We start from the raw sequence: 127,143 nt of genomic DNA, 5'->3' as shown, positions 1-127,143 counted from the left end.
TGCCCTAATTAGATTATAGGGGGTCACAGGGCATGGAATGAAAAGCATTAGTGAAGACAGAACAGAGGATAATACAACAGCATGTAAGACCGGATGGAGAGAGAAGGGCCCAGGAAGGAGAGTGTGAGGGAGGCTGCATCCCAAAGAGTTTGTCTGTGTTTGTTTAGATTTGTCTTGGAGATCATTCCCGGAAAAGAGTAAGCCCATTTGACTTCAAAATTAAAGGCACTGTCATTCTGTCATGAGTTCTCAGAGTTCATCCAAGAGCCATCCCATCAACTAAATCAGGAAATAGAAGGGTTCAAAGACCTTTAGGAAAAAAAAGATGTTTAAACTCTGTTTAATGAGAGAGTAGTTAAATACACACAGTACGCACTGTTTTCTCTCCTGTTCCTAGCTGCATGAGTCGTGTCCGTTGCCTTTTGGTGTATGAGATGCGCTTCTGGATCTGCAGGTTATAAAGGAACAGAGCACGCCTCTTCTCCCGCTAACAGACAGGCAGCCACAGCAGAGGGTGGACAGACACAGAGAGAAATGGGGCAGTCAGATAAATGACAATGAGCTAATATATAGTGTGTAGAACAGTAGGGCACAGACAGGCAAGATATAGAAAGGTTTCTGTTGAATGAGATATTTGAATCACCCTGAACATGGGTACTAGACTTCACCACTGCTGTATGAACACTTAATACTGCCCACCATGAGGATGCTTCTGGAGCGCTGAACTCCTGAGGCCAGTTGGATTAATCTGTGGGCTGCACACTTTCACCATGTTGCACTTCTCTCCCACATGCTGAATGTGCAGCAGCTTCATTTTGCTTGATTTGTGAAACTAATCCCCTTCAGAGAGCATAAGGGGAGGACTAATAACAGTAATGACACTTCAGCTGATTTAGTGCCAAGTGAAAACACACAGAGGGCAATCCTTCACTCTATCTACTACTAATTCTTAGTTTCTCTGCATACAGTATACACTCCTTCTTCGCCCCTTTGCCCCTCTCTGTGCAGTACTGTAGGTAGGGCTTCAGTATGAGCAGAATACGTAGTGTCTAATGCTATTACAATAAGCTGCTCTCAGGTAAGCACTGCTTTACTCGACACACACGAGCCAGTGCATTTCTTACAGGATTGGGGAAAAAGGGCCACATTCACTCTGTGTACACATTGTGCTAAAGCCTATTGAATACATTGAATTATAAACTGGGTGGTTTGAGCCCTGAATGCTGATTGGCTGACAAACTCGTATCCCACGGGTATGACAAAACATTTATTTTTACTGCTCCAATTACGTTGGTAACCGGTTTATAATAGCAATAAGGCACCTCAGGCGTTGATATATTGCCAAAATACCATGGCTAAGGGTTATGCCTAAGAACAGCCCTTAGCCGTGGTATATTGGCCATATACCACACCCTCTCGTGCGTTATTGCTTAAATATACCTCAACCAGCAATGGTGCACAAGAATGCATGAACAGTTATATCCATTACGTCTGGATTAGGCTAGGTTTCTTCTTTTAGTCACGTTCCTATATGCATGTTATGGAGAACGTGCATCTTATAAGCCTAGAGATTCCTGGACTTAATTTTGGTGTTCATCTGGAACAATTAAGGGATATTAGAACCAAATACAATGTGCACAACTGGCCTTAATGAGGTAGCTCAGCTTAGCTGTTGAATTTCACACAAATAGTGTATGATGTAAATGAAGGCCAAGCTTCCTCCTGAACAATTATTTTTTTATTTCCATTTATACTCAGCAGTCGACCCAGTATCTGCTCCAATTTCCGGGGAGATATCCGTAAAACATCTATAAGAACTCTGGGGAAATCCACCCTTTGTAATATCCAGATCGACTGCAAATACTAACACTATAAGGAGCACTTTTACTTTGTGCGACATTGTATTCTTTGTTTATTTGCAGGTCAACCAGCAGGACCCTACTGTTTGTTCAAACCTTCCCTGTGCCAATTCCACAAGGGATAAAAAAGGAGAGGAATAATAAATGTTAGTCTGCCTATTTAAAACGTTACATAGGCTGGGCCCAATGTCAACATGTCTATGTGCATGTTGTGTAGAGGCTCCCAGAGTTTTAATGTAGCTACTACTGATGTTTTGATCATAGTTGGTGTCGTCACTGTGATCAAATGTCTTGATATATTATAATGATAATGTCTTGATACATATATTTTTTATTACTATACCGAACACAAATATAAATGCAACATGTAAAGTGTTGGTCCCATGTTTCATGAGCGGAAATAAAAGATCCCTGAAATTTTCCATACACACTAAAAGGTGATTTCGCTCAAATTGAGCACAAATTTGTTTACATCCCTGTTAGTGAGCATTTCTCCTTTGCCAAGATAATATGCCAGACCTGTCAGGTGGATGGATTAAGAAGCTGATTGAACAGCATGATCATTACACATGTGCACCTTGTGCTGGGGACAATAAAAGGCCACTCTAAAATATGCAGCTTTGTCACAACACAATGCCTCAGATGTCTCAGGTTGAGGAAGCGTACAATTGAAATGGTAACTGCAGGAATGTCCCCCAGAGCTGTTGCTAGAAAATGTAATGTTTATTTCTCTACCATAAGCCGTCTCCAACGTCGTTTTAGAGAATTTGGCAGTACGTCCAACTGGCCTCACAACCGCAGACCACATGTAACCACGCCAGCCCAGGACAACCACATCAAGCTTCTTCACCTGCAGGATCGTCTGAGGGGGTACTGACAAGTATTTCTGTCTGTAATAAAGCCCTTTTGTCGAGAAAAACTCATTCTGATTAGCTGAGACTGGCTATGCCGTCCCAGGCCCACCCATGTCTGCACCCTTGCCCAGTCATGTGAAATCCATAGATTAGGGCGTAATTTATTTCAATTGACTGATTTCCTTATACGAACTGTAACTCAGTAAAATCTTTGACATTGTTGCATGTTGCGTTTATATTTGTGTTCAGTATATAAACTCAGCAAAAAAATAATGATAAAAGATTTTATATGTTTAAAGAAAATGATTAAATAATTCTACCCTGAAACGTAACTAATTAGTAATTAGTTGTTTATGTAGCATGTATAATGCATAATTCAATTATTAAACATAAGTCCAACTAGGTTGGACTGGGAGGGAGATAAATGTGTTTATGTGTGTGCCGAAGAAAATACAGAGAACAATTAAAACTGTGTTTGGCTCGACCTGGCTAGGACTCTGAGAAACGTATGATAGGACAGGGAGTACTTCAAGGTTTCTCTAATCTCTGGGGAATGGAACGGACAGCGCTGGGTAGTGATACACAGTGGCGAGAACTCTGGAGAAGCACACAATTCACCTACTGTTTGTGTGTATGTATGTGCGTAGGATATGAAGTGAACTATAAAATGGATGTCTTTGTATAATGGACTTCAGAGCCCTCGTGAATAAACATTCTGATTATTGTAAGCTGGGCCTCCATCTGTTTCATTCAACTGTCTGTTTCATTCGGCCTCCGTCTGCTTCAATCTTACAAATTCTGGGTTTCAGACTGAGTAGTTTAATTGAAGTTCCGTTTAAGAACACTGAGAACAAAATTCTCTTAACAAATAAACTGCCCTTTTTCAGGACCGTCTTTCAAAGATAATTCGTAAAAATCCAAATAACTTCACAGATCTTCATTGTAAAGGATACTGTACTACAGTATTCATTTTGCATATCTCCATTCCCTTCCCCCATATCCTGTTTTGTGCCACCCATAAGTAAGAAACCAACAGGCCTCCCGAGTGGTGCAGTGGTCTAAGGCACTGCATCGCAGTGCTAGTTGTGCCACTAGAGATTCTGGGTTCGAGTCCATGCTCTGTCGCACCCGGCCGTGACCAGGACACCCAGCGTCATCCAGGTTAGGGGAGGATTTGTCCCATCGCGCACTAGCGACTCCTGTGGCGGGCCGGGCGCAGTGCACGCTGACATGGTCGCCAGGTGCACGGTGTTTCCTCCGACACAGTGGTGCGACTGGCTTCCGGGTTAAGTGGGCATTGTGTAAAGAAGCAGTGCGGTTGGGTTGTGTTTCGGAGGACGAGCGGCTCTCGACCTTCGCCTCTCCCGAGTCCGTATGAGATAAGACTAACTACCAATTGGGGAGAAAATGAGTTGGGTAAAAATATCTATATCTAGATAGATAGGATATAAAAAAATAACAAATAAATATATATTTTTTTTAAAGATGCCAAGTATAGACTTTAAACTCAGCAAAAAAGAAACGGCGCTTTTTCAGGACCCTGTCTTTCAAAGATAATTCTTAAAATTCCAAATAACTTCACAGATCTTCATTATAAAGGGTTTAAACACTGTTTCCCATGCTTGTTCAATGAACCATAAACAATTAATAAACATGCACCTGTGGAACGGTCGTTAAGACACTAACAGCTTACAGACAGTAGGCAATTAAGGTCACAGTTATGAAAACTTAGGACACTAAAGAGGCCTTTCTACTGACTGAAAAGCACCAAAAGAAAGATTCCCAGGGTCCCTGCTCATCTGCGTGAACGTGCCTTAGGCATGCTGCAAGAAGGCATGAGGACTGCAGATGTGGCCAGGGCAATAAATTGCAATGTCAGTACTGTGAGACCCCTAAGACAGCGCTACAGGGAGACAGGACGGACAGCTGATCATCCTCGCAGTGGCAGACCACGTGTAACAGCACCTGCACAGGATCGGTACATCCGAACAACACACCTGCGGGACAGGTACAGGATGGCAACAACAACTCCCCGAGTTACACCAGGAACGCACAATCCCTCCATCAGTGCTCAGACTGTCCGCAATAGGCTGAGAGAGGCTGGACTGAGGGCTTGTAGGCCTGTTGTAAGGCAGGTCCTCACCAGACATCACCGGCAACAACGTCGCCTATGGGCACAAACACACCGTTGCTGGACCAGACAGGACTGACAAAAAGTGCTCTTCACTGACGAGTCGCGATTTTGTCTCACCAGGGGTGTTGGTCGGATTTGAGTTTATCGTCGAAGGAATGAGCGTTACACCGAGGCCTGTACTCTGGAGCAGGATCGAATTGGAGGTGGAGGGTCCGTCATGGTCTGGGGTGGTGAGTCACAGCATTATTGGACTGAGCTTGTCATTGCAAGCAATCTCAACGCTGTGAGTTACAGGGAAGACATCCTCCTCCCTCATGTGGTACCCTTCCTGCAGGCTCATCCTGACATGACCCTCCAGCATGACAATGCCATCAGCCATACTGCTCATTCTGTGCGTGATTTCCTGCAGGACAGGAATGTCAGTGTTCTGCCATGGCCAAAGTAGAGCCCGATCTCAATCCCATTGAGCACGTCTGGGACCTGTCGGATCGGAGGGTGAGAGCTAGGACCATTCCACCCAGAAATGTCTGGGAACGTGCAGGTGCCTTGGTGGAAGAGCAGGGTAACATCTCACAGCAAGAACTGGCAAATCTGGGCCAGTCCATGAGGAGGAGATGCACTGCAGTACTTAATGCAGCTGGTGGCCACACCAGATACTGACTGTTACTTTTGATTTTGACAACCCCACCCCGTCCAGGGACAAATTTTTCCATTTCTAGTAGTCACATGTCTGTGGACCTTGTTCAGTTTACATCTCAGTTGTTGAATCTTATGTTCATACAAAAATTCACACATCTTAAGTTTGCTTAAAATAAACGCAGTTGACAGTGAGAATGTTTATTTTTTTTGCAACGTTTTATATATACTGCTCAAAAAAATAAAGGGAACACTTAAACAACACATCCTAGATCTGAATGAAAGAAATAATCTTATTAAATACTTATTAAATTCTTTACATAGTTGAATGTGCTGACAACAAAATCACACAAAAATAATCAATGGAAATCCAATTTATCAACCCATGGAGGTCTGGATTTGGAGTCACACTCAAAATTAAAGTGGAAAACCACACTACAGGCTGATCCAACTTTGATGTACTGTCCTTAAAACAAGTCAAAATGAGGCTCAGTAGTGTGTGTGGCCTCCACGTGCCTGTATGACCTCCCTACAACGCCTGGGCATGCTCCTGATGAGGTGGCGGATGGTCTCCTGAGGGATCTCCTCCCAGACCTGGACTAAAGCATCCGCCAACTCCTGGACAGTCTGTGGTGCAACGTGGCGTTGGTGGATGGAGCGAGACATGATGTCCCAGATGTGCTCAATTGGATTCAGGTCTGGGGAACGGGCGGGCCAGTCCATTGCATCAATGCCTTCCTCTTGCAGGAACTGCTGACACACTCCAGCCACATGAGGTCTAGCATTGTCTTGCATTAGGAGGAACCCAGGGCCAACCGCACCAGCATATGGTCTCACAAGGGGTCTGAGGATCTCATCTCGGTACCTAATGGCAGTCAGGCTACCTCTGGCGAGCACATGGAGGGCTGTGCAGCCCCCCAAAGAAATGCCACCCCACACCATGACTGACCCACTGCCAAACCGGTCATGCTGGAAGATGTTGTAGGCAGCAGAACGTTCTCCACGGCGTCTCCAGACGTTGTCATGTCTGTCACGTGCTCAGTGTGAACCTGCTTTCATCTGTGAAGGGCACAGGGCGCCAGTGGCGAATTTGCCAATCTTGGTGTTCTCTGACAAAATCCAAACGTCCTGCACGGTGTTGGGCTGTAAGCACAACCCCCACCTGTGGACGTCGGGCCCTCATACCACCCTCATGGAGTCTGTTTCTGACCGTTTGAGCAGACACATGCACATTTGTGGCCTGCTGGAGGTCATTTTGCAGGGCTCTGGCAGTGCTTCTCCTGCTCCTCCTTGCACAAAGGCGGAGGTAGTGGTCCTGCTGCTGGGTTGTTGCCCTCCTATGGCCTCCTCCATGTCTCCTGATGTACTGGCCTGTCTCCTGGTAGCGCCTCCATGCTCTGGACACTACGCTGACAGACACAGCAAACCTTCTTGCCACAGCTCGCATTGATGTGCCATCCTGGATGAGCTGCACTACCTGAGCCACTTGTGTGGGTTGTAGACTCCGTCTCATGCTACCACTAGAGTGAAAGCACCGCCAGCATTCAAAAGTGACCAAAACATCAGCCAGGAAGCATAGGAACTGAGAAGTGGTCTGTGGTCCCCACGTGCAGAACCACTCCTTTTTTGGGGGTGTCTTGCTAATTGCCTATAATTTCCACCTGTTGCCTATTCCATTTGCACAACAGCATGTGAAATTTATTGTCAATCAGTGTTGCGTCCTAAGTGGACAGTTTGATTTCACAGAAGTGTGATTGACTTGGAGTTACATTGTGTTGTTTAAGTGTTCCCTTTATTTTTTTGAGCGGTGTATATATACAGAGAAAAGAGTCAGGCTGAGAATTGAACCCTGTGGAACCCCCACAGAGACTGCAAGAGGTCCGGACAACAGACCCTTCGATTTGACACACTGAACTCTATCTGAGAAGTAGTTGTCATTGGCAGTCATTTGAGAAGCCAAGGCTATTGAGTCTGCCGATAAGAATGCGGTGATTGACAGAGTCGAAAGCCTTGGCCAGGTAGATGAAGACGGCTGCACAGTTCTGCCTCTTATCGATGGCAGTTATGATATCGTTTAGGACCTTGAGAGTGGCTGAGGTGCACCCGTGACCAGCTCGGAAACCAGATTGCATAGTGGAGAAGGTACGGTGGGATTCGAAATGGTCGGTGATCTGCTTATTAACTTGGCTTATGAAGATTTTAGAAAGGCATGGCAGGATGGATATAGGTCTATAACAGTTTGGGTCTAGAGTGTCTCCCCCTTTGAATAGGGGGATGACCGAGGCAGCTTTCCAATCTTTGGGAATCTGAGACGATACGAAAGAGAGGGTAGTAATAGGGGTTGCAACAATTTCGGCGGATAATTTTAAAAAGAGAGGGTCCAGATTGTCTAGCCCGGCTGATTTTGTAGGGATCCAAATTTTGCAGTTCTTTCAGAACATGAGTGAGAAAGTTAGACGCACAAATATCACATGTTTTGGGGGGCATGATCTTTGTGCAACTTACTCACAATTCATTCATGATTACCCATAATCATGGTAGCATCCACATTAATGTAAAATTGTTAAGAAACGTATTTTATAGTTAAAAGTGACTCCAAAAATGACAATACATTATTTACCTATACTCCAAAATGCTGGAGTATAGAGCCAAATTAAACATTTTAGCATCACTGACCAAATGAATACGTTATATTTTGATTGCTTACTGCTCTCTTTCTCCTGGCATCAATCTGTCTGAAGTAGGTGGTGATGTAGATGTTGTCAAAGCAAATGTCTTGGGTATACTGCCTCGCATATCCAAACACCCTTCACATGAAGGCAGAGAGTGAAGAGAGGCACACATGCGCTGATTACATTAGAAACTGTATAAACACTTTATAGAAATAAACGACATCATGGTACTGCAGTGAGTCTAATGCAGGGGTGCATGACTTTAGTCCTCGAGGCCTGCAGTAGGCTGGCTTTCAACCTTGACTGATTCAGACCTGGGAAACTGGATGTAGGGACTCTGCCCAATCACTGACAAAAGAAAAGAAAAGGACACTGCCACTTTGGAGAACTAAAATAGCTAGCTTCTCAAAAAGCAGAACATCTGACACACCCCTACATTAGATAGCATAAAGACACATGTCATTCCATCATATCTAACTGAGTTGCTGTGTAGTTGAGTAGGCTCACGAGGTGAAGATGGTGATATATGTGCAGGAGGAGGAGGAGCTGGATGAGGCCCAGAAACTGGTCCAGGATGACCTTGGTCTCCTCGAAGGCTTTACACAGAGCCTCTGTGAAATCCTCCTGTAGGACTGACACACCAAAAGGACTGCTGCTCCTCCTCCTCCTCCTCCTCCTCCTCCTCCTCCTACACTCTCTCGCACACACACACACACACACACACACACGAGAGGGAAAAGTGGAAGCTTAGGAACTGTAAATAACATCCAATTAAAGTATTGTGCAAGGTGTACCTTCGAAAGAGTAAGGCATCATACATGTATTTCGAGTAGAGAAAACCTCCAAATGACCCAATTATGTGTAAACTACTGTCTTGTATTTCTTTCAATTATTTAACTGCCTTGGTTTTAGTGAGAGCAGACAGAGGAGTTGGGCTGTACCTGCAGCATCACACATTAGTACCGAATTCTCTGGACAGTGTGTCAATGGAGAAGTTGAGCTTGTCGAATGTTTGCCCAAAGTTTTGTGGAGGAAGAATCAGAATTAGTTGGTTAACATAGATAATTAAGATGTCTTATCTGCATAATATGCTTATGTGATGTACTTGTTATTAGAATGTATCCCTTCAGACTCTGGTGTTGGAAGTTGCACTTCTTCCCTCAGCTGGGGCTCAGTCACCTGGGGCCCAGAGAGGGAAGAGGTTAGGCTTCTCTTTCACATGTCCCTGGTGCTATGCAGAATATCAGAAAGAGAAGAGGACAGGAGAGAACATTGTCTTCATATGTGAATGTGTCTACCTATTCTTAAACCATGTGAAGGCATGGCGTGATTAATGGGGAACCAATTACTTGTCTCCACAATGTCTGTGCGCCAGTCACTCCCTCCTTTGGCATTGGGGGATGTGTGTGGCAGTGTCTGGAACCATTGCATGTCATCTCTGATGTCGCACTTATCTTGGGTTAGTGTATGACCTAGAGGCTCACTACCCTCAGTGAGCTTGTCCATGAGTGGGGTCAGGAAGGGGTTTTACTTGAGATGGGAGTATCTGGAGTTAACAATTGATTTATGCCATTGGATGAGTTGGTGTTTTTGTGCTATGAAGTACCAGGAACGAGATTGGAACCTCGTCTTAGGGTCCAAACTGAAGAATAATTTATAGCGAATGCTATTTGGCTACGGGATACTCCTTTCTCATTTAAAAAGTCTCACTTTGTGACCCATTCAAAACATCTGTGGTTTGTTATGTCAACTAGGGGGTGGATCTTGGCTATAAAAAACCTTTGTACTTTTGTCTCCCGGCTTTTCAACGAATCATCAGAGACGGTGATTCGTCGTCCAGCCATTGCTATCGCAAAGCTCTCACTATTAAAGATTTAGTTTAAGTATAACTCTGACTTGTGTGATAAGTTTGTCCCCTCATTTGATAATAAAGAAATGAACCACCAGAGTTCCCTTCCACTGGGATCTCCTCTCTGCACCAGGACTTCATGACTGACTTGAAAAGCAACCAAGCAAACATCATTGTAATCAGAAAAGTACAGTCGTGGCCAAAAGTTTTGAGAATGACACAAATATTAATTTTCACAAAGTCTGCTGCCTCAGTTTGTATGATGGCAATTTGCATATACTCCAGAATGTTATGAAGAGTGATCAGATGAATTGCAATTAATTGCAAAGTCCCTCTTTGCCATGCAAATGAACTGAATCCCCCAAAAACATTTCCACTACATTTCAGCCCTGCCACAAAAGGACCAGCTGACATCATGTCAGTGATTCTCTCGTTAACACAGGTGTGAGTGTTGACGAGGACAAGGCTGGAGATCACTCTGTCATGCTGATTGAGTTCGAAGAACAGACTGGAAGCTTCAAAAGGAGGGTGGTGCTTGGAATCATTGTTCTTCCTCTGTCAATCATGGTTAACTGCAAGGAAACACGTGCCGTCATCATTGCTTTGCACGAAAAGAGCTTCACAGGCAAGGATATTGCTGCCAGTAAGATTGCACCTAAATCAACCATTTATCATGATGTCACAGAGGAAGTGGAATCTCATGGACACACACAGGATGTGGTTGATGACTGGGGCTTTGATGGCATCCATGCAGTCCTGCCACTTGACCTCAAACCACTTCCGACAGCACTCTATCCCCTGTTCCACCACATCTGTCCCACAACGCAGAAAAACAGACGGTGAGTAATGTCAGTACATTCACAACTAATTATCGACCAATAACAATAACAACCAACTTCAATCTGCTGAATAGGTTTTTAAACGCAAACCAATACTCAGTCACATCGCATCATCGTCTTTGCTGCATACAAATCCTGGGTGCTGTTGCTGGCAGAAACAGGGTCCTGTTCCATGAAGTCATAGCCATACCTCCCCATGACCTCATATCTGATGTTCTGAAACTTCCTGCTCACACTCTTAGCCTCCTCCTGGAACTCCCCCTTATCCTCCTGACCCAGTAATGACATGAAGGAAACATTGGGGCATATCCTTGAAATATCAGTCGATAATGTGAAACAAACCTACTGAACCGATACAATAGTGAACTGTATCGCACTAGTGGATCCTCAGACTGTGTCACGACACCGACGGATGGTGGCGCCCCTCCTCGACCGGGCGGCGCTCGTCGTCGCCGGCCTACTAGCTGCCATCGATCCTTTGTTTCACTTTCTGTTGGTTAGGTCTAGGTAGACACGCACCTGTTTTGGTTTAGTTATTAGTAGGGGGGGTTATTTAGTCTAGCAAGGTATGTCTGTGTTTGTGCGTGATTATTGTCGTCAGGTTGTACGTCTGGGGAACAGGTGTTTTTTTTCCATCTGCCTGTGGGTTTTGTGGCAGTGTGTTTTGGGCTGCGTCCCTACGCTGTGTTCGGGCTGCTAAATGGGTATTTGTTTTACCTTGCCCTGCCCTACCCTACCTGTTTTTGGCAAGTGTGGATTATTTATTAAAGACGAGTGTTCACGGACTTGTGTCTCCTGCGCCTGACTTCAACCCTCCTGCTTCCTTGAGCACTCTGACAGACTGCTCTCAGGGCAGGTCTGCCGGTTATGACTAGCATTAGTGACTTTTCGTAGCAGGTTTGGAGAACTTACGCAGCAGGTTAGGATAATTAATGTGGCAGGTTAGGATAATTAGGTTTAGGAAAAGGGTTAGGGTTAGCCAAAATTCACATCGCAAATATATCTAGCTAGAACCAGGCCTGCCCTGAGAACAGTCTTGGTTTCCACTAATGCTATTCTGGCAATAGTGATCCACTGAACATGATAATGTGCAACTTACCACAATACCCTGCACCACCTCCATGAAGGGCTCCATCACCACCCTCCACATGACCTTGCTGTGTTTGATCTGGAGTTCGATGTTGCACCCCATAGAGAAGGCCACATCCTGTACATTATGGTGGATGGGCCTGACAGGATGAGAGAACAGGGTATCAGAGGATTGCCGGTTTGCACCACAGCGATGCCATACTGCAAGCAAGCTATTTGGCAAGTATCAAGGCAATACATTTTTTCCAGAGCTATTTTCAGTTTACCTCTATACAGGCCGTAGAGGACAAACAGCATGAGGTACGCCCTGCCACGGTAGCTGAGCATGCTGGGAAAGATCAGAGGGACCGAGCAGCGAAAGTAGGAGGAAAATGCCCCACCCAGAATACATACAGCTGAAAAATACACACAGAGCATGACTAATATGTTTTCAATTTGTTTACTTTACTGATTGACTCCAAACAGTGTTCAATTGCAGTACCACAATCTACTCACCAACAAAAGCATATCCTGCTAAGAGCCTGTTTACAGTGGTCATTGTGACATTGTGGAAGAGACTCAGAAATAAACCTGGAGGGGAGAATTCACAATGAGTTGGCCAAATTATAAACCGAAACATTGTAGCATTGTGAAATCAATCAACCCTACCTGCACCATATAATGCTCCCAGGAAGAAATGAGCAACTGGGAACTCCTGTGACTGACTAAATGGGAACCGGTGGGCAAAATCTGGCAGAACCCACCTAATGAACCTCTCCACGGTAAGTATAGTACATTGAAGTTGTCTATCAGATTGATCCTCAGTGGCACAAACACCAACTCATTATCTGGAATCTACTAACTGGAATGTGGTGTTTTTTTTTGTCTTCTGAGTTCATTCAATTTAACCATCGTCACTGCCATTAAATCATTTTGAATCCACTCGTTTATAAGCAGGAAAAGGGAATAATTCCAGAAGAAAGAAGAATAACTCCATCTTGGTGACCTCATAATGCAACTTAGTTCTGTGGAGGCCTGAAACAATAACGATTCTCTAGTGACAGAATTAGAAATAAGAAAACAAATCTTATGTCTACGGGGACAGCATAGCATACATGGTCTTCGGCAAAGGTTCGTGCAAAGTGGGCAAGCCGCGATGGAGCGTTTGAGGGGGGTCCTCAAGCGGTAAGGAAATACATTGACATTATTGAGATGCATAGGCTTACTACATAATGTTGTCATTGGTGGGTGAGTTTAGCCTAAATATCTAACCTTTTTTACAGGGTTCCCAGATTCCCAAGGCGTTGCCCACGAAGCAAGACCAAACCTTTCCGTGATCCTCGTCTCAGTGGGCTCGTGCATAGTTTGGGTGGGTTTTTGTTTGGCCTATTCCTCGCCCCTGTGTACGGAATGACTGCACTGTTCGTACAGAACCAAGGACTGTGGTATTGCGTGTATACCACGATCGCCATAGCTTTCCTCGCAGCATTTGGCACGGGCCTCTCCATCCGCGTGCGAGCGAATGTTGTGCTCATGATGCCAATGCTGTGTTCAAGTGAGTAGCCTACATATGAAGATTGTTTTAACCATACCACAAAAAAATAGTATATGTGCTCTGTGTTGAAATGCACCCAGTTACACAGTCAAATCAACACTTTGGCAACATTTAGACAGTCCAATTCTGATCTTTTTCCACCCACTATTTTGTCTTTTTACCAATCACATTAGCTCTGGAAAATATCTAATGTGATTTGTCAAAATACCAATTAGTGTGAAAAAATATCAGAATTGGGCTGCCTGTCTAAACACAGCCTTTCAAACAGAGAGAGACTGTTTCCTAGGCTGGTGTAGGCACTTACAGTAGAAAAGAAAGACCACCATTTTGTACAAAACAGGTGGAGGTGCATCCTTGTCATAGCCTACTTGCAATCAATTAGAGCACACAAACAATTCATTCAAGTGGACCAATAAGCTCACAGTTCCAAAATCACATGGTTACCATGGTGTTATGCTACTGATGATTTGTCTTCCACAGATTGTTTGTTTACATTTCTTCCGTTGTGGCTAGATGGAGTAGGGCTACTGCTCAATCTAGTGGTAGGGACGGGGACAACAATTGTTGACAACTAGTATTGTAGCTAAGCCTAACCCTAATCCTTTTCCTAACCTTTACCTCATTCTCCTAACCTGTTACATTAATTCACCTAACCTGCCATGTTAGTTATCTTAGCCTGCTATGTAAACATACCATCTATGGCGACAAATCATCAGTATTACCACACCGGGAATGAACCTTTGTTTGGTTGTTGTCCGCCAGAATACCCCACAGAATACTCCTCCAACCTGTTAACATTTTCCCCTGCTTTGAAAAGAAACATTTACTAAAAATAAAACACTACGTATGCTATCTTTCATATAGGAGTCGTGAGCAAGTGGCGATGCCTCCACGCTTACAAGTAGCTCACCCACTGGCTCAATCTCTTTAGGACAGTCAGTTTGGAGATGCCAGAAGGGCTAGTCCATATTCTTTCTAGTGGGCCTGTCTAACTTTTTTTGTGCAAAATTATCATGATCTGGCTTATAATGAGAGCCTCAAAGGGAAAAAATGGGCCGTTGTGGGGGCCTCGAGGGGGGGAAAAAAATGGGCTAGTGTGTTAGAAATGCCAGGACCGATTTCAGGTCCCAGTCCGCCCCTGAGTTGACAAAAGCAGTGCAGAGGTGGAAGATGTGTAGGTAACTGCTGTTTGACTTGACAGGAAAATAAACTCAAGTTTTTAATCTTGGTGCTGAGCTAGTGTGTTAATTAGTGCTAGCTAATTGCTGTAGGCTATGGCATGTGTTTGTTGTAGAATGTTATGTATGTCCCTTATCGATGGGTGAATAAAGCTAAAGCAGCCAAGCTGATAATGGAGTTGTTTTTGCTTGTTTTTGCTTAGCCAAAGAACCCGACCAGATGTTCATTCAGTGGTTAAAGTTTTCCATTACGTCTGAGAGGTCGTTTTTTGAGATCAGTGTAGATCCTCAATAACTTGAATATGGATTCATATGGATCATTTCAAATTCATTTATTTGAATAAATTAGGGCAGATACAAATTAACAGTTGAAACAGTTATTCAATGCAATGCATCGTATTTAAGCCAATTTTCAATGCTATTTGTGATCCAGTTTGCTGATTTCCCATGGCGCGCCATCATGATTGGTTCTTGGCCCCCCCTTGGCCACCCCAGGAAAAAAATGTATTAAAAAAATTCTGAGAAACGCCCCTGAGTAGAAGGAATGACCTACAATGCATTACTCAGTAGACCAACTTGTTCTGGGTACCACTAATGCACCTTCTTATGAATTTCCTCACAGTGAAGGGCAAGAACTTCCTCCTGTTCTTCATCTTCTCCATGTTGGTCCAGGGCCCCATGACCAACACCCTGGAAAACTTTGACCGTGCAGCGGACAGCGTGGTGTGTGGGGCCGAACTTGCCATGAACCAGACCCAGCAGGTACATCTGTGGGCCATGCTTATTCTAGCGCTGTCATTATTTGAAGACACTGTTAGTACAGTTACTGTATCTAACAATTTAACTCACCAAATGAAGCCTTCCATTGATTTCTGTTCCCTTTGCCCCGTTACAGCTCGTTCCCTGAGAAACGTGTTACACTTCCTGGTCGGCATTGGCGAGGTGTGTAATGACAAACTTGGCACCCCCTGTAAGAAGTGTAACAAGCTGTTTGATGATGCCCGTGATGACTACATGGAGCTCCTGTCTGCGTTCAACTTCCTTTGTCACATTGTGGATGGTTCCGCCCCCTCTGTGGTCTCACTCGAGGTTGGTTGACATGTTGTTCCATCATACAGTAGAATCACTATCCTCACTCACCCTTACTTCCATCACCTGTCAGTAGTAGAGGAAGGGTAGCTGTTTGTCATAGTGTCAGATGAATAAATTATTGCCCACAGAGAAGCAGGTTCAAATCGCAAGAGTAGGAACCTGAGAAGCTTTAGCACATTGTAACGCCCTGGCCATAGAGAGGGGTTTTTTGTTCTTTATTTTGGTTAGGCCAGGGTGTTACATTGGGTGGGCGTTCTATGTTCCTTTTTCTATGTTTTTGTATTTCTTTGTTTTGGGCCGTGTGTGGCTCCTAATCAGGCACAGCTGAAGCTCGTTGTTGCTGATTGGGAGTCACACATAAGGAGCATGTTTTTCCTTTGGGTTTTGTGGGTAATTGTTTCTGTTAGTGTTTGCACCTGACAGGACTGTTGGCTTTCTTGGTTTTGTATAGTGTTCAATTAAATATTAAATGATGAACACTAACCCTGCTGCGTTTTGGTCCACTCTCTCTTCAGACAGCCCTTACAAACATATACAGCTGTATCAATAGAGCAAAGGAAATGTGAAAAGGACATCAATCACTGTGGAAGGTGTCTGTTACTTAAAAATAAGAAAATCTATGGTAGTGTTATAATTAGGTTATCTGTATTGTCATTGTCGCAGTCTTCGCTCAATGTTTCTCTTCTCATTATGAAGGACAACTTTGTTAGGGCCTTGCCTCCTAACCATTACATATTTTATCTGAGATGTTTGTTCTCTGTTTTTAAGTCATTCTCAGTTAGCACATTTGGTTCCTTAGCAGTTCTGGGAATGTACGTTTTTGGTTTCCCATTGGTTGTGGGAATGAAGCCATAAGTTTCCTTACCGTTACGGCTTTTGAAAAAGTTCTGAGAACAGAAGTGAAAATTTCACCTGTTCTGGGAACGTACATTTTCAGGTTGCAGGGAGGTTCTGAGAAAGTTTTCCTATGATTTCCTGAAAGTTTTCCTGGGAGGTTTTATTAACAAACGGAAATTATAGGTTATTTTAAGGTAATTAAATAACGTTTTGAGAACATGTTTCAATAAGACTTTTAATAACACTGCTAGCTTAGGTTTACTGTTTTGAACTCCAAGCATAGATAGGACACATGGAAATGAATTTGCTTAGGCATTAATCATGCAAACACATTTTTTTTTTTATTGTGGCATGGTTTCAGTGAGATTCAAACCTATGATCTTCTGCTCTCTCGGAATTAGTCCACTGCTCCATGAGGATGGAGCTAGCATGCCATGTTTGTACATTTTTGTCAATTCAAAGAGATTCTATTTCAAAGGAAACAAGCACTCATTAAGATCAGGTGTGGCCAACACACCTGAAAACACTTAACAAGATAGAGGATAGAGATAGCTTTGTTGATGCTGAGAATGGAAAGTTTATGTTCTTTAAACTTTGTTTTCTTGTGGTTTTTATGGAAAGTTTTATTAATGTTCTGAGAACATTACTTGAAATAGAACCACGAGGAAACCTGCAAAAAATGTTATGCTGAAGTACTGGAATTCCCATAGTAGAACCTCATTTCCTAACATTCTCTGAACAGTCTGAGAAAATTATTTTAAATAGAACCATGAGGAAACCTGCAGAAAACATTATGCTGAAGTTCTTGAATTCACATAGAAGAACGTTGTTTCTTAATGTTCTCTGAACATTCGGAGAACATGACTTTAACTAGAAACATTAGGAAACCTGTAGAAAACCTTATGCTGAGGTATTGGAATTCCCACAGAAGAACATTGTTTCTTAACGTTCTTAGAACATTACTTTAAATAGAACCATGAGGAAAGCTGTAGAAAACATTATACTGAAATTACCACCGAAGAACATTGTTTCTTAACGTTCTCTGAACAATTTGAGAACATTACTTTAAATAGAACCATGAAGAAACCTATAGGAAATGTTATGGGAAGGTTGCACGCAAAATAACCATAGGACAACCACGCTCTCACCAAGCTCTTAACAACATATGGTTCTCAGAACATTATGTGCTAGCTGGGTGGTCAGTAGTTTAAAATCTTTTGAAACTCAGTTAAACTGTTCCCTTTTTTTTCACCCGAGCCTGTTTTTTCCGATTTTGGTGAAAAATTGCTGACTACAAATATGTTAGCTCATGGAAAAATAGATCACCCATTGTTGTGAGGTTGACATCAGTGTGGAGGTACAGCACAGCCCTCCTCTCTAGCTCTCTGGTAGCTCTGTGGTGCTCTGTGTTATTCTTTAGCCTAGGAGGGCAGGGTAACTTAGGAGCCAAGGCCTAGTTAAAACCCTCCAGCCCCACACCGCCCTCAGGTTTCCTCTCACATTTCCCAGGAGGAGCGCAGCCGTGAGTCACCCTCCATCCCTCTGCCTCCCCCTTCCATCCATCTGCCTCCCCTGTTTTCTTTTCAAATGAATTATTGTTTCATATCCACCGCTGCTCTCGGGCCAGCCAGGAGCCAGCCGAGCACTGGTGACTTTTTAATCCAAACATGACCCGAGGGCCAGAGACAGGAGGAAAAGAAAGAAGAGAAAGAAAAGATGAAACACACTTCCTGGCCCTTGGGAGATCTAGAATGCTGCTCTCAGCATAAAGTGAATGGTGGCATTTCACTTTCTAAACTATGGGTCATAAATCCTATATAATGCTGTCTTATAAACCTGACATGACACTTGGGTTTACTTTTAATGACCGTTCACAATGGTTTTATGAGACAATGAATAGAGCCTGTGATGCAGAGATGCATTTGTCACGTAAATTAGCTAGAGGTTATGTCATTTGTAGGTATGAGGACAGTAATTATCAATACATTCCTCTCATGTCAGTTGGTCAGCTGTTTTGCATCATCCCTTCTTACATTGTTGGCCACATAAAGACAAATATTGCTGCCCGTAAGTAAAGTGCAGAGGTACAGAAACCTTGCCCTTATAATAGTTTCTACTACTTCTCTATTCCCAGGTAGAACATTCTTCAATTCCATAATTCTACTGTAACTCCTTTTTGATGGCCATTCTAAACAGTCACAAATGCACAGTGGCACATTCTTGAAGTGCCTCTTTGCTCTCTTCTAGCAACCATAGCAGCTTTCGAGAAGATGAAGGAGGAGTTTGAGTTCAACATATCGGCCTCTATGCACTTTGACATGAATGTGAACAGCAGTCAGTCGCTCTAACAGGTGTCACAGGATATGATGGAGGAAGTGTCGGTGGAGCTGGGATGTTTCCAGGAAGTGATGAGGCTAATAGCCTATATAGGCCTCTTCCTTCTGCTGCTAATATACCTACGGTGAGTCTATATTCATTTACATGGGTCATGCAAACAAGGTTTGACAAGGAGCGGTATACTTTATAGCAGGGTTTCCCCTGATTTTGGGAAACCCTGCTCTATACTGTGTGTGTGTGTGTGTGTGTGTGTGTGTGTGTGTGTGTTAAAGGGCTGTCCTGTACAAACACAAGTACCTGCACCAGAATGACTTTGACAACACTTACATCACAGAGCAGTTTGAGGAGCCCAACAAGAGATTGGTTAGAGAGGGAAAACCCCCTGTCTAACCGCTCAGCCAGAGAGAGGCCCGCACCTACATCAGACCATGTGAGTGGAGCAGGAAGAATGCACAGGAAAGAGGAGAAGAAAAGATAAATGGATTGTAGGGGGGAAGCAGTGTGGGTGTTGATAGAAAAGGTAGAAAAGGATATAGAGAAATTCGAAAATGAGAGAGAACAACAACAACAAAAAACATCTAGAAAGGTGAAAAGAGAAAGTCAGTGTAACATTGATGTCATGGCAGTGAAAACACCCACCTAACCTCCCCTCCCACACACCCATCTCTGTCCTCTAATCTCAGTGTACCTGACGGCCAGGGAGCGGCGGACGGCTGCCCTCTGCGCAGTGTCCATTCTCAGGCACATAGCCATGGGATGCCTGGGGTGGCGCTGGACCTGGTGGTCTTCTGGATGTTTGACCTGGTGCACCACCAAGCCCAGGGGGACATCGTGGCCAGAGGGTCGACAGTCTGGCTACAGGGAAATAGATTATGTCCAGTTCAGTTCAGTTCAAGGTTATTTACTGTAATAAATACATTTAAATCTTACTAGCCACCCCACCCATCAGTGTACTCACAGGTGCATGGTTAAAAGCAGGAATAGATGAGCGGTATAATATCTGCATTCGTTATTGCTTCCAAAAAGTATATTTACCTGAATGAAACCAGAAACACTGCTAACAAACCGAGTCTCAAAACATGTTTGTACAGCTATTTTGTTTGTACACATTTTGTTTGGGCTGTTATTTTGGACTTAGTTATTTTAGACATAACAGTTTATTTTATGAGAGAAAGTGGTTGTTCGGTGTGATGAATAACCTTGCCTGAAACCTGAAGTCTATCAGTTTACTCCATTCTATTCAGTCCAATAAAGGAATTAAACTGGACATCAGTTTCCAATTAAATACTATAGTACAGATTATTCTAATGAACTTGTACATCAAACCATATTTGGAACAAACAACATCATCCAAGACATTGTGTTCTCTCTTTGTGCTCTCTTTAGCACCCATCATATTGGCAGTGGAAGTAAATAGCACAGGCAATGCCTCGGACATCTTCAAGGACATAGTAGCTGCCTTTGCCATTCTGCAGAAGGGCAGCATCACTGTTCTCAGCAAGAAGTGTCTGATGAAGCCTTCAGACCCAGACCACTCAGGATACATGCTCATACATAGGTAACACCTAGACTAGTAGTATTTAGTATTTACTAGGATCCCCAAGGCCAAGGCAGCAGCTACTCTACCTGGGGTCCAAACAGGAATAAAACAATTACTTGAAAACAAAACAACAGCCTACATTATAAATACAATACATTATTACTCTTATTACAAATGTAGAATATAACATTTACAATACTGCATTAAGTAAGGGATAATCAACGAGGGGCTATGCATTCTATGGAAAATAATGAACGACGTGAAAGGTGTGTTCCACCAAGCGTTAGTGGAGTGGAACTGACCGTCCATGGAGTTACATTATTTTCCAGAGAATGCATAGAGCCACAAGTTGACTTCTATACCATGGCTATAATTTAACACATTTTTCACTAGAAATATGTTCATTTGTTTGTAGAAATGTGTTCAACATCCATTAAAGTACCTAGCAAGTTTACTACATAGTGTCCATGGTAACCAAACAAACAGACTTGCTAGTTTATCTAACCAAATCATCAGTCCTAGTTTGCTGTTATGAAAATCAAATTCAACAACACCAATACTGTGTTCAATTCGACTTTTGCTTTTAAAAGCAGCTCAAACAAAACATGTAAAAATTAAATATAGCCAACAGTATGGCTGTCAAATTAAAACCATTCTAACAATATTTCTGATTGTCTTCTCAACTCACCATCACATACTTTTAATGTGGGACAGTCAATTGCAAATTAGTCTCTTATCTCACCACCACTAATGAGATGGGTGAGTTTGATGCATGTCGCATCGGAGCTTCTCAAAGTCAGGGCGTGGTCAACCTGGATCGATATTTAGTTTTAATGCAGAAGAGAGTACTGAATCCAGCTTAACACAGATATAAACTGGCGAAGGGCAGCCTACCATAATTTTTATGGTGCTTTCAAGACAACTGGGGACTCTGAAGATCAAATCATGACAACAGTGATCTTTAGGACGCAAAGTCAAAGCTCTAGAAAGAGGCCCGACTTCCTGAGTTGGAATTCCGTGTTGGATGACCGTTCAAAACTATTTTTCCCAGTTGTAGCTAATTTCTTTCCGAGTTTCCCAGTTGCCGTGAGCGCACGGAAGTCAGAGATTTCCGAGGTCCCAGTTCCAAGTTGTTTTGAATGCGGCATTAATGCTCAGAGGGAGACAGCAGGGTCTTGCCTTTGAGTTTAAGGACCAAAACTCCTCCGTAGTGACCCGTGAATGCATTGTCTGCAGTATTCGGTCACATGACAGCTAGATCAGCTGTTCAATTTCACTTACCCGCATGTCAACTGAGCCAGGATCACAGTCAACGGATTGGGAAGTAGGTCCGTCCCAAAGTGCTCATCCAAGCGTTGAAGGTGAGCAGTTATCACTCGTGTGGGACACTTCTGTTATTTACTTTTCATTACACAGAAAGTCAACCAAGTCGGGTTTTTTTTTTAACATCCATTGTGGATGACAACAGTTCCTCTCTCAATGCATTTTTTTTCTCCAACACTCCCCCTTGATAACCACCAAGCCTCAATGTGAAACATTGCCATGCTCTGATCACATATCTCCACATAGTTTTGCGAACAGGCGTGTGCGCAGTGGATGTGGTTTGATGTAGTTAACAGTCGAAGTTACCTGCTGCAGTATATCTCAGAATTCTGTGCTCAGCTCTTTTGCCGCCAGTTGTTCTCAGTGTATCATACAATGCGTCCATATTGCAGAGGGAGACACATTCATAACTAGAGTACAGAGGCCTGCCCCCCATCCCGTGATAGATGGAGCCATATCTGTGCAAATGTCCAACATTTGATCCCATATGGAATCTGTTTGTCGTCAATATAGCCACGCAGAACACTCAACATTCCATATGCCGTTTCATACTTGGAAATCGTGAGACAGAACAATATGTCCTTATGAATAGCATCCCCCGACATGTATAGCAAACAAAGGTCAATGCATAGGCATCTCGGCCATAACAGCTGTCGTCCATTTGGATAGCATAAGCTTGGAAGTTTTTGAGTCGTTCAGTCAGTTTCCTCTTGATTGTGAGCAATAGCATAAATTATTTGTTTAACAGTGTTATCTGACAAAGGTATGTGAGTTTCTATGCCTCTGCCTCCCAACACATTGTTTTCACCATATTAATTGCAGCCAGTAATATCAAAGTCTCTGCAATAGTGTATGGTTTCATAGCGTAGTGGGCTTAGCCATTCACCGTGGGAATGATTCAAGTGCAACGGTCAAGTGTAGCCTTTTCCCATGATCTAAGAGCGCTCTCTGGTTTAATAATTTATATATAAAGGTATATATTTCGATTTTGGGGGGATTTTGGAAATTCTCCCGCAACCCCATTTTCATATCAGGCAACCTCGCACATGGGGTCGCGAACCCTAGTTTGGGAACCACTGGTTTGGCGAATGATTTGTTCCAAGTACAATGCATTTAGGTTTTGATATATTTAGAACTAGCTTATTACTAGCCACCAATTCTAAAACTAACTTCAGATCTTTATGTGTTGCAGTGATTTCACTTGCTGTGGTAGTTGACGTGTATAATGCTGAGTCATCAGCGTACATGGACGCACTGGCTTTACTAAGGCTAGTGGTAGGATATTAGTAAAAATAGAAAAAAGTAAGGGGCCAAGACAGCTACCTTGAGGTATGCTTAAATCTACTTGGTTTAAGTTAGAGAGGCATCCATTAAATAACACCCTCTGCATTCTGCTAGACAGGTAACTCTCGATCTACAATATGGCAGAGGATGTAAACCCATAAAACATAGTTTTTTTCAGAAGAATACTATGATCGATAATGTCAATAGCTGCACTGAAGTCTTACAAAACATCTCCCACAATCTTCTTATTATCAATTTCTTTCAGCCAATCATCAGCCATTTGTGTCAGTGCCATACATGTTGAGTGCCCTTCCCTGTAAGCGTGCTGAAAGTCAGCTGTTAATTTGTTTACTGTGAAATAGCATTGTATCTGGTCAAACACAATTTTTTTCCCAAAGGTTTACTAAGGGTCGGTAGCAGGATTGGTTGGCTGTTTGAATTAGTAAAGGGTGCTTTGCTATTCTTAGGTAGCGGAATTACTTTTGCTTCCCTCCAGGTCTGAGTACACACACTTTCCTGTAGGCTTAGATTGAAGAGATGGCAAATAGGAGTGGCAATATAGTCCACAACCATTTTACTGAGTTACAGTTCATATAAGGAAATCAGTAAATTGAAATAAATTCATTACGCCCTAATCTATGGATTTCACATGACTGGGCAGGGGTGCAGCCATGGATGGGTCTGGGAGGGCATAGGCCCACCTATTTGGGAGCCAGGCCCACCCACTAGGGATCCAAGCCCAGCCAATCAAAATACGTTTTTCCCCACAAAGGGGATTTATTACAGGCAGAAATACTCCTCAGTTTCATCAGCTGTCCGGGTGACTGATCTCAGAAAATTCCGCAGGTGAAGAAGCCGGATGTGGAAGTCTTGGACTGGCGTGGTTACACGTGGTCTGCGGTTGTGAGGCCGGTTGGATGTACTGCCAAATTCACTAAAACAACGTTGGAGGTGGCTTATGGTAGAGAAATGAACATTAAATTCTCTGTCAACAGCTCTGGGGGACATTCCTGCAGTCAGCATTTCAATTGTATGCTCCCTCAAAACTTGAGACATCTGTGGCATTGTGTTGTGTGACAAAACTGCACATTTTAGAGTGGCCTGTTATTGTGCCCAGCACAAGATGCACCTGTGTAATGATCATGCTGTTTAATCAGCTTCTTGATATGCCACACCTGTCAGGATGATGGATTATCTTGCAGGAGGAGAAATGCTCACTAGCTGGGATGTAAACACATTTATGCATAAAATGTGAGAGAAATAAGCTTTTTGTGTGTGTGGAAAATTTCTGAGATCTTTTGTTTCAGCTCATTAAACATGGCACAAACACTTTACGTATTGCGTTTATATTTTTGTTCAGTAAATATATTTTGTGTGGACTTTTAACATTAAAATATCTGGTAGAACTTGCCCCTAAGATTAACATACAGGTAACTGCCAAAATAATGGAAACACTTGAGTAAATGGGGGATACAAAGTATATTGAAAGCAGATGCTTCCACACAGGTGTGGTTCCTGAGTTAATTAAGCAATTAACATCCCATCATGCTTAGGGTGATGTATAAAAGTATTTGGGCCATTATTTTTGCTGCCATGGCTATGCTCCCATAGGATGACAATGCTCCTATCCACAGGGCAATAGTGGTCACTGAATGTTTTGATGATCATGAAAACAATGTTAACCATATGCCATGGACTTCTCAGTCACCAGATCTCAACCCAATTGAACACCTATGGGAGATTCTGGAGCGGTGCCTGAGACCGTGTTTTCTATCATCAACAAAACACCAAATGATGGAATTTCTCGTGGAAGAATGGTGTCTCATCCATCTGATAGAGCTCCAGACACAACAGTCAATGCCTGGGTGCATTGAAGCTGTTCTGGCTCGTGGTGGCCCAACTCCATATTAAGATGCTTTTTGTTGGTGTTTCCTTTATTTTGGCAGTTATCTGTATCTATGCCTTGGCCTATGGATATGGAGTAAATTCTACAGGGTCTCTGTATTTTTTGCTGTTTAACACTGACACCCAGTGGCCAAAATAAGCTGTTTGCTTTGCTTCCCCTCTCTTAACACAGGATTCCTCTATGGACTCTCCTTGTTCATTGTGTTCGCTGGAAGCTACGTTGAGCGCTTAAGGAGGCTCGTGTGTACCAGGTACCACCCGAAACGAGAACGGGTACGTTATGACCCCGTCACAACTCTCTCCGTATCTGTCCAGTTCCAAACCCGCTCCTCTAGCCCTTACCACTTCTGTGTTTGCTGATCTGAGGGAACCAGGTAGGTGTAGTAATAGATGGATACCTTCCCAGTGGACTTAGCTGTTGCTTACACCTATCCATTTCGTTTAGATCTGCAAACACTGACGAGTTAGGGGCTGTCAGTTACATAAAAACTACACTGAAATAAAAAGATCCACAGATAGATTTGTTCACAATAGCCACTTCAGGTTGTGGTTTTGGGCAGGCACAATAGAACTTGTTCTGCAGTAGTCTGCTGGTCTGGGAGTCTAGGAGAAAGAGGAATGTGAACCATGCATAGAATTGAAACAATGTCAAGACTTCAGGGGAACAGGCAGGTCAGCACTGCACAGCAATACAGATGTGCTTATCTTGATTCCAGGACAAAAGAACAGACTGAAATGATGTGCTTAAAAAGTTAATACAGTTTGATCACGTTCTCTTCTTGTCGTGCCAAAGTTAAATAAACTATTAAACCAGATAAAAAAACTAGATCCCTTTTGTTGTCGATTCTGGTCTTATGTAGTGGCGGTCTTTGTCATTGTTTGTATACTAGTAGTGGCACGGTTAGCATCACACTCAGCCATTATCTATTACAAACTGGTGTGACAGGAAAGGTGTTGCGTCATTCTAATGGCAATGTTCATACATGTTGCCAGCAGCTTCAGGTTTAGTGTCACTACATTTTATACTAGACTGTTGGATCAGATGGAATTCCATCCATGTACAGAATGTTGAGCATCAGCACCGGGTCTGTGTACCGTAACTTAGTCTATGTGCACACATAACTCTATGTACAGGTAACTGCCAAAATAAAGGAAACACAAACATAAAGTGTCTTAATAGGGCGTGGGGCCACCACAAGCCACCAGAACAGCTTCAATGCACCTTGGCATAGATTCTACAAGTGTCTGGAACTCTATTGGAGGGATGCAACACCATTCTTCCACGAGAAATTCCATAATTTGGGTTTTTGTTAATGGTGGTGGAAAACGCTGTCTCAAGCCTCGTTCACATCACCCATAAGCACTCCGTTGCGTTGCGCCGGATGTCATGCATTTCAATGGGGACGTCCATAACGGAGTGCAAACGCAATGCCCTCTTGCAGTTGAAGGCTCCGTTGCAGGACGGACGCTGAAAACTTTGACATTTTTCAAACTTTCCGTCATCTTCAGTCCAGCCAGAGTCTGTCGAAGAACAGGAAGTTGCCAGACCACAGAGATAATGTGGTTTTCGGTAATGGCTTTATGGGATAGCTAGCAACTTCCTATAAGTGAATACTATTTTAATAGCAATGTTAAATAATTATATTATATGACTGTTGCCTCCTGTTTTAAGTTTATTGTGATGATAATAACGTTTGTTTTTGATGATAATTATTAGGTGGAGGTCGCTAGCTACAATGGTATCTTCAACCTAGCCTAGCTTTTAGCTAGCTGCTCTGCAGTGCCAGCTAGCTTGACTTGCTATAAAGTTATAGAAACAAGTTGAGGAAAAAGTAACTAAACAAAACATGTTTTATTATCACCTGTAACAATATATTTAACCTGTCTTGAATGAAAAGGTCACATTTGGTAATCTCACAAAATAAATGCAATCTCTGACGAGAAACAAGCTCTCCTCCATCTTGCATTACAAACACTACATTTGTCCGTTCAGTAGTGGGGCAAGACTCCGTGAAGATGACGTACGGTGTAATAAAGTACGTCACAATGTAAACGGGTGGGGCGCCGTAAACATGCGCCACTTCAGAATCTCCCATAAGTGTTCAATTGGGTTAAGAATTGAGATCTGGTGACTGAGACACACACACCCTTTAAACCCCCTATACTGCTTTGAGACCCCTCTTTCATAGTCACTGAGAACTCTTCTTCTAGCCATGGTAGCCAAAATAATGGGCAACTGGGCCTTTTTATACATAACCCTTAGCATGATGGGATGTTAATTGCTTAATTAACTCAGGAACCACACCTGTGTGGAAGCATCTGCTTTCAATATACTTTGTATCCCTAATTTACTCGTGTTTCCTTTATTTTGGCAATTACCTGTATATGTCTATTGTCTGCCGATAGGTATTTATTGTCTTGCCCTGATGACAATCTAATTTCTTTTCTGAGATTGACAAAGCATGTTCAGGATATTCTATAGATTATCTACTGGGTCAGGCTGAAGATGCATTCTATTTGTACCGCACCTTTTCCAGATCCAGACACTTTTAACATAACATAGCGCAGGTAATGGTGTTTCTCGTTCCTCTGTGGGGCAGGAGCGGGTGCAGCTCCTCCACAGGAGGATCCAGTCTCTAGGTAAAGCCCTGATGAGGTCTGTAGCCAGGAATAGGGCAGAAGGAGAGGGACCCAGATTCCTCCAGACACTCACAACCTGGTAAAATGAATGTCAGTTTCACCTAATTCTCCCATTCTTGAAGCCATTTCGCATCTTTTCACCATGTTAGTATTTTAACTAGTGCATTTTTTTTGCCCGTGCAAATACAGAATAGTACATAAAATCTTTCCTTTTTCCTTGTAAAATGAAATGGAGTTTGACCTTACTGTGTGTACAGTGAGGGAGTTGGCCCTGTTAAACTGTTGACTCAGCCTAGAAGGATAAGAATTCAGCTAACACCTTTGGTGAAGCACCACGAGGGGTGTTTCTCAAAGCCAGATTTGCAACTCTTTGAAACCACTTATTACTTGTTACTTGTTGTTTCAGAATGTTAACCCATGTTTGCAGGCCATATCTTTGATACTATTTTGTGAAATAGCCCCTGGTCTTGATCAGTTTTATGTTCCTCTTGGCAATCTGACTTTTCTGTTCCGTTCAACTGCTCCACTGTGGTTTGTTGCACTCTAACCCGTGTGCTGTTCTAACGTTACACAGGGGTATACTGTAAGCAGTGCTTCCAGAGTATGGGCCAGGTGTGTGCAGTTTGCATGGGACCCCTGACCTTTCAGGAGGACTGTGAGGAAGAGCTGGGAGTCTTCCACAGGGGCACATTACTCATGATGACCACCTGTTAAACCTGTTAGACTCTAGCTGACCATTTAACTATCATGTTGCACTTTGTTTGGTTCCACTTAAAATACAGTAAGTTACTCACTTGCCCCAATTGCATTTTGTCACTAGAAACCACTTGTCACGTAGTAACTAAACATATACCTAATGTGGAATAAAAATGAATGAATGAACCAGAATGTGTCCCTTAGTCATACAGAAAAGCCGTTGTGTGTTGTAACAGTGGTATAACCTGTATGTTCCAGAGACTCCAGTGATGATGAGCAGCTGGGCCTGTGGACCGCCGCGCTAACTTCCCCCCACATCACCCAGAGGGGCACCAGGAGACTGATGAAGAGGAGGATCTCCATGGCAATGTGGCGGCGGCCCTCAGAGAGCAGGGTGCAGCGTGGGGCCTGCAGCAGTATAGGGCTGGTGGAAGGAGACAGTGGGGACAGTAGTGGTCATATCAGTCCCCCCAGTGACTCTGAACACAGGTAATGGAGATGTGACTCTTCATATTTATGATTATGATCACTACTATCATTACCATCAGAATTAACATGATCTGACATTTAATTGAGCATTCATTATCTCTGCCTGTCATCCCCAGCGAGCCAGATATGACTTACCAAGACTATTCACAACAGGACCACTCTGAGCCTAGTGACCATGACTATAACCACAACCCCAACTCAACATTGTCCCTCTCGGCCGTCTGTGTGACGGTGGGGCTGGAGACCCAAGGGTGCAAGAGTGACACTTCATACAGTGACGCCTCGTTTCACTCTATCACCTCTGGCCGGATTGACCACTCTCAGTCCCTGAGAACAGTCACGTCCACAGCCTTGACCACAACTCACAACCGCAACTTTCTCAGGGATGACCACCTTAAAACCAACCAGCTCCACTTACATTCAGAAGGAACTAATTGTGCTCAGCTCAGAACACTGCAGTCTGTGATAAAGAGGCTACAGATGCTAATAGGGATGAGCAAATGACTTTCTAAGTTATATAAATTTCATTTAGCATTAAAATACATGTTTTCCATGTTATCAAAGCATTAGCCCATTTATTTTCCATATGTAAGTGCGATAAAAATAGGGGAACTTCATAGTGAATTATTAGATGCATTTGAAGTGTTCTCCAAATCTAGAATGTAAATGAGCTTTGGTTTTGGTTAAATTCCCCCCATTTATGATTTAGTAACATTGGAATGCACTGCGTGAATCACCTGCACTCCAGCGGTTCATTTATAATCAAACTGATGATAACCTTAGATGCTATAGGGCCAATGACCTTAGAGTTATTTAAAAAAAAATGAATAGTACAAGCTGATGTCATGGATTGTGGATTAACCATTTTAGGACCATTTTAAGAGAATAAATACATGATTTAAGATTTACATTTTATAATGTTGGTCAAAGACTGTTTTGTGATATTCATATTTGTGTGTCTCTGTGGAAATTTGGAAACAGATAAGGACACTATGACTTTGTAAATGGGGTGGTAAACGCCCACAAAGTTTGAATTAAAAAGTACAATAAATAAGTAAACTGAATAACAACACACAAGCACACGTCTCATGTTTCCACCCTCAGTTCATTATACAGTCCCAGTGTTCAATTTCGGTGTTTCTCCTCCCCATTCCTTGTCTGATGACGGGGTGGGGGTGGGGTGGGGTGGGGTGGGGGGGATGCCAGGATGGCAATGGAACGCTGACAAGAAAAGTTTGCTCTTGACTGGACAGACCAAAACGGACTCAATGGCGACCAAGGTATGATATATCACCTTGTAAGAGTTGTTTTCTTGCCATTAAGAATCTTTAAGTCATTAATTATCTGTTTATTATTTTGATATTTTGAATTTGTGATTCAAACGCACAGGACACTGTAATCAAGTTTATTAGCTAGGGCGCCGGCTCTCACCTATGGGACTTTCGTGCAAACGGACATCAGCGCATGATGTACGATAAAGCGGTAACATGTTAGAGGTTAACAAATCGAAACCAATTTTTCTATTTTACCAGAGTATATCATTAGCCTACATTATGCTCACTGGTTTTGTGGATTTCATTTTGAGACGGAATGCGCAATCTGGGTGCCAGATATTTTGGAGCAGTTGAGTGCCCTGTGCCTCGACAGTCGGCGCAGAGTAATAGAAAGCACGGGGAATCAATTAGGTTCACGCATCCCTTTCTACGGAAACGTTGGAATGGGATCCATTGCATGCACAGTTTCGATACGCTTTTTTGTTAAGGAGGATCGTGTATAATTTTGCGTGGCAATTTGAATGATATCTGAATTTATTGCATTGAAAATTGGTTTCTAGCCACCATTGATAGTAAACGTTGACGCCTCACACATATAATAGGTGCAGTACAGTGGGATTTAATGAGCCCAAAGTTCAGCTATGGATATGCAATATATTACAAAAGGCTACCCGAGATGAATAGGAATAACGTTCTAGAGCTTTGGCTAACACCCAGAAGGTAAATCTGCGAGAGCTGCCAGTGCAGACTGACAGGGGGTGCTACAACGCATGAGTGGGATTGTTAAATGAATGACTGACTGATTCATTCAATCATTAGTTTAATACAATTCTGCTTAAATATACACTAGGTGTACAAAACATTAGGAGCACCCCCTTTTGCCCTCAGAACAGCCTCAATTCATCGGGGCATGGGCTCTACATGGTGTCGAAATAATTCCACATTGATGCTGGCCCATATTGACTCCAATTCTTCCCTGAGTTGTGTCAAGTTGGCTGGATGTCCTTTTGGGTGGTGGACCATTCTTGATGCACACGGAAACTGTTGAGTGTGAAAAACCCAGCAGCATTGTTGTTCTTGACACACTTAAACCGGTATGCCTGGCACCTACTACATACACTTAAATCATTTGAATTGCCCATTCACCCTCTCAATGGCACACATACACAATCCATGTCTCAATTGTCCCAAGGCTTTAAAATCCTTCTTTAACCTGTCTCCTCCCCATCATATACACTAATTAAAGTAGATTTAACCTCCGCGGGACAGTTGAGCTAATGTGCTCTAATGTGATTAGCGTAAGGTTGTAAGTAACAAGAACATTTCCCAGGGCATAGGCATATCTGATATGGGCAGAAAGCTTAAATTCCTGTTAATCTAACTGCACTGTCCAATTTACAGTAGCTATTACAGTGAAATAATACCATGCTATTGTTTGAGGAGAGTGCACAGTTGTGAACTTGAAAATGTATTAATAAACCAATTAGGCACATTTGGGCAGACTTGATGCAACATTTTTAACAGAAATGCAATGGTTCATTGGATCAGTCTAAAAACTTTATACATACACTGCTGCCATCTAATGGCCAAAATCTAAATTACGCCTAAACTGGAGTAATACATTGTGGCTTTTCTTTTGCATTTCAAAGATGATGGAAAAAAATAGAAAAAAAACTGCATGTTTTTTTCTTTGTATTATCTTTGACCAGATCTAATGTGTTATATTCTCCTACATTAATTTCACATTTCCACAAACTTAAAGGGTTTCCTTTCAAATGGTATCAAGAATATGCATATCCTTGCTACAGGCAGTTAGATTTGGGTATGTCATTTTAGGTGGAAATTGAAAAAAGTGTCCGATCCTCAAGAGGTTTTAACAGGTGACATCAATAAGGGACCATAGCTTTCACCTGGTCAGTCTCATGGAAAGAGCACGTGTTCCTAATGTTTTAAACACTCAGTGTATATGTAAACAAATTAAACACTTCAGAATCCTATACAATCCACCCTCAATTGAATTTTGGAATTGTACCAATTCTTTCTGAATTTGAGATTCTGCCATTCATTTTTTTCCACATGATGATGCAGATATTGTGGCAGATAAATCAACATTTTCTGAAATATCAAATAAATTAGGAAATGTCACAATCTGTCTGCTGTGTAATAGCGGTTTAACTAATTACAACTGGGGAACTCCATTCAAATGCTTCAAAGTACAGGTCATTTTATCATAAGGGTGTGTCAAGCGACAAGCCCTCAACAATGTTCATGACTAGCCCTGAGGCTTAACACATCGTGGTATTGTTCTTGGGTAAACATTGTCCTAACAGTAGTGTGTGTGACGCATATATGTTTTACTACCAGATTCCTGATCATAATGTGATTGCAAATGAGTAACTTACACTCATGATTATGTTGTGTTATGCATAGTACAATTTATCTGTCATACACTATTAAAGATCTTTCCTTTCCTTCAGATCTGCTCTTAATCTTTATGTGTTATTCTCTCTCACACACCACAAGTACTCAGATCTGGAGTTGGCGTTGAACACCCTGGTAAGTCAGTTCCATGGTGCTGCAGCCAACAATGCCCCCACACTAACCACAGAGGAGTTCCAGACCCTGGTCTCCACACAGCTACCCACCCTTGACAAGGTAATATGAACCCACACAGTAAAGTATGACTCCATTCCAATATGTTCCTTCCTTCCTTGCGGTAATCACTGATCTGACATCACTGAATTCAGGAACTCTGTGTAGTTTAACCCTGGCTTAAACCTATCCAGCCATGTTCTATACATTTTTATCCCAAAGAAAGGATGAAGGAAGAATGCATTTGAAGTATTGGGCCAGGGAGAGGTCCCTCATTTTGATTGATAAATTCTTCCCTTCCATGGCAACCTCTGAATAAATAGAAGTGCAATCCCAAAATGATCCCTTAGCAGTCTAATCTCTCCCATCAGGCTGTGTGTTGCCTCCCCCTTGTGGATCTGAGAGGATTGGAATTAGGTTGTGGCTCCACGTAGTTCAACTGGATATATTGCGTAATTACATGCTTACATCGATCCAGCCATTACAAATTCATGGAGGGTGGATTGATGGGGTGTTTGGATGGCTCTATTTAAATATGGACTGTAAATTATGTTATATTTTTCAACCATTTTTTTCAATATATATATATATTTTTAAACAAAACATACAAACGACAACATCACACAAACGTCAACTACATCACACCTGCCCAGACCGACATGCTCATGCCCCCATCTCCAGCGCTCGCATCACTCTCTGCCACATGGCCTGAAACTTTACCATTTTATTTCTCTGTCGCCCACACACTTTCAACATTGTGTTAACGATGAAGGATTGGTTGATTTCCAGTTTTTAAGTGTATGTTTTTTCAAGATGATTGACAAGAAAAGTATTGTCCAACCCATCGGGTATCCCACTGCACCCTCATATGCCAAGTCTTGAAATATGCTGCCAGACGGATTAAAAGTACATTTACATTGTAATACTTCTGACAGACAACTTTGTAACTCCACCCATAACTTTTGGACTTTATAACTTTATACCCTTTCTAATAGACAGCAGGAGATGAACAAGGCTTGAGCCAGCTGCTGCAGCAGATTGGAGTGAAGGATGGAAGGGGGGTCTCCTTTGAGAACTTTTGGAACTTAGTCCAGACACTGGCCACCATTCAATATGGACAGAGGAGCCAGGAGAAGACAATCAAGTGTAACTGTATTCTACAGTGAGGAGCTGGTCAAACATTATCTTGGGAAGCCTACCACTTAAGGGAACAGTTTACACCACCCAGAAAATCACACTTTAACCTGGGCCCCTCCACCCACCCCATCCTAGTATTCTAACTCCCTAACTCCTCCTCCCTGGCTGTTCACACCTGGTTGTTATGTGTCTGCCACAGAGAGGGTTAATAAAGTTGTAGGCCTATTGGATGGTTAAATGAAAGGTTTACATTATAGTCTTCTATTCCATCTGCAATTACCCAACATTATTATTTCAACTTCATTGTTATGTCAGTTCTTATGGATAATAGCATGCTATTTATGTTTTCATTATTTACATTGTCAGACTTATTAAAACCAACATGTCAAATACAAAAATTACTAGAAATGAAACATAGTAAGTGTGTTATGTTCATGATAATTGTATTACTTGTTGAATAAAACTTTTAAATTTGTTACCTGTTTTGTGTTATTCATGTTTTTTTTCTATCATAAGTATAGGCTATAGGCTAGGCCTATATCATGGAAGCTACCAACTCTAGAATACACAACAACACTATACTCCTTTATGTAGGTTTGACTCCACCTACTGACTCTGGATCTGATAATATGTCATTCCTCGAGCTAATGTCAGAATTAGAGGTAGGGTAATCTGATCCTAGATATGTGGTTATGCGGCAACGTCTCGCTCAAAGCAACCGAACCAGAGAGTTTCTAAACCCAGAGGTGCAACATTGCGAGACTTCCGGGAAGGCTTGCTAAACAGACCAAGCAGACCAGGCCTGGCCTTTGGGTTTGAGAAGTCAATGGGCCGTGCTCGATAGGATCAAAACTGTAATGTATCGTGGCTAAATGGACTGATCTAAAAAATAATAAAGAGTAGTTATTTATGATGGAAGGTGATTTGTAGATCAGTCAGTCGGCGGTCGCCTGCACAGTCTGCTGCGACTTCGAACAAGTCCAATGAGAGTAAAACATCCTTCCTTAGTTGTTCATTTTCTCTAAAGGCACACCTAAATTGGAGCCAATGACTTAAGTTGTTGAACAATTTCTAACTCCAACCTCGTGAAAGTGACAAACTGTCACATTTTCGTCAAAAACGAATTTCTATGGAAGCAGTGCGTGCGCAGTTCGGCGCAATACCAATGTTTACGTGATTCTGCGCATGAGTTATGCTAGCCAACGTCGCCATGGATCTTGCCTAATGCAACCGTCGTGATCGGGAGAAGCAGTTTCTGCCTAGCTGGAATATCTTTGACCAAACTATGCTCAAACTTCTTCCGTTACAATGTTTTTTTAGTCTGAAAGAATATCCGGAGTAGCCTGCCCTGGTTTAGAACCTGCGCAAGGTAAATACAAAAACAGTTTAACGGTTTTTATTCTCATTTGCGTGCGAACAATCACCAATAGAGGTAAGTCTCGCCTTAAATATGCATACAGTCTCGTTTTTCTCTCATTAAAAGCTATTTATCCCGGAATGACTCTTCCACACAGATGAACCATGGCGGGCAAAGCGGCGGTGACTCTCCGTTTGGGCCGAACGTAGTAAAAGAATCGGGAACCTATGGAAATTGTGTCCTCTGTGGGTTAACTTTAAACCATGAGCGATATCCCCAACTTCTTCCCTGTTTGCACTCTATTTGTCAAGCATGCCTGCCCCCAGACAATCCAGGGTTGCAGAAAGGTATGAAGCACTTTTGTTGAACACATGGGTTTGGTGAATTTACTGTATCGAGCCCTTGGAATAAGGACTGTTCTATCTGACATTTTGGTCAAAAATGAGTTATTCACATAGCTAGTTAGTTGTTCTTGACTTTAGTTGGTGTCCTTCACAGCTCTTTAGATGGTCTTCACATGCGAGACCTCAGGTTATTGGAAAAAGTACATTTACGACGGAAAAAAATAGGAAGTTTTATTTGCACAAACAGCTTTGCTTTGAACTTGGTTTTATAAGGTTATATTTGCAATTCAATTATACAATGCCGGGTTTCCAATAAAATATATTGTAAAGTGATGTCATGAAAGGGGAAGACATCACAAAACAGTTATGAGATCTGGGACTCTCCATATCTTAAAACTATACATTTTAATAAAACCAATAGTTCCATGTCCTTGATTATTCATATCATGGGTTCTGACGCACTTTTCCAATTATTTCGATTTGTTTCACCACTTTTGTAGAATAATGCCTGGCCACAACTTCTGCTCTTTATGGCAAAAATAAGTAAATACAGGTACCTTGGAGCATGTTTTTTTTTAAAATCTTGTTCTATATTGATATTGAAAGAGTATTTCACTGAAAATACAAACTTACCAGATTGCATGGATAACAAGAACAATATACCAGTTAACTCATCCAGAGCTAAGCTTTAGCCAGGTTGCTAGTAGTTATCCATGGTGTATTTGTCATTTTAGTGAACTATTGCTTTAACAAATATATGGTGAACATGAATGAATATATTTATGTGGTTTGAAGGATGGAGGGGATACTCTTTATTTAACGATTACATGGCTTTACTTTTCTTTTGAAATTAAATGAATCTTATAATTCAGTGCCAGATAGAACCGTTTTACTCAACCCAGATCCACATATGAGAATGCTCAATATCTCATAACTAGACTTTTGGCAGATAGAACCTTATAATTCCAAGGTCACCGTATCATTATCTAGGGGAGAGGCCAAAGACTATTCAGAGAAACCCACAAGACAATCACACAGTGTTTTAGACAGGAAACACTGAGAAGGGAAACATTACAACAATAGTCTATTTCTCTCTCTCTCTCTCCAGATCTCTCTATCTCTCCAGCATGTCCGTCCTGTGACCTGCCATTTAATATTCTGGAAGTCAAAGATAATCTCTTAATTAAGAATTCTTCCAACGAACTCTGGACTGGTAATGTCCAGGTGAGACACTTTGTGGGTTAATATGAATAACGTAATAATATTAACTCAGTCAATGATAGTCCTGTTCCCATAGCCTGTGAGTGAATGCCTTTACAAATTCAGTGCATTCCATCATCACGTCTGTGACTGCAGTGTACCTGTTGTGAGGGGTTCGTGGCAAGTGGCTGGTGTGTGGAGTGTGGAGAGGCGCTGTGTTCGGAGTGTGTATCTGCACACAGGAGAGTGAAGGTGACGAAGGACCACACTATCCGGCTCCAACCCCCAACAGGTCTGCCCTAGAAAATCATCATCCGGAATTATATACCCTCAATACCATGCTATTGAGCACTATGGCTGTTCTTTTCAGAGACTTCTACTCATGTAGAATTTGATGAAATTATCCACAGACATATCTTATCTGCTCAAAGAATTTTACAACCATCATACCATCTTATGCAAACACTTTGTAATATTCAAGTTATATTTTATTATCTGGTCACTACACGCACACACACACACACACACACACACACACACAAAGACCTGGGCCTCCCAAACATTGACTTAGAGGTCAGACTGAGCCAGACACAGCCATCAAACACTTGTTGATAATACCAGGACACTAAAATAGCATGTTCATATACTAGAATGTATCATCATTGTATTCCCCTGCAGGAGTCTCCGCCCCCACAGTGTTTTGTTCCACACACAAACATGAGCCAATCAAGCTCTTCTGTTTGACCTGCGATCAGCTGACCTGTCGAGACTGCCAACTAATGGATCACAGGAACCACAGGTAAGTTTCCTGGCATATTGTAAATACAGTCACAGTATCATGGAATGTGAGGTTGGCCCTAGTTCAAATACTGTAGAAGAAGCATCCTTACCTACCTTGAAGTAATCACTAAAACACAATTCGATAGGTAAAAAATAAGTCACGTGATTACTTCAAGGAAGAGAGGAGGACAAGATGGATTCTTTAAGCATTTCAACAGGGCCGAAGTCCCTTCTCCTGAGTCTCCTCTTCCATTCCCATGCAGTTTCCAGTTCCTCCATGAGGCGATGGTCAGCCAGAAAGAGCAGCTTCAGTCCCTGGTGCAGAGAGTGAGACAGCAGAGAGTTGCAGTGAAGCAGAGCCTCCTGGACATGGATGGCAGGTAATAACTAGTCAATTACACTGGAATGAAATTACAATATTGGTAGCCATGCTGGTTAAGTGTGCCTTGAATTCAAGTATGCCTTGAATTATTTTCTTATTTGAGCTGTTCTTGACATCATTTGGACTTGATCGCCCTATTTGGTAAAATACCTTCTGTATACCACGCCTACCTTGTCACAACACAATCTATTGGCTCAAACGCACTAATAAGGAAAGAAATTCCACAAATTAACTTTTTTAACAAGGCACACCTTTTAATTGAAATGCATTCCAGGTGACTACCTCTTGAAGCTGGTTCAGAGAATGCTAAGAGTGCGCAAAGCTGTTGTCGTGTCTTTACTATGATTAAATTATATGACATGCTATTTTATCAAATCGATTACCTAACGTTTAATTGATTACGTGATTGAATTAAACCATGCAACAATTAAAAGATTAATAACCTGGGGCACCACGGAAGCATTAATTTATATAGAGCGATTATCTCCCAAATACACTCTCTTAAAGATTTGAAGATATTTTATATCAATAGCAGTCAATTATTAATCATTATTAATTGTTACCTTCTATCAGTCTCATCTGAACATTGTAAAATTCTTGGTTATCTGCACGAACCCTAGCTTAAATTATGAATAAGCGATATACAAATTGGCTTCATTATTTATTTACTAACTAATCAAGTCACAGAAATACATGAAAACAAACAGTAGATATTATACATTGGGTTGCTAACAATGATAGAAAGAAAAAGCCCCTAGAGGGCAAAGCCGATATGACGGCTTGGTAGACAAAAGAAAGGGTTGTGCAGTTGAAGAGCAGGGAACTCATAGAGGATTACTACACTCATAGAAATTGCTAATACTTTACATTAACGACCGCTCATTCCAAAATAAATTGCAATTCATATTTACGCCCGTATGTCGTTGTTGTCTTCTCTGTTGGAATCCTCGATCGTCCTGTAGGGTTCATCAGAGTCTCTGGTTAACTTTCATTGAAGTCACAGTCTTTCGTGGTTGTAGGTGGTTAGAATGGATACTTCAGAGTACCATCCAGAAATGTTCTTATAGAATAGCTGCTTCGGCGGGTGTCTGTATTCTCGTCCTAGGTTTACGTAATTTCTAGCTGCAGACTAGTAATTCGAGTCTAAGATTTGCTCTTATTCTGTAGGGATCGATAGTCTCAGAGTTTAACCATTTCCAGCCGTGTAGCCAATGCTCCACGTGGTATAGTCTTGTCCTTTGGTAGAGTTGTAGTTTAAACCACTTCACACACCAGCGTCACCCGGCATGTTTTGGTCTTAGAAATTCAACCATTTGCAACCTTGGCTTACACCGGGGTTTGAATTTCATCAGGAGTGGGTTTTATGCATTTCAGTATAAAAGGGCGGTCCATGACCCTGACGTAATGTCTATGCTCACGTGGGCGTGGCCACTGACTCGTTAATCTCTATATGAAAATCAATACGCTCATTTAGAAGGTTAACATTACATTTAATCTTTTCACAAATAGTTTCATGTTTAATCACATACGTTTCACAATATTTAGATGTAAACCTGACAGCTGGGAAATGTACACTTTAAGAGATACAGTTGCTGTCCTTCACAAGATCACCAAATAAAACACGCTCGTCATAACTGTCCCTTAAGTGTCCACGGACCCTTCCCACATTCTCAAAAGTAGAGATATTGTTTAATTCTCCCATTTTGGGGATTTAGGAGTTTGGCCAAGTGAAGTCCTTTGTTCTCTCTCTGTGCTCTCTCCCTCTCTTTCTACATGACCTGGGGGAGAGAGTCTCTGCCAGGAATTTATGACCTGAGATAACAAAACCTGGGTTCAGGCGAGAGAGAGAGAGAGGGTGGGGTGGGGGCACGATCTACACCCAGAAAGGGCCACGTCATGACACTGTCCTCAAGGCAAAGGGTGGCTACTTTGAAGAATCTGAAATATATTTTGATTTGTTTAACAATTTTTTGGTTACTACATGATTCCATGATGTCTTCACTATTATTCTACAATGTATAAAATAGTACAAATAAAGAAACCTTTGAATGAGTATCTGTGTCCAAACTTTTGACTGGTACTGTATATATATCAAAGGGACGCAAAAGCCATTAATTTCATGGAAAGACCCACATGTTCTCTCCCACTCGCAGATTGCTAGACATAACACAACTCAAGTCAAAGCTGAGGGAGAGCCTGAAGAGAATGCTTCTTGCCACTGTTCAACTCTTGAAATCGAGAGCCATGTCGCTCTACAGCAACATAGAGGTATTTCAGCTATACAAGACTAACACAATGCATGAAAGCTAAAGAAGGTGTGTGTGTGTGTGCGCATGCGTGCGTGCGTGTATTCGTGCGTGTATGTGATTTTACTCTTGAGTTGATAAAATGCTTGCTTGTGTCCACCCAGACAATGTGTAATGCCGAGGTGGCAGGGATCGAGACGAGACGGAGTGCACTAAACAGACTGGGGCAGAGGCAGGAGTATGTTGCTGACTTTGCTGAGAAAGCCCTGAATGTGGAGGACAACTTTGCCCTGCTCTCCTGCAAAGGGAAGGTAGGAATCCACTTGTTCTGCGTGTACAAAGCTGCTCACACATTTCTTTGTTTTTCTTTTGGCTTATATGAGAGTGCCTTATCCCCCATCTCACCCCAAAGACACTTCATTCTGAATTGAGTTGCGAATTTCTCTTTAATTGAAATTCTTGAATTTGTATTGAACTTGGATTGGCCACACCACACAGGAAGCAGAATTTGAATTGAATTTGAATGAAAGGAAGTAGAATTCAAATGGCTTATTTTTTCAACAAATCACCATAGAAATGTTTATTTTGAGATAATGTATGGTTACCAATACCATGTAGCATAAGGTTGAACATTTTCATTTTTAAAACTCATTCTCCTAAAACCATTTAAAAGTATTACTGTGGTCTGGAAATATTCTAAGATCATGTTGTGGGTTTTCTATAATAATTCATCATTCCCTTAATGTTTTTAAATATCAGAATACATTTCCCAGAATGCATTAGGTCAAACACTGTAGTATGGAAGGGAATAATCTACATGACAAAGAAAATGACATATTTGAGTTATAATCAAACTAATATTTGAAATGGTATGTGTGTATTCTTTGCATACATAAGAGTCATATACTTTTTGATAAAATATTTGTCAAATGAATGATACTTTCATGTTTTATGTCTTAGTTCAATTGGTTTGAATTAAATGTTACTTCCTTCAATTCAAATTCAAATGTTGCTTTCTGTGGGATGTGGCAAATTCAATTGTATTGTTCGAAATTGAATAAAATTCAGAAATTCCAAATTGCCCCCAATTCTGCGTCACAAACATTACCACATCAACACACATGCACAACAACCCTATGGACACATGCTCTTCTCACTCCACAGATTGGATCCCAGTTACAGCATCTCTTGACTCAGAGTACTGAGCCCCCGGGGACCATGCTTAAGTTGCAGCTGGTGATTACTGATGACTTCAAGAAACAAATAGCTTCCTTTGGTAAGTCAAGATACTCAATCTCATATTCATGTAGGCTTTGCTGGCTTGGATCTTAACAAAATCCTTAGATTAAATCAGGAAAAAATTGTTTTAGCATTGATTACCACATAACGATGTGGTAGTCCAGTATTGCCCATTTTAGTGTTGTTAAAATAACATGCCAAAATCGACCCAAGGATTTTTTTCATTGGGAATGGGACCCCAGGACGCAAGCTTGAGACTGTTTGGTCTTGACCATCGCATTTATATCATCGCTCCTACAATAGTATTATTTTTCTTCCTTTTTTCCAGGTAAACTTTTGGGTGATATTGTTCCCTTTGCCCAATCACATGTTAGTCAAGACAACAACCCCCTGGAAAACCAAGAAAGACCCAATGCTCCCTCTGGCCAGACTTCTTCCAGTGCTCCTAACATGCCCATCCATTCTGTTCCCCCTCCACATAACCATGTCTTCCAGCCCCCACGCCCCTCTTACACTGCCCCATCCAACCCCCTCAGTCAGCCCTCAACTTCCCAGCCCTCCACCTCCCGTGAGCCTCCTCCTTATCGCTCCCTGCCTGTCCACACCCCTTCAAACCTTCCATTGAGCCATCCTGTGACACCCCAGCCCTGCCCATCTACACTAGCACCATCTCACCCCTCCCTGAATATACATAATCCACCATTCTGTCTTCCATCAAACCCTGCCCAGCCATCACTTGTCCCTGCACTTCATGTTCAATCAGCGTTGGTCCCCACAAACCATGTCCAGCTATCCCCTGTTCAGCCTCCAACCTCCCCATCTCTCCAACCACTGTTCGAAGCCACACCTAGACTTTATGGTATGTTCAAGGCAACTCCTCCACCTGGACCTGGACGATCTCGGAGAGGTAAGGATGGAAAGTCCTGGACGTTCCACTCATACTCACCTGTAGAGATCTGCCTCCCACCTTCTGGCTCCTCCTCTCCTGCAGCCGTAGCTCAGCATCAGAATAGGAACTTTCCAGAATCGCAGCTACTGTGGATCCTCCATCAGCCTCCCTCTGTAAACCCCATCCCTGTCCTCCCGGTTAAAGCCCTAGCAGACTCACCCTGTGATAGAAGCCTACCTCCTACTGGTCTGGCAGACCCTAACCCAAACTCTCAGGCCAGGGAGAATGAGCCTACCTCTACTGTCACTGAATTGGAGACTGACACAGAGGCAGACAGTGCTATGGAGTTGGAGGTCCTGTCAGCCTGGGGTGATGGAAAGGCAGCTGCCTGCTCGGACAGTACTTCTTTAGATCTGCCGTTCACAGGGACTTTGTCTACTGAGAGGACCTCTAATCATCTCTCTCACAGTGTCTTAACCCACACCCACCACCCCAAAGAAGAAACTGCCATGGACCCTAACAGTAAACCCTATTCTGTGGGTAGGACCCATACTGCCCCCCACAACAATAAAAAGATAGCTTATGACCAACAACATGAGGACGCTAAGGCTATCGGGTCACTTCATCGGCATGTGAATAACTGGAGAACTGAGCTGCCAACACGCATTAGAGTGCTACTGGAGGGCCCCTCTCCAAGCCCCACCAGGACAGGTTCGGTGGAGGGCCCCTCTCTAAACCCCACCAGGACAGGTTCGGTGGAGGGCCCCTCTCCAAACCCCACCACGACAGGTTCGGTGGTGGCCACTGAAATGCCAACCAGGCAACCCAATACCACCGAGCCACCGAGCTTGACCAATGGCAACAATGTTAACAACTCAAGGTACTGGCAACCCAGGGTCTTGATGTTTCGGCTACCCATCTCCACCCCCACTCCTGGATGCGCTCTTCCTCAGTTCCTGCTTGTCCAAGGGGCCAGCAAAGATGAGATTATTCTGCAAGAGATTGCAGAAGACCAACAGGTAAGCATGTTGCTACACTACATGTTTTGTTCTTGATTTAAAGTCTGGGTTAAGGTTAGTGATAAAGCACTTCACATTGTCCTTTTTAGCTTAGTAAGATAGTGATGATGATCTATCCCCTCCGCTGTTGTTGCAGTCCCATGGCAATGACATCACACCACCAGAGTCAGACAGCCTCCTCTGGACCAAGGCCCTGTCTTCCCCAGAGAGTCCCCCACTGCTCCAGTATGTGACCTGTGCGGCCTGCCACACTGTTGGCGGTTCGCTATTCTGTGTGGAGTGTGGCAGGGGCTACCACCAAGATTGTCATATCCCACCCATTGGTCCTTCCTTCTGGTAATCTCCCTAAAGATTTACAGTAGTAGTTTCTGTGTAAAGTTCCAGTTTGGTGGAGTTGATATGGAGGGAATACTCTAGTCTGAGTTCCTTGTGTTAAAGCTGTGTGCTGTCTGTTTCCCTCTCTGGTAGGGAGGAATGGAAGTGTTCACTTTGTCAGGACCTGGCCGACACCACAGACCCCTACAGTGATGACAGGCACAGGACTATGTGCCTCAGCCTAGCAGACCAGAGGGTAAGATTCACCCCGTTGTGGATTTGAATTTGGATCCTCCTGCTGAGTTGGATAGCATTTTTAAATTGAACTTTTGGACCTGTAACTTCTTAGATTCAATGCTGGCATTAACCAGATCTTGTTACTTTCTTTGCTAACAGAAATGTGAGCATCTCCTACTCTTTCTAAGGTGTGAGAATGACAGAAACATCCTTTGCAGCATGGCTGAGGTGTGTATGAAAATATATATTAAAACCATGTTATTTTTTTATGATTACTCTGTCCTGACCAAAATGGCATATTGTAACTCAATGGCATTAGTGATATTTGTAAATAATCTTATCTGTTGCTATTATTTAGCACATTTCTAATAAGAGCTCTCATACTTTTGTCTCTTCAGCCCCCCTCAGATTCAATATGTCTTGACTCCATACATGGAAGGCTGCTACAACATCGATCACCCCCTTACCGTACCCCCTCCGAATTTGTCTCTGACGTCTGGGTCCTATTCGACACCATGTTGATGAACTCAAAGGTTGTCACATCTTTTAAAATGTAATTTATATAGTAAAAATGTCATTACTGAAAGCATTTTCTAAACTTACCAAATTACCTGAGAATTTACAGACAAAAATACCAGACAAATTACATTGAATGTGCATTTTTTATAATCTCAAAGGACCAGGAGTTGGTTGTCAAGCTACGGGGCAGCTTTCAGAGGAAGTTAGGTGAAGTGTTTGGGACAGGTCTCCATCCCTCCCTCCTCAGCCACCCTAACAGCAGCTGGACTGAAACGGGGGAACATGAGGAACCAACAGCTGCAGAGTCTCTGAAGAGGATGCAGGAGTTGCTGAATATGACCAAAGTACCAAAAGCTAAGAAACATCACTCCCAGGTCAGAGTTGAAACAGATGAAAATGAAACTAATTTGAAAAAAATGAAAAAAGATGCAGACTGAATAATGGCCATTGAAGTGGAGTCTCAGAAATGCTGTTAGTCAATTATATACAACTGACATTGTACTTTGTTTCATTAAATTAAATACAAAAGGGATTGTGTGTGTGACTTTGTTTTTGCACATCTGTAACAACTATGCAATACTGTAGCCTTTTGTACTGTACACTAGTATATCAAATATTACATGTATGCCTGTGTTTCAAACGTACTAAATAAAGTTGGCCTAGATGAAAGGTGCACAGCATGAGCATAAGGCAGCCAAAGATTCAACCAGTGTTCTTGGCGATGCTGATACAACGCCACCAGATGGCGCCTGAGTAAAAGCACACTGATCAGGGGTGAACAACTTCTGACTGTCCTCGAGGGGTGCATTCCTGGTTGTTTTTGATTTTCCCCTAACTGATCAATTAGTACACACTCTGAGGAATCAGTGATATTAACTGTCAATGGTGTGTGCAATGCACACATTTGCCCTCCCAGAGTTAAAGCAGTTTAAATGATCAAAATGTTTATAAAATGATTTGGTTAGTGATTCACATTTCTCTGATATGTTCATATTTTCAGTAGTTTGTGTAGAGGGGATTTACCAATTGATCAAAGTAATGAAAAATGTTGAAGATTTTAACCAACCTGAAACAGTTAATTAAATTATCACAAAACTAGCAATCATGATCGCATAACTATGAGCTCTATTATCAACTCACACATAGGCAATACAGTCAGCCTTATCAAATGAATCAGAGTTGTGACCCAGCACACTTAACTACATTTTAGTCTTTTAGCAGACGCTCTTATTCAGTGGAACTTACAGTAATGAATGCATACATTTCATTTCATGCATTTTTTTGTACTGGCCCCCCCATGGGAATCGAACCCACAACCCTGGTGTTGCAAACACCATGCTCTACCAACTGAGCCACAGGGAAGACTGTAACTAAACAGGCTATCTTCTCATTGGTTTATAAATGGCTCCAACTATCCTCCAGCTCTTGCAAACTATATATTTCTAGTCACTGCACAGTACCCTATATAAAAATAGGGTAATGAAAAGAGCATTTTGAAGCATAATCCAGTCCAAATGGTTGTCCAGGTCAAACCCAGCTCACACCACTGCAGCAAGACAGTTGAAACTCAGCAAAAAGTGGAAGCTAATATCTTATTACTTGGTGCTGAAAATGTAGGGAAATCAGGTAAGAATGTGAACTTGTCTTTGTGTTTAATATGCACCTTGCAATGTTCCCAGAGAGGTGTTTTCAACAGTTAACGAGTTATGTGCTCTGCCATCCTTCACTCAAAAGGCATTCAAGTATCTGCCATCTGACAATACTGTTGATCTGACGTAAGGTCTAAGAATTGCATATTGTTAGGGAATTTATTTTCAGTGACGATGTACACTCAAAGTTTGTACAAGCCATTAAAATGCATGTTGATTAAACTGTACACAACTTTTTGTCTTTTCCTGCGCTCACCGTCCGATTTATTACCAGAAGATTTATAGGCGAGTACGGTGAAATAGGTAAGCTTGCCCAATGAGTGCATACATATTGTGCGTAATGCCGACCATTTAATACATTATGTGTTTTGATTTAATTAATATGTTTCTCCGTCAGAATCAATTTACAGTCATATTGACACAATTGACGGGAGGGAAATATCCTTCAACATATGGGACTCGCTCTACCCACAGGTAAACACTCTTGGACTACCCAAATGTCGCCATTCATCATTACGCATTTGCCAATTTGTCATCAAACCATAGTGACAACTCATTGTAATATTCATATGTGTAAATATACTGAATTATAATTGGATGCATTTTACCGCCGTATCATGCTGTGCTATGATTGGTTAAGACCACCCAGATGGTTAGGTCATGGTCAGTTGATCATGGTTGGAGATAAGTGAACATGCCAGTTGTAGCTAGCTAATAAAGAGCTAAGTTAAGAAATATCCTGTAGTGCTGCATTTTATTATTTTGTACAAAGCGTGCAAAACAAGACATGGTGTCAGAGTAAAAGGTCTTAAAAGATGGATTTTTCTGGAGTTCCTTCACCTCGAATGGACTGGGAGTCTACAAACTTACTTGATGCATGGTATAAGTACAAACAGCATGTGGATCTAATGTTCAAGGGTCCTCTGAAGGAAAGAGAAGAGGAAAAGTGCAGCTACCTGCTCCTCTGGATCGGTGAAAAAGGAGAGATATTTACAACACATGGACACTTACCGAGGCTGAATCAAAGGTACTGAAAACATACTACGATCGTTTTGAAGCATATGTTGTGCCGAAGACCAATACGATTTTTGCTAGGTACAAATTCCATGAGAAAGTACAGGGAGCTAGAGAGTCTTTTGAACAGTTTGTGACTGAGCTGCGTCTGCTTGTGAAAGACTGTGATTATGCAAACAAGGATGAGATGGTTAGGGACCGTATTGTATTTGGACTACACTCACCGCGAGTGAGAGAGACATTTTGAATGTTGGGTCTGAGCTAACGCTGGACAAAGCTATCGACATAGCCAGATCTCACGAGCTAGCACAGGCTCTGTTTAGAACGGAGAGAGACATAACTCCAAAACAGGGCGACACAGACTCAAAACGCCCCAAAACATGTGGATACAAAGTGCATGGCGAGCAAGGAAATTGCCCAGGTAAAGGCAAACAGCGTACTAAATGTGGTAAATGGAATCACTTTGCAGAAGTGTGCAGAGCTTACCATGGAAAAACAGTAAACGCAGTGAGTGAAGATGAAATGTCAATCAAAGAGTCAAACGCTGATGAACTGTTTATTGATTCAGTGACACAGAAAAGTCAAATATCAGAGACAGAGCAAGCCTTTGCTGACATTGAGATAGGAACACAAGGCACAGAGCTAAAGTTCAAACTAGACACTGGTGCACAAGTAAACATTCCTCTGAATAAGTACCACAGCTTGACATCTGAGTGCGAGCTACAGCCCACCATGCCCAGACTGACTGGTTATGGTGGTGAACAGCTCCCAGTAAAAGGCACATGCACTTTCAAATGCAAATACAAGGAAAGTGACATGATTTTGGACTTTTACGTTGTTGACACTAGAGCACCTGGTCTTAAAGCATGTTTAGACATGAACCTCATCAAGCTAGTTTTATCAGTAACAGCACCAGTAGAGACAGAAAATGTACTGGAGGAGTTTGCTGATGTCTTTACAGGAATAGGATTATTCCCAGGAGAATGTACCATTGACCTTGACCCAGACGCAACCCCTGTGGTCTACCCACCGAGAAAGGTCCCCCTTGCTCTCCATGCCCGTCTGAAGAAAGAGTTGGAGAGCATGGAGTAATCTGACATAGTCACCAAGGTTACAGAACCGACTGACTGGGTAAACGTGTTAGTGGTGGTGGAGAAACCACGCACAGGCAAGCTCCGAATATGTCTCGACCCAAGAGACTTGAACAAGGCTATCAAACGCCCCCATTACCCTTTACCGACGCTAGATGGCATCACGCACAAGCTAGCGGGAGCACACTACTTCAGTGTCATGGATGCTAGATCAGGCTACTGGGCTATCAAGCTCACAGAATAGTCATCTAAGCTCACAACATTCAACACACCGTTTTGATGCTACAGGTTCCGTCGCCTGCCTTTTGGGATTATCTCAGCCCAAGACGAGTTTTAGTGAAAGATCGACGAAGTGTACGAAGGCCTCGACGGAGTTGTGGCAATTGTGGACGACATCCTTGTTTATGGTCGAACCAAAGAGGAGCATGACCGAAACCTCAGCGCGATGCTGCAAAGGTCCCGCGAGAGAGGAGTCCGGCTTAACCCCAAGAAGAGCACAGTCGGCGCTACAGAGGTCAGCTACTTCGGACATCTTCTCACAGCGAATGGAATCAAGCCAGATCCACAGAAGATCTCAGCCATAAAAGAAATGGAGCCACCAAAGAACCGTGCAGAGCTGGAAACAGTGCTTGGCATGGTCAACTTCTTAGCCAAGTTCGCACCCAGCCTCTCCAATGCTAATGCACCCCTGCGTCAACTGCTAAAGCAGTCCAGTGAGTTTCTCTGGGACAAGCAACACGACATTGCTTTCCAGAGTGTGAAAGACTTGATCACGAGAGAACCAGGACCAATCCTTGCCTACTACGACCCCAACAAAGAGCTCAGACTCCAAGTGGACGCGTCGAAGTATGGACTAGGTGCTGTGCTACTGCAAGAAGGAAAGCCCATCGGCTACGCTTCCAAATCTCTCACGGACTGTGAAATCAACTACGCTCAAATCGAAAAGGAGCTCTACGCCATTCTGTTCGGATGTAAACGTTTCCATCAGTACGTATATGGATGACAAGTCATTGTGGAATCCGACCACAAGCCCCTTGAGTCAATCATGAGGAAACCACTAGCCGCAGCCCCGCCAAGGCTACAGAGAATGATCCTTCAACTACAAAAATACGACTTCACAATCACTCACCGTCCAGGCAAAGACATCCCTGTCGCAGACACACTCTCCAGGAAGTTTCTTACCTACAAGGACAGCAGCCTCAGTGAAGGCATGGACATGCAAGTACACACTGTGTACAGCAACTTACCAGTTGGTTACACAAAACTGAAGGAGATCCAAGCAGAAACAGAAAAGGACTCACAACTCACACAGCTGAGGAAAGTCATACAGGATGGATGGCCTGAGGAGAGGAGAAAATGCCCTCAGAGCGTCTCACAATTCTGGAACCATCGTGATGAACTATCACAAATCAACGGAATCATTTTCAAAGCAGAGAAAATCATTATTCCTACCAGTCTCAGAGAAGAGATTTTGACAAAGATCCATGCTGGACACATGGGCATGGAAAAGTGCAAACAGAGAGCACGGGACATTTTGTTTTGGCCCGGAATGTGCAGACAAATAGAGGACATTGTTGGTAAATGCGCCATCTGTCTTGAACGACGCCCCTCAAACACCAAAGAGCCAATGTTACCTCACTGTATCCCAGACCGACCCTGGCAGGTCGTGGCAACCATCTGTTCACCTGGAACAACGAGGACTACATCGTAACAGTGGACTACTACAGCAGATACTTTGAACTCGACAAGCTTCACAGCACCACATCTGCAGCTGTGATACACAAGCTGAAAGCAGCCTTTGCCAGGCATGGCATTGTAGAGACTTTAATATCTGACAATGGGCCCTGTTACAAATCAAATGAGTTTGAATCCTTCACAAAAGCATGGGAGTTTACACATGTCACCACATGCCCACATAATGGCAGGGTATTCCTAGCAAACAGAATGGGCCGGTTTGGAGATAAACTGAAGGGGTTTTAACGTTTTAAGCAATCTTGGGTCAAATTAGTCAAATAGTACGTTAAAATATGGGGTTTCATAGATTGGAATTAAAATATTTTATCCAAGGGTAGTGTATGTTCAATTAAAGTACACAAAACCATTGAGGAAGTTTATAACTAATGATTGGGGGGAATACAATGAAATTATAAGTATTATTACGTTTTGTTTATAGTCAACTTTTGGGCTTTTGAATCGGTGTAGTATGAGGAAATGCTGACCAAGTGGTTATTTTATGGAAAAAGGAGCGCTTTGGGAAAAATTACTAGGGACAGGATATCTTAAAGGGGTATACACACATGGCATTTTTGAAGTTTTGTTTTCTGAGTTTTAATTAAGCACGTGAAATTCTTTTGATAGGGAATGTTCTGGGAATCGGGGATACAAAATGTGGATAAAGTTCTTAGCCTTCATTTGTCTAATGTAGTAAGAAACACGGTTCTGAAAAGGGGGTATGACTTTTGACCCCTCTGGTGACTTTTCCTTTTGTGGTCTGATCAGCCGCAATGAAAAGCCATTTGGATGGTGAATTTAAGGTCATTTGTGATACTGACTTTAAGGAAATTTGGAGAACTGATAAATATGATGGAGTTAAAGTTCTTAGACACAATTGATAATTTGAACCAATGAGAAGACAAAATGACGATAGGGTAAAATAATTTTTCTTTGTGGAGTAGTTCAGATTAGTCATTTTGATCTGATTATGTTATGTGAATATCGTTTGATAATTAGGGGTACTTTTTACATTATCTAGACAAGTTTATTTTCCCTTAGGAAGTCAGCTGTGGTTGTATTCAGTGGAAGATATTTAACACAACAAGACTGTGGAATTAATGTAATAGTAATATTATATTTTGTTGTTGAATAAGTTTAATAAGAGTAGACTTTTGTCAACAAGACAGGAATATATGTCATCTGTAGGTGATCCAGGATCATTGAGGGTATCGAGATAAATTTAAGTAGCTATGTAATAAGACAATGAGACATTTAGTACTCCCCTGCACTGCTGAGACCTTGATGGGTTGGAAGTAGAAGGAGGAGAGCATAAGCAAGGAAGAGAAGATAAAAGTGACACAGAAGAATTAGATAACGGTTAGTGAGTGACGACCAGCATAGTTAAATTATAAACAGGTGAGGACAGAAATAACACTGGGAGAGACAGAAAAGACATAAGAATAGAAGATAGAAGGATAATTTAGTTAGGTTCGTTTAGTTAGGATATTAATTAATGGAGAGACTATCGGCTCCATAAGCATGTATTTTAGTTTTGATTTTAAGGTATGTTTGGCAAAATTCGCTAGGAAAAGATATGATCATTTTTTTGAAAGTAGTTGTTAAGTCTTAAAGAAGATAAGACACTTGATAGAGAACTGTTACAGGGTACCTAAGGATGAATGCCCCAGGGAGAATTGGACATGTGGAAAATGAAAGGGGGCAATCCTACAAGAGAAGGGCTGACATAAGGATAATTTACTAACCTTACCAAAGACACTGTCTAGATATGCAGCAAAATTGATACATGGCTTGAGCCGTGTATAAATAGGGGGAGTATGGTAGAGCAGGCGATAGAACAGGTTAGGATAATTACTTAAACAAATTTTTTGTTGTAGAATTTCCATTCCAACATTTGGAAATTGACTTATTGAACTATTCCGAATTAAGGGGAAGAAGGGGTGTTTAACAATAACAGATAAGTATAGCAAATGGGTAGAAGCGTTCCCAATTTACTTGGTGGACATGATTATGGTAGCTAGAATATTAGGACAAGATACCATCCCTAGAGCTGGGTTAAGGGGATCCATCTCTTTAAATGATGGATGACATTTTAGCTAATCAGGTAGAGCCTATAGAATGCCAGAGTTAGAGAGACCAGAACACGTAGACATAGAAGTTGAAGAAATACTAGCAGAGCACATGAGAAGACTGTTTGTTAACCAAACCCGTATGTCCAAGATTTTGTGTCCAACAGGTGAATTACAGGAGAAGGTGATTCACTCAATCCAATCAGGAGACTGGGTGTGGATCCAGTCCCTGAGGAGAAAAAACTGGAAGCAGTCCCGTTGGGAAGGCCCATACCAGGTGCTGTTAAACCATTGCCTTTGCCATTAGAAAAGCTGAGAGAGTCACTTGGGTCCACGTTATCCACTGCAAGAAGGTATGTACACATATGAGCACTGCTGATCACACACAGAGTTAGGAGAAGAACCGAGTACCAACAAGGTCCGGGGGATACCTCCTTAACGAAGATTTCCTATCCCGACCGTTCATCACTGTGTGTGCTCCTAGAGGTGTGAGTATGGGGTGGTACCTAGCAGAGAGACTAAGGGCAGGAGAGGGTTGGCGGTTTTTGGGAAGAGTAGAGACTCTGAGCTGCATCATAGTTTTGGTAACCTTTCTGATACATTCAGATCCACCACCTTCCTGTACTAATCATAGGATACCGTTGTCATTGAGAAGAAGTAGAAGATAAACTATATAATACACTGATGAGTGACATACAGAATAAGGAATCAAAGAAGATCAAGATGTAGAATTTTAGGTAAACATTAAACAATTTCCTGGGGAAGCAGACAGCTGTACAGGAATTGGGGTTGGCCAGATTGAAGTACTTAGCCAAACCAACTAGGTTCACCTTAACTCCTGATGAGCACCAGTGTGATAGATACAAGAATGGCACCGAGAACTAAGATGATTTTAATGGCTGGAAAGGTAATCGTTAATGTGACTGACTTAGGTTTGAAAGCACAGGAGAAAATGTTTAACCCCATAGCACCTATAACTGATGAAGGGTGGGCTAGTACCAGCAAAGGACGCATACGACAGAAATGACCACAAAGGGTGGTTAGGAACTTGCGCCCTGGGGCTATTGGTCCAACCAGTTTGAATTAGTTATCAGAGACCAGTTATAGGAGGCTAAAGAAGGCACAGGAAGAGTTTTGACCAGGATGGAAATAGCTTTGAATAGATGGATGCTATTGGCATCCTCAGGGAGGTTCCAGATGAATACAAAGTTATGAATCAAATATGTGAAGGCTTCAACACTACATTATTTTGGTAGTTGACAATAAATAAAAATATGGATTGAATTAATGACATCTTTTATAATCAACAGAGATTCATGAATGAAACCGGGGATGCAGTAAAGAGGTTCTCTGACCAATTATCCGCCACCTCCCTCATGACCTGGTAAAATAGACTGACTCTCGATAGGTTACGGGTGTAAGTAGAATGATTAGGTTAATTACTGTACGTACATTTCTGATAACACAGCTCATGTTTGGGAAATGGAAAAATGTTGTAGGAACTGTATTATGGGCTGCTTTCACTTGTATGAGTGTGTTTGGGTTGTGTGGTTGTTGCTTGGTCCCGTGTGCGAGAGGTTTAATCACCAGAACTCTAGAGAGATGGATAACGGAACAGATGGTGAGCTACGGACCGAGTCAAAGTTCAGACCAATGGGACGACAAGTACCTACCGCCGAGCCAGGTGGAGGATTCATTCAAATATGAGGAGCACATGTTAGATGAGACCAACTATTGGGATTCATGAATTAGTTTGAATTTGTGTGAAATTTCTGAATCCAATAAAAATAGATGTGTTATAATGTATGGGAAATATCTAGCAAAACGGATGGATTGTAATGGAAATGATATGATTTTAAGTCCTACTGGGACTGGACAAGCTATCTGCTGAGATGAAGGGTGTAGCAGGGGTAGGCGAGGGAAATTGGATGAATATCTTTTTTGGCAAGTACACATCTATGATGGTTACTGGAATTCTGACCCTAGTACTGGTGTTCCTATTATTGATATGTTGTACTGCCTGTATAATCCCTTGCATAAGAAAGTCTCTTACAGAAGTTGTCAGAGCAACCGGAATGATGCCTTTGATGGAATTGACCCCGGAGAACACTAAATCCAGCTCTGGGCAAGAGATGGATCTGTCAGAGGACGATCCTTGTTTTGCTGTTGAGGAAGTGTTTGAATAAGGCGTATGCACAATAAATTCATATGTATTGAATGTAGTGGCAGGTGGATGAGAAGGTTTTACGTTCTGGGACAAAGTGTCTGTCCCACACATGTTAGGTGTAGCCACTGTTGCAAGAAAGTTTTCTTTTTATACGTGTTGAATAATATGTTATGAATATATCCTGTGTACTATTTGTCTTTCCTGATGTGAGGGTTTGAAGTTCCTGGGTGACTGGTAGTCAACCTAGTACAAGTGAGGTGTAGCCGGAAGGATGTGAGGGTTTTTTACTAATCATCTAATCATTAAAATGGAGATATACAAATTGTGTTGAGTGACACCCTAGGGGGTGTCAAAAGGGGGACTCTTAAATTTCCCTGAAATTTCTTATTGGAGTATGTTCACACCCCAAGGGGTGTGAAAAGGGGGATTGTTAGGGTTGAACTGGCTATTTGTTTGCATAACTTATATAATATTACCGGGGAAGCTATGCTACAATATTAAGTATATGAACTACGGATAAGTCAACTGCTGAAGAAGAACTACAACCGGCGACAGGAAGTGCGTCATGAGGCTGGGACCAGCCTGCACGCCGACGATAGGAGGAGCAAGTTTAAACCACACTCCTCCTCCCTCTGACAGGCCAGCATTGAGCGGGAACTATCACAGTATATAAGAGAGAACAATAGGATGTGTCGCTCTCTTCTCTGTCTGCCCTGCGAGGTGTCACAGAGAGACCGTATATATACGAACCACACATTTACCACACACGTTTGCATTAATTAAAGTACAGATAAATCAGAAGTTACTATGTGCTGACTATTTTGTTCTGATACCAGAAACGAACTGACGCAACTTTAACAATATGTAAAACATTTTTCTTTTGTTTTAAAAGAAGGGGGATGTAATATTCATATGTGTAAACATACTGAATTATAATTGGATGCATTTTACCACCGTATCATACTGTGCTATGATTGGTTAAGACCACCCAGATGGTTAGGTCATGGTCAGTTGATCATTATTGGAGATAAGTGAACATGCCAGTTGTAGCTAGCTAATAAAGAGCTACATTAAGATATATCCTGTAGTACTGCATTTTATTATTTTGTACAAAGTGTGCGAAACAAGACACTCATACCTCAAGTTTTTGTGTTTTTAGGACAGTCGATAAGTGAGAAACAGCTTTAATGGGCAGACGACGTGATACTTGTATACAGCATATGCGACCGCTCCAGTTTTGAGGTAGTGCGCCAACAAGTGCAGCGCATCCGCCACGCCAGTAGGAAGATGTCTGCAAAAGCGCCTATCATTATTGTTGGAAACAAACGAGATTTGCAGCACCGACGGACAGTCTCAAGTGAGGAGGGCCGACTCCTTGCTCTCTCGGAAGACTGCGTATTTTTCGAGATATCCGCAGATGAAACATACCACGGTGTTTTGCTGGTGTTCCATGGACTGATAGATCTTATCGAAGAGTCAAGAGCTCTGCGGAAAGGTGCTGCGGGTATTACAAGTATAGTGAGAAGCATGTCAGCTGTATTCGGGAAGAAACCTGCAGAGTAATCTACCACAGGATAGGCTACATTATGCGCAATGGGATTTGGATAGTCAGAACATGTAGGTATCTACACCGTTGGTAATTGAGAAAAATTGTCTATGGCAGGTTGTAGTGCAACAGCAGGTGCGTTCTAACAACTTCAACAGGTTTTGAGAGGGAACTTAATTGGGACGGTTTTCAGAAAGGAGAAATTGGTTATCTTGTAGAGTTACACGAAAGATTGAATTGCAGATGGAAGCAGTCATTCAATAATTTCTTCTACTTTTTGAAGTTGAAAAGTAGGTTTACAGTACTGTAGATAAACTGTATGAGAAATCATGTGCACTGCCATCCTTCACTCAATATGTATTCAATGTGAAGCATGAACAGGAATCTGGAGTAGCTGATGTCTGACAATACTGTTGATCTGATGGAAGTCCTACCCATTGCCAATTGTTAGGGAATTTCTTTTCAGTGACAATGTACATTCAGTTTGTAAAATGTTGAAGGCTTGATGTGTGTATAATCTGCAATGCAAAACAGCAAACAATTACATTTCAGTATTATACTTTATCTGAAAACGGACAACTTTAAACTTTGTAATATAACTATGCTACAAGTTCTAGCAGACTTGATGCTTATATGTCCTGTGCACACGTTTGTTTGAGAATTGTAAATAAATAAATGAATATATTAATGTGGATAAAACTATTTAATTTTTGTGTAATAAATCTTGTGGAAAAGTTATATGTTGTAATGTTCACCTTTATGCAATGCATGAAACCGGAATGGGTTAATCTGGGAAAGTACATGTATGAGCTGAATACTGTACTGTAGATGGGGAAATTACACTTTATTTCACTCTTCATAACCTCAATACATTTCACCGCAGCAATACAAATGTTATTTATTTCTTGAATACAACCAATATTATGTTGATGCATACTATAGGACAATCTAAACGTGTCTTGTATTATATGTTATGAAATATTAAATGTTATGACATTGTAATAAAGACTTACACATTTTCTACTGTCTATTCAATGCTCATTCCTCAATCAACACATTCAACATCCATCCATCATCCATATTTAGGCCAATCAATCCAGACTTTACCTTTAATCATGACAAGCTTTGTTTCGCACGGCTACTTAGGGTAACAGGAAACAGAATGCGACATCAAGTTAGCACATCATTTAAGAATAGTTAGGTCAGTTAGGTTAGATATAATGAGGTACAAGGTGTATAATGTCACATGATGCTCAGTTAGGAAACCAAAACAAATGTTGGTTGGCGTCTGTACATGAAGTAGAGCGGCTGAATCTTTCAGAGACATACATTGACACATTTTGTATTCCAATGGACCTATCACAGATTATGTCTGCTGAACTATGGCCCCCCTATGTGTACCCACAAACTAAAATCAACTAATAAGTCTTACACCTGGGACCTGCAAAGGGTGGCCATTTCTAGGACACTGGTGACTTCTTAGTGCTCTGTGGCCTCCACCACAGGTATTTCGGCCTCTTCTATATCGTCCTTTTCTGAGTGCCCAGGGTTCAGGTACTGCAGGATGGGGTCTAGGAGGACCTCGACAGCCCAGGAGCGGCGACGCATGGCACTGGTAGAAGGGAGGGCCTGGGTGTCCAACTCCTCCAGGCTGTCTTGCATCTGGGTGCCCTGGCGGTCATTGTGTGGGTTGTCCGAGGTTAGCCCAGGGACTGGGGCATTGGCTCCACTGGATGAGCTCCTGCGGGAGTGGATTGACAGGCTCTTGCGTCTGAGTGGGCTGCCGTTTCCTTCGTCAAAGTAGTACTCAGTGGTCTCCACCTCGGGCACAACCGCACTGGACGAGCTCCTGCAGGAGCGGGGAGACAGGCTCTGGTGTCTGGGTGGTCTCTCGTCTTTTGCGTGTGCGTTCTTCTCTGTGGTCTCCACCTCAGGTATAACGGTCTCGTTTGAGGATGGTTCAGAGCTCAGGTACTGGAGGATGGGGCCAAGGAGGACCTCGGCAGCCAAGGATCGGCGGCGCAAAGCACTGGTAGAAGAGACCTCCAGGATGTCAAACTCCACAGAGAGAGGCTTGTCATTCCGCATCTGGCTGCCCTGGTGGATGTTTGATGGGTTGCCAGCACTTGGTGAGCTTCTGCGGGAGCGAACAGACATGCTCTTGCATCTGGGTGGGCTCTCGTGGTTCTTGGTGGTCTCCACCTCGGGTACAACAGGCTCGTCTGTGGGTGGCTCAGAGCTAATGTACTGGAGGATGGAACCTGGAAGGACCTCGGCAGCCGAGGAGGGGTGACGCACAGTGCTGGTAGAATGAAGCTCTAGAGGGTCCAGCTCCAGAGAAAGAGGCTGGTCGTCTGGCTTCTGGCTGCCCCGGCGAGAGAGAGGTTGGTCGTCTGGCTTCTGGCTGCCCCTGCGAGAGAGAGGCTGGTCGTCTGGGTTACCAGCACTTGATGAGCTTCTGTGGGAGCAGGCAGACAGGCTGTGGCGTCTGGATGGGCTCACGTCTCTTGCATCTGAGTAGTACTCAGTGCTCTCCACCTCGAGTGCCATGGCCTCATCTGAGACTTTCTCAGGGCTCAGGTCCTCAGTGGTCTCCACCTCGGGTGCAACGGCACTGGACGAGCTCCAGCGGGAGTGAGCAGACAGGCTCTCGCGTCTTGGTGAGCTATCGTCTCTGGCTTCGGTGTGTTTCTCGGTGGTCTCCACCTCGGGTATAATGGTCTCGTCTGAGAGTGGCTCAGAGCTCAGGTACTGGAGGATGGAGCCAAGGAGGACTTCGGCAGCCGAGGAGGGGCGAAGCACGGTGCTTGTAGAAGGGAGCTCCTGGGTGTCTAGCTCCAGAAAGAGAGGCTGATCGTCTGGCTTTTGGCTGCCCTGGAGAGAGAGAGGCTGGTCATCGTCGTTGGCTGGGTTAGCCGGGGCTGGGTCGGGGACTGGGCTGGGGTCTGGGGGATTGATGCCGCTGGATGAGCCCCTGCGTATTGAAGAGCGATGACACACAGCGATGGTGGAAGGGAGATCCAGGTTCTTGAGCTCCAGAGATAGAGTCTGGTCATCCTGCTTCTGGCTGCCGTTGGGCAATTTGGCTGAGGCTGGACTGGGGGCACTGGTTGAGCCCCTTTGGGAGCGGGCATACGAGCTTGTGCGTTTGTGTGGGCGGCCGTCCATGGCCTTGAGAAAGAGGCTATTGGCAGAACTGCGGCGAGTGGTGTCGGAGGACATGGATTCCTGCTGGTTGAGGAAGTCCTCCACATCCTGATCACTTGGCTGCTGGAGCTGATACAGAGACAGTGATAGAGAGAGAAAGAGAGATAGAGGCAGACAGAGAGAGAGACAGAGAGAGAAAGAGAGAGAGAGAAAGCGACCAAGATAAAAGGTGGGGGTACACAGGGGATTAAGACTGTGGGGAATATACATACAGAGAGACATATGAGGGCAAATAAAGGAGATATTAGACGAGGGGAGATGATACAAAGAGGAAGGTTAAGTAACCTAGTAAGGAAGGGTGCAACTATAATCTAGAATGCTCACCATGTTGTACAGAGGGGTGCTGTTGACCAGCAGCTGTAGTAGAATCTTGCCCAGCTCCTGCAGGTCGGCCACCACAAGCTGCACCTGAGCAGGCAGTCCCAGCAGTTGCTTGATGGGCCCCAGTTCAGCCAGGACCCGTACCTGGGCCTTCAGCTGGTCCAGGGCCAGCCTCCTCACGGCCTCTAGGCGCAACATCTGGGACACGTAGAGCAGCTGCAGCCTCTGGAGCACAGAGCCCACCACCTCCAGCAGCCTGCTCAGGCCCATCTGATGATAAGGCACTTAGCTGAAGACTTACAGACTTATAATGGCAGTTACAGTTGAAGTCAGAAGTTTACATACACCTTAGCCAAATACATTTAAACTTAGTTTTTCACAATTCCTGACATTTAATCCTAGTAAAAATTCCCTGTCTTAGGTCAGTTAGGATCACCACTTTATTTTAAGAATGTGAAATGTCAGAATAATAGTAGAGAGAATGATTTATTTCAGTTTTTATTTCATTCATCACATTCCCAGTTGGTCAGAAGTTTACATACACTCAATTAGTATTTGGTAGCATTGCCTTTAAATTGTTTAACTTGGGTCAAACGTTTCGGGTAGCCTTCCACAACCTTCCCACAATAAGTTGGGTGGGTGGATTTTGGTACTGACAGAGCAGGTGTAACTGAGTCAGGTTTGTAGGCCTCCTTGCTCGCACACACTTTTTCAGTTCTGCCAACAAACTTTCTATAGGATTGAGGTCAGGGCCTGGTGATGGCCGCTCCAATGCCTTGACTTTGTTGTCCTTAAGCCATTTTGCCAGAACTTTGGAAGTATGCTTGGGGTCATTGTCCATTTGGAAGACCCATTTGCAACCAAGCTTTAACTTCCTGACTGATGTCTTGAGATGTGCTTCAATATATCCACAAAATTTTCCTCCCTCATGATGTAATCTATTTTGTGAAGTGCAACAGTCCCTCCTGCAGCAAAGCCCCCCCACAACATGATGCTGCCACCCCCGTGCTTCACGGTTGGGATGGTGTTCTTCGGCTTGCAAGCCTCCCCCTTTTTCCTCCAAACATAACGATGGTCATTATGGTCAAACAGTTATATTTTTGTTTCATCAGACCAGAGGACATTTCTCCAAAAAGTACGATCTTTGTCCTCATGTGCAGTTGCAAACTGTAGTCTGGCTTTTTTATGGCGGTTTTGGAGCAGTGGCTTTTCCATGCTGAGCTGCCTTTCAGGTTATGTCGATATAGGACTCGTTTTACTGTGGATATAGATACTTTTGTACCTGTTTCCTCCAGCATCTTCACAAGGTCCTTTGCTGTTTTTTTGGGATTGCACTTTTCACACCAAAGTACTTTCATCTCTAGGAGACAGAACGCGTCTCCTTCCTGAGCAGTATGACGGCTGCGTGGTCCCATGGTGTTTATACTTGCGTACTATTGTTTGTACAGATGAAGGTGGTACCTTCAGGCGTTTGGAAATTGCTCCCAAGAATGAACCAGACTTGTGGAGGTCTACCATTTCTTTTCTGCGGTCTTGACTGATTTCTTTTGATTTTCCCATGATGTCAAGCAAAGAGGCACTGAGTTTTAAGGTAGGCCTTGAAATACATCCACAGGTACACCTCCAATTGACTCAAATGATGTCAATTAGCCTATCAGAAGCTTCTAAAGCCATGACATAATTTTCTGGAAATTTCCAAGCTGTTTAAAGGCACAGTCAATTTAGTGTATGTAAACGTCTGACCCACTGGAATTGTGATACTGTGAGTTATAAATGAAATAATCTGTCTGTAAACAATTGTTGGAAAAATTACTTGTGTCATGCACAAAGTAGATGTCCTAATCGACTTGCCAAAACTATAGTTTGTTAACAAGAAATGTGTGGAGTGGTTAAAAAACGAGTTTTAATGACTCCAACCTAAGGGTATGTAAACTTCCGACTTCCAACTGTATATGAATTTCATCAGTCTTTGGAGAAATTGTTGAAGGACCCTTTAAAGCGATTTCACACCACTATTTGTGAAGTTGAAAAAACAAACATGACAAACTGACAGCCACTGTAAAACTAGTCATTTACCCATAAAAAACAACCAATGTCCATCCACTGCCAAGAGGATGTCATCTGACCTGGAAGACACTTGAATATGACCATTGATGAAATGCGTCATTCTTTTTAGGTCTGTTCTCTTCTGCATTATAAGATCTGACATATCACATCACTTGGCTCAATGTGGCCGTGAAAAAATGCCTGGCAGCGTATATTGTTTACCGCAGATGTAACGTGGAACTAGAAGCAGATCAAATCACACATCCTCCAGGCTTTTACATGTGAGCTTGTAGTGTGGATCAACAGCTCCAGATAGGCAAACATGTTTTACCTAGTCTCTAGAACTAGGCCAAGTCCCACAGTTTTGGTGGGGAAGACAAAAAAGGTGGGAGAGGTATTTGGGTCAGCTAAGTTCCTGATGTGTGAAACCAAACCAAGGATTCTGGTGAGGGGACAGGACACTGGCCCAAAGTAGCCTGGGGACAGACTCAGGACAAACGTAACAATGCAGCATGGTACCCGCTGCCAAATTTCATCGACGTAGGACATCTGAGGACACCACACACACACATGCAAACGCTGTCTCACACAGACACGTTTCTGTCCCAGCGCCTCAGTCTCCATGGGAGAGTGTACAGGAGCATTAATGAGGGTGTTTGTCTGATGAGGCCGACCCTCATTGGTGGGCTTTCAGCACCAGCCTATTCTCCTCTCTCTCCAGCCTGCAGCAGCAGTTAGGGTCATTTAGCACCAATTACCCCAGGAAAAATGTGGACTCAGGTCGTTCCTTCACAGCACATTACAAGAGGTTCAAGCAAAGAGGCTGCTGGAAACCCTATAGTTGTATAATATCTCTACGAAAGTTCATTAAACATTTCCTAGTGTTACTGTTTATTTTTATATTCAGTAACTACTTTGACAGTTTCACTATCAACCCAATTTTAGTTCATAGAACCATAAATTTAAAAATGAATGTATTATAAAACAATCCATTGAAAATCTAGTAGTTATTCTTCTCAATGTTCATCCTCTTTCTTAAAAACCTCCTTGAGGTGACCCATATAGTGACCCTGTTATTGAAAATATCCCTCAATTTCAACTGACCTAAACCCAGTTTGAGCTTCATAACTTTTTAGTGACAGGGGGCAGTATTCGTAAATTCGGATGAATGACGTGCCCAAATTAAACTGCCTACTACTCGGGCTCAGAACGTAGGATATGCATATTATTAGTAGATTTGGATAGAAAACACTGAAGGTTCTGAAAATGTTTGAATGATGTCTGTGAGTATAACAGAACTCATATGGCAGGCAAAAACCTGAGAAAAATCCAACCAGGAAGTGACTTGTAGTTCTTCTATCTAATCCCTATTCAAACTACAGTGTCTGTGGGGTCATTTTGCACTTCCTAAGGCTTCCATTGGCTGTCAACAGCCTTTTTAAACTTGTTTCATCCGTTTACTGTTACTGGGCAGAGAATAGGAGCTCAGTCAATCAGTGGACTGCCTGGGACCAGTGAGTTGTTTACTGCGCGGGCACATTGGCGCGCCTCTCCTTCTTTTACCTCCGTAATGAATACGCTATTGTCCGGTTGGAATATTATCGACGTTTTATGTTAAAAAGACCCTAAGGATTGATTGTAAACATCATTTGACATGTTTCTATGAACGTAATGGAACTATTTGACTTTTTGTCTCTGGTTCTGCGCTCTCGCGTTATGCCTTTGGATTAGTGACCTGAACGCGCGAACAAAACGCGCATTCAGGGAGTAGGGAGTGCAGGGAGTGCCCTAGAGCCCTCACAGAGAGCACTGACCATGTCTCTGGGCACGTAGCCTGCTTCTATTTAACCCAAACCCAATAAAGGCAGACAGAGACAGCAGAGGATGTTGTGGTGGTTAGAGAACCTCCCGAGGGACCTAGCATCAATTGATTACAGAGGAGGTCAACAAAGAGTAGCTGAGGTGCTGCCTGAAAATGCTCTGTTTTATTCATCCATTTAAAGTTATTCTGTTGTGTCATTATTTTATTATTACATTGTTATTATCATTATGTTACACTTTTTGTATAAATTATTATATTGTCTGAATGTTAGACTATTTTAACTGTACATCTAAATGTCTTTAATACCTTGTTTGAATTTGTGCTGTACCCTGATTGAGTAAAGAGGAGGCGGTATAGTTTATCATGATGGATGCGAGGTCTGACAGCAATGAGGAACAGATTGGTGTGTGGAGGAAAACGAGAAGGAAGAGAAAGGTGTAAAAAACACAGGGGAGTGAGACACGGAGGGTGGCAAAGGATGGGTGGTTCAGATGAATGAGAGTCATAGTGTGAGAAAGGACGAAGAGGAGAGAGCAGATTGACCTGGGCTAGGACGTGATACGTGTAAAGCAAGAGGCCTGTAGTTGAGACTACAGGGGACGAAGCAGACAAAGGTTCGTTTTAGGGACACAGCCATAGAGAGGGTTCTAGGTGTTTCTCACCCTGTCGGTAGCATCCTGCAGCATCCCCATGGCCCGCTCCAGCCTGTTTCTGAGCTTCAGCAGGCGGTGGTACAGCTGCAGGCTCAGAGAGAGCAGGAGGCCTCGGAACCGCGTCCACAACCCAGGCTCATCCTCCCCATCTTCGTCCTCATACTGCTGTGTCCTCCTCTCCCACTCTAGGCCTGGGGAACACACAGAGGCAAGTCAAAAGACAAATATGGTGTGGTCAACTCAACAGAAAGATGTAGATGTGTCTTTGTTGTCAAAACTTGCCCTCGTAACTGTAGTGTTCAATATTCGAAGCAGACTGGACGCAGCCATATTGACAGAGCGAGGTGTTAGGGTCATATACTTCACAACGGGCACACACTGGTTAAATTAACGTTGTTTCCACGTAATTTCAATGAAATGGCATTGAACCAATGTGGAGTAGACGTTGAATTGACGTCTGTGCCCAGTGGGTTACTAGTAGTTGGTTGTATTTGCACGGTAGGCTATGTGTCAATTCTTTCACACAGGCATCACAACTCCTTTCACCCCTTCCAAACACCTCTTGCCCAACACACAGAGCGTCATCACTGTGACACACTGTCTGATCAACACAGTCTATGCACTCCACAATCTAAAAACATGCTTGATTGTTTACATGTTGATGAATTACATTTACATTTCAGTCATTTCGCAGACGCTCTTATCCCGAGCGACTTACAGTAGTGAATACAGTTCATACATTTTTTGTTGTTGTTTTGTTCTGGCCCCCCGTGGGAATCGAACCCACAACCCTGGCGTTGCACACACCATGCTCTACCAACTGAGCCACAGGGAAGGCTATGAATCATGAATGATGAAAGGAAATAGAATTTACAAGCACACTTTATATTTCAAGTGAGGATATGAGTCAGTATGATTTGATAATGTACTGCAATGTTACCAAGACAACAGTGCATCACATCAATATGGTTTTCATGTCGATTAGATCTGCTTTACAGACAGCAGGATATCAATTATACTCTATTTTAATGAGTTATTTATTATATTTTTTCCTATGATTAAAATATTTACAAAACAACACAATAGAAAGATTTGAAAATACGTTTTTATTCTCAAATCTGTTATTATGGATGTCATTGTGTATTAGAACAGCCTCAAAGCAAATTAGTAGGGACATTATCAAACACTTGAAGAGCATTTACGCCCCCTGTGGTAAAGCTCAGAAAGCAGCAATAGGATGACCATGCAGATTGTGGTGTACACTGTATACTGTTACCTGACTTTAGACCAAAGACCTCATAAAGCATTCATGAATATACTTCAGCAGAAAGACAGCCTCCCAATCCACCATTCGGCAAAGACTGTGTAAATTGCACTAGCCCCTCCACTACCCTCCACCAAAACTCACGCAGTGTAGCTGTCAGGGGCATGTACTTGGCCATGGCCTCCTCTGAGCGTGTGAGGATGTCGTCCAGGCCCGAGGTGGCCATCTGACCCAGCTGTGACTCCTGCAGAGCCAGGAGGTAGTACCAGGTGGCATCGGTCAGCTTGTCCCAGCGCCCCTGCATCCCGTCCAGCTCATCATTCACACGCAGTTGCACGTCATCCAGGGTCAGAAAGAAGGCATCCTTCAGGTGACCCAATACCTGTGTGGAGGATGGGGGGTGGAGGAGAGGAGGGTTGTAGGGAATAGGGTGATAAAGAAGTAGCAGGGTGTTGAGATAATGAAAGAAGTGAAAGATGGCGAGTGAAGAAAAAGGGGGAGGTGGGAGTGGTAGAATAGTTGTAGATGATAAGGCAGAAAGAAAGGGAGAGAGGCAGTTTGGAATTTAGAAAAAGGGAGAAATAATCAGTCAGAGCAATAGTAGGATATTATAAATGGAATCCATCCAACATGACTGATGGTCAGTAGCAGTAACCTTCCACATAGTCTAACGCCATTAAAACGTAATGTCAATGTCAACTATTGAAACTCTGGTAATGCATCTAATAGACTATAAAGTGGTGTGAAAGGTCAGTTAATGCTGGAACAATCAGAATGTGTCTACGATAACAGACCAGTCAGTCAGGCTCACACACTGCATCATCACCCACTGGACCAGGCAGAACAGAAACAGAGAGAGAAGACACCCACCTCCTCTGTAGACTGGTGCAGGACGGGAAAGTTATCTTCCAGCTGGTCCAAGCCCATACAAGCATAGTTATTGACGACCTCAACTGCAATATGGAGGAGGGAACCAATGGTGAGACATGGAAACCAAAAGTTAGAGTTATTTGGTGGTAGCGGTGGCATCCATGTTAAAGTTATTCACATTTTACATTTTATATTTGATGGCAGATGAGAGTTATAAGGCAATAGGGTAGAATCAATCAGTAGAGTTTTCAGTATTCAGTGGACTCACTCTGGGGCTCCAGACTAAGTAGGAGGGGGGTGGCACGGAGAATGACAGCCTGGGACACATTACGCACCCCAATCTCAGCCACGCCCCCCACCACACCCAGGAGCGGGTAACGGCCCTTTACGTCCGTGTAAACTGAAACAACAGATTTCAGGGCGGAGTCGAAGAGCGGCAGACTAGCCAGCCGTTGCACGGCGTTGGCCTGGAGAAAGAAGGACAATTTACTCCCCTGGAATCAAACGTTTAACCCCTGGTTATTGTTTTTATATATTTTCCAGCTCACCTCAATGTAATGATTATTTGTGTAAGACATGTCCTTTTCACCAATCCTGTAAAACAGAATATGTAGAAAGAGTGAATTACCTTAGTGACTGTCAGGCAAACATCTCATAGGGACACAGGGGGCAAAGCAGAATGCCCCAAGCAGTCTTTCCCACATCTGTTTCATAATGACTTCCTTATCTTGAATCTAACATCCTGTTTACATGGTACTGTCAGCTGCTAGAGTGCCACAGTGATAACAGTTGTTCTATGCTCCTAGCATGGAAATCTAGTTATCCCTTCAATGGGCGCTGACCATACCCAAGGAGGATGACAGTGAACAATGGGAGTCATGAAAGGGAATGAACTGTTCAGCAGTGCCGCAATGAAGAAACCATTTCAAACAATTCTGTAATTAATTTAAGCAACAGTAAGGTACTCAATAAATATTTACATAAACCAGAGGTCATCCATCCTTACATCAAGGTTTTAGTATGATCAAATATTACGCCACAGCCTAGTGGTATTGACCAGAAACATAAAAACAGAAAGCAATTCTGCTCACACTATCACATTTAAAGGAAAATATTGAAAGACAAGACAATTATATGCTTGGAATAAGATCAAGTAAGCAGAGCTTTGAATAGAATTACTGTCAATGATATATATAAAAACTATATGCCAACATAGGCTACCACTAACACCTTGTTGTAGCCCAGGCTAATGACTCCATCTGCCTCAAGATTGACCAACTAGGTAGCCTCGCATAGGCAAATAAGGAAACATTTCTTGAAGGCTGATAAAAACGATGGAATAACATTCTTACCTCAGAAAATTGTAGTTTTAAAGATTTGAAGTATAATATGAAATTTAACAAACTCTTCTCCAAGTGTTTATGCAGGTCTGGCTTGCACAACTTTCAATTCAGCCTATCAACTCCCGAGCTTCCAGAGCCGTTCAGCACTAAATAAGTATAGCTGCTGAAGTGCGCGGGTTATGACATCTTTGCAATTTGGAACGGACACACATGTGATCGAACTGCGAATCACAGTTTTGCTCTCAGCAATTAGAGGAGCATAGCAAATTGACGGATACGTTGCTTCTGCATTGATATTTCATGCATATTATTAGGCTTTACGCCACCAGAAAAGCAGCCTCTGGATGTTTTTTTTTGTTGTTGCTTGTTTATAGCCTTGTACAGTTTGCAAAGAGCAAGGTTGTTATTTTTCTTGTTCTGTGGTGGAATGTCTACAACAGTCACGATAACAGCTGAAAACACCCTCTGGAGGTAGAAGGGTCAGCATTTGAACATCAGGTATTCCAATTCTGATTCTGAAGCCTGAGCGCTCAGTCTAAATGAAAGCCTAGGCCTACTACTTAGCCCTTCAAAAACTGTACTAGAAACTTAATGTTGAAGTAGGGGCTTTTAATGTCCTATCCCTTCCAACAGTTACTGAATAAATAAATGAAACATGCATAAGTGATTTGATTTCCAAAGCATCATTGGAAACACCATACACCGATTCAATCAGAAAACATGAATAGGCTTACATGCACAAGATTGAGTCAACTTGCTGTGACTACTGAAATTATTCAGAGATGAAGTTTCTCAAGGTCTTAAGAGGGATTGACCTTGACATAGTAGATGATGTTACAACTTTTGAAAAGATTTTAAAAGTATCTGAAAGCTTACTACAACCCTATTAGTCATCTAGGTAGACTAATACATTGATTAGTGTCTAGCTAAACATGGCCAACTATAGCTGTGCCACTTAACTCCATGACTTAGGGGTCCTGGTTGGTAGGCTAATATAACATGGGCTCCTGAGTGGCGCAGTGGTCTAAGGTGCTCCATCTCAGTGCTTGAGGCGTCACTACAGAAACCCTGGTTCGATTCCAACTGGCCATGATTGGGAGTCGCATAGGGCAGTGCACCATCAATGTTCACAGAGCCCCACTTGAGGAGGCTATTAAAGTTCGTCAGCTCTAATGACTCAATTATGTGAACCAGTTTAGAAGTGACGTGTGATGATATGGAAAAAACAACCCAAGAAACTTTCAAGTTAACTAATCTGGGCATTTCCAAAATTTAACAGAGGATACACTATGTTCTTAGTTGACCGAAGCTCATTTCAATGAAATGCCACAGATGTCGTTAAACAGAGTTTCACTGACATTAACAGCTCCTACCCACAAGCCAGAAGACTACTGAACAGTTCATCAAAAGGGTACCTGGACTATTTGCATTGACCCCCTTGTTTTCTTATCTATTATTATTTCTTGCAATGATACAGGATTTTGTCCTCTTGCACAGGATCAATGTACACTCACTGGACTCTAACCACACACCCACACATACTACACTGACACTCCAACACACACACACACACACACACACACACACACACACACACACACACATTATTGTATTCGGCGCATGTGACAAATAAAATTAGAATTGATTAGGCCTAACTACTTGACCTGAACAAAGGCCAACTGTGGTAAAACTTTTTTTATTTTCTACACTATTACTGCCATTTTCCCGGATCTCATCCATCATAGAGCAAAGGAAGCATCTTTATTGAACTTCATTCCTACATTCAAGAACATTTTCTTTCTAACATTTTCTTTCTAATGAAACAATCCTTCTATCACAGTTGAAGGCTGATTCTTCATTTAGAGGGAAAGATGCTAGCTTAAGGTAAAGGTTATTCACATAATACACTGTCTCTTATTTCAAGCCAAATCTGAAATTTAGCCAATTTCAATTTCCAAGGAGTGGAATGCACTTTACATGAATGGACTTCTGTATAGTGGAAGTTCCCAGAAGCCCTGCTGAATTTCACAGATGACTCCATGTCAAATCTGACCATAATTCTATCCTCCTGACTCCTGCTTACAAGCAGGAAAGCAGGAAGCACCAGTGACTCGGTCTATAAAAAAGTGGTCAGATGAAGCAGATGCTAAGCTACAGGACTGTTTTGCATGCACAGACTGGAATAGGTTCTGGGATTCTTCTGATGGCATTGAGGAGTACACCACATCAGTCACTGGTTTCATCAATAAGTGCATCGAAGACGTCGTCACCACAGTGACTGTACGTACATACCACAACCACAGGCAACATTCGCACTGAGCTAAAGGGTAGAGCTGCCGCTTCCAAGGAGCGAGACACTAAACCGGAAGCTTATACAAAATCCCGCTATGCCCTCCGATGAACCATCAAACAGGCAAAGCGTCAATACATGACTAAGATCGAATCGTACTACACCGGCTCTGATGCTCGTCGGATGTGGCAGGGCTTGCAAACTATTACAGACTACAAAGGGAAGCACAGCTGAGAGCTGGCCAGTGACACGAGCCTACTAGACGAGCTAAATTACTTCTATGCTCGCTTCGAGGCAAGTAACACTGAAACATGCCAACATTCACAAGGCCGCAGTGCCAGACGGATTACCAGGACGTGTACTCCGAGCATGCACTGACCAACTGGCAAGTGTCTTCACTGACATTTTCAACCTCTCCCTGTCTAAGTCTGTAATACCAACATGTTTCAAGCAGACCACCATAGTCCCTGTGCCCAAGAACACTAAGGTAACCTGCCTAAATGACTACCGACCTGTAGCACTCACGTCTGTAGCCATGAAGTGCTTTGAAAGGCTGGTCATGGCTCACATAAACACCATTATCCCAGAAACTCTAGACCCACTCCAATTTGCATACCACCCCAACAGATCCACAGATGATGCAATCTCTAACAGTGGTAGGCCTGATCACCGACAAAAACGAGACAGCCAATAGGGAGGAGGTCAGAGACCTGACCGTGTGGTGCAAGGACAACAACCTATCCCTCAATGTGATCAAGACAAAGGAGATGATTGTGGACTACAGGAAAAGGAGGACAGAGCACGCCCCCATTCTCATCGACTGGGGCCAAACTTCCTGCCATCCAGGACCTCTATACCAGAGGAAGGCCCTAAAAATTGTCAAAGAGTCCAGCCACCCTAGTCATAGACTGTTCTCTTTGCTACCACACGGCAAGAGGTACCGGAGCACCAAGTCGAGATCCAAGAGGCTTCTAAACAGCTTCTACCCCCAAGCCATAAGACTCCTGAACAGCTAATCAAAGGGCTACCCAGATCCTATTTTACACTGCTGCAACTCTCTGTTATTATCTATGCATACCGTCATTTCCGGACTATTAAGCGTACCTGAATATAAGCCGCACCCACTGAATTAAAAAAATATATATATTTTGAACATAAATAAGCCGCACATGTCTATAAGCCGCAGGTGCCTACCGGTACATTGAAACAAAGGAACTTTACACAGGCTTTAACGAAACATGGCTTGTAACAAAAATAAATAGGCTTTAACGAAACACGGCTTGTAACAAAAATAAATAGGCTTTAACGAAACACGGCTTGTAACAAAAAATAAAACATTAGCAGTAAGCTTTAGTTGTCTTTTTGCACTGAGTCAATTCCTCACGCTGCTGTTTCCAACGTCTCATCATCGACTCATTAAGACCAAGCTCCCATGCAGCAGCTCTATTTCCTTTTCCAACAGCCAGATCAATCGCCTTCAACTTGAAAGCTGCATCATATGCATTTCTCCGTGTCTTTGCCATGATGAGGGTGACAAAATGACTACCGTAATCAGAATGATGGGAAGTTTGAGAGCGGTCGATTTAATCTAAACAGTAAACAAAAAAGTTGTTTGACCTTAACCCGTTCGGCAATTTCATTGGTCTAATGAAAGCTTCATGTCGCCAAAAAACTGAGCACGTCACAGAATGTGTTATTTTTTTATTTTTTTTAATTGAAAGCGGGAAAAATCCATATATTAGCCGCGTCATTGTTTAAGCCGCGAGGTTCAAAGCCTGGGAAAAAGGTTGCAACTTATAGTCCGGAATTTACGGTAGTCACTTTAATAACTCTACCTACAGTACTGTTCAAAAGTTTGGGGTCACTTAGAAATGTCCTTGTTTTTGAAAGAAAAGCACATTTTTGGTTCATTAAAATAACATCAAATTGATCAGAAATACAGTGTAGACATTGTTAATGTTGTAAATGACTATTATAGCTGGAAACTGCAGATTTTTTTATAGAATATCTACATAGGCGTACAGAGGCCCGTTATCAGCAACCATCACTCCTGTGTTCCAATGGCACGTTGTGTTAACTAATCCAAGTTTAGAATTTTAAAAGTCGAATTGATCATTAGAAAACCCTTTTGCAATTATGTTAGCACAGCTGAAAACTGTTGTGCTAATTAAAGAAGCAATAAAACGGGCCTTCTTTGGTCTAGTTGAGTATCTGGAGCATCAGCATTTGTGGGTTCGATTACAGGCTCAAAATGGCCAGAAACAAAGAACTTTCTTCTGAAACTTGTCAGTCTATTCTTGTTCTGAGAAATGAAGGCTATTCCATGCGAGAAATTGCCAAGAAACTGAAGATCTCGTACAACGCTGTGTCCTACTCCCTTCACAGAACAGCGCAAACTGTCTCTAACCAGAATAGAAAGAGGAGTGAGAGGCCCCGGTGCACAACTGAGCAAAAGTACATTAGAGTGTCTAGTTTGAGAATAGATAAATAGTACCCGCATAATACCAGTCTCATTGTCAACAGTGAAGAGGCGACTCTGGGATGCTGGCCTTCTAGGCAGAGTTCCTCTGTCCAGTGTCTGGGTTCTTTTGTCCATCTTAATCTTTCTTTTTATTGGCCAGTCTGAGATATTGCTTTTTCTTTGCTGCTCTACCTAGAAGTCCAGCTGTTGTATTCAGCGCATGTGACAAATAAAATTAGATTTTATCCCCCCAAAAAGCATGGAAGATGTCCTTGATGCAGCACATGGGTAACCTCAAGCATATCCACAGGCCACATAATAGCTTCTTCCTTAAAAGTAATGAAGATTAAATAAAGTCCATGTGACATGACTGTAAAAAGTGGTGTAAACACATTAACACAGAAATGATTGATTTGTGTGCTTTGATGGGATAAATACAGTCATAAGACCAATGGTCTTTATGAGCTCAAATAAAAAGAGGAACTGTACACTAAAGATTCATATTGGCAGGTGTCTTATCCTAATTTTATATTCTTCAAACAATACAAAACAAAACATACTGTCACGACTTCCGCCGAAGTCGGTCCCTCTTCTTGTTCTTCTCACCCCAGGTGAGTCGGCACCAGGCTCACTCAGAGCCCCCTGTTGCTCACATGTTTTTGTTTATACATTTTCCTGAGTTTTCCCCGCATTCCCAGCATAAGGCGCTCGTAGATTCAGGCGCAGCTGGGAATTGTATTGACAGAGCATTTGCCCATAGTTTAGGGATCCCCATTGTTCCTGTGGATATGCCCTTCCCTGTGCACGCCCTAGATAGTTGACCATTAGGGTCAGGGCTAATTAGGGAGGCCACCGCATGGTTACGCAGGAGGGTCACAAGGAGAGAATGAGTCTTTTCCTTATTGATTCTCCTGCGTTTCCTGTGGTGCTGGGCCTACTCTGGTTGGCCTGTCATGACCCCACTATTTCGTGGCAACAGAGGGCTCTCAAGGGGTGGTCACGAAAGTGCTCGGGGAGGTGTTTAGGGGTTTTCATCGATGCTACTACGGTGGAAAGTCCAGACCAGGTCTCCACCGTGCGCATCCCCTCTGAATATGCCGATTTGGCTCTCGCCTTCTGTAAGAAGAAGGCGACTCAATTACCACATCGACGGGGGGATTGTGCGATAAATCTCCTGGTAGACGCAGCACTTCCCAGGAGTCACGTGTATCCCCTGTCACAGGAGGAGACGGCAACTATGGAAACATATGTCTCCAAATCCCTGGGGCAGGGGTACATTCGGCCCTCCACTTCACCTGCCTCCTCGAGTTTCGTTTTTGTGAAGAAGAAGGATGGAGGTCTGCGCCCGTGCATTGACTATCGAGGTATCAACCAAATCACTGTGAGGTACAGTTACCCGCTGCCTCTCATAGCCAGTGCGATAGAGTCAATGCACGGGGCACGCTTCTTCACAAAATTGGATCTCGGGAGCTCTTACAACCTGGTGCGTATCCGGGAGGGGGACGAGTGGAATATGGCATTTAGTACCACCTCAGGGCACTATGAGTACATCGTCATGCCGTACGGGTTGATGAATGCTCCATCAGTCTTCCAGGCATTTGTAGACGAGATTTTCCGGAACCTGCACAGGCAGGGTGTAGCGGTGTATATCAACGACATTCTGATATACTCCGCTACACACGCCAAGCATGTGTCCCTGGTGCGCAGGGTGCTTGGTCAACTGTTGGAGCATGACCTGTACGTCAAGGCTGAGAAATGTCTGTTCTTCCAACAGTCCGCCTCCTTCCTAGGGTACCGCATTTCCACTTCAGGGGTGGAGATGGAGAGTGACCGCATTTCAGCCGTGGGTAATTGGCCGACTCCCACCATGGTAAAGGAAGTGCAGCGGTTTCTAGGGTTTGCCAACTACTACCGGAGGTTTATCCTGGGCTTTGGTCAGGTAGCGGCTCCCATTACCTCACTGCTGAAGGGGGGACCGGTGCGACTGCAGTGGTCGGCTGAGGCGGACAGGGCTTTTGGTCACCTGAAGGCTCTGTTTACCTCGGCTCCCATGCTGGCTCATCCGGATCCCTCTTTGGCGTTCATCGGTGGATTTCCTCACGGATCTTCCTCCCTCAAAGGGTAACACCACGATCCTGGTCTCGTTACCTGTATAAAAGACACCTGGGAGCCAGAAATCTCTCTGATTGAGAGGGGGTCAAATACTTATTTCCCTCATTAAAATGCAAATCAATTTATAACATTTTTGACATGCGTTTTTCTGGATTGTTTTGTTGTTATTCTGTCTCTCACTGTTCATATAAACCTACCATTAAAATTATAGACTGATCATTTCTTTGTAAGTGGGCAAACGTACAAAATCAGCAGGGGATCAAATACTTTTTTCCCCCACTGTAGCTTATTCAAGACCATTTAAAAATACAACACATCCCTTTAAGACATAAAAAAGCTCTTTACCTGACTAGCTTTTCAAAGATGGCTACTGCAGCTCTGATTGGTTAAGGCGCACCGGTCTGAGTAGAGTACAGGCCTGAGTCGTGCCTGTCAATGCAATAGAAACCTTCTCCAATGCGCTCTGCCTACAAGAAAATCACACCCCATACCTCCTCCTCTTTCTTCTTCTTCTTCTTCTTCTGTGGGTTTTATGGTAGACTACAACCCAAAAAGGTGTATTGGACGAATTGAAAAACGTGATATGGAAAACTAACTTAATCACCCCAAATAAAAATAGTACATTGAAAAATCCAAACAAAACTCCCACTCCTTCCTTCCTTCCTTCCTTCCTTCCTTCCTTCCTTCCTTCCTTCCTTCCTTCCTTCCTTCCTTCCTTCCTTCACTCCTTCCTTCACTCCTTCCTTCCTTCCTTCCTTCCCCTTCCTTCCTTCCTTCAAATCTCCATATCTCCCTTCTCAGGCTCTAGGCCCCGAGAGGGTGGTACGGCTTGTGACAATAATCTATGCAACTCCTTCACTGAGAAATCTTTCAGTCCCAAGAACCGCTCCGCTGCATCCACAATGAAATACATTTTCCTGTACCTCCTCTCCATCTTGGCAGTGCCATTAATCACCATAGCTACACTACATGACCAAAAGTATGTGGGCAGCTGCTCATCGAACATCTCATTCCAAAATCATGGGCATTAATATGGAGTTGGTCCCCCCTTTACTGCTACAACAACCTTGAAACTTTGTTGTCTGGTTTCTACAACCACAGTTTGGGAATGCTTTCACAGTTTGGGAAGGCTTTCCACTAGATGTTGAAACATTGCTGCGGGGCCTTGCTTCTATTCAGCCACAAGGGCATTAGTAAGGTTGAGCACTGATGTTGGGTGTTTAGGCCTGACTCGCAGTTGGTGTTCCATTTCATCCCAAAGGTGTTCGATGGGCTTGAGGTCAGGGCTTTGTGCAGGCCAGTCAAGTTCTTCCTCACCAATCTTGACAAACCATTTCTGTATGGACTTCGCTTTGTGCACGGGGGCATTGTCATGCTGAAACAGGAAAGGGCCTTCCCCAAACTGTTGCTACAAAGTTAGAAGCGCAGAATTGTCTAGAATATCATTGTATGCTGTAGCTTTAAGATTTCCCTACACTGGAATTAAGGGGCCTGGCCCGAACCATGAAAAACAGACCCAGACCTTTTTTCCTCCTCCACCAAACTTTTACAGTTGGCACTATGCATTGGGACAGGAAGTATTCTCTTGGCATCCGTCAAACCCAGATTCTTCCGTCAGACTGTCAGATGGTGAAGCATGATTCATCACTCCAGAGAACACATTTCCACTGCTCCAGAGTCCAATGGCGACAAGCTTTACACCACTCCAGCCGACACTTGGCATTACAAATGGTGAGCTTAGGTTTGTGTATGGCTGCTCAGCCATGGAAACCCATTTCATGAAGCTCTCAATGACAGTTCTTGTGCTTTTGCTTCGAGATTCAGTTTGGAACTTGGTAGTAAGTGTTGCAAATTATTTTCTTCGCACTACACACTTCAGCACTTGGTGGTCCCATTCTGAGAGCTTGTGTGGCCTACCACTTCGCGGCTGAGGCGTTGTTGCTCCTAGATGTTTCCACTTCACAATAACAGCGTTTACAGTTGACCGGGGCAGCTCTAGCAGGGCAGAAATTTGACAAACTGACTTGTTGGAAAGGTGGCCTCCTATGACAGTGCCACGTTGAAAGTCACTGAGCTCTACAGTAAGGCCATTCTACTGCCAATGTTTGTCTATGGAGATTGCTTGGGTGTGTGCTCAATTTTATACACCTGTCAGCAACGGGTGTGGCTGAAATAGCCGAATCCAGGGGTGTCCACATACTTTTGTATATATAGTGTATAAAGGCCACAAAGTCCACCTTCTTAACCTTTAAAATATCTGGGTTCTGCTCGTGAAAGCAACCCCTGCAGTCTGCATTGAAGCCCTATCCACCACCATGAAATCTTCACGAGCACCATTTGAACCCTCAACCCTTTTAACAGCCGCTGCAAATGAAATGCTCTGGACAGCCCTGACTTTGGCCACCTCATTCTCTTTCATCCTTGTCAGGCATTTGTTGGTCAATTTTGTAATACAATTGTAGGCAGAAGTTGGTACAGAGTACAGTTTATGATAGCTCTCCCCAGGTTCTGAAAAATGTCTAAGACATCCTGTAACTCATATAGCCTCCCCAGTCCTCCTTGCGTGACTTTCCCTGGCAACAACATTTTAATCAATCTAACCTCCCCCTGACAGCAGCAACCACCTAGTCAGCAATTAAAAGTTCAGAAGTGGGTTTGACCGAAACTTGACCTTTCATCACAAGTTTTGGGTCATAACAAGGTGAACGAGTCTAAGCATCTTCTGACAGGTGGCTGTTTTCAACAGGCCTGAGGCAGCCTTGTGTTCTCAGAAAACCAGTCGTATTCTCAGAACCTCAGATAGCCAGGCGGGGCCCAGACAGGAGGAGTATGAACTATAAGGGCACAAGGCGAGACCCAGATGCAGATGGTTTGAGTCTTTGATATTTATTATAACCAAAAGGGGTAGGCAAGAGAATGGTCGAGGACAGGCAAAAAGTCAAAACCAGTTCAGAGTCCAGAAGGTAGTGTGGCAGGCAGGCTCGAGGTCAGGGCAGGCAGAATGGTCAGGCAGGTGGGTAAAGTCCAGAAAACAGGCAAGGGTCAAAACCAGGAGGACTAGTAAAAGAGAATAGAAAAGGCAGGCGCACGGGAAAAACACGCTGGTTGACTTGGAACATACAAGACATACTAGCACAGAGAGACAGGAAACACAGGGATATATATACTGCTCAAAAAAATAAAGGGAACACTTAAACAACACATCCTAGATCTGAATGAAAGAAATAATCTTATTAAATACTTTTTTCTTTACATAGTTGAATGTGCTGACAACAAAATCACACAAAAATAATCAATGGAAATCCAATTTATCAACCCATGGAGGTCTGGATTTGGAGTCACACTCAAAATGAAAGTGGAAAACCACACTACAGGCTGATCCAACTTTGATGTAATGTCCTTAAAACAAGTCAAAATGAGGCTCAGTAGTGTGTGTGGCCTCCACGTGCCTGTATGACCTCCCTACAACGCCTGGGCATGCTCCTGATGAGGTGGAGGATGGTCTCCTGAGGGATCTCCTCCCAGACCTGGACTAAAGCATCCGCCAACTCCTGGACAGTCTGTGGTGCAACGTGGCGTTGGTGGATGGAGCGAGACATGATGTCCCAGATGTGCTCAATTGGATTCAGGTCTGGGGAACGGGCGGGCCAGTCCATAGCATCAATGCCTTCCTCTTGCAGGAACTGCTGACACACTCCAGCCACATGAGGTCTAGCATTGTCTTGCATTAGGAGGAACCCAGGGCCAGCCGCACCAGTATATGGTCTCACAAGGGGTCTGAGGATCTCATCTCGGTACCTAATGGCAGTCAGGCTACCTCTGGCGAGCACATGGAGGGCTGTGCGGCCCCCCAAAGAAATGCCACCCCACACCATGACTGACCCACCGCCAAACCGGTCATGCTGGAGGATGTTGCAGGCAGCAAAACGTTTTCCACGGCGTCTCCAGACTCTGTCACGTCTGTCACATGTGCTCAGTGTGCACCTGCTTTCATCTGTGAAGAGCACAGGGCACCAGTGGCGAATTTGCCAATCTTGGTGTTCTCTGGCAAATGCCAAACGTCCTGCACGGTGTTGGGCTGTAAGCACAACCCCCATCTGTGGACGTCGGGCCCTCATACCACCCTCATGGAGTCTGTTTCTGACCGTTTGAGCAGACACATGCACATTTGTGGCCTGCTGGAGGTCATTTTGCAGGGCTCTGGCAGTGCTTCTCCTGCTCCTCCTTGCACAAAGGCGGAGGTAGCGGTCCTGCTGCTGGGTTGTTGCCCTCCTACGGCCTCCTCCATGTCTCCTGATGTACTGGCCTGTCTCCTGGTAGCGCCTCCATGCTCTGGACACTACGCTGACAGACACAGCAAACCTTCATGCCACAGCTCGCATTGATGTGCCATCCTGGATGAGCTGCACTACCTGAGCCACTTGTGTGGGTTGTAGACTCCGTCTCATGCTACCACTAGAGTGAAAGCACCGCCAGCATTCAAAAGTGACCAAAACATCAGCCAGGAAGCATAGGAACTGAGAAGTGGTCTGTGGTCCCCACCTGCAGAACCACTCCTTTATTGGGGGTGTCTTGCTAATTGCCTATAATTTCCACCTGTTGTCTATTCCATTTGCACAACAGCATGTGAAATTTATTGTCAATCAGTGTTGCTTCCTAAGTGGACAGTTTGATTTCACAGAAGTGTGATTGACTTGGAGTTACATTGTGTCGTTTAAGTGTTCCCTTTATTTTTTGGAGCAGTGTATATACACCAGGGATAACAAGCAACACCTGGAGCGGGTGGAGACAATAACAAGGACAGGTAGAACTGATCAGGGTGTGACAATGAACGTAGGCAGTTTCCACCTTCTGATAGTGTCTGAAGGGCACAGCACTCAAAACAGGTGTTAACACACACAGAGGTCTCCTGAAGAGGAGACCTTACAGTTTATCATAAAACAATTTATTAACCCCTTTAAAAGGTACGAGGCCTTGGTTTAACCCCTTCACATTCCAAAGACGTGGCTTCATGATTCCCACCACAATTGCACCATGTCACATTTTTATCACTTTTAAAACACATGATCTTTTCCACAACTTGGACATATTGGCTTCTCCCTTCTACAAACACTTGAAACATGTCCAAAAGCTTTACAGTGATCATTGGTCTTGAGATAAATGCTCTGACTCTAGTTTAAATACCCCAACTGCTCTTGAGTAGCGAGAGACTCCATATCAAAAAACAAAAGCACAGATAGGCTCTTCACTTTTTCATAAATCACCACACAATTTATCCGACGTGCATCAATCACTCCAGGAATATTTTTAATCTGTTCAACATCGACTTCCCTCGAGACGGCAGATATTACCCCCTTGAGGGATGCCCTTTTCCGAAGAGACACACACTGCCAAACTTCTCAAATCGGGTGAAACGCAACACACGTTCCTTCTGATCCTCAGAAGTACAAAACATCTAAACAAGCCTGCCTGTCGTGATCCTCACAGCCTTAACTTTACCCAGTACTCTCTCCACCAGTTTGGATATGTCAAATGGATTCTTCAAGATTGGTAATTCGATCAGCTGCTCCTCATTAACTTCAAGCACAATATGCAACATGAAAATATTGGACATATCATGACAAACAACAGCCTCTTGTGGTGTAATATAGTTCTAAGGCCTGTGACTGAAGCAGCACTAGTCATCTGTGTAATTTAAGAAGGTGTCACATACATAGATCAGTGGTAAACTCCTTTTTCATATCCTAAAAGGTCCATATAGCATGCACAATTGATTTTGTATTTCCACTCGTTCAATTTGCAAAGAACGGAATCTGTGAAAATCTCACCCTAAACGTTGTTTCAACCAGTCAAATCACGTTCGTATGTATTCCTCAGAGATCCTAGAACGTAACCAGACTTCACTATATCATTGTGTGTAGTATATCCTATAGGACACCAAATTTGATCAGAAAGCGGCGCCTTCATGGCACGCCGATGACGCGCGTGGGCGGTCATCACTTGATCGACTCTAATTTTGTCAAATAAGTACCAATCGGGGTCAAACAAATCTAGCTAGATAGCCAATGAGCTGGGCTTTACGGGGGTATCCGGAAACCCTGTATCTGTTGCAAAATGTAGCTGCTAACCTTGTGACAGCATACCTTTTGGACAAAAAGTATAAGAATATTCAGAGTTATGAAGTTATGAAAACTGGTTGTTTTGCAAATGTTGAACTTATAATATGGCTATTAATACTGGAAAAGCTAAATCAAAGTACAAGTATACAGATTTGACGATATTCTTGTAGAAAAGTGTAATATGAATGCAAGTGTCTCCTTCACGATTTGCCCAAACTAAATGTCATGTAGTTCCCTCATACTTCAAGTTACCTGTCTGAAACGTTGCACATACACTGCTGCCATCTTGTGGACACCATCAGAATTACAACCAGAGTGATGGCTGGAACTGGGAACTTTCTGTTGCATTTCAAAGATGGTGGTAGAAGAAAACTGGTTGTTTTTTTCTTTGTATTTTTTTTCTAACAGATCTATTGTGTTATATTCTCCTACATTCAATTCACATTTCCACAAAATGCAAAGTGTTTCCTTTCAAATGATACCAAGAGTATTCATATCCTTTCTTCAGGGCCTGAGCTACAGGCAGTTAGATTTGGGTATGTCATTTTAAGCAAAAATTGAAAAAAAGGGAGCTAAGATTTATCCCTAAGATTTATTAATGTAGCTCAGTTATGAGGAGTGTGTGAGTGTGTGTACGTGCTTACATGCCTGTGTGCGCGCATGCCTCCATGCATGTGTGTCAAGATTCTGGTGATGTAAAGCTGTTTTAAAAAATTAGCTGCAAACACTGGAGTATAACTTTTTATTTGCACGTTGAATGACTGTTAATGAAACCAACACACAAGTTAGCATCTGCGTAATATACTCAGCATTTAGGAAAATGAAAGTTTTAGACACTGTTTGCATTACTGGCAAGTATTTCTTTACATAGTGTAGTTTAACTCCATGTTTATGGACAGAGGATACCTTGAAATAATAATTTGTACCAATCCACGATCAGTCATTATTACAGTTTGTTTTCATTACGTTTCATATTTTATTCCAAATTAGTTAACAAGGATATTTCAACAAAGGAAATAGCTACACTGAAGGTCAAAGTTGGGGAGACGAGGTGAAGTAAGCCCCATTTATACCTTGTTCTAACTTGCGTCCTTTGTCCTGATCTTGTCCACATTCTGATTGTGCCCACATTTTTAGACAAGTGTTAACAATCAAAAAACACATTGTGATCTGATTGTGATCTTATTGTGTCTGGACATCTTACAAGTGCAGACAGATCTGGACAGAGAAACCATTTAAATCATCATTATTCTGGCCTCTAAAATCAGTGACAGGTGGCTGATTACATCAATATGTGTCTTACAGTAAATACATATATAAATATTATAGCTGTGAAATGATTTGCATAAAGGAAGGGACCAGGAACTCTGGTCACAATGCAGACACAGTGGACAGATAACAGACTAATTTTAATACCATGTGTAGACACACTTCTGGAATTGTGGGCACAATCAGAATGTAGACAAGATCAGGACAAAGGACCCACGTTAGCACCAGGTATAAATGGGGATATAGACAGTCAAAATGGTGGGGGTTCTGATTGGAGGAGTTTGCTGTCAAAAGCAAAACAAGGTAGCTCATATGTATTGCAACACAAATTTCTGCCTTCCCCTTGCCTTGTCGACACAAACCTGCAGTCTTAAGTATTTTCACCTTGGCTTCACTGATTTCCCACAGTCAATTTTACAGACTGCACTGCAGTAAATGTTACACTGTGATGTAAAGCCATTGCTGCTAGGCTTACAGCTCCTCATGTCTCCACTGAGTAGGCCTACAGCACAGGTGTCAAACTCATTCCACGGAGGGCTGAGTGTCTGCGGGTTTTCGCTCCTCCCTTGTACTTGATTGAATTATGACCATGAATTATGGTCACTAATTAGTAAGGAACTCCCCACAACTTGTTGTCTAGGGCTTCATTGAAAGGGAAAAACAAAAACCTGCAGACACTAGGCCCTCCATGGAATGAGTTTGGCACCCCTTGCCTACAGGGTACAATGATGACAGAGCATAACAGTCATACAGCCAAATCCTCACAGGGTGTGATAGGTGTTATGATGGGTTCACTAATCTGTCAAATACTGTGACTTCTCTCATTATGAGGAATGAAGCATTAAAAAGAATTTGAGATATTAGTGATCCAAATAAAATGACAAAGAAAGAAGGTGCAAGGAAAGAGTTAGAGAGAGGAGACAGGGGAGAACGAAGGAGATTGAGGGAATAAGGGACTGTAAAGAGAGAGCTAGAAAGAAAGAGTGCGAAGGAGGGTGAAAGAGAGTGGGAGAGTGAGAGAAAAAGAGAAGGAAGAGAGGATGGAGCGGTTAGTGATAGTGGAGGAGTGGGGGTTTGCCCACCTGTGTCTCGTCCTTCTGGTCAAAAGCCTAGCCAAGCCAGAAGCTAGCAGTTGCCACCCCACTGCCATGTCCTGCTCTGAACCCCATCACCACTTACATTGTTCTAAACAGTGCACCTGGGCTCTGCAGTCTCCACACACACACACAGAGTATCACCAACAACATACAGGAGCTTCAACCTGTGAGGCTATTCACTATAGAAAATTGTTGCCTTCAAGATATAAAGTACTGTTCTTTTATACAATATGTTCTTGAAATTAGCCAAATGAAAGAGAACAAAAATACACGAAGGGCTCGATTCAATCCGTATCGCTCAAGATCATCGCTATTGAAATGTAAAGGCAATGTTCGAAGTTCGCAAAGACTGAATTCACGGTAAACGCTGCATATGTCAGCTCAATAGAAAATGACGTTTATATTTCAAGTGTGCTATAGTGCAGAACTGGTTATTCGGATTGAATCGAGCCTTAAAAGATGAGCATGTCAGCATAGGCCAAAATAGTGGAACATACTGTATAAACCTTTTGTAAACCACACAGCAAAACATGACCCTTTACAACTCTTCATGTCAAAACCATTTTTCACAATAATATCAGTGACTTTCAAAGAACATCTTCTGGCACTACAAGCTGCTAACTAGCATGTGTTATTACCTGGTTATTACAGTACTAAGACTAACCTGCTGCAGTGATATTTCAGTAATTCGCTTATACTGTGGTGAATGCTTTTTTAATGCCACAGTATGAGAAGTTGTCATATTTCTTGTGATCACATGTATCCATGTAATAATGTTGTGGTTGTTTATTACATTCATATTTTCAGCCCGAATTAGTTCTAAAAATGGACTCAAAATAAATATTTTTGCAGTGAAATCACATTTGTCTTTACAACACAGCATTAATTGGTTTGAAACCTTGATGGTTTTAATTTTAGATACAGAGCTTGTCATCAAATATGGTAATGCCACTAAATGACAATAGCTAGGCCCCAAAACATTATAGAATTGTTTCAATATTTCATGGGAAGAAAATTCTAGCTGTCCTACTTGGTCCTACCATTAGAGAAACTGCAACAGAGAGTCGGTTGCATGAGGTCTTCTCATTTTAAGAGAGAGAGGAAAGAAATCTCACTATCAATACAAGCAATACTTCTGTTTCCTTAGTACATTTGATTTGATGATATTTCTGTTTAATTCAGACATGCGATGAATTGAAGTACAATAACGGCAAGGGGAGGATTTTGAAGCCTGACAATTCGTTTTTTTTAGCATTTGCATGTATCCTCCCGTCGCCTAAACTTCATACAACATGGCCAGACAATAATTCATAACAGCCTTGAATGTGTGATCATGGTCATATTCTGGTTAATTAACAAACAACTTTTTTATTTTCATTACTCTTAACCTAATGCTGAGACTGAGTGTCTCTATAATTCTGCAGTGGTGTGGGTTATATATGTGTATGTTTATCTGTATGCATGTTTGTTACTTTGATTCGATTCTGTAATTGAACCTTAACCACTGTAAAGTCCACTGTACAAGTCCCACCAGGAATGTTGTTCATTTTTTGTTGGTATTATTCACAAGAGAAAGTATGGCATGAGGAAAAGCCACTCTCCCGGCAAGAAGTCTCTCTCTTCCCCTCCTCCACCTTCCCCTATACACACAAGTAGAACTATATGCATTAGGCGGTGGAGGGAGCTAATATTCACTGAGGTTGTGCCACTTTGAGATCTGCCGACGGGGGTTTTCACAGACCTCCCGCCAGTGGGCGGCGCCAGAGGGACAGGGGCTGTGCAGGCCGAGGGGCAGACACCCCACCACCTCGTTCTTAGTGGTACGGTCAAAGTCGACCACCACAAACTCCACGGAGATCTCAGGGAGCAGCTCGGGGGGCACGTCGTAGATGAAGGACTCGTTGAAGACGGGGTTGAGCGTGCACTTCTTCACGTGCGTCTTTTTCTTGGCGATGCGCTTGCGTCCGTAGAACACATTGACCTTCACATATGGGTCTAAGGGAGAGAAGGAGATTTTGGAATATTGTCATATGTGAAGGGAACATCTACACAAGCTCCGCCTTTTTTAATTGTCCACAGGCACACACAGGCAAACACAGTGGTTGAACTCACTTCCAGACAGGCCAGAGATGTCCATCTTGGGCAGGTGTTTGGCCTTCAGCACCACCACACTGAGGCGGTGGGAGACAGGCTGGTAGGACAGAGACACCAACAGCTCCCCACGGCTCTCGCACTGCAGGAAGAGACAGACACATAGAGGATTTAACTATTGACTCATTCAAAAGGAACAATTATCAAACACACCTACTCAGCCTTTAAGATACAATGCAACAATCAAACAGCCATAATCGTATAGTTATAGATTAAAACAGTAATGGGGCACCAATTGCCAAGACAAAAAAACTCTGCAGTCTTTGGAATTATTTATTTGTCAACCTTGTTCTACATGCACAATTATAAACTGGGTGGTTCAAGCCCTGAATGCTGATTGGCTGTATGACAAAACATTTATTTTTACTGCTCTAATTACATTGTTAACCAGTTTATAATAGCAATAAGGCACCTCTGGGGTTTGTGGTATATGGCCAATATACCACAGCTAAGGGCTGTATCCAGGCACTCCACATTGCGTCTTGCTAAGAACAGCCCTTAGCCGTGGTATATTGGCCATATACCACACCCACTCTGGCCTTATTGCTTAAATATACCATACATATCTGTGTGTGGAAACAGACTAGTGTGATTATTTTAGTGTTTCTGTGAGAAACATCACAATGTATACAGTATAGCGGTTTGTATAATCTAGGTGTTCTGCATAGAAAGAGCAAGGATCAGATAAACTGTGGAAAAAATCTGTCATGTCTGGCCTTTACACTGTATATCCATATAAATGTAAATCAGATATTGGTACTCTATACATTAATACAGATGACAGTAGGTAGACATGATGTATGATGCTACAGACCAGCACACACATGCACTTTCTCATATTCACTGACTTGCAATTGATTTCATATTATTACAATCCATCACTAAAAGGGAATTTTCTAATCTAATGATTATAAAATGAGGATTTGCTGAGAAAAAATCCATAGGTGAGTGTCCTGGTGATTTGTATGCTTATAATGGATTATTTGGATTATTGTTTTGAAGACATTGACATTGCTTTGATGAAGGCTGTTTGACCGAAAGGTTAGCCACACAAATGTGCCCTGACGCCACTTCAGTGAGCCAAAGTTCTCTTCTCATTCTAGTGTAGTTTTAATACACCTGCAACTTAGCATCCTAGTCAGGTATGAGGTTGATTCCCATGCATGGTGTATCGACTTCCCGCATGATACTGCAATAGGTTGCCCTCCACAATGAGTACTGAGGAACACTACCCGTTTTTACGATCAGACATTTTATTCAATGAGGAAGTAATAACCCCTGCAATGCATCCATACGAAACATATCCAGCCCTTCTTATATTGAACAGCAGATGGGTTATACATAATGGCCACACAGTGAGGACTAGTGCCACAGGTACATGTGGGAACAAAAAACAAAACAAGTCCTTGGTGAGTCAGAGTTGGGTACACACTCACATGCACACGTGTGGCTGTGATGATAAAGGGAGCCTGATGGATGGCTGGCTGCATTGAGAGACTACATGGAGGTGTTGTTTCTGTCTCCTCAGTCTGGCTGCAGTTAAGATTTGAATGGGGACCGAATCAAGAGACACATTGACCTTCCTGTCAGACAATCCCCTCTGTGTACTGCACGGTGCTCAATTCCATGTGTGTGTGTGTGTGTGTGTGTGTGTGTGTGTGTGTGTGTGTGTGTGTGTGTGTGTGTGTGTGTGTGTGTGTGTGTGTGTGTGTGTGTGTATGTGTGAGCCAGCCCCTACCTCCAAGAATGATTGTAATGTCGGAATTGTCTGTTCATGCTTTGAAACGTGTGTAGGTCGCTCCCCCCCCCCTCACCTGCATGTTCCTCTTGCTGATTTGCTGGGTGATGTGCACCCGCCCCGTGCTGGGTTCCAACTCTGTCAGTGGGACCACCACCTCCCCTATGACATCATCGCGGGCAAAGCGGTCGAAGCTGAGCACCAGGAAGTGCAGCGTGAGCTCGGGCAGCGAGCTGTAGGCCACGCCGTAGAACGTGAACGTCTCGTCAAACACCGGCTCCAGCGTCTTCCTTAGGACCCTGGTCTTCACCCGGTGCTTCTTCTCAGGGAGGATGGTCATCTTCACGTAGGGGTCGGAGCTGTTCCCTTGTTCGTCTACTGCAGGCAGGCCATGGGCTCCAACGATGGTCACCACCAAGGCCTTCTTAGGGAAGTTGTAGTCTAAAGCCAGGCTGAGGGAGCCCAGGCTGGTTTCAGGCTCTGATTCTGGGTTGGAGGATGCGGGGGTGAAAGGTGAAACGGTCTTGCTGCTGTTCTCGCTACTGGTAGCTGAGCTATCCAGGCAGCAGTAGTCGGCCCTGACGGGCAGTTCCCGCTCCATCCTGGGCTGGCCAGCAGGGGGCACCAGGTGGCTCATCTGGAGATGGGTAGGTGCATCCAGGATGTTGTTCTCAGCATCCACCAGGACCATCCCGCGGCCGCCACCCATCTCTCTGTCTCTCTCCCCCTGCCACCCAGCACGCCTGGCCACCCGTACTATCCTCTTGCTGCTGCTGAGGGACTCTGGGTAGATACTGATGCCCTTCAGCATGTGGATGAACTTGTAGGGCGGGTCTTCAGCCGAGTCACAGTACTGATCGCCATGGAGCTTGTATCGGCCCGTCACCCGGCGGTGTCGACGCTGGCAGAAGGACCACAGGAGAACCAGGATCACCACAGCAACCACCAGAGCCGCCGCACCAATAAAACCGGCCAGCACCGGTGACATGTCTAAAAGAGAGGGGAACATAGAATGCGTTAACACCTTTGCACAGTCTAGACTGGGATGTGTTTGCAATGTCTGGTGTAGGAAATATTCATACTGGCATCTCTAAATAAAGTAGATAGTCAAACTGTCAGTTGCATTTAGTCCTCCAGGAACTGGAACTGACTCAGATTAAAGAAATTCAACTCTTTCAGCTGCACCAAGTGATGCAGTACTGAACATCAAATAGGATATCATGTAACTGCCCTTCAGTGGCTTATTACTGTCAGGTAGGCTAAATAATGTAAGTCGTGTGACCACACCACCCAGGGTGACTCCACTCCACACTGTGACTCAACACTGTGACTCAACACTGTGACTGTGCCATACAGCAGTAGTGACTTCACAACAGCATCACAGAGCACGAGGCACGAGGCACGGTGTGAGTGGGAAAGACATGAGCAATATGGACGTCATTCAACCAGGTGTCACCAGGTTGCTTAAATGTCAGCCCCCCACACCACACACAAACACACACACACACCCGCACTGCATGCAAGTGCAACTATGTCTGTCTGACTCTGGAGGGTAAAAAGGAGCATGAGGAGCAGTCAGTGGAAACACACACAGCCAGGTCAGGCTGCATACACACAGAGACACACAGACACACAGACACACAGCCTTGTACAACTAACCTTGTGGGGACACACAATTCAGTCCCATTCAAAATCCTATTTTCCCTAACCAGAACACTTACCCTAAACCCTAAAACCTAACCTTATCCCTAACCCTAGCTCCTAACCCTAAAACTAACCCTAGCTCCTAACCCTAACCCTAAACCTAATTCTAACCCTAACACTAATTCTAACCTTAACCCAAAACCCCCTAGAAATAGCATTTGACCTTGTGGGGACCAACAAAATGTCCCCAGTTGGTAAAACATGTTTACTGTTCATTTACTACAGTTAAACACGTCCACACCCACCCACGAACGCACGCACGCGCACACACACACAAACACACACACACACACACACACACACACACACACACACACACACACACACACACACACACACACACACACACACACACACACACACACACACACACACACACACACACACACACACACACACACACACACACACACTGTCCACCTCTTTCTTAAAGTCATTAGTCATTTGCCTCCCTTAATTGATCCCAGTGACGGTGTGCTTTATCTAGCAGACAGACCGTGTTCCAGGACTGGTCATTACACCAGACTAGGGCGTGTTTTGTCTGACTCAATGTGTCTGGGAGGTATAGCCCCATACCCTGTCTCTGTGTGTGTCTCTGTGTGTGTGTGTATGTGCGAGGGGTGGGGGTCTAAGTGTCTGTGCACATGCAGGTACGCATGCATCTATGTGTGACTGTGTGTGCGAGCCCCCACCCACTCATTTCTTGCTGGTGGTGAGTGAGAGACTGTGACTATGTGCTGTGCGCACATGGTAAGGCTGACTGTGCTGATCCCAGCTATAATGGGACTCAGTGGACAGAGCCTGCTGCAGCGGGGCGGGCGGGCCGGGTGAGGACCCTTTGTTTGGCCAAGCCCCTGAAAAGAGATGCATTGTTGCCTTTATCTCTCTCCCGTCTCCATTTTCATCTGTCTTTGTCTGTCTCTCCTCTCCCTCCTTCAACTGTCTGTCTTTCAACAAAATACCTTGCCCTTCCTTCCTGTTGTTGTTCATTGGCATTCTGGGTAGGGATACCAGGAGGATGATGTCAGATTTTGGAAGGAGCTTAATGCCAGCTGAGCCTGTTGCCCTGGAAACATACCCCAGGGGGATGGCAGTAGTGAGCTCTCAAATCTACCGCTTCAGTGGGTCCAGGCATTGTCCACAAAATGTGTTAAGTAAAAACATAAATTGAGTGTGCTGATTAACAGAACCAAAAATACACCCTACATTTTTTATTTAATTAGACACAATGCCAATCTCCTCAGTTAGGTTTTTTTCTGTGGGTAACTTTAAAGAGCTTTTTTTCTGTGGGTTCCATCTCTATGCCTTCGGCATAACCCATCTCAGATCCTTCATCAAGAAAAAGAGCTCAGGTTGATTTGCAAGGAATTATGCAATTATATCTAACCATAGATTACAGATCAGACCACACTACTGTATAGGTAGTTTGCCATTCTAAATATGAACAACACACACATGCCGAGTTCAAGACAACCTTGAACTAATATGAGCACAGTACAATTTCTATAAATATGCACAGCTACTGTCAGTGGCATCATGCCTATAGGGGACACAAAGGCATGTGCCCCCTAAGATTTGTCATGTTTTAAAATTAATTTGATCATAATTATTTATAAAAATATCTGTCAGCGTTACTTTGCGCAGGGGGCACACTGACTGGACCAGGCAAAGTGTACCCCCCCTACCTATTCTCCCCTAGTAAGTGGTTCCTTCCAAGGTGCACAGAGCAAAGAGATGCCTCGGCAGGACGCTAGATACTCTAGTGCGTGAGGTATCGTGAGTGGAGGAGAGAGTGTAGAGTGACACACACAGCGTTTGATTTGATTTTAGCCATTTCCAGTGCCTGACCCATCCACTTTGTTTGATAAACTGAGTAATGGGGCTGGGGAAATGTAACCACTGTTCTTAGACAGAGCTATGCATGCAAAGATTGACAGACATTTTGATTGTTATTTTCAAAACTCAAATGACAATAAATAGATACATAATTGACTAAAATTGCTTTAATTATTGGGCTATTATACTATATACCAGTGTGGCAGTTGTACTAAACTTCTAAGGCAAAAAGGTTCTTAAAGAATCAATGTGCATCCTTAACTAAAATGACAATTGAACAGGTAAAGAGATATGCTTAGATAATTTATTCAGAAAAAAAGATACAGTTTTGACATAGAATTAGTCATAATGATTATGGCTCTAGATTGCAGGAAAAATCTGTTTCAGGAGTTTGAAGAATGCAAAATTCTCCAATTTCTGACAAACTGCCTGTCTTTCTTCCTGCCTGGCACCGGTTGGTACAGCATAAACCCCATCATCCACCAGCCTGGGAAACAGTGCTGAGTGACCATGGAGCACTGAAACACAATCTGTCTGCATTGGCAACATGTCTTATTGTATGCTGCCTGTGAGCATAAGATTCAGTTGATTTGCAGAACTCAGATTGTGATGTGGACCAGATGTGTATTAATCCTGATGAGTGACCCAGATTAGATCACTGGCTGTAATCTGGGTTTCCGGAGTCTGTTGGGCTGAATTGCAGATATCCAATTCCAGTACTTTCATGTTTCTTTGCTGCCATGAAATGTTCTGCTGCATCCAGCAGGCTCAGGGCCAACATTATGTTTGCAATAACACATCTCTAACACTGGAAAGGCCAACTGCTTGTTGTAATGAGGTTCTTCAAGCAGTTCAATATTTAGATGCTCTTGAGGTTTAATCTTAAATCAACCAAGAAATGTGACAGTGCATTTATTAACAAAAGCCTCCTCTTCTGCATGGAAATTAATCAACTCCAATAGGTTACAGGCCCATTCCTGACACAGTGTTAATATGCTTCTGGTTTATATTTCCTTGGTTGTTAGGGTTTAGAACAATCCGTTTTGTTTCTGCACTTGGGTTATTATTATTATTATTGGGCTATTCTTCTGATGATATAATATCCATAACCCTCCCCATTCCCCATCACCTATTCATGTCACTTGCTGAGAGGGTTTGGCACTTTTTGGGTCACCAACACCCCCTGCCTTCAGAGCACTACACTTCTTATTATGGCAATGTGGCATTAAACTACTGTTTAGGGATCTTCATTTAAAGCTCGAGGTCTGATCAAATGAAAACATGTCCATTTGGCCAAGCTCCTAGTTCCGGGGATGCGTGCTTTAACAAAAACAAAGGAACGGGGGCTGGCGATGCTTATGCTGGAATAGACATCACGTCATCCTATCCACCCCATCGTACGCACACATTGAAGACCACGGGGAGAAGTGACAATGTTGCGAATGGGCCGCAGTACTCAATATATTTTGATAGAATAGGACTACAATTATTATGTTGTGGACCAAATTATTCACTAATTGAAAACAAATACTTTCATAATAGCAAATACTGTAATAATAGGCTCCCACTGAGCACACACTGGTTGAATCAACGTTGTTTCCACGTCATTTCAATTAAATGAAGTTGAACCAACGTGGAATAAACCTTGAATTGATTGACGTCTGTACCTAGTGATGCTACTATCTCTGTTGAATAGGCCTGTGTAATCAGTTTCGTTCAATTTCCAAATTACATTCGACGCTATTTACATTAACATAGGCCATGGTAATGAATAGATGTCAAATTTACATTTGGCAATCTTTGATGATGGCAATAAACTTAATCATGCTATTTGGGTGTGTTCAATCTCATATGGCCTCATTTCTAAAACGAATGGGCATTATTTTAACATTTCACGCAATGTAAATATAAGACATCATATAACGTTAACATCTGACGACACAATAAACAAAATTCCAAATAAATCAGAAAAAGGCCTGCTACTTACCATATGCAGGTCGTAATTCTGTAATCTCAGCCATTTTGAGAATTAACGCAGGATGCTTTACTGGCCGCCCAGATAAAAAGGGTAAATGAAAGAATATACAGCTGGTTTGTCCCTATTTTATATCCATAGAGAATGAGTAACGATACTTCAACAAAATATTCCAGTAAATGAGCTCACAGGTTAATAAATAATGATTGTCTTGCTCTTTTATATGGTCTATTCGCTCTCTATACGCCAAACTCAATGATGCTATTATTTATCGGATGCGGAGGCTGCGTGGGGCTAGAGACTGGTACTCACCCACTCTCAGGACCCGCCCCCGTGTGACGTCAGAATGTCATTTTTTTTCATGTATGATACAGTGTATGTATGTAAATGACCAATTACTGGTGGATGGTTAGCACACTTTCAGTTAAATAATTGCTTGGCAACATTACACAATAGGAATAAGGACCATACAGATTTTATAAAAACAGTTTAATTCTTAGTAAACTTTACAATAGTTATAACCTACATACATCATAATTTACATTACAAAAACACTAAAACAACCATTATAAAGCTATGTTCAAGACGAATGCAAAAATAGTATATTTTGGTCAATTCTAACTCAATACTAAATCCTATTCATATCTACCAAAGAGGCAGAATCAAGCTGACTACAGACAGCTGAAAGTATACTGTAAAAAAACAATGACTGCTGCTAATATTATGATTTACAAGAAAAATACATAACAAACAATTTACGATTATAGATATGTTCTCATCGTTGACCCTCACATGGTTAACATTAGGAGCTTAAAGAGAAGCAGAGACCCTCATGTGTGTTTTATAAGTGTCCCAAATTAGACATAAATATACATATAAAACAATACATTTGTTTTACAAACTACTATATTCTGGATATATCATTTGGTGAAGTAAACCAGTCACAGGCCCTACATCAACATGGAAGGACTGCGAATGCACGTAGTACCCAGAAAGTTCACTAGGTGTCCTACTGGACAAATGTAATACAGCCAATGAAGTCATACTGTACGACATATACAACATGAGGTGATTTGTGTTCTCACTTCACTAACACACAATCTTTAGTTGCAGTAGATACATCACTTTGGCTGACAAGAGGAGCATTGAAGCAGGAATGTACTAAGAAAACCAACAAATGAAGGCCGTTTTTTTCTGTGGGGTTTGTAATCTTTTGTCAGTACTTCAAAATGAAGGCACCAAATTAATGAATGAATGACCTTGTCTTTAATTAGGCCTAGCGGTACTTTAGTTAAAGGCATATCTTGGCATACATCAACACAATTACATGCTTTGGTTGAACAAAGACAGGACACAAAACGAAGATAGGCACATTCAGCAAATGTTTTTTGGCCATAAAATAGCAGTGAAAAATCGTTCACTTTCTGACAACTTTGGTCTGTTTATCTGAATGAACAAAACGTTACAAATCCTGTGTAGAAACTTCCATCAATAAATATAATCAATGAGATTCTTGATATTCCATTTCTTGTTTTTGGTAACTATACTGAACACAAATATAAATGCAACATGCAACAATTTCAAAGATTTTGCTGAGCTACAGTTCATATAAGGAAATCAGTCAATTGGAATAAATTCATTAGGCCCTAATCTATGGATTCCACATGACTGGGCAGAGGAGCAGCCATGGGTGGGCCTGGGAAGACATAGGCCCATCCACTTGGGAGCCAGGCCCAAGCAATGGGAAGCCAGACCCAGGCAATCAGAATGAGGCCCCCCCCTGAATATCCCACAGGTGAAGAAGCCGGATGTTGAGGTCCTGGGCTGGCGTGGTTACATGTGGTCTGCGGTTGTGAGGCTGGTTGGACGTACTGCCAAATTCTAGTTTTTGGTAGAGAAATGAACATTTAATTCTCTGGCAACAGCTTTGATGGACATTTGTACGCTCCCTCAAAACTTGAGACATCTGTGGCATTGTGTTGTGACAAAACTGCACATTTTTGAGTGTCCTTTCATTGTTCACAGCACAAGGTGCACCTGTGTAATGATCATGCTGTTCAATCAGCTTCTTGATATGCCACACCTCTTAGGTGGTTGGATTATCTTGACACAGGATAAAATGCCCATTAACAGGAATGTAAACAAATGTGTGCACAACATTTGATAAAAATAAGCTTTTGTGCGTATGGACAATTTCTGGGATCTTTTATTTCAGCTCATGAAACATGGGACCAACACTTTACATGTTGCGTTTATATTTTTGTTCAGTATAAATATAACTGAGTCACATGATGCAGGTTGATGAAAAATACTGATAAGAGCAAAGTTTGATGGAGATTGTGGTGACTATTATTTCAATTTCTCCCTGAAGAACAAACAGACCCTACTGAAGGCAGTTAAAGGACAGCAGCATTCTCCAGATGCAATATACCTGTCTGAGTCTGCTGCCCTGTAATCAAGGCATCATTCCAACACTGCTTAAGTGAGAATCCACTGCAGCACATGTGCTATCATTCTGACTTTCTGAACAATTCCCAAAGTGTTTTATCCAGGCAGGTTACCAGGTCATTGGCGGTACGAGGCCAGTTTCCATTGTTGTGACACAGTGCATCCCTTATAGTCTCTACCACTACTAGAAAACATTGATGCCTTTAGTGCAAGTTCCAGTCTCTGTGAAAAGATTGTCTGTTGAGCAAGTACATTTTGCAGTCTAAACTGCTTCAGGAAAATCAGGCGATTCAAACAGGAAAATATATAAAAGCATGAAAATACCTTTTCGATAGAAGTTCGATACAAGTTTCTATTAAAGCCTACAGTCGTGTTTCAGGTGGTGGGGAAAAAGGTATCCAATCCAAAACGTACTGTAGTGTTCATGAAGGGCAGTTATCATCCAAACCAAGCAACTGAGACACCGCCACCTCTCTCTCACACACACACCCACACACACACTGCTTAGTTGACATGTCCGTGACCTCCTAGGTCAGCCAGAGGCATGGTGTGCAGCACCTCATCCAGCAGCTGCAGGGCGCGGTGCAGGTGGACCTCCACCCAGCAGGGGGTGTGCTTGATGCTCTGCCGGGGGTAGTCGGGCCCCCAGCCCTTCACAAAGCTGAGCCGCAGGATACACAGCCGCCGCAGGTCGTCCACACCTATCCCGGCTGCCGCCGACAGACCTGAGAGAATTGAGATTTACTGAGTGATTAAGAGAGCGAGAGAGAGAGAAAGAAAGAAAGAGAGAGCGAGAGAGAGGACAGAAGCACTCACTGACTGCCGGGGCGATTCCCCCCACACTGCCAGGCCCTGGGATGTTGCCTGCCACTGCTGCAGCCTGTGCTGCTGCTGCAGCCTGGGCAGTGGCTGCCTGCTGCTGCATCTGCCTGTGGCACTGACGCAGGTCAAACACCTTCATGTAGGCCCCAGGGTAGATCTTGTGAACTGCGTCTCCCGGGGCTCGCCCCGCCTCCCGGTCCAGGTAGTAGCTCTGTACGAACACTGCATGGTCGCTAAGGCAACGCATCCACACATCCCCCTCACCACGACACTCCAACTGCACCCCCTTCCCAATGTGCAACCTGGGAAATGGAGATAGGAGTTCACACTGGCGAAGAGAACATCACAGACACTGGGGATTGTATTTACTTCTATACAGGCGATAAAAACATATTTGCCCTGTGTATTCTGCAACCCAACAAAGTTCTCCAATAGCTAGCGGTTAGGCATGGTGGGTATATTAGGCGCACGCTGATTGACCTGGCTCTCTCGCTGGCGTCGGTGCGGTGCACGTTGCTGAGCTGGCCCAGACAGAAGCGGTCGCCACCTGAGGGGTCCACGTATCCGTCCACTGTCACCACGGGGCAGTTAGCCAGGACCTTGAACATCTCCCCAACCTGGATGTCCATCTCAAAGTAGGAGATGGAGCACCAGAACTCTGGACCTGGCAACACACAGCACACACACAACATGAAATATAATATGAAACACTGCAAAATGGCTGCTATGTGTCCCTCATGTGGGTACTGTACATTGGTGGTGGATGGGTTGAGATGCCTAACACCATGTGTGTGGGTAAGTGTGTGTGAGTGGGTAAACGTTGTGTGTGTACCTGGATGGTTGGAGACTGGCTGAGGAAAGGCGGGTGCGCTGTGATGTTGCTGAGACCCTTTTAAGAGAAATTAATTAGCAAATATGACAACGCTACCATATACATATAGTAACAGTCCTGCATTTCTGACAGAAAGATTGATTGACAGGTGATTGACATACAGAAGTGGTTGGGGTGGTGCAGTGGTGGTTGCTGGTGGCCACGCCCATTCTGCTGGGCTCCTACAGGGGTATAGGAGGCCGTGCTGGTGCCTGTCCAGGTCGCTGGAAGATTGTGAAGGAAGAGAACAAACAGAGTTGAAACTGACACCATGGAATTGACACCATCTCTGTGACACTGCCACCCTGGTTCGTTAGTAACTCACTGTGATAGGAGCTCTGTGTCTGTGTGTGTTTGGAGCTGCTGCTGTAGTCACTCTGGCTGTGAGGGGTAGGGGGCTGGGGGGGTGGCCCGTGTGTGGGGGTGGTGGGGGGCGGCGTCTGGGGCATGCCCTGGCTCTGGGGAGAGGCGATCTGGAGCAGGCCCTCGCCGTGGCCCCCAGACATGGGCCCCATCATGGAGCTGCTCACTGGAGGAGGGAGATGGGGGAAGGGGAATAAAGGATGGAAATTGTAAGGGATAGAGTTAGATATGAAAGCAAAAGAGTCTAGTTCTTCTCAGCTGAATTGCTTGTACGGTAGTACTTCTTATTGCCAGGTTCAGTTTTAGTCTATCTCACCTGGCGGAGAGAGGGGCATGCTGGGGTAAAGGTTGACAGAGGATGGGGCGCGGGGCGGCTCGGGGGGCATCTGCAGTGGGGGGAGGGGCTGGTTGTAGCGCTCGGGCTGGGGGGGCATCCTGGAGGGGAGGTCCATCTCAAAACAGTCATGGATGTACTCCTCTTTGATCAGCCGACCTGGATGACCTTGTAATGAAGGGAGGGGGGAGAGAGAGAGAGAGACAGAGTGGGAGGGAGAGAGAGGGAGAGAAACAGAGCGAGAGAAACAGAGCAAGAGAGAAACAGAGAGAGAGACAAGCAGGCAGAAATCAGACATGAGTCATGTCATATTATATTTTCGATTCATGAATGGATACATTTTGAATAAATTCCGGAATTTACTGTAATTTAGATCAAATTGATGGATGGCATTTATTGTTGCCTCCAAGTGGGAGCGATTTTTGCCCTGTCATGCAGCCTGTGACACCTTCTTGCAATTTGATTGAGGTGTTCTTCTTGTAGTGTAGACTAGCTCAGACAGGTATGAATCTGGCTGGTTTGGAAGCTCTACATTCCATATTTTTCGTCAGATTGCCAAGAGCACATCTACAGTATATCTGTATCAAAACAGTAGTATTGCCTGTGCACTTCGGGAAATGCGATAAAAACAGATTGGTTAGAATGACTCGCTATTGCTTATTACCATTTTGATGATGTTTGATGATGCTGAAAATAGTGTTTTCCTCCTCACCTGCATTTTGAATGCTGAGACCAACTTGAGGAGAGGGACAGAAAGGGAAACAAAATTAGAAACAGCATGGTAGCTCTGAAAAAGCCTGTGACCCAAAGAGCCAACTTCATAATCTCCTTCCTCATTTGTGCTTCTGTTTCATTAGAGGAAGTGAAATTGTGAACAGACGCACCGATGCCTGGCGATACCACTCGCTCGTAGTGGTAGGGGTTGACACACACGTTGTCATACTTGAGGTCAAAGGCGAACTGGCAGAACTTGACGTGCTTCAGTTCATTCTTGTGGAGGTCTGGCCAGCGCCAGAGCCTAGCATAGATCACATGGGGGAACCCTTTCCTCCCAGCTACCTGGAGGGACAGAGGAGAGAGAATGGAGAATGAGGGCATGGAGGTATTACTTTCCAACATCCATCCAGGGCTTTTAAGGTGATTATTTACAGTGGGACGGTGAGTCTCAGAAAGGGAATGGGGACAGTATGGAGGCCATGATGGGGTTGGAATTTGAGCATGGAGGGAGTGGAACTGCGGGGAATCTAAGTGCAGGGAAAAGGGGAAAGAAACGGAGAGAAAAGATGGGTGAGGGAGAATGAGAATGAGGAGAGCAAGAGGGAGCTGGTAGACTGGGAGTGGTCGAGGAAACGGGTCATGAATGGAAATGTACATCAATGTTAAACACACTCTCTCCAGGCACACACTCTGGGTGGGGAGGAATAGCCTTGGAGCCATTAAAACATCTCAGACAGAGCTGAATAGCACAAATAGTGACTGAGTCATCAATGGTGTTTCAGGCTTATTCCCATGTTCTTGAGGAACCAATGTTACTCTGTCCTTGTATTGTGCTGCATGTACTCAAGTGTGTCAGAGTTGGTCTGAGTATTTGCTATTGAGGAAGAGTGTGAGTGTGACAAAAGAGAGAGCTGGTGTAGGGTTAACTCAACAAGCTGAGCTGGAGAGGAATGACATTGTCTCACCTTTGCTGTGGGGGGGCAGAGAAAGAGATCAGTATTTTGGGATCAACATACCCTTTCTGCACTAACAGCAAGAGAAAGCCAGAATGGACTCTGTAAACTTTTACATTTTCTTTTTTATTATTCTTTCTTCCTGAAAACCAAAGTGACCTTCCTCAGACAAAGAGTCAGAGCTGGCAGAGTGCCAGCCCAATTCCAGCCAGCAGACTGACAAACACACACACAGCCTACAGTCCTGAACAGAGAATAATGCAGTACATTCTCATATCTAGTTCTCACACATCACATTAATACGTGTCACTAACATCCGCATATCCACAGGCAATCTCAAATGTAGAAACTGTTGATGTAAGTCAAAATTTACATTCAATAATAAACACTTTTCTCTCTCTCTCTCTCTCTCTCTCTCTGTCTCACTCTCTCTGTCTCACTCTCTCTGTCTCACTCTCTCTCACACACACACACAGAGAGAAAATACTGTGGTATGTCTGAGATTACAAATATACTTCCAAACTTTAACACTGGAAAAACTCCAGACACAAACACACACGCACGTACGCACACACACACCAGAGACAGACAAGCTTAACTTAACCCTGCCCCTTTCCTGTGTCTCAGACAAAACAACCCACGCTACCCCTCCAGTACTCCCTCCCTCTCTCTCTCCCTCACAAGAGCTGGGGGAGGGGAACTCCCTCTGTCTCCTTCTCTCTCATTCCCTCGCTCTCCCTTGTAAGCAACTCGTGGGTTACACTTCTACGTATTCGATACTACGTTTATTCTCTAGAAGTTAGCCTATAGGGAGACCTAAACCCCTTCACTTTTTTCTCCTGTTTCTCCTCCCTGAAGTGTGTAAGTAACCCCCATGTGTTGAATGATTCACTTGTTGAGTTCGAATCTCATCACGGACAACTTAGCTAATTAGCAACTTTTCAACTACTTCCTACTTTTTTGCAACTACTTAGCATATTAGCTAACCATTCCTCTAACCCTAACCCTTTTAGCTAACTCTTCCCCTAAACTTAACCCTAACATTAACCCTAACCCCTAGCCAAGCTAACATTAGGCCAGCTAGCTAACGTTAGCCTACGTAGCTAGAATTCGAAACGTATAAGTTAAGCAAGTTCCTAACATATTGTACGGTTAGCAAATTCGTAACATATAATAAGAATTGTAATTCGTAACATATCATACGGAATGGGTGATAGACATCCACAAATTAACACATACCATATTATACTAAATGGAGTGTCTCGGATTTCCGTACAGAATAATATGAAATGCTCTGACACCAGGTTGCACACACATGGTATGGGCTTAAAAAAAAGTACAACACCTGTACCAAGTCAGATATAGAGTTGAAATGTATTCAGTTTTGATTTTGCATCACAATATTACACTTTATACACATCATAGAAGACTGAAATATGACAAAACCGTTTGACATAGAAACACCGGATTTTTGCACAAACAAGTGTGTCTCTGTGAAATGTCAACGGAGCACTGAGCGTATAACAAGCTTTTTATTTTCAAAGCCTTTTAAATTTAATTCATCTTGTGTCATGATAACTTTGCTTTTTGCGACCAGCAGAAACAAATTTGAAGACGACGACCTCAAAATGTAAAATACTCAAAAGTTGTTTCGAGAAACAAGCTAGCAACAAAACAAAACATTGTCAGAAAGTTGCTTTTAGTTGCCTGGCTTGTTAGATTTACATATTCTAAATACATTTTTTAACGAATAGGTTTTTTGGAGCAAAAACTAAGAGCAGGTAACGTTGCTGCATGCAGACTGACATTTTGTTTATACTTTTTCTTTATGACAAGGACAAGTTTGATGTCTGAGAACAACAATAGAATGTTCATGATTTAATGTGTTCCAAAACCAGTAAAATTATTAGGGACGTTTACTGAGGGGTTGGTGGGAGTTTTAAACATACACTATCTATACAAAAGTATGTGGACACCCCTTCAAATTAGTGTTTGGCTATTTCAGCCACACCGTTGCTTACAGGTGTATAAAATCCCACAGCCATAGACAAACATTGGCAGTAGAATGGCCTTACTGAAGAGCTCAGTGACTTTCAACATGGTCAGTTTGTCAAATGTCTTCCCAGCTAGAGCTGCCCCGGTCAACTGTAAGTGCTGTTATTGTGAAGTGGAAACGTCTAGGAGCAACAGGGCTCAGCTGTTGCTGCATAGTACAACTGTAAAGTTTGGTGGAGGAGGAATAATGGTCTGACTCTGTTTTTCATGGTTCGGGCTAGGCCCCTTAGTTCCAGTGAAGGATAATCTTAATGCTACAGCATACAATGACATTCTAGACAGTTCTGTGCTTCCAACTTTGTGGCAACAGTTTGGGGAAGGCCCTTTCCTATTTCAGCATGACAATGCCCGCGTGCACAAAGCAAGGTCCATACAGAAATTATTTGCTGAGATCGGTGTGGAAGAACATCACTGGCCTGCACAGAACCCTGACCATAAACCCCGTCGAACACCTTTGGGATGAATTGGAACGCCGACTGCGAGCCAGGCCTAATCGCCCAACATCAGTGCCTGACCTCACTAATGCTCTTGTGGCTGAATGGAAGCAAGTCCCAGCAGCAATGTTCCAGTGGGAAAGCCTTCCCAGAAGAGTAAAGGCTGTTATTGCAGCAAAGGGGAACCAACTCCATTTTAATGTCCATGATTTTGGAATGAGAAGTTCGACAAGCAGATGTACACCCACGTCTGATCATGTACTGTATTACCGCAATCATGACTGGCTGAAATAAAAGTATAGGCTTTGTTGCTGGCAGTACCTGAAAGGTGTATTAGTCAGTCATCAAAAGCAACCAGCAATTGGTCACTGAGTTGATAGAGTCTTTGTGCTATACCACCAATAACAATTCATCAGTGAATAATTAATTAATGAGATCCACTGATTTCATAAACAGTCTCTTTATAGTCCCTCTACAGTCCCTCTATAATCAGAGATAACATACCGGCCTAGGCCTCATTCAACCCAACATAACAGTAGCCTACCTGCAGGCGTCCATCAAGCGTCCTCTGGATGGTGACACACTTGCTGGGGTGAACTCCGTTGGTGGTGATGGCGGTGATGAGCGAGTCCAGCTCATCCTTCTTCTCCTTCAGCTTCTTTACCAGGCTCTCTATGGCACGCTTGGCAAAGCCCTCGTTCTCACCGCCCTGTCGGTGGCACATGAGGCTGTGCACGATGCTCAGGCAGGCATCGTTGCTGTTGGGGGGGTTCACTGACATCTCCCTGGGTTGAGGGGGGTTGGAGAGGAGGAGGTGAGAGACCACTATGATGAAGCAACCAAATGCAATTGATTTATTCATTGATTTGATTGTTGTTTGATCACTGACACAACACTGAAGTCTGGACCTGATATGGTACTTTAGGTCAAGGTTCAAGTCATAGGCTATCAGCAACCAAGGTCCCTATAACAATCCAATAACAACTTTACCAGTATTAACAATACACAATGTATGGGGCTTTTACAGAGCAGAAGATACAAAGCAGGCCATGTAAACACAGAATTGAGTAGGCCAAAATTACTTTATCCTTAAATAGGTATATACTACTTATCTGAAAATACATTACATTAACCTAAAGAAAATGGACATTCTTATGATGCATGTGAAGTGTAGGGCGGCAGGTAGCCTTGCAGTTAAGAGCGTTGGGCTAGTAACCAAACAGGTCACTGGATTGAATCCACAAGCCGACCAGGTGAAAAATCTGCCGATGTGCCCTTGAGCATGGCACTTAACCCTAATTGCTCTTGTAAGTGAGCGTCTGCTAAGTTATGTAAATGTGGTGACTGAGGGTGACCTATGATGTTTACAAACATCCTTCCACGTGTGTCATACTAGTGATGAAGTTGAGCTTGTTTTGCTTTGCACAACTAGTCAGAAAAAAACAATAATGCTGAAAATGTGTGATTTCTTAAAGTAGGCTATATTACAATCCACTTTGATAACAATAATACAACTGTAATAAACTATAATAAACATACATGCTCCACTCAATAAATTCTAAGAGCATTTAGGAGGTCAAAAGTAATTTGTTTACATGTTTACAAAAGCATGTAGGCCTACTGGGGGAAAAATATAATCACCTCTACAAGCAAAGCAACGTTATGTGTACACAGTACTTTGACAGAGGAAAGACACATTGACTTGAGAGTAGTTGGATGGGGGGGTTCTGTCTGGCTGTCTGTCTCACTATGCTGACCTAACTGTAGGCTATAGGTCTGTCACAATCCAAGTGACTCAGACTGGTTTGGTCAGCTAAAAAATCCCTATGAGAATAATCAATACCAAAATGTAGTTTACTTACAAATCAACAGGAGAACTGGACAAATAAGTAGAGGGAGATCTGAAGCAGTATTCCAAATATATTTTCCCCTTTACCCCTCTCTCTGTGGAGCTGTCTGTGTCGACTGTTATCAGTCTATCGCCCTCTCTCGCTCCCTTCGTTCATCCTGCTGCTCCCTCGGCTCTTCTCCAGTTTGCTTGCAATAACAAAAGGGAGAGAGAGAGTGAGTTGTCTAGGGCAAAAAGTCAAGCCAATCGCTGAGCCCGTTTCATTCCAGACGGTGGGGCTCTCGGCCAACTATGACGCTGCTCTCTTACAGCTCACAGTCAGCCACCGGGGGCTAATGTCTGTCTGGGTTGCTTGTTGATTGACAGGTCTGTGCGGCTGCTTTTTTTATTATTAAAGTGGCGCCGGTGAGATTACCCCGCCCATTCTCGCTCCCTCGTCCCACCAACTCCAGTGGATCTCCTCTCTGTGTAGAAAAACGGAGTGCCTGTGTGACCAAACTCTGGCCGCCGATTCCCGATAGCTAAACAACCGTGTGTATGTAGAATGAAGTTTTTAACAAACACTACGGATTGCAGCACAGAACAAATTAAGTGTTTAACTAAAACCACAGATTGCAGCACCAAAATTAAAAAACGCAATTACACTGGACAAACATGCGTACAAAGTAAGCATTAACTAATGGACATTTTTAAAGTATCGACTGATTGACTCGATGGTACACTTCGCCAACACTCATCGCAGTTAACATAAATTAACGCAAGACATTAACGCAAGATTAACATAATTTTATCGGCAAATTATGCAACTTAAATTTGACTTCCGCTTGAAACCCAACCCCTCCAAAAAGACACACATAAAGGTTTCACATTTTTCCAGTTGCTGGCTCGCCTCTAACCGCTAGGCTACCTGCCACCCTGTATGCCCAACAAATCCGTATGGTTTTCTTAGCTAACCAGAGGTGGTAAAGGAACAATACTCATGTGAATTTCAATAATGTGTTGTCCTGAATCCTCTACCTGATTCCAGGTTACAAAGACTTGTCATTGACTGCCATTTCCGCTGGAGGGCAACTGTCCGATAGAAGTATAGACAGATGTCGTAAGTATGAACCCATCACCTGTATGTGTTTGTTTTTTGTATATCAAAGGCTCTGTATCTTATGGTCTGTTGCTGCTCTCTAGTGGCTAGTCCTGGCACTATCACGGAGATCGCGCGTGTGTTTTCAGATCAAATTGCCATGTAAAAATGTGTATGTTTCTTAGGACTGAATCACATTTGTATCTAATGGAAAGACTGAAAACCAGCAGACACTCAAACCTAGAGTAGTTGACTTTGCTAACAGCCTGTTTAGCTGCTTGGGGCAGACTGCACTAACAGCTGAGTGAGGTAGTGTGAGTGTCATGAGGTGTGGCCTTATGCTTGTAGATTACTTGGCAACGGTTTTATGGGGGGTGATAAGTGCCAGAATTAAGCCGTACCACCATGTGGCTGTCGCCTACCATTGAACGTCTGACACAAACGCCTTACTAATGTCTATATATCAATGAAAGTCATAAGGTGCATAGTTTATATTAATTAAATCTCAGCCATAAATGTTAGAAATGTACAATTTTTCCCGTGCAAGACGAAATTCTGATGTAGCCACCTTGAAGTATAGTGTAGCCTACGGCTTGTGTGTTTCCTATTATCACTAATGGCCTAGAAAAGATTAAGTCCAATCTATAGGTAATCTGTCTTTCCCTCAACACCTCATGGAATGGTATGTTATCTTATCTTGCTGTATATAGATCTAAATGTTTTTAGCCAATCACAGACTGTGTTGTTACCAGTTCCCAGTATCAGTCAACCAATAAGAGTTGTGTCTGTGGCTTTCAGTTGAATAGAGGAGTTCATAGGCTTTCCCAGAGGGTCCGTGCTATTCGGGTTCCTTGGGATGTCCCTACCTCAATCAAGTATAAATGTAAAATAGTTACGTTTAGTGTTAGTTAAGGGTTATAGTTTAGGGTTCAAGGTATGGATGTAACAAGGAATCCAGATAGCTGTGACCATTCATAGAGTGAGAGACGGGCACAATATTTGAGAGTTCGGCGGCGACACAGACGTACATTTTTTTTACAAGCGGCAGACGTGATTTTCGATAGTGTCTGCCCCAGATAGTTTCCTTAGAGATGATGAAAATAATTTCCAAAATGTCCTTGATCCGATTGAGGAGTAAGTAGGCAATATTTAAGTTGTGATATTGTTAGGAAATATTTAGTCCTACTGTGTTAAGGTAAATTTGGTTTACTTGAAAATAACTTTTTGTTGATAACGAGTTGTACGAAAGACTATTGAAAGTAAATATTAGTTCATCATAGGAGAGCTGTAGCTCCGCCCACCGGTGATGTGGAGCAGAGCATGCTGGGCGATCTCTAACTAAGGAGAAGGTATTAACTAGAGAAATTACACCAGCCAAGTGATAAGTTACAGCCATCTTCTGTGATTACCTTTAGTTGGCATTCTTTGTTTTAGCCAAGGCTAGTGTGCGTCTTTCAGAAATGTGTGTTCATATTTCTTACTATTCATGTATTGTGGACGCACTCTACTTAATGCTAATTAGCGTTTTTGCCGCGAGCTATCAACTGTAAGCTTGCTAACCCTGTTTCTGTTATCTCATTTCAGACATTTAGCATTTCAGTATATAGTATAATGTCCACCTGTGTCTAGTCTTATATGCGCTGTGGTTGTATGGATGTATACTGTATATATTATGTGGGTATTTTGTTAGCAATGAGCCTTGTGGATGTAGCTATATACATTCAAGTTCATGCAGTTGTGTGAGGATGATGGTGCTGCTCGTTAGTGCTGTGTAGTTGCACTCCTCTGATCATTCATTAATGAAGTCACAGCCATGTTGTTAGGCTGTATTTCCCCGTGCAGCAGATAAGCTATAAATAATATGGCTACAATAGGTTATGTAATTGGAGGTTGTATTAAGTAGAGGTCGACCGATTAATCGGAATCTTTGATTAATTAGGGACGATTTCAAGTTTTCATAACAATCGGTAATTGGCATTTTTGGACACCGATTATGGACGATTACATTGCACTCCATGAGGAGACTGCGTGGCAGGCTGACTACCTGTTATGCGAGTGCAGCAAGGAGCCAAGGTCAGGTGCTAGCTAGCATTAAACTGATCTTATAAAAAACAATCAATCTTCACATAATCACTAGTTAACTACACATGGTTGATGATATTACTAGTTTATCTAGCTTGTCCTGCGTTGCATATAATCGATTGCAGTGCCTGTTAATTTATCATTGAATCACAGCCTACTTCTCCAAACGGGTGGTTTAACAAGCGCATTCGTGAAAAAAGCACTGTCGTTGCACCAATGTGTACCTAACCATGAACATCAACGCCTTTCTTAAAATCAATACACAAGTATATATTTTTAAACCTGCATATTTATTTAATATATGGCCTGCTAACATGAATTTCTTTTAACTAGGATAAATTGTGTCACTTATCTTGCATTCTGTGCAACAGAGTCAGGGTATATGCAGCAGTTTGGGCCGCCTGGCTCGTTGCGAACTGTGTGAAGACCATTTCTTCCTAACAAAGACAACCAACTTCGCCAAACGGGGGATGATTTAACAAAAACGCATTTGCGAAAAATGCACAATCGTTGCATGAATGTACCTAACCATAAACATCAATGCCTTTCTTAAAATCAATACACAGAAGTATATATTTTTTTAAACCTGCATATTTAGTTCAAAGAAATTCATGTTAGCAGGCAATATTAACTAGGCAAATTGTATGACTTCTCTTGCGTTCATTGCACACAGAGTCAGGGTATATGCAACAGTTTGGGCCGCCTGGCTTGTTGCGAACTAATTTGACAGAATTTGACATAATTATAACGTAACATTGAAGGTTGTGCAATGTAACAGGAATATTTAGACTTATGGATGCCACCCGTTAGATAAAATAAGTAACGGTTCCGTATTTCACTGGAAGAATAAACGTTTTGTTTTCGAAATGATAGTTTCCGGATTTGACCATATTAATGACCTAAGGCTCGTATTTCTGTGTGTTATTATATTATAATTAAGTCTATGATTTGATAGTGCAGTCTGACTGAGCGGTGGTAGGCAGCAGAAGGCTCGTAAGCATTCATTCAAACAGCACTTTCCTGCGTTTGCCAGCAGCTCTTCGCAATGCTTCAAGCATTGCGCTGTTTATGACTTCAAGCCTATCAACTCCCGAGATTAGGCTGGCAATACTAAAGTACGTATTAGAACATCCAATAGTCAAAGGTATATGAAATACAAATGGGATAGAGAGAAATAGTCCTATAATAACTACAACCTATAACTTCTTACCTGGGAATATTGAAGACTCATGTTAAAAGGAACCACCAGCTTTCATATGTTCTCATGTTCTGAGCAAGGAACTTAAATGTTAGCTTTTTTACATGGCACATATTGCACTTTTACTTTCTTCTCCAACACTTTGTTTTTGCGTTATTTAAACCAAATTGAACATGTTTCATTATTTATTTGAGACTACATTTATTTTATTGCTGTATTATATTAAGTTAAAATAAAAGTGTTCATTGTTCAGTCAGTATTGTTGTAATTGTCGTGTGTGTGTGTGTGTGTGTGTGTGTGTGTGTGTGTGTGTGTGTGTGTGTGTGTGTGTGTGTGTGTGTGTGTGTGTGTGCAAATAAAATCGGCTGATTAATCGGTATCGGCTTTTTTTTGGGGTCCTCCAATAATCGGTATCGGCATTGAAAAATCAAAATTCGTCGACCTTTAGTATTAAGTTTATACATGCCATTTACTATTGTATTTAATTTCCCCCTTTTCAGAACCATACACTCTCTTGGTTAACACAATTGTCAAGCCATGCACTGTGCTGTTCCTGCCTGCTCTGTGAATCAGCATCATTAAACTACCTCAACTGGAATTGTGTGTATTGTTGTGAATTGTTAAATACTACTGCACTGTTGAAGCTAGGAACACAAGCATTTCGCTACACCCGCAATAACATCTGCTAAATATGTGTATGTGACCAATAAAATTGGATTTGATTTGAATCCTACCTGGCTGTCAGCTGTGCCATTACAAGCACCTGGGAGAGAACACATAGTGCTAAGAAAACGCTAAGAATATACAGGCCCAACAGGTCCACAACTACACAAGTTGATAAAGTATTGTTGAAAGCGCGTAGGCAATATTATTTACTGTGTCGATAGGGGAGTAGGCTAGTGTACAATAATAACGTAATTTGATGTGCTAGTATTTATTTCATGGATGAATTAAATTGTAAATTAAAATATACATGTGGTGCTATAGGATATATACATATTTTACATTGTAATACACTGCCCCTACATGCCATTGTGTGCTGGAGCTATGGGTTTATTTTTCCACTGTCACTAGGCCTACACATTCACACTCAAACTACTTTTCACTGAAGAGAAACGAGGTACAACATACAACACTGATCGAAGACCTAAAATCATGCCTGACAAGACCAATGCAATCATAACAGTATCATAATATAGTGTGGAAACAGGAGTAACCTATTCTACAATAATGTAACTGTATTATCTAATTTATAAATGAAATTGTAAATGTGGATGGGTACACTACTTCATTCATTGATTATGGTATTGTACAAATTAGATACAGGAGTAGCCTGAAGTCTACAATAATAATGTCATTGAATGGGCAATAGTGTCATTTAATTGATGAATTAAATTGTAAATGGGGATGTGTAGGCTACTTCATTCAGTGAATACTGAATGTCTTGCTATCGCTGGGAGTATGTTAATGAAGGCTTCAGCTGTTGAATTATGGTAATGTCAAACAAATTTCTAAATCTTATCTTTATTTTAGTCAAGAAGTGATGAGCGAGAGCAACCAATCAGCATCACTGCAGCTGTTCTACCCACCACCCACACTGCTCTCCCTCCACAAGCAACCACATCCTCTTCTCCTGTTCAACTCATTTGCCGCCACACTGAAAAGAACTGTACATACATAACTCTGTGCCCATCTCAATGCAACATGAGCCATCCAAGGCCTCTGCTGGACACCTAAAATGTGAGAAATGTAAACAAGATGCTACAGGGGTGTGTGTGTGTGTGTGTGTGTGTGTGTGTGTGTGTGTGTGTGTGTGTGTGTGTGTGTGTGTGTGTGTGTGTGTGTGTGTGTGTGTGTGTGTGTGTGTGTGTGTGTGTGTGTGTGTGTGTGTGTGTGTGTGTGTGTGGAGTGGGGGGGGGGGGGGGGGGGGAGTTCCAAGAAAATACATGAGAAGATGGCAGAAATAGTGAATTGGATACTACAGTCACCCCTGGTGGAGGTTCTTGGAACACTGCTATTTAAGTCTGAGCAGAGGTTGATGAAAACCTTTGAAGGTGGTGGTGCTATGTTGAGCGTTATCTTGAATACCAGGCAGATGTTTGAGTATAGAATTAAATGGTGTAAACTTAACAGGATAAACTTGGAGTATACTCTTTGAGAAAGGGGTTCCAACAGGGTTCTTTGGCTGTCACCAAAGGAGAACCCTTTTTGGTTCCGTGTAGAACCCTCTGTGGAATGGAGCCCAAAAGGGTTCTACCTAGGCACAGAAGGTGTTCTACCTGGAACCAAAAAGGGTTTTCCTATGGGGACAGCAGAATAATCCTTTTAGGTTGTAGATAGTGTAGGCCTATATTGCAGTGGTGGTTCTGTGGTTTTCTGTAAAAAAATAATTAAAAAATCACTGGTGGTGGGGTGTTTTGAGTTTCAGGGACAGTGCAAATTAATCAATGTTTGAGTAAAAGTGCCGTTTTTTGCCAGCCGGCTAATTTTCAACCACAGTCCCTGGGCAGGTTATTAAAAACAGTTACAATAACAATACAGACAATGAATGAGCAGTGAGCACATGCAGAGCAACATAGGACAAGCAACATGTAGCATGCAGACAGAGCAATAGCACAAAAAGCAACAAAACAAAATTCTTAAAAGCAACAGTGTTTCCACACCTCACAAGCTACAGACAACATGGAAAGCAACAATTCACAGCTAGGGATGATGTTCACAAGTCTGATTGGCCTTTATCCATGTCTTCATGTTTTTTGTGAAGGTGTGATAGGTGGTGCAGTTGTATGTGTCAGATGGCTGTGTGTTCCAGATATGGGAAGCTCTCACAGAGAAAGCAGATTGAGTAAAAGTGTTTTTCCTTAAGGGAACTATACAGTCACCTCTCATGGCAGACCTTGTGGATCTGCTGCCATGGGCTTGGGTTTTCTGTTTACTAGAAGTACTGAGTGGAGGGAGCCAGGCCATTTAGGATCTTGAATACAAGACGTGTTGGTGTATTGCACAAGATTTTTCCAATTTAGGAGCTCAATGCTTTCTGAGGATGTAACAGTGATGATGGCTATTGGGCTTCCTATCAAGCACTTTGAGAGCCTGCTTGTAGACAGACTGAATGGGTTTTAATGTTGTACAGGCAGCTTGGGCCCAACTAGTCAAGCAGTATGTTAAGTGGGGGAGAATCATAGATTTGAAGTACAATTTTGCTACCTCTGTAGTCAAACATTTTCATATAAATCGAAAATTAGCTAGGTTGAATTAGATTATTTGAGTTACCTTTTTCACCTGCTTTTTAAGAGGTTGGAATCCAGTATGATGCCAATGTACTTAAAATCGGATACCACCTGGAGCTTCTACCCTGACACATAGACATCTGGCTCTGTAGCATCAGTTGCCCTCTGTGAAGAACATGCAGACTGTTTTTTTTTCACATTGAGACGCAAACATGAGTCACTGAGCCACTATGTAACCTTGACCATTACAGTAGTGAGTTCTTGTGTAGCTTGTTTGCTCTTTGCATGCAAATATATCACTGTATCATCTGCATGCATTTGAACTTCAAATGCATCTGACGCACTGGGTTCTGCCTTCAAGGTATGATTTAAAGGCATGAAGGTATGATCTCAAGGCATCGGGGGAAAAGTTTAACTTAGACAATTTTGTGATAAGAACCTCATGGTTAACAGTATCAAAAGTAGAGGTCGACCGATTAATCGCCACGGCCGATTAATTAGGGCCGATTTCAAGTTTTCAAAACAATCGGTAATCTGCATTTTTGGATGCCGATTACATTGCATTCCACGAGGAAACTGCGTGGCAGGCTGACTACCTGTTACGCGAGTGCAGCAAGGAGCCAAGGTAAGTTGCTATCTAGCATTAAACTTATCTTATAAAAAACAATCAATCTTAACATAATCACTAGTTAACTACACATGGTTGATGATATTACTAGGTTAACTAGCTTGTCCTGCGTTGCATATAATCAATGCGGTGTTTGTTAATTTATCATAGAATCACAGCCTACTTCGCCAAAAGGGGGATGATTTAAAAAAGCGAATTTGCAAAAACAAACACAATCGTTGCACGAATGTACCTAACCATAAACATCAATGCCTTTCTTAAAATCAATACACAGAAGTATATATTTTTAAACCTGCATATTTAGTTAAAATAAATTAATGTTAGCAGGCAATATTAACTATGGAAATTGTGCCACTTCTCTTGCGCTCATTGCACACAGTCAGGGTATATGCAACAGCTTGGGCCGCCTGGCTCATTGCAAACTAATTTGCCACAATGTTACATAATTATGACATATTGCAGGTTGTGCAATGTAACAGCAATATTTAGACTTAGGGTTGCCACCCGTTCGATAAAATATGGAACGGTTCCGTATTTTACTGAAAGAATAAACGTTTTGTTTTCGAAATGATAGTTTCCGGATTTTACCATATTAATGACCAAAGGCTCGTATTTCTATGTTTATTATAATTAAGTCTATGATTTGATATTTGATAGAGCAGTCTGACTGAGCGGTGGTAGGCGGCAGCAGGCTCGTAAGCATTCATTCAAACTTTACTGTGTTTGCCAGGAGCTCTTAGCAATGTTCGTATCACAGCGCTGTTTATGACTTCAAGCCTATATCAACTCCTGAGATTAGGCTAGCAATACTAAAGTGCCTATTAGAACATCCAATAGTCAAAGGTATATTAAATACAAATGGTATAGAGAGAAATAGTCGATGCGTCATAATTCCTATAATAACTACAACCTAAAACTTTTTAACTGGGAATATTGAACCACCAGCTTTCATATGATCTGAGCAAGGAACTTAAACGTTAGATTTTTGACATTGCACTTATTGCACTTTTACTTTCTTCTCCAACACTGTGTTTTTGCATTATTTAAACCAAATTGAGACTAAATTGATTTTATTTATGTATTATATTAAGTTAAAATAAGTGTTCATTCAGTACTGTAATTGTTTACAAATATATATACAGTTGAAGTCGGAAGTTTACATACACTTAGGTTGGAGTTATTGAAACTCGTTTTTCAACCACTCCACAAATTTCTTGTAAAAAAACTATAGTTTTGGGAAGTCGGTTAGGACATCTACTTTGTGCATGACACAAGTAATTTTTCCAACAATTGTTTACAGACATTATTTCACTTATAATTCGCATGTATCACAATTTCAGTGGGTCAGACGTTTACATACACTAAATTGACTGTGCCGTTAAACAGCTTGGAAAATTCCAGAAAATGATGTCATGGCTTTAGAAGTTTCTGATAGGCTAATTGACATCATTTGAGTCAATTGGAGGTGTACCTGTGGATGTATTTCAAGGCCTACCTTCAAACTCAGTGCCTCTTTGCTTGTCATCATGGGAAAATCAAAAGAAATCAGCCAAGACCTCCGAAAACAATTGTAGACCACAAGTCTGGTTCATCCTTGGGAGCAATTTCTAAATGCCCTAAGGTACCACGTTCATCTGTACAAACAATAGTACGCAAGTATAAACACCATGGGACCCCGCAGACATTATAACGATTAGGAAGGAGATGCGTTCTGTCTCCTAGAGATGAACGTACTTTGGTGCGAAAAGTGCAAATCAATCCCAGAACAACAGCAAAGGACCTTGTGAAGATGCTGGAGGAAACGGGTACAAAAGTATCTATATCCACAGTAAAACACGTCCTATATTGACATAACCTGAAAGGCCGCTCAGCAAGGAAGAAGCCACTGCTCCAAAACTGCATAAAAAAGCCAGACTACGGTTTGCAACTCCACATGGGGACAAAGATCGTACTTTTTGGAGAAATGTCCTCTGGTCTGATGAAACAAAAATATAACTGAAGAGAACTGTTTGGCCATAATGACCATGGTGATGTTTGGAGGAAAAAGTGGGACGCTTGCAAGCTGAAGAACACCATCCCAACCTTGAAGCACGGGTGTGGCAGCATCCTGAGGAAGGAAAATTATGTGGATATATTGAAGCAACATCGCAAGACACCAGTCAGGAAGTTAAAGCTTGGTCGCAAATGGGTCTTCCAAATGGACAATGATCCAAGCATACTTCCAAAGTTGTGGCAAAATGGCTTAAGGACAACAAAGTCATGGTATTGGGGTGGCCATGAAAATTTGTGGGCAGAACTGAAAAAGCGTGTGTGAGCAAGGAGGCCTACAAACCTGACTCAGTTACACCAGCTCTGTCAGGCGGAATGGGCCAAAATTCCCCCAGCTTATTGTGGGAAGCTTGTGGAAAGCTACCTGAAACGTTTGACCGAAGTTCAACAATTTAAAGGCAATGCTACCAAATACTAATGGAGTGCATGTAAACTTCTGACCCACTGGGAATGTGATGAAAGAAATAAAAGCTGAAATAAATAATTCTCTCTTCTATTATTCTGACATTTCACATTCTTAAAATAAAGTGGCGATCCTAACCTAATTAAATGTCAGGAATTGTGAAAAACGTTTAAATGTATTTGGCTAAGGTGTATGTAAACTTCTGACTTCAACTGTGTGTATGTAATGTATGTATGTATGTATATGTATATATATATATATATATATGTATATGTATATGTATATGTGTATATATCCTGTAGGTTCATGCTCTACAACATTCGCAGAGTACAACCCTGCCTCACACAGGAAGCGGCGCAGGTCCTAATCCAGGCACTTGTCATCTCCCGTCTGGATTACTGCAACTCGCTGTTGGCTGGGCTCCCTGCCTGTGCCATTAAACCCCTACAACTCATCCAGAACGCCGCAGCCCGTCTGGTGTTCAACCTTCCCAAGTTCTCTCACGTCACCCCGCTCCTCCGCTCTCTCCACTGGCTTCCAGTTGAAGCTCGCATCCGCTACAAGACCATGGTGATTGCCTACGGAGCTGTGAAGGGAACGGCACCTCCGTACCTTCAGGCTCTGATCAGGCCCTACACCCAAACAAGGGCACTGCGTTCATCCACCTCTGGCCTGCTGGCCTCTGAGGAAGCACAGTTCCCGCTCAGCCCAGTCAAAACTGTTCGCTGCTCTGGCACCCCAATGGTGGAACAAGCTCCCTCACGACGCCAGGACAGCGGAGTCAATCACCACCTTCCGGAGACACCTGAAACCCCACCTCTTTAAGGAATACCTAGGATAGGATAAAGTAATCCTTCTAACCCCCCCCCCCCCCCCCCCTTAAAAGATTTAGATGCACTATTGTAAAGTGGTTGTTCCACTGGATATCATAAGGTGAATGCACCAATTTGTAAGTCGCTCTGGATAAGAGCGTCTGCTAAATGACTTAAATGTAATGTAAATGTAATAGGAAAACATTAAAAGCTTATTAATAGAACTACATTTAGCATAATTGTGAACAAATATAACGTGGGGAAAAGTCAGGATCCTAGTCAGGCTATTGTTTGTCAAATCCAGATTAAATATAGGTCTTCATGTGTATCAAATCTGTAGGTGGTTGTGGGCTAAATCAATGACAAACAGCTGAAATGTTCAGGCTTTATGATCTGTGATCAAAACAGGCTGGGGTGTTTTCGGTTCCGTTTAGGCTAAGGTTATGCGAAAGAATGTAACTGCACTGAAATGAATAGCCTGATTCAATGCAATTCTCCTGAATAGAAAAGTGTTTATCTGTTTGGTCTAGGGATAGACTCATACCAATTCTATCTTTTAGGTCTTTTGTGGTAGGCGTAGCCTACGGCTAATATTCTGAATTGTGGAGCTTTTAATAAAGCAACCACATTTTCCTGTGATGTTGAGGCTGAGCAAGACCTTCGATAGGCTAGTAGACTATGCAGAAATTATCGTGGAGTTAATCATTGTTATAGCCTAGATCGCTTTATATAATCTGGACCGTTGTTTTTCTAAGGCTAAGCAAACAAGGGGTAGCATATGCTTTTTGCCCATCTCTATAACAAGGGTTAGGCCTATATCCTCAATTCAAGCCCTGCTTTTAACCATAAAACATCTCCACAGAAATGTATAGCCTAAGGATTGCATGGTGACAGTGATTGTGTCTGTTAAATCGGTAAACTGGGAACTCTGGGGAGGAAAACGAGGTTGAATCATGACATCAGTGATTTTTATAGGTCAGAGAAAGAGTTTCTGAATTGGAATTCTGAGTTGGATGACTGTTCAAAACAATTTTTCCCAGTTTGAGCTCGTTTTTTCCAGAGTTCCCAGTTGTCTTGAATACACTGATGTCGAAAGTCAGAGATTGACAAGTTCTGAGTTGTTTTGAATGCATCACTAAAGACCTAGGCTACCTCCAACAAAGAAGCCCTTGTGTCCATATTGATTTGAGAAATAGGCATATCTACACAGTAATGGTGTCTGGCTGCAAATCAACTAGCCTAATAATTTTTGTATTGAGGTGATATGCCTATTTTAGCTAAATCGACAAATGAAATTGATTACTCTGGCAATGAAAACTATTTTTTATCAAATCATGTACATGTAGATGTTTGTAAGGCGTTCATGGTGAGATCTTTTAATAATAAACTAAACAGACACAAACTAACACGTGTCACATGTACATGATGTGAAAGCATGATGTACACGTAGATGTCATGTAGATGTTTTTAAGGCATTCATGGTGAGATCTTTCATAGTAAACTTACAAGCAAACTGACATGTCACGTGTCAGTGCCACATTATGCGACGTGAACATGACGTGTATGTGTCACGTGACATGAACGTAATGGCAGTTTGACGCCGTAGAAAAAAACTTGTCACCATTGACAATGCATGTTAATTCATGGCAGTATTTTCTGGCGCTATGAAGACATTAGGTGACTTGGTGAGAGGTATCAGTAGCTTCAAGATGCTTAATTCTGGCCTGAATCACCCCCCATAGGTCTAATTCCTGCCCAAATAAATGCGCAGGTATTGCATCAACCCGTCTGCATCAACCATTGGTTAGTCACGTCATCGACTGTGCAGGGCAGCGCCTAAAAGAGAAGAAGGGTTAGAACACTGGTCTTGTTAATCAGGGTTTGGAAGTTCAATTATCACTTCCTTGATGGGGTTACATGTTTTGGCCCAGCTGATGTATGTGACCCAGGCAACACCCTTCATGGTCAGAGTCTCTGATGTCACCAATCAAATTTGTTTGAATCTTTATTGCTTTTCACCGGTATTACACCAACGAACATGTATGTGTACAAAATGTCTATGCAGTGGACATGAGTCAGGCTCATGGTCTCGTTATGAGGTAGCCCTGCCTGCGACTTCAAAATCAGTGTCACCCTCAGCCCAAAGGGAATCTTCTCTTGGTCTAATGGTCAAGATGTTGGTTTCTCCCATGGGAGACCAGGGTTTAGATCCGGCCCGCTACAATGGCACCCAACGTGGGGGAGGCGGTACAAGGGGGGTGAATGTAGCGGACATGAATCGGTGTTATAGGCTCATGATGAGGATGCCTTGCCCTAGGGGGTCTATTTTGAGGACTGATAGCCAAAGTAATCGTATTTTAATCTACATTTATTCTGAACAATATCAGATTTAAAAAATAACTGCAGTAGATGCACAGACAGTTGTGGTAATTGTGTGGCTGCTTTAACTGACAAGTCAAGCTCTGAACTTTCATTCTGAACACCAAACCATAATTAATCTAACCATTAGATGGGGCCATACCGTAACAAGCCCATTTCCTCTACCTCAGCAGTCACTCATCAAACGTTACTTGGTCTGACTAATGCTATGCAGCAGACACAAGTGGTGTCAGAACATTATACATCCATAGAAACCACCACTCTCCAGTAGTCTACTCTCAAAATCCATAGAAAGGACTGGACCATAGTCAGCCACTGGCAAGTTTTGATTGAATTGGCAGAAATTTGCACAGGTGCCATCCCACTAGGCACAAACTGGTTAAATCAATGTTGTTTCCACTTCTTTTCAACCCCCAGAAATGTATGTGACGACATTGAATCAATGTGAAACTGATTGCATTTGCTTGGGGTCTGCTCAGGAAGGAGACACATTCTGTCTCCTAGAGATGAAAGTACTTTGGTGCGAAAAGTGCAAAATTAATCCAGAACAACAGCAAAGGACCTTGTGAAGATGCTGGAGGAAACCGGTACAAAATTATCTATATCCACAGTAAAACGAGTCCTATATTGACATATCCTGAAAGGCTGCTCAGCAAGGAAGAAGCCACTGCTCCAAAACCGCCATAAAAAAAAGCCAGACTACGGTTTGCAACTCCACATGGGGACAAAGATTGTACTTTTTGGAGAAATGTCCTCTGGTCTGATGAAACAAAAATATAACTGTTTGGCCATAATGACCATCATTATGTTTGGAGGAAAAAGGGGGAGGCTTGCAAGCCGAAGAACACCATCCCAACCGTGAAGCACGGGCGTGGCAGCATCATGTTGTGGGGGTGCTTTGCTGCAGGAGGGACGGGTTCACTTCACAAAATAGATGGCATCATGAGAAAGGAAGATTATGTGGATATATCTCAAGACATCAGTCAGGAAGTTAAAGCTTGGTTGCAAATGGGTCTTCCAAATGGACAATGACCCCAAGCATACTTCCAAAGTTGTGGCAAAATGGCTTAAAGACAGCAAAGTCAAGGTATTGGAGTGGCCATCACAAAGCCCTGACCTCAATCCTATAGAAAATGTGTAAGCAGAACTGAAAAAGCGTGTGCGAGCAAGGAGGCCTTACAAACCTGACTCAGTTACACCAGCTCTGTCAGGCGAAATGGGCCAAAATTCACTCAACTTATTGTGGGAAGCTTGTGGAAGGCTACCCGAAACGTTTGACCCAAGTTAAACAATTTAAAGGCAATGCTACGAAATACTAATTGAGTGTATGTAAACTTCTGACCCAGTGGGAATGTGATGAAAGCAATAAAAGCTGAAATAAATCAAATTAATCTACTATTAATTATTCTGACATTTCACATTATTAAAATAAAGTGGTGATCCTATCTGACCTAAGACAGGGAATTTTTACTAGGATTAAATGTCAGGAAAAATGGAGTTTAAATGTATTTGGCTGAGGTGCATGTAAACTTCCAACTTCAACTGTATTGTTATTTTACTGCTGCTGTTTAATTATTTTTTACTTATTTTGTATATTTTTTACTTTTTTTTTTACTTAACATGGTTCTCTTCTTAAATTCATAAAGCATTGTTGGTTAAGAGCTTGTAAGTTAGCATTTCACTGTCTACATCTGTGTATTCGGCACATTTGACAAATAACATTTGATTTGATTTTTCATTTGACCGTGGTATTTTGGACCTAGTAATTGCAGAATAACTACAGTTATACTGCAAAATTACTGCAGTTAAAAAAACGTATTTTGAAGCATACATATAGATATACTGCAATCCGACTGCAATCTTTTTTCGTAAAGGGATTCAGGGGAAAATGTCGGTAGTCAGAGGCTTACCAACGTTTTAGGCAAGGCAGACCGTCATTTAGTGCGATGTGTTTTCTCCTTAAACAAATCTAGGTAGGTGTCTGACTGCCGACATTTTCAGCCCATTTCTAAATATACAATGGGTTTGCAAAATACAGCCTGCACTCTGTTCAAAAGGTGCCAAGTAGACAACTCTCTGCCGGTAAATGCTACAGGTGTGTCCGTGCCTTTTGAAGGTTGTTACTTGTTACCTCAGCGCTGTGAAATGATTATGCCTATGTTTAACCTTTGATTTGTGTAGTGAAAATAGTATTTCACTGTTCCAGATAGCAACCAGGCTTTATGACCATGCCTTGCAAATGGAACCACAGGAGCTTTATGAATGCGTTAAAATATTTAAATCAGCAACAACCCCCTCATTATCCAGACTGGTCTTATAGACTAGACGTTACATAGTAAATGTAAATCCGGGACACTCAAATTAGTATGACATACGTATGGTTACATAAGATAGAAAGTTACTTAAAGCAAAAACAAAAGGAGGGTGGTTGGTCGGGGTGGCATATAACAAGAAAGTCTAGCAACCTAAAGGTTATTTGTTCGAATCTCATCACGGACAATTTGAGCTAATTTGCAACTACTGTCTACTTTTTAGCTACTTTGCAACTACTTAGCATGTTAGATAACCCATAACTATTTTAGCTAACCCAAACACTAGCCTTAACCTTTTTAACCTTAACTCCTAACCCCTAGACTCTAGAGCTAGCAAACGTTTGCGTTAGCCACCTAGCTAATGTTAGCCAGAACAATTTGGAATTCCTAATTTGTTTTGCAAATTCGTAACATATTGTACATTTTGCAAATATGTAACATATTGTACAAATTGCAATTTGTAGCATATCATACGAATTGTAATTCGTAACATATCATAAGAAATGGATGATGGACATCCAGAATTTAATACATACCATACGAAACATAACATATCATAATAAATGGAGTGTCTCAGATAAATGTACAGAATAAAACTGTAATGACCTGGCAAGATCATAAACAAACAAATGTCCAGACGAATTCCAGGTTTATTAACCCAACTCAACACAGGCTACTGTTTGGCCGTAGCCCACGCCAAATAAATCAAGGATCACAGTATAAAACATCTCTTGTTAAGACAAAACGTAAGAGAACAATGGCTATGCATGGTCTTAAATTTACGGTGCTCCACCCCCCGGCCGCTTCACCAACCACAAGGATGCCCGGCACCGGAACATTCCAGGCATTCCTGTGGTTGGCAGATAGCAGGTTGACTGGCATGTCGGACCCAGCGAACACTAGGTACTGGTAAATATAACACAACAAACGAACAGCATAACTCATAACACACAGCTGTCTGTGCGGGTCGCTACAATACGAAATGCTCTGAGACCATGTTGCAACATCCTGTCACATCCCACCAGATCTTCCTGTCAGATTTGGGATTTGAACCTGACTCTCAACCCTATAGGCTACCTACACTTTTTTAGGCTACCTACACTTTTTTGAGTGTTGACAGTCAGCAAGCATAGCCTACCATCAGAGACAGATTTGGCTACCTATCCAAATGTAAGGTGTTTGTTGGAAGTAACAAACTTGTTCATGCTTGCGTTCAATCAACATTTTATTATTAGAGATTGACAGAACATATTCTGTTAACAGGTGTATGTTGGGTATAATGATTGGTTGACTCATTTTGGGGATCTAGATGGATCTAACCCCTGAATCACGCCTACACATGCGATAGATATACTCCTCTTCGTTACTTCACCATGAGGTGTCCACGCGGTCTTTCTGTGTGCTGATTGGCAAGGAGGTGCACAAGCAAGATATGTTTTACCAATGAGAGGGCTGTACATGCAGCAGTTCAGACGGTGCATTCACCGACAGCATGCACAGTCCCGTAACGGGATAGTGAGTATGCGGCTGGCGAAACTGGGTTGTGATGTCTACTCGCCATCCATATAAAACCAATGCGGAGACTTGCTGTTTACAGTCAGCTCCGAATTGTACGTTTGATGACAATAAGTAGCTAACGTTGTGACAGTATAGTGATTGGATTGCAATCAAACTGTTGGACATTTGTTCATCAGTGGAATTCAATAGGCTTAACTAGCTAATAATAGCGGTCGGCTATTTTCCACTTAAATTTTCTTAACCACTGGGACACTGAACAAATATTAAAATGGTCATCATTACAAAGAAATTGAAGACCTTTGAGGTAGTTTTCCATGATCCTACTAAGGCTTTCTACTCCAGTGGTGACAAGGTAGCCGGGAATATTGTGGTTGAGGTGTCGGAGGTGACCAAGGTGTCCGCTATGAGAGTGTTTGGAATTGGATGCGCAAAAGTGGAGTACGCGAAAGGAAAGCACAGATACCGTGAAGACATTGAATATCTGAAATACGAAGATACCGTTTATCTGGAGCACCAGCCTAGAGGTAACATTACAAACTAAAATATACAAAAAGTAAATGGCTTTGTCTCGAATGTGAATATAGCCATTCAATGCAGTCGGCAGGCTACACTCGATGTCATCCAGTTTTTATGCACTGTCACTAGTTGGCTACTGCAATCTGCGAGTACAGTGCACTGCGCAAAGATGGAGCATGAGAAATTATGCTTTATAGACTAGCTGTATGTTTTATTTCCATACGTCTATGTTTATGGATGATCAAATGCGCCAGTGGTGGTTGTTATTGGCCCATAAGCACTAGAAGTTGACCAAGGATGTCCTGTGGTCTACAGTGGATTGCACAAATAGACCAAAATATATTAACCTAAGAGAGATTGGCCAAATTCATAGTTTAATGAATGGACCATAATGTATTTCTCTCGTCCTCAGATTCCATTGGCTCGGTCACTCTCAGACCAGGGAACAGATATGAGTACATGTTTGGCTTTGAGCTGCCACATCCTGGGTAAGCATCAAGGACTGTAAAAACCTTGTTGTTTGTTACCTGTAAAAGCATAGCATTATGTGGTAATGACAGTATCCCACAATTAAAATTCCTCCTGCTTTTGTCACAGGCAACTGGTGTCGTCCTACAAGGGGAAGTTTGGCTGTGTCCAGTATTATGTCAGGGCCGTGATGGAGAGGCCTTCCCAGCCTGCCTTGCAGTGCGAGAAACCCTTTGAGGTGGAGGAGCCCTTGGACATCAACACCCCTGACCTCCTGGTACATAACAGCTCATTCACATCATCATAATTATCACCACAAGGAATAATGCCACTTGATAGTTATTACATTATACACATTGCTACTTGACAGTGATTGTATTATACACCTTGTTCTCCTGAATGAGCCATGTAATGATGATGCATGGCTTAATAATGTTAATGACAATTGTATAACTTTGCCATAACTAGCTTTACATGAGGGATTATAAGGTGTGGGTGGATGGTGTTAGGCTTGATGGTTGACTTGCAATCAACATACTTGGTGATTTATGTTTAACTCATGTTAATGTTTCTCATTGTTTCTCATCCAGGCTCCAGCTGCAGGTACGAAGGAGAAGAAGCTCACCTGCATGTTCATCCCAGATGGACATGTGTCCATCAGTGCCAAGATCGACCGCAAGGGCTTCTGCGAGGGCGAGGACATCTGCATCAATGCAAAGTTTGAAAACACCTGCTCGCGTATCGTGGTGCCCAAGGCAGCCATCATGGTCAAGCACACCTACCAGGCCAATGGCCGGACCAAGGTCCTAGGGCAGAAGCTTTCAGTCGTGAGGGGCAACCATATCATCTCGGGCATGTGTGACATATGGCAGAGCAAGACCATCCGAGTGCCTAGGCTCAAGCCCTCACTCCTGGGGTGCGACATCATTCACGTGGACTATGCCCTCAGGGTGAGTCATTAACTTGAGACAACTTGTTGCTTGATATAGGCTAATACCATAAACCTCACATTGAAAATGATTGAAAGGACTTGTGACCTAGGAATGACATCTATCTATCCATCAGATCTATGTCCACATTCCCGGCAGTGACAAGGTGGTCCTAGAGTTGCCACTGGTCATCGGGACCATCCCCTTCAATGGCTTTGGCAGCCGCACCAACAGCATGAGCAGCCAGGCGGAGTCCCTGAACACCCCCTCCAGTAGCTTTGGGTCGCTGCGCCTCCCGTCACAACCCCCCAGCTACAGCAACATCTCCCGCGACTGCCGTATCGACTCCCCCCTCACACCGCTGCTGGTCGACTACGACGCAGATGAGGATGAAGGACTGTTCATGCGCGCCCCTGAGCTTTGGTACCCTCCTCCCCCTGCCTACTCCGAGGTAAGGAGATGGAGAATAGGAGATGGACATTTAACAGATATAGTCAGTTACTAGTGAAAAGTGAAGCAGATGGCACTGAGTTTGCACCGTTGCAAATGTGGTCTAATTGTTTTCTTTCCAACTGTTTCTCTCTTTCTTTCGAACATTCTCTCAGGTCGATGGGGATCTCAAACAGCAAGGGCCATGTTCTTCGGGTCAGCTGAACCACGAGTAAGAGTTGCAGTTAATCCCCGTTGTAGTCTAAGCACTGGTGGTTAGCCTTAGTGAGATCTGGGAATGGACTGGTGACTGGTTAAAGAGCAATACAGCTGTGAAGCAGAAAGAGTGGGGACCCTAGCCCTGAAGACTCTTTCAAGGAACAGAACTGAGATGTGTACTTGAGAGTCAAGTTGAAGTGAAATTATTCAGGTTGAATGAGTATTGATTGTAGATGTGGGTGTCCACATTCACTATCACCATTGCGGTCTTCAGAAACTGATCGTTCTACAGTTGGAAGTCGGAAGTTTACATACACTTAGGTTGGAGTCATTAAGAGTTGTTTTTTAACCACTCCACAAATTTCTTGTTAACAAACTATAGTTTTGGCAAGTCGGTTAAGACATCTACTTTGTGCATGACACAAGTCATTTTTCCAACAATTGTTTACAGACAGATTCTTTCACTTATCATTCACTGTATCACAATTCCAGTGGGTCAGAAGTTTACATACACTAAGTTGACTGTGCCTTTAAACAGCTTGGAAAATTCCTGAAAATTATGTCATGGCTTTAGAAGCTTCTGATATGCTAATTGACATAATTTGAGTCAATAAGGAGGTGTACCTGTGGATGTATTTCAAGGCCTACCTTCAAACTCCGTGCCTCTTTGCTTGGCATCATGGGAAAATCAAAAGAAATCATCCAAGACCTCAGAAAAGAAATTGTAGACCTCCACAAGTCTGGTTCATCCTTGGGAGCAATTTCCAAATGCCTGAAAGTACCACGTTCATCTGTACAAATAATAGTACGCAAGTATAAACACCATGGGACCACGCAGCCATCATGCCGCTCAGGAAGGAGACGCGTTCTGTCTCCTAGAGATGAACGTACTTTGGTGCGAAAAGTGCAAATCAATCCCAGAACAACAGCAAAGGACCTTGTGAAGATGCTGGAGGAAACGGGTACAAAAGTAGCTATATCCACAGTAAAACGAGTCTTATATCGACATAACCTGAAAGGCCGCTTAGCAAGGAAGAATCCACTGCTCCAAAACCGCCATAAAAAGCCAGACTACGATTTGCAACTGCACATGGGGACAAATATCGTACTTTTTGGAGAAATGTCCTCTGGTCTGACAAAAATAGAACTGTTTGGCCATAATGACCATCGTGATGTTTGGAGGAAAAAGGGGAGGCTTGCAAGCCGAAGAACAACATCCCAACCGTGAAGCACGGGGGTGGCAGCATCATGTTGTGGAGGTGCTTTGCTGCTGCAGGAGGGACTGGTTCACTTCACAAAATAGATGGCATCATGAGGGGGGGAAATTATGTGGAAATATGAGGCAACATTTCAAGACATCAGTTAGGAAGTTAAAGCTTGGTCACAAATGGGTCTTCCAAATGGACAATGACCCCAAGCATACTTCCAAAGTTGTGTCAAAATGGCTTAAGGACAACAAAGTCAAGGTATTGGAGTGGCCATCACAAAGCCCAGACCTCAATCCTATAGAAAATGTGTGGGCAGAACTGAAAAAGCATGTGCGAGCAAGGAGGCATACAAACCTGACTCAGTTACACCAGCTCTGTCAGGAGGAATGGGCCAAAATTCACCCAAGTTATTGTGGGAAGCTTGTGGAAGGCTACCCGAAACGTGTGACCCAAATAAAACAATTTAAAGGCAATGCTACAAAATACTAATTGAGTGTATGTAAACTTCTGACCCACTGGGAATGTGATGAAATAAATAAAAGTTGAAATAAATCATTCTCTACTATTATTCAGACATTTAACATTCTTAAAATAAAGTGGTGATCCTAACTGACCTAAGACAGGGAATTTTTACTAGGATTAAATGTCAGGAATTGTGAAAAACTGAGTTTAAATTTATTTGGCTGAGGTGTATGTAAACTTCCGACTTCAACTGTATGTCTGTCTGTAACCCTCTAGTCATTCCACAGTAGTTCTGTACTTCAGTGTGTTCAAGCATTTTGACAGTTGACATATTCTCTCAGAGGAATGAAACAATGTTAGAATTCACATCCATACATTGAGTGTGCACAGCTATCATTTTAGGTCAGACAGATACAATGCTGTGACCATGCAAAAGTAGTGAAGGAATAGAAAGTTTCAATTTTATATTCTGTTGCACTTTATGTTAATATCATTGGCTCTTAATTAGATAATTAAAAATGACATATTTTTGTATTCATAATAGTCTTCCAGATTATACTAGGTCATTTTACAATAATGTTAACTCAGTGGTTTATGGTAGAAGAGAGTGACTTTTCATGGTAACGATCAAGCTTGCCGAATGGGAATGACTAAATGGGAGATCTACTATGTTTTGAATTTGGGTATGTGAAAATGCGAGTATTTTATATGAGGAGAACCTATGGGTATGTTTTCTATGCAACGAAAAAAATATTACATTCTGAATTGTTTCCCTGTCTCTTTGCCTTTCTTATATTTTCTTATTTTCAAGATCTGAAAAATATTTGTCTCCAAAGACTCTAGATTTGACCTTAGGTAAATGAACAAATTGGAATGTGTTCTGGTTCTATTCCAGCAAGGTTGTCAATGCATTTGACCAGAAAGTAAGCCTTGTCCAAGCCAGAACAGCAGGAGCCTATCTCCTGTTTCTGTAGCATGAGGCAGCTTGATGAAGAAGTACATCTTGGACAGGACACAAGTCTGTTACAGGGCCATACCCCAAATCCATCTCCTTAACACTGAGTACCAAGCAGGGAGGCATCAGTTCCCATTTTTGGTGTCTTTGGTAAGACTCAAACCCCCAACCTTCCAATATCAGGGTCGACACTAACCACAATGCCACTGCAGTTTACCAATGGCCCTTCATAAATTACCTCTCAGCAGAGGGGAGCTGCATATTGACACTGTCATTGTCACGCCCTGATCTGTTTCACCTGTCTTTGTGCTTGTCTCCACCCCCCCTCCAGGTGTCACCCATCTCCCCCATTATCCCCTGTATATTTATACCTGTCTTCTCTGTTTGTGTGTTGCCAGTTAGTTTTGTTTCATCAAGCCTACCAGTGGTTTTCCCTCTGTTCCTGTCTCTTTGTTTTTCCCAGTTTTGACCTTTTCTGTCCGCCATGACCCTGAGCCTGCCTGCCTGCCTTCTGTCCTGTACCTTTGCCCCACTACTCTGGATTATCAACCCCTGCCTGCCTTGACCTGTCGTTTGCCTGCCCTTGTAAATATTGTTACTTCGATACAGTCTGCATTTGGGTCTTACCTAAAATGTGATAGTACGAACTGGCCATGACTGACCCAACAGACTTGGATCCCCTCCGCAACACCATCTCCTCCCAAGGAGCCACCATTGGTAAGCACGAGGAGTTGCTTCGCTGTCTGATGGAAGGGTTCCTGATCGTGGCCGTGGCCGAACGGCACAACCTAGCATCCGGTACCTGGTTGACTGGGAAGGTTATGGCTCAGAGGAGAGGTGCTGGGTCTCCGCTAGGGACATCCTGGAACCAGGCCTTATCTCAGAGTTCCAACGCCGGCACTCCGCTCAACCAGGTATGCGCCCAGGTGGCATCCCTAGAGAGGAGGGGGGGGGGGGGGGGAGGTACTGTCACGCCCTGATCTGTTTCACCTGTCTTTGTGCTTGTCTCCACCCCCCCTCCAGGTGTCACCCATCTTCCCCGTTATCCCCTGTGTATTTATACCTGTGTTCTCTGTTTCTGTTACCAGTTCGTCTTCTTTCATCAAGCCTACCAGCATTTTCCCCCTCTGTTCCTGTGTCTTTATTGTTCCTGTTTTGACCTTTTCTTCCTGCCCTGAGTCTGCCTGCCGTCCTGTACCTTTGCCCCATTACTCTGGATTACCGACTTCTGCCTGACCTGAGCCTACCTGTCGTCCTGTACTTTTGCCCCACTACTCTGGATTATCGACATTGGGAAGCAGAGAGCAACACTTTAGTAATTAAGTCACTTATTCATCCTTACTAAACAGTAACTAATTGAAAATTATATAATTATTGAGCTGACAGCAGGGAATCTGATGATACAAACATACCTGCTGTGAATGACCTGTTTAGGTGAACCACAGTTCATCAGCAGAATGAAATGTTGACGAGATGTTATTGTTGACGTTCACTGACCATGAACTGTAACTCATGACCAAATTACATACATTGATACCAATGAAATGTCATAAATTCAAA

At 42.8% G+C, this 127,143-nt stretch overlaps 7 protein-coding genes and 2 pseudogenes across 12 annotated transcripts; 5 read left to right on the top strand and 4 right to left on the bottom strand.

Moving 5' to 3' along the window:
* Positions 1-8,844: 8,844 nt before the first annotated feature.
* LOC145879537 (E3 ubiquitin-protein ligase DCST1-like) lies at positions 8,845-12,474 on the bottom strand (annotated as a pseudogene).
* Positions 12,475-13,067: 593 nt separating this feature from the next.
* LOC106605441 (DC-STAMP domain-containing protein 2) lies at positions 13,068-16,219 on the top strand. Its single transcript, XM_082974934.1, is given in 4 exon segments — positions 13,068-13,096; positions 13,186-13,466; positions 15,267-15,701; positions 15,704-16,219. Coding segments are annotated over 4 exon segments (807 nt in total). The 3' UTR covers positions 15,766-16,219.
* Positions 16,220-29,951: 13,732 nt separating this feature from the next.
* Positions 29,952-34,265, top strand: LOC106605440 (uncharacterized). The gene is made up of 3 exons (XM_045718502.2): positions 29,952-30,067; positions 32,585-32,716; positions 33,649-34,265. The coding sequence occupies exons 1-3, from the start codon at positions 29,987-29,989 to the stop codon at positions 33,817-33,819; spliced, it is 384 nt and encodes a 127-aa protein (XP_045574458.2). The 5' UTR covers positions 29,952-29,986; the 3' UTR covers positions 33,820-34,265.
* A 710-nt stretch (positions 34,266-34,975) lies between these two features.
* On the top strand, positions 34,976-44,849 carry LOC106605442 (uncharacterized). 2 transcript variants are annotated; one of them, XM_014201106.2, is made up of 15 exons: positions 34,976-35,222; positions 35,305-35,494; positions 36,600-36,715; positions 36,848-36,983; positions 37,370-37,490; positions 37,735-37,851; positions 40,007-40,121; positions 40,264-40,410; positions 41,264-41,375; positions 41,667-43,246; positions 43,383-43,582; positions 43,715-43,817; positions 43,958-44,026; positions 44,197-44,331; positions 44,476-44,849. In XM_014201106.2, exons 2-15 carry the CDS (start codon positions 35,305-35,307, stop codon positions 44,752-44,754), a joined length of 3,420 nt encoding a protein of 1,139 aa, XP_014056581.1. In that variant the 5' UTR covers positions 34,976-35,222; the 3' UTR covers positions 44,755-44,849. The 2 variants fall into 2 exon arrangements, with proteins under 2 accessions (XP_014056581.1, XP_014056582.1); XM_014201107.3 differs by having other exon boundaries at positions 34,993-35,159.
* Positions 44,850-45,831: 982 nt separating this feature from the next.
* On the top strand, positions 45,832-56,371 carry LOC106605444 (ras-related and estrogen-regulated growth inhibitor-like protein; annotated as a pseudogene).
* A 36-nt stretch (positions 56,372-56,407) lies between these two features.
* On the bottom strand, positions 56,408-79,952 carry LOC106605443 (uncharacterized). 2 transcript variants are annotated; one of them, XM_014201110.3, is made up of 8 exons: positions 79,802-79,952; positions 66,316-66,361; positions 66,036-66,234; positions 65,768-65,850; positions 65,042-65,279; positions 63,643-63,824; positions 59,116-59,382; positions 56,408-58,860 (listed from the first exon to the last, which is right to left on the bottom strand). In XM_014201110.3, the coding sequence occupies exons 2-8, from the start codon at positions 66,343-66,345 to the stop codon at positions 57,064-57,066; spliced, it is 2,796 nt and encodes a 931-aa protein (XP_014056585.3). In that variant the 5' UTR covers positions 66,346-66,361; positions 79,802-79,952; the 3' UTR covers positions 56,408-57,063. The 2 variants fall into 2 exon arrangements, with proteins under 2 accessions (XP_014056585.3, XP_014056584.3); XM_014201109.3 differs by lacking the exon at positions 79,802-79,952 and adding an exon at positions 67,120-67,246.
* Positions 79,953-80,820: 868 nt separating this feature from the next.
* Positions 80,821-92,164, bottom strand: LOC106605445 (synaptotagmin-11). Its single transcript, XM_082975363.1, has 4 exons — positions 91,875-92,164; positions 86,424-87,337; positions 84,571-84,691; positions 80,821-84,453 (listed from the first exon to the last, which is right to left on the bottom strand). Exons 1-4 carry the CDS (start codon positions 91,906-91,908, stop codon positions 84,143-84,145), a joined length of 1,380 nt encoding a protein of 459 aa, XP_082831489.1. The 5' UTR covers positions 91,909-92,164; the 3' UTR covers positions 80,821-84,142.
* Positions 92,165-92,332: 168 nt separating this feature from the next.
* LOC106605446 (SMAD family member 4) lies at positions 92,333-103,827 on the bottom strand. 4 transcript variants are annotated; one of them, XM_082975360.1, is made up of 11 exons: positions 102,722-103,827; positions 101,404-101,644; positions 97,585-97,759; positions 97,365-97,436; positions 96,683-96,868; positions 96,329-96,532; positions 96,126-96,227; positions 95,965-96,021; positions 95,613-95,796; positions 95,127-95,434; positions 92,333-95,035 (listed from the first exon to the last, which is right to left on the bottom strand). In XM_082975360.1, the coding sequence occupies exons 2-11, from the start codon at positions 101,638-101,640 to the stop codon at positions 94,815-94,817; spliced, it is 1,746 nt and encodes a 581-aa protein (XP_082831486.1). In that variant the 5' UTR covers positions 101,641-101,644; positions 102,722-103,827; the 3' UTR covers positions 92,333-94,814. The 4 variants fall into 4 exon arrangements, with proteins under 4 accessions (XP_082831486.1, XP_082831487.1, XP_014056590.3 ...); XM_082975361.1 differs by having other exon boundaries at positions 96,683-96,859; positions 102,722-103,826; XM_014201115.3 differs by having other exon boundaries at positions 97,413-97,436; positions 102,722-103,826.
* A 16,546-nt stretch (positions 103,828-120,373) lies between these two features.
* LOC106605448 (thioredoxin-interacting protein) lies at positions 120,374-125,398 on the top strand. The gene is made up of 6 exons (XM_014201118.3): positions 120,374-120,921; positions 121,326-121,401; positions 121,511-121,658; positions 121,972-122,331; positions 122,447-122,761; positions 122,916-125,398. Exons 1-6 carry the CDS (start codon positions 120,666-120,668, stop codon positions 122,973-122,975), a joined length of 1,215 nt encoding a protein of 404 aa, XP_014056593.3. The 5' UTR covers positions 120,374-120,665; the 3' UTR covers positions 122,976-125,398.
* Positions 125,399-127,143: the final 1,745 nt, after the last annotated feature.

Source organism: Salmo salar, chromosome 05 (genome assembly GCF_965601325.2).
Source record: "Salmo salar chromosome 05, fSalSal1, whole genome shotgun sequence".
NCBI lineage: Eukaryota > Metazoa > Chordata > Actinopteri > Salmoniformes > Salmonidae > Salmo > Salmo salar.
The sequence above is the reverse complement of the archived record's forward strand: the minus strand, read 5'-3'. Positions and strand labels throughout refer to the sequence as shown.

Bases quoted from the DNA above. Each gene is read 5' to 3' on its own strand.
- LOC106605442 (XM_014201106.2), top strand. From the start codon at position 35,305: ATGAACCATGGCGGGCAAAGCGGCGGTGACTCTCCGTTTGGGCCGAAC. The intron at 40,122-40,263 runs GTATTTCAGCTA...GTGTCCACCCAG, and splicing joins CGCTCTACAGCAACATAGAG to ACAATGTGTAATGCCGAGGT. The intron at 41,376-41,666 runs GTAAGTCAAGAT...CCTTTTTTCCAG, and splicing joins GAAACAAATAGCTTCCTTTG to GTAAACTTTTGGGTGATATT.
- LOC106605445 (XM_082975363.1), bottom strand. From the start codon at position 91,908: ATGGCTGAGATTACAGAATTACGACCTGCATATG. The intron at 87,338-91,874 runs GTAAGTAGCAGG...CCTCTCTTTTAG, and splicing joins AGAATTACGACCTGCATATG to ACATGTCACCGGTGCTGGCC. The intron at 84,454-84,570 runs GTGAGTTCAACC...TCTCTCCCTTAG, and splicing joins CATCTCTGGCCTGTCTGGAA to ACCCATATGTGAAGGTCAAT.
- LOC106605440 (XM_045718502.2), top strand. From the start codon at position 29,987: ATGCCAGGATGGCAATGGAACGCTGACAAGAAAAGTTTGCTCTTGACT. The intron at 30,068-32,584 runs GTATGATATATC...ACACACCACAAG, and splicing joins CGGACTCAATGGCGACCAAG to TACTCAGATCTGGAGTTGGC. The intron at 32,717-33,648 runs GTAATATGAACC...CCTTTCTAATAG, and splicing joins AGCTACCCACCCTTGACAAG to ACAGCAGGAGATGAACAAGG.
- LOC106605446 (XM_082975360.1), bottom strand. From the start codon at position 101,640: ATGTCAGTGAACCCCCCCAACAGCAACGATGCCTGCCTGAGCATCGTG. The intron at 97,760-101,403 runs GTAGGCTACTGT...CTGTCCCTCCAG, and splicing joins CGCTTGATGGACGCCTGCAG to GTAGCTGGGAGGAAAGGGTT. The intron at 95,435-95,612 runs GTCAATCAGCGT...TCCATTTCCCAG, and splicing joins GACGCCAGCGAGAGAGCCAG to GTTGCACATTGGGAAGGGGG.
- LOC106605443 (XM_014201110.3), bottom strand. From the start codon at position 66,345: ATGTCTTACACAAATAATCATTACATTGAG. The intron at 66,235-66,315 runs GTGAGCTGGAAA...TTCTTTCTCCAG, and splicing joins CAAATAATCATTACATTGAG to GCCAACGCCGTGCAACGGCT. The intron at 63,825-65,041 runs GTGAGTTTTGGT...TGTGTTCCCCAG, and splicing joins GCCCCTGACAGCTACACTGC to GCCTAGAGTGGGAGAGGAGG.
- LOC106605448 (XM_014201118.3), top strand. From the start codon at position 120,666: ATGGTCATCATTACAAAGAAATTGAAGACCTTTGAGGTAGTTTTCCAT. The intron at 122,332-122,446 runs GTGAGTCATTAA...TCTATCCATCAG, and splicing joins ACGTGGACTATGCCCTCAGG to ATCTATGTCCACATTCCCGG. The intron at 122,762-122,915 runs GTAAGGAGATGG...ACATTCTCTCAG, and splicing joins CTCCCCCTGCCTACTCCGAG to GTCGATGGGGATCTCAAACA.